The sequence below is a fragment of the Dermochelys coriacea genome, chromosome 1, assembly GCF_009764565.3.
Source record: "Dermochelys coriacea isolate rDerCor1 chromosome 1, rDerCor1.pri.v4, whole genome shotgun sequence".
NCBI classification, from domain to species: Eukaryota; Metazoa; Chordata; order Testudines; family Dermochelyidae; genus Dermochelys; species Dermochelys coriacea.
Genome location: NC_050068.2, coordinates 295,636,053 through 295,763,811, shown reverse-complemented (window position 1 = coordinate 295,763,811; position 127,759 = coordinate 295,636,053). Strand labels below are relative to the sequence as shown.

Genomic DNA, 127,759 nt, shown 5'->3' with positions numbered 1-127,759 from the left:
AGAAGGCAGTGATATGAATGCATATAGGCCAGTTTGTTAGTATCCACATTTCCGTCTTTTATCAAGGTCTCCTGTTGATTCAGTGTCCTCTAGTGGCAACTTCTTGTCACTGTCATGAATATTTTTCAGAGTAGCAGCAGTGTTAGTCTGTATCTGCAAAAAGAAAAGGAGGACTTGTGACACTTTAGAGGCTAACAAATTTATTTGAGCATAAGCTTTCGTGAGCTACAGCTACTGCATCTGATGAAGTGAGCTGTAGCTCACGAAAGCTTATGCTCAAATAAATTTGTTACTCTCTAAGGTGCCACAAGTCTGCCTCTTCTTTTTGTCATGAATATGTTTCCCAAAGTAATGGTAAATGTTGAGTAGTGCATTGGTCCCTTCTTTGTGTATATCACAGGGGACCAATGTATTACTGTATTGGATCAAATACATTGGGGAGGTGACTAGGTTGAAGGTGAGCATTATTGTGTGTGCGTATATGCAAATCATGCTCAAATGGCAATAGTTTTTGGCATTTGGTGCTTAAGGTTCTAAAGAAATTGCTGAAAGTTGTTAGGACCAAGAGAGTCTCATACGTAAGCAAGCTAGCCAAGATCTTCAAGAGTGGTTTGCCATGCACAGCCCACCTTACAGCAGCTGGCTTTAGGTACAATAACCTTTTCTTTAAAACCTCTAGATTGGAGAAACATTGGAATTCAGTGGGGGTAAGGGCTGGTGTATATTTCAATGGGAATGCCACCTATTAGGTTATATGCAGTGTTGATGTAGCTGTGTCAATCCTAGACTATTAGAGAGACAAGGCAGGTGAGGTAATATCCCTTTTTGGACAAACTTCTGTTTGGTGAGAGAGACAAGCTTTCATGCTTATGCAGAGTTTTTCTGTGTAAGTGCAAAAGTTTGTCTGTCTCACCAGCAGAAGTTGGTCCGATAAGAGATATTACCTCACCCACCTTGTCATCCATTAGGTTAGTCATTTACTCACTCTTCTAGCTCCTTCCCCTTGCACTTGCATGGGTAGCTGCTTTTGCCTTTGAGATCTTTCCCCCTAAGTAGTAGTAATAAATTAGCATTTTACATCTTCAGTGTGCTATACAAATATTACTTACCTCTCTGGGGAGCCCTGAAGACTAATTAAGGAAGCATTATGACCAAGTTGCACTTGAATCACATCCCTTATTCTTACCTTCTAACTTGTTTCTTGCTCTCCTTTCCTCTTTCATTTACTCTCATTCTTCTGAACTCTTCCTAATTTTATTGTTGGATGTTGCTTCCTGGGTTATGACATCAAATTACCTCATTGTGTTTGTCTGAACTCTGGCTAAACTCACTAGCAGTGATAGGTGGACATGCTATGTATCTTGGGCTACAGCACAAAGCCAATGAGACAAAGCAACTGTATTACGGTAGGCAACTTGGAAGAAAATGTGTTTTTAGCTCCTATAACCACAAGCTTCCAATTTAAAAAAGAATATTTCATGATATTACTGCTAAGACAGCAGAATGATTTAATTTTTCAGATAAATAGGGAACATGTTTCTCCTTGAAGTTCTTCATTTCAGTAGCTGCAAATAAAGACCAGAATGTTTTCCTGTGCTGTAAAACTTCTGTATCAGACTTCTGGCGTTAGTCAGGAAGAGACAGCAGCCCATGACTTAAAATTCTCTTAAAGGTTAAGGAGAATGTCAGAGAAAAATCCCCCAATAAATAATGATCTGTTACATTTGGCATTAAAAATAGCAATTGCAGCTGTCTAGCCTACACAGATGGACACATCTTCTAAACACTTGTGTCTGCAACTTTCATATGGGATTTAATCCAAGCCTGTACTATATTTGATTCTAATAGACTGGCTGAGTCCTACAGGTGCTACATATTGGTGTATATGTCAGCCTTTGTATCCTTAGATCTTTTGATGTATCTTTCTAACATAAGAGAGAATGTACTGGGCCAGATCTTCAGCTGATGTACGTTGGCCTAGCTCTGAAGTCAGTGGATATATGTCAATTTGCATCTGTTGAGGATCTGTCCCATAAGCTGTCCTATGCAAAAAGTTCAAGCATCTTAGGGCTATAATATAAATTATGTCTATTCTGGGCAGGAGATATTCATAGTCTCCTTAGAGTTTTCCTTCAGTCAGGGTTCATTTGTTGTTTTTTTTAGGAGAGCCAGTCCTGATGCTATGATGAAAACCATAATAGACATACTGATATAGCAGTAAGAATTCCCTTGTGCTGCAAAAGAAGCTGTCTGTTACAAGTTAAATTATCTAGAAAAATATCAATATCCCAAAGAAGTTCTGTTGTGACAGTTTTACTCTTGTCAAAGCTTAGATTGTGGGATCATGATCAGCTCTTCAGCAGCCTGGGTGGGGGCAGTGAGGAAGTACCATGTCCCTGAGACAGCAGCCACTCTGTTTTCCAAGGGGAGATTCACAAGTGATGGACCTAGAGGGTTGGATAGATCAGTCCTTGTGTTATGGCCTGCACAAGTAGAGTAGAACAAGTATGAGCTGAACTAAGCTCTGAATCTTGACAGAATCTGAGTCTTGTGAGGTAACTCCCTTCTCTTCATGTGTCATTTTATAATGCCTGCATCTGTAATTTTTACTCCATGCATCTGAAGAAGTGGTTTCTTACCTATGAAAGTTTATGCCCAAATAAATTGGTTAGTCTTTAAGGTGCCACCGGACTTGTTGTTGTTTTTGAGCTCTGAACGTCTCTTTAACCCTGGTTGTCTTGGACCAAGAGAGACAATCTGCTAAGGAAAGGGTGTCAGAAACTGATGGGGATGGTCAGATCTGATGGTTGGTCCCAGGAAGTTAGAGCTGGAATCAAGTGTCCAGAGCAGGGTTGGAGCAAGGCCAGAGTGAAAGCAAGGGTGGAGCAGGATTAGGAATAGGGCTAGAGCAAGGGCAAGGCTAGATCAGACTAAGGCTTGGCTAGTCTGTTGTCACCATCAGGCAGGGGAGGGTTCGAAGTCCTAAAGTGATGTGGAGCAGACTGAGCTGCTGTTCCTCCTGTGAGGCCTACGTACCTTCCCTGAGACTTACCTGACCAGTTACTGATTTGTGGATTGGCTGGAATCTAGCACAGGAATAACTCCTCGGGGTATGTGACTTAATCCGGCTCTGATTCAGGGATGACTCATCACTTTACAAGGGGAAAATCAGAGGAGTTTATGGGAATATTTCTCAATTACTTGAGGCAAGCATTTTGGCTATAGTGGTAGAGTCCAGACTTTCAGTGTGAAGGATCCTTTTGCCCTTCACTTGATGTCACCTTAAAGGTTCATGTCAAATACTCATTTGTCCAAAAATGTGACATTTTCTGAAGTCTAAATAGTGATTTAAAACATGTAATCAAAACTCTTATTTACTCTGAAGATTGTTTACAGAAGGCATGAGGCTTTCTTCCTTTATTCTGGGACAGATAAAAAGGGAATTTAATGCACAAGAAAAAAAATAACAGAAAATAATGAAAGTTTAAGCCAGAGAATAGCAGGACCTTGATGTTCTGTGTCTGTTATTAGATCAGTGGTGTTGAATGACAATTCATGTGCCTTGTGATAGTACTGCTTCAAAAAGCCTTTGATATAGTCCATATCAAGTGGCTATTGAGAAAATTAAGTGATATGGCATGAGAGAACTCTCCATCATGGTTATTTAACAGGTTCGGAAAGAGGATAAGAATGAATGGTCAGTTTTCCAGATGAAAGGAGGTTGCTGGGATAACGCAAAGATCTATACTATGGCTGATGTTTAATGTTAATAATCCTTTGAATGAGGGAGCAAACAGTGCAGTGCAGCAAAACGTGTGGATGACAGTTTATTTACATCAGTCACTTCCAGTTTTGACTAAGGAACTTATAGGACCTCTAACAAAGCTTGCCAATTAGGTGACATGATAGCAAACTAAATTGAATATAGACATGTGGAAGATAGTGCATTTTGGAAGGATCATTTGAGTTAAAAATTAAATGTAGCCACTCAGGAAATTAATCTAAATATCATTGTGGCTGGTTCAATGAAAACATCTAGTCATTGCACACTAAAGATAAAACCAAACAATATGTTAGAAAGGGATAGAGAGCACTATTGAAACTAATATGCTGCCATAATATTTGAATCAATAGTGTGAGTTACTCTATTTCAAAAAGCATGTAGCAGAAAGACAAAAATGGGTGAGAGAAACATAATAGAAACAATCAATTCTTCAGAGGCAGTGTGGTTGAACGGATTGTCTGTTTGACTTGAGAATTCAGGAGACCTGGGTTCTATTCCTGGTTCTACTGCTGAACTACTATGTGACCTTGAGAAAATCAGTTCACCTCTTTGTGCCTGTTTCCCCTTCTACCTGTTGTCTGTCTTCTTCATTCAGACTATAAATTCTTTTGTGTCATAGATTTTCCTTCACTGGCTAGACAGGTTTAGACTGGAAATAAGGCACAAACTTTTAACAGGGACAGTAATTAACAGTTGGAATAATTTACTGAGGGCTATGGTGGATTCTCCATCACTCAAAATTTTAAAATCAAAACTGGATATTTTTCTAAGATCTTGATCAAATAGGAATTAATTCAGGGAAATCATGTGGTCTGTGTTATGCAGGAGGTCAGCATAAATGATCACAATGCTCCCTTCTGGTTTTAAAAATCTGTGAATTTCTATGTGCTTGCACAGTGCCTAGCCCAATGGGGCCCTGATCTTGATTGGGACCTCTAGGTAGGCACTACGGTAATACAGTTTTCCCAAGCCATTAATATTTGTTTTAGAGTAGAGCAGAGATGAAAAATACTAGGACTATTTTTAGGGCAGTGACATGGCAGAGGAATGTGAAATATTAATAGGCACAGAGAGGTTCAGTCACTTATATTTACCCTTTTCCATATTACAGAATGCCTCTTGGCATGTCTTCTGTTGTACTCCGCATTACCCAATTGATGACAATGTTGAATAGGATTGCAGACATGACACCCCCTGATGTACTCCTGTTTTGACTTCAAATCTGAGCTCACTGTGATCAACACTGCATGTAAAGTTGAAATAGAAGCTTTTGATGACGTTGATTATACGGAAAGGAATTCCATATGTCCGCAGAATGTGCATAGGCTGGTCCTATGAATGCTCTCAAAAGCCTTCTCAAAGTCTATGAAATTTATGTAGAGTTGCCATTGCTATTCTAAGCACTGTTCTATTATGTTTTGTAGAGTGAAGATCTTGTCTGTGCATCCATGCCCTTTCAGAAAACTAGCTTACTCTTTTCTGAGAATGCTATCAACTGCCTTTGATATACAATGGACTATGATCTTACACAATACTTTGCTTGGCACAGATAAAAGTGGGATACCATGCCAGTTATTACAATCACTGAGAGTTCCTTTCTTTGGTATCTTCACTATAACTCCATTAGTCCACTCATCTGGCACTTTTTCCCTTTCCCAGATAGATGTAAATAGAGGGGCCAGGATGGATGCTGCTAATTTAGGATTTACCTTGAACAATTCTGCATTCAAGTTATCCTTGCCAGGAGTTTTCCCATTTTTTAAGGATTTGATGGCTTGAACAATCTCTTCCTTAGTTGGGGTGTCGGTGTTGATATCAAGATCTTCTGTCTCCTGGATGTTTGCTACCTGTTCATCAATTCTTTGAAATGCTCTGTCCAGCGCATTTCTGTTCTTTTTCAGTTGTTAATAGGTGTCCTTGTTTGTTCCTGATGAGAAGACCCAGACTTCGCAGATGGTGTCACTCTCGTATCACATACCCAACCATATACAAGAAAAAACAACTTGACTCAATGCATTTAGCTAGAAAATTGGACTGAAAATCAATTGCAATAAGACAGATATCATGACTTTTAACATTGCCTCACCATCACCAGTACGGATAGAAGATTATATTCTCACCCACATAGAAACATTCACATACTTGGGCAGCACCATCATCAGCCAGGACATCCGGAACAAAATCAATAAAGCCAGGAACACCTTCAGGAGCTTAAATACAGTCTGGAAATCATCAAAATACAACACCAAAACCAAACTCAAGATTTATCAGAGCTGCTTACTTTCAACACTACTTTATAGTACTGAATGCTGGGGAATGAGAAAGTATGACATGTCCAAACTGTCTTCATTCCATACAACCTGCCTTAGCAAAATCCTCCGTATCTTTTGGCCCAGAACAATCTCAAACCAAGATCTATTGACACAGTGCAGCCAAGAGGATCTGAGCACCATCATTGCAAGGAGGCATTGCAGATGGATCGATCATGTGCTTCAGATGGAAACTGATTCCATCACCAGAGTAGCAATAAGATGGACACCTGAAGGCAAACAAAAATGAGGCCTTCCAAAAACAGCATGGTGAAGAGCTGTGGAAGCCAAGCCGAAAAACCTGGGGCACAGGTGGGGAACCATTGAAAGACTTGCCAGAAACAGACAGGAGTGGAGGAGCTTCGTCACTCCCCTAAAAGCCAGAGGCATAATAGGAACATGATGATGATGATATTACAGAAACAAGGGGACATTCACTAAGGTTAAAAAAACCTGGTGATGCTAAAAAGTGTGGTACATAATTAGCCCATGGAACTCACTGCCTCAAGATATTATGGAGACAAAGAGCTTAGTAGGAAAAAAAGAACTTAGACTTTCTATATAGAGAATAAAAACATCATTCACAGTTAAAATACTAATTATAAAAATTATATTGGCTTTCATATTTCATGAAAAACCAGCTGCCTGAAGCTAGGGATTAGTGTTCCATAACATAGCAGAGTTGTCTCTTATGGAAATATTACACTTTCATCTGAAACATCTAGTATTGGATAAACATGCTTAAAGACTGGCCAGTGGGCCAGTGGTCTGATATGGTATGATTGATAAATTTCATGGGACAGATGGGACCATTGTAGTCATTTAGTCTGATCTCTTGCATAATGCAAGTTGTAGAATTTCATGCATGAATTCCAGCGTCATGCTTGATAACTTGTGATTGGCTAGAGCATAATTTGTAGACAGACATCCATTCTTGATTTTAACACTTTGAGTGATGGAGACTCTACAAACAAATAAATAATATTCCATCCCTTGTTATGCTGTGCCAATGGCTAATTCTTATGTTCTCTCCCAATGTTTTTCTTCTTTGCAAAGAACCCCTTATTTCATAAAGGTTGCAGGAATGCTAACCAATCTTTTTTCACTTTTTAAATAGTGTATCATGCATTGCAATTCAAATTGGCATTTGAAGTTTATAACTATGTAGTTGGAGAATGTAAGGTCTGTAGTAACTTTTCTTTGGTACATTGTTTGGACCAAGCTCTAGCCTTGAATGCACATGCATAGCTCCCACTGAAATCAATCAGAGCTCTTTACAGGCGGCCAAGGGGCCTGGGTGTGTATGTTAATTCTTCAAGGATTACTTCCAAAACAAATTGTTCCCAATCAAAAGTTCTTTATAAGGTAACACAGGTTTATTGCCAAAGAAGTCTTAATTTTACATGAAGTATTTTGCTTGGTATATACTGCACAATTTATAAATGGCATGTGCAGTATTTGGTGCACTTGATAGAAAACTGGAAATCTACTTTTGCAGTGATGTGACATATTGATCAATGAGAAATGTGAATATGCTGAAGATCAGCACTCTTTATACAGTGGTTCTGTTAGTTTCTTGGCGGACATAAGCCATCACTAATATGTGACTTTGTATTTTCAATCTGTTTAGACCCCTTTGTGTAAAGGGATCTAATGATCAAAGTGTAGGATGTGCAAAATGGAACAGACTGCTTGGCTTTCACATCACTGTTTGAGCACTGGATGGCCATGGCCTGATCATACGAAAAAAAAATCTTTAAAATGAGATTACTACCCACATATGTGTACAGTGACCAAAACTGTCCTGACAACGTCACAGGCCAGACTCTGGCCTGCCCCTCTCATGAGGCAGCCCAGGAGAGGGCTAGGTATGGAAAATGGCCTTAAATTGCCTTCTTGCCTCCTGAATTAAAGGAAGGTGCCAGGCCTAGAACAGCGACTTATCCTGGCTTTCAACAGCTCTGCTATAGACTGCTCTGAGAATAACCCATCCTGCCTTCAACATGGTCTTTTTCACTTCTGACCATGCCCTTATCCTTTGGTTATGGGAGTGGTGTAGAGTACGTAAATAGACTCTGTGCCAGCTGGAGATGCCCCTTGCATCTGGGGTATTTTCCAGAGCTACCATTGCAAGCTATCCATTCACCACTACAGTAATGAAACAGCATAAAGGGTTAGGGTCATAATAAAGAACCAGGGCTCACATGTTCATCTTTGCTCTAGAAGTGATGTCTAATCAGAGTCTTGAGAGTAGACACACCCACAGTCACATAGAATCTAAGCCCTGGACTACACTAGGAGTTGAGATCTAATTTGGCAGCATTAAATTGATTTAACCCTGCACCTATCCACATGACGAAGCTATTTTTTTCAACTTAAAGGGCTCTTAAAATTGATTTCTTAACTCCATCTGCGACAAGGGGATTAGTGCTGAAATCGGCTTTGCCGGGTTGAATTTGGGGATGTGTGGATGCAAATTCAGCAGTATTGGCCTCTGGGAGCTATCTCAGAGTGCTTCATTGTGACCACTATGGACAGCACTCTCAACTCAAATGCACTGGCCAGGTAGACAGGAAAAGGCCTGCGAACTTTTGAATCTCATTTCCTGTTTGGCCAGTGTGGCAAGCTGCAGGTGAATGCAGAGGTCATCAGCAGAGGTGACCATGATGGAGTCCCAGAATCGCAAAAGAGCTCCAGCATGGGTCGAACGGGAGGTATGGGATCTGATTGCTATATGGGGAGAGGAATCCGTGCTATCAGAACTCTGTTCCAGTTTTCGAAATGCCAAAACATTTGTCAAAATCTCCCAGGGCCTAAAGGACAGAGGACATAACGGACCTGAAGCAGTGCCGTGTGAAACTTAAGGAGCTGAGGCAAGCCTACCAGAAAACCAGAGTGGCAAACGGCTGCTCCAGGTCAGAGCCCCAAACATGCCGCTTCTATGATGAGCTGCATGCCATTTTAGGGGTTCAGCCACCACTACCCCAACCTTGTGCTTTGACTCCTTCAATGGAGAGGGAGGCAACACAGAAGCAGGTTTTGGGGACGAGAAAGATGATGATGATGATGATGATAAGGTTGTAGATAGCTCACAGCAAGCAAGTGGAGAAACCAGTTTTCCCGCCAGTCAGGAACCGTTTCTCACCCTGGACCTGGAGCCAGTACTCCCCGAACCCACCCAAGGCTGCCTTTTGGACCTGCCAGGTGGAGAAGGGACCTCTGGTGAGTGTACCTTCTTAAATAGTGTACATGGTTTAAAAACAAGCATGTTTAATGATTAATTTGCCCTGGCATTCGTGGCTGGAAAAGTCTGTTAACATGTCTGGGGATGGAGCGGAAATCCTCCAGGGACATCTCCATAAAGCTCTCCTGGATGTACTCCCAAAGCCTTATCAAAAGGTTTCTGGGGAGGACAGCCTTATTCCGTCAACCATGGTAGGACACTTTACCACGCCAGGCCAGTAGCACGTAGTTGGGAATCATTGCAGAACAAAGCATTGCAGCGTATGTTTGTTGGTGTTCAAACATCTGTTCTTTATTTCTCTGTGTTATCCTCAGGAGAGTGATATCATTCATGGTCACCTGGTTGAAATAGGGTGCTTTCCTTAAGGGGACATTCAAAAGTGGCCGCTCCTGCTGGGCTGTTTGCCTGTGGCTGAACAGAAATGATCCCTGCTGTTAGCCACGGGGAAGAGTTAGCCACATGGTGGGGGGGAGGTAAAATGCGACCTTGTAACAAAAGCACATGTGCTATGTATGTAATGTTAGCAGCAAGGTTTACTGTGAAAGAGTGTACCCATTGTTCTATAAAATGTCTTTTTAAATACCACTGTCCCTTTTTTTTTCTGCACTAGCTGCATGTGTTTCAAGGATCACAGGATCTTCTCCTTCTCAGAGGCTAGCGAAGATTAGAAGGTGAAAAAAAATCACTTGCGATGAAATGTTCTCTGACCTCATGCTGTCCTCCTACAGTGACAGAACACAGATGAATGTGTGGAAGCAGACAATGTCAGAGTGCAGGAAAGCAGAAAATGACCAGGAGCAGAGGTGGCAGGCTGAAGAGGGTAAGTGGCGGGATGAAGAGAGGGCTGAAGCTGATAGGTGGAGGCAGCATGATGAGAGGAGGCAGGATTCAATGATGAGGCTGCTGGAGGATCAAACTAATATGCTCCAGCATATGGTTGAGCTGCAAGAAAGGCAGGAGCACAGACCATCGCTACAGCCCCTGTGTAACCAACTGCCCTCCTCCCCAAGTTCCATAGCCTCCTCACCCAGATGCCCAAGAACGTGGTGGGGGGGCCTCCAGCCACTCCACTCCAGAGGATTGCCCAAGCAACAGAAGGCTGGCATTCATTAAGTTTTGAAGTGCTGTGTGGCCTTGTCCTTCCCTCCTCCACTAACCCACCCGGTGCTTTCATCCTCCACAACCCCTTCTGGGCTACCTTGGCAGTTATCCCCCTATTTGTGTGATGAATTAATAAAGAATGCATGAATGTGAAGCAACAATGATTTTGTTGCCTCTGCAAGCGGTGATCGAAGGGGGGAGAGGAGGGTGGTTAGCTTACAGGGAAGTAGAGTGAACTAAGGGAGGGGGTGTTTCATCAAGGTGAAACAAACAGAACTTTCACACTGTAGCCTGGTCAGTCATGAAACTGGTTTTCAAAGCTTCTCTGATGCACACTGCGCCCTCCTGTGCTCTTCTAACTGCTCTGGTGTCTGGCAGCACGTAACCAGCGGCCAGGCGATTTGCCTCAATGTCCCACGCGACCATAAACGTCTCCCCCTTACTTTCTCGGATATTGTGGAGCGCTCGGCAAGCAGTAATAACAATGGGAATATTGGTTTCGCTGAGGTCAAAACGAGTCAGTAAACTGCACCAGCACACTTTTAAAAGTCCAAATGCACATTCTACTACCATTCTGCACTTGCTCAGCCTGTAGTTGAACAGCTCCTGACTACTGCCTATGTATGGCTTCATGAGCCATGGCATTAAGGGGTAGGCTGGGTCCCCAAGGATAACTATAGGCATTTCAACATCCCCAACGGTTATTTTCTGGTCTGGGAAGGAAGTCCCTTCCTGCAGCTTTTGAAATAGACCAGAGTTTCTGAACATGCGAGCGTCATGTACCTTTCCCGGCCATCCCACGTTGATGTTGGTGAAACGTCCCTTGTGATTCACCAGTGCTTGCAACACTATTGAAAAGTACCCATTGTGGTTTATGTACTCGCCGGCTTGGTGCTCCGGTGCCAAGATAGGAATATGGGTTCCATCTATGGCCCCACCACAGTTATGGAATCCCATTGCAGCAAAGCCATCCACTATGACCTGTACATTTCCCAGGATCACTACCCTTGATATCAGCAGATCTTTGATTGCATTGGCTACTTGCATCACAGCAGCCCCCACAGTAGATTTGCCCACACCAAATTGATTCCCGACTGACCGGTAGCTGTCTGGTGTTGAAAGCTTCCACAGGGCTATTGCCACTCACTTCTCAACTGTGAGGGCTGCTCTCATCTTGGTATTCTGGCGCTTCAGGGCAGGGGAAAGCAAGTCACAAAGTTCTATGAAAGTACCCTTACGTATGCGAAAGTTTCACAGCCACTGGGAATCGTCCCAGACCTGCAACACTATGCAGTCCCACCAGTCTGTGCTTGTTTCCTGGGCCCAGAATCGGCATTCCACCGCATGAACCTGCCCCATTAGCACCATGATGCCCACATTGTCAGGGCCCATGCTTTGAGAGAAGTCTGTGTCCATGTCCTCATCACTCTTGTCACTGTGCTGATGTCACCTACTTGCCCGGTTTTGCTTTGGCAGGTTCTGGTGCTGCATATACTGCTGGATAATGCGCGTGGTGTTTAATGTGCTCCTAATTGCCAAAGTGATATGAGCGGGCTCCATGCTTGCCATCATATGGCATCGGCATGGAAAAAAGGTGCGGAACGATTGTCTGCCATTGCTCTGATGGAGGGAGGGGCAAGCCCGTTGCCAACTGTGTCCATATATCTATTCAGGAGACACCATCATAGGGCCTAATCACATCAGCCACACTATCAGAGGTTTGTTCACCTGGGCATCTACCAATGTGATATATGCCATCATGTGCCTGCAATGCCCCTCTGCCATGTACATTGGTCAAACTGGACAGTCTCTACGTAAAAGAATAAATGGATACAAATCAGACGTCAAGAATGATAACATTCAAAAACCAGTCGGAGAACACTTCAATCTCTCTGGTCACTTGATTACAGACCCAAGAATGGCACTTCTTCAACAAAAAAACTTCAAAAACAGACTCCAGCAAGAGACTGCTGAATTGGAATTAATTTGCAAACTGGATACAATTAACTTAGGCTTGAATAGAGACTGAGAGTGGATGGGTCATTACACAAAGTAAAACTATTTCCCCATGTTATTTCTTCCCCCCTCCCCACTGTTCCTCAGACGTTCTTGTCAACTGCTGGAAATGGCCTACCTTGATTATCACTACAAAAGGTTTTCTCCTTCCCCCCCCAACTCGGTTCTCCTGCTGGTAATAGCTCATCTTACGTGATCACTCTCCTTACAGTGTGTATGGTAACACCCATTGTTTCATGTTCTCTGTGTATATAAATCTCCCCACTGTATTTTCCACTGAATGCATCCGATGAAGTGAGCTGTAGCTCACGAAAGCTTATGCTCAAATAAATTTGTTACTCTCTAAGGTGCCACAAGTACTCCTTTTCTTTTTTTAAAATTCATGAATTATGTTGGTACAGTTCCTAGCAAAATGGGGCCCAACCTGACAAGAGCCTTTTTGGTGCTACTACAACATAAATGTTAAATAATACATTAAATTGATAAACAGCAGAGAGATTCCCTTTCTTTTGTGAATTGTTCAAAACAGGTGTCTCCAGCCACACTGTTTTTGGGAATCTTGTGCTGTTTCCTCAGGAATAAGGTCCCTTTCTATGTGGCCATGGAGATGAAAATCTCAAGCATGCACTCTTCTAGGAAGATAATGTTCAGAAGAACTGCAGTATTTCACCCCAGAGGTAGCTGCGTTTCAGTGGTAGCTGAATGACCCTTCTGTTATACTCTAATTGAAGAACACTCTAGGACACTTCAGAATGAAAGGCTCTATATAAAATATTTGCAAATATTGAGCCAGACCATCTGATTTGCTTCCACATGTGGAATGGTTCCAAGCTGGGCATGGAAGTGAGGAGTCCCAGCTTTGTTGCAGCACATCTTCCCCGTCCCTAACTGCCCACCCCAGGACCCCACCCCTTATCCAACTCTCCCTTCTTCCTGTCCCCTGACCCCATCCACACCCCTGCCCCCCTGACAGGCCCCCCAGGACCCCCGACACATTCAAACCCCCCACTCCTTGTACCCTGACTGCCCCCTCCTTGGACCCCTGTCCCTAACTGCTCTCCCAGGACCTCACCCCCTATCCAACCCCCCCTCCCTATCCCACCCCTTATCCAAGCCCCACTGCTCCCTGTCTCCTGACCACCTCCACCCCATCCAACCGCTCCCTGTCCCCTGACTGGCCCCCGGGACCTCCTGTCCCTTATCCAACCCACCCCACCTCCCTCCCCCTGCCCCCCTACCATGCCTCTCAGAGTGGCAGGACAGGCTTATTGGAAAACCTGGGAGGTGGGCGGGTGCAAAACGGCGTGGCTGTGGGGGAGGGGGAACAGCAGGGGAGGCGCCAGGGATTAGTCTTCCCGGCCAGCAGCTCAGGGCCAGGGAGGACGGTCTCACGTGCCAGATGTGGTCCGCAGGCCATAGGTTGCCTACCTCTGGCTTAGAGCCTCTTCACCAGACACACAACAGCAGTGCAGCAGCATCGGTGCAGCTGTGCTGATGTAAATTTGTAGCATAGACCTGCCCTCTGAATAAATTTCCTAGATGTGAAGAGCTGTGTGTAAGGTTGAAAGTTTGTGTCTGTGACCAACAGACATTAGTCCAATAAAAGATGGGCAAATATTTTTTATAGAGCCTTTCATTCTGAAGCGTCCTAGAGTGTTCTTCAAATAGAGTATAACAGAAGGGGTCATTCAGCTACCACTGAAACGCCCATCTTCCCTCTAACATTTTATGGATATCTCCAGAGTACCAGAGCCTTCCAGCAGAGGGGAGTATTGTTTCAGCTAATTTGGCTTTGAACGATTTTACTAGAGAATTAGGAAAATATACAAAGAGATGATCAATACCATATAAAAATAAACAAGAAGACTTAAAGAAATAGTCTATGTCCTGATTCTGCAGCTATGTGTGCTGAACCTTGTGCACAAGAGCAATGAAATTAAGTATGTGCATAACTGTTTGACAGATCAAGGCCCAAATCTTTTTAGAGTGGTAGCTGTGTTAGTCTGTATCAGCAAAAACAATGAGGAGTCCTTGTGGCACTTTAGAGATTAACACATTTATTTGTTATTTGTTAGCCACAAAAGCTTATGTCCAAATAAATGTGTTAATCTCTAAAGTGCCACAAATCTTTTTACTGTGCAACGTTAAATTTAAACCAATCTGCCTGAATAAAAGTATAGCAATGGCAGTTGACAGTTCAGTTTAAAATTCTGTATGCCACGTAAGTGTTTTCTGGAATGACAACCAATTTCCTGGGCTTCCATTTGTTCCTTTACTGCTGCTAAAATGTACTCTGTTCAAACTTCCTCTTTAACTGATGAAAGACAAATAATGGCTCTGTGACCTGACATTAGTCTTTATGTCCTAGTTCACCTACAGCCTTAGTGGTTTGTTTGGTCACTTGAACTTCCCTGCCAATGGACAGAGGGTGATATGGAAAGACACTCTTTCATTTCTGAATATTGGATACTTGCAAAATGGTTAAAATGGTTAGTTTTAACTCTGAGTCTTGAACTGAGTCCCTTAGCAATTCAAGGAGCTACAGTTTTGTCAATGAAGGCAAAGTCAGGATTTTAATAGACTTGGATATAATTGTTCCATGCTTCACTCTTTTTCATGCTACTCATCACAGCAGTAGTTTAAAACAATACAACTCAGAACTTTAACCTTCAGGCCAACAGAGGCGACCATAATTCTGTATCTGAGGTCGCCCATCTGTAAGACTCTTAGAACAGATTATTTTCTTTGCATCTCAATCAAACAACTGGAAACTGTTCAACAGTAGCAAGTCTGCATACTGCTTGTGACAAATGGGTGCTTCCTCTTTCTCTACCACAGACACATTAAATTTAGCTCAGTCAATGGTGGTCTTGACTTCTGTCAATTCTAAAGAGTTAGAAGAGACGCTGTAGGTTAGGGAGGGAGGATGGGGTGTAGTGATTCACGTCTAAATCTTCATTAAAATCTGACTTTTTTCCTTCTACTTTTCACTCTGGGGCAGGGGTGGCAGGTTTGTATAATCTTTGGTGGTGCCCAGAATGGGTCCAAGTCCCGCCCCCACATGCCTGCCTTGTAAGCTGATAAATATATTTTAAAATAATGTAAAAATGTGAGGGCTCTGGGGTGGGGTTGTGATGAGGGGTTTGGGGTTTAGGAGGAGCTCAAGCAGAGGGTTGGGTGCAGGGGTGAGGGCTGTGCGTTGGGGCTGGTGATGAGGGGTTCATGATGCAGGAGGGAGCTCGGGGCAAGGGGTTGGGGTGTGGGAGGGTGAGGGCTTTGGCTGGGGGTGCAGGCTCTGGGTGGGGCGGGTCCAGGGATGAGGAGTTTGGGGTGCAGGCTGTTACCTCAAGGGGAATAAGGCAATGCTTCAGAAAGGAAAACTTTAGAAATGGTAGAGGGGATATAAAAGGAAAGCCCCTTTTCTTAGAAGAGCAGACTTGGCTCCCTTTCGTGTCTGTCACTGGTGGATTTAGCTTACAATAAGGGTGTTCCTCTCTCCCTGTGCGATGTAATAAAAATGAAGAAAAGACAAGGTAATGTGGTGCAAACAAAGGTAAGTGTATTAAGGGTAAAGATACAGAAAACTGGGAAAAAATGGGGGGAAAGAAACACAAGCTTAACCACACAGCGATTTAGTCACTGGCTTTAGGAGCATGAAGCTCAGACCCACAAAACCTCCCTTGGCATTTAGAAAAACAACAAACGAAACCCCAATACAGAAACCTTTCCTACGATTTAGGTGCAGTGGACACTATGAACGGATGTGAGGCACAGGACCTTTTACTCTTCGGCTAATTGGAAGCCTCTGAGGAGGGCCACTGGGGAGTCCTGACGACTGCTGGATTTTGTCGCAGGCGGAGAGAGGCTCTGGGAGGATGGACACCAGGAAGAAGGACCCTCCACAGGTAAGATGGATTCGGTTCGCTGTGGCAGGGATAGTGATGACAGGCCTCTCCTTCCTCAACCTTGCTGCGGGATAGATGCTCTTCTCTCTAGCTCTGGAGTGTTGGGCAGACCTGACCATGCGTGCGCTGCCGCTGGAATGGACAGCCCCGCTCAGGCGCTGAGCAAGTTCTTATATAATCTCTAACGCGGGAAAAGTTTTGAGGGAATAGAATGTTGGGGGCCGGCTCTGGTGGGAAAAGCTGCTTGAGTCTGGTTTGAGCCAGAGGACTCCAGTGTCTAAGTTGTAAACAAGTTCGCTTATAAAGATGGAGTCCAAGGGTCATAGTTCATATACTCCATATTAGATTCTATTAAAGCCAGTGATTTACTTAACCTTACTTCAAAATACGTTATTAAAACAACCAATTAAACATATTAAACAATACCGACATTTCTTTACTTCTTTATACCTAACAAGGCAGGCTCCCCTCAGCCGCACACCACCTTGCACCACTGTCACTGCAAGTGCTCCTAGGGCCCCTCTCAGGTCCAGGAAGCCCCCTCACCTACCCTGTGGTTGGTGCCAGGGGGGGGAAGGGGGCTGCCATCACATTTGTGCCTCCTCCCCTGCTGCTGCCCCTCCCTGTAGCCTCACTGGGGTGGGGAATGGGGCTGCCCCTTGCCCAGCATGGGACAGAAACAGTGACTATGGATGGGGTAGCTCCCTGTGCTGGTGGAAGGTCTCGCCGGAAAAGGGAAGGGTCTGTCCAAGGCAGAAGGCCGTGGCCAGCCTGGATCAGCCTGCCCTACTGCTAGTGGTTGGGGGGTGCTAGGACCCTGGGCAGCAGTTGATGCGAGGAGCCGGCAGAGTGGAGTGCACCACGAAGCTGCAAGGGGCAGCCACCCGCTGCCCAGGGGAGGCATGTGGGGGTGGTAGGAAGGGCAGGGGAGAGACCCAACCCTGAACATTGGTGGAGCTGGGTCCCCATGCGCTGAATATTGCTGGAGAATGGGCACCACGGGCCCATATAACTCACCACCCTTGCTTTGGGGAAATTACATTTTGTGTCAACTTTGGAGGCCCCTTGTTCCATGTTTTGTTTAAAGCCCACAGTTACACCCTAGTACCAAAACATTCTATCCCTGGTTGTATAAAAGAACATCCTAAACACAGGATCTGGTCAAATCTCCTGCTTGCTGGAGTGCCTCTATCCTGGCACTCACTGCTATGGCTTTGTTAGCCGTTTGTGTGTGTGTGTGTATTGACATCCAGTACAGTACTATATCTGATTGTCTAATCAGTGGGTATTGATCTTTTCCATAGTGGTATCTCCTCCCCTTCCAGCCATCTTTCCCATCTGATGGCTGGAAGTTGGGAGTTGGCTGATGTGATAGCCATTCACTGGCATGGTGTCTCCTGCTGGTCAGTCCAGGAATTAGCTTATTCAGCTCAGGAGCGCCTTCCTCTGGTCAGTTTCTCCTGCCCCCTGCAGTCCCTTTATCTCCACCATGTGTAGGCCCCACGTCCCTCCCGGACCACGGTGCCCCTCACCCAGTGAACCCCACTCCCCTGAGCCCACCTTGCCTTAGTGACCCACTGCCAGTCCTCATCCAGCCCCTTTACTCAGGGGAAAACTGTAGTCTGCAATGGCCACTCATCATTGGCTAGGGGGTTGGACCTGTTGCCTTTTCCCTGAAGCCCTAGTACCTCCTTAGGTCTTCCTGTCAGGCCTCAGGTCCCCAGCTCAGCCTCCTCCTTCCCCATCACTGCTCTTCCCAGGCACCCCAGTCCTTCTCACACCAAGGCTGGAGTGAGACCGCGTGCCTCTTAGCGCACAGCCCTTTTTTTACCATCCCTACAGGGCCTGGATTGGCTGCTACCTGCCTTCGCCTGATTGGCTCCTCAAGGCAGCCCTTTCCCAGAGCTGGTTTTAACCCGGTTTTCCCCAGAGCAGGGTGCTCGCCCTGCTACACAGAGCCATTGGCCATTATCTTTGAAAACTCATGGTGATCGGTGGAGGTCCTGGACGATTAGAAAAAGGAAAATATAGTGCCCATCTTTTAAAAAGAGAAGAAGGAGAATGTGGGGAACTACAGTCTGGTAAGCCTCACCTCAGTCCCTGGAAATATCATGGAGCAGGTCTTCAAGGAATCCATTTTGAAGCACTTGGAGGAGAGGAAGATGATCAGGAACAGTCAACATGGATTCACCATGGGCAAGTCATGCCTGACCAACCTGATTGCCTTCTGTGATGAGATAACTGGCTCTGTGGATATGGGGAAAGCGGTGGATACCTTGACTTTGGCAAAGCTTTTGATACAGTCTCCCACAGTGTTCTTGCCAGCAAGTTAAAGAAATATGGATTGGATGAATAGACTATAAGGTGGATAGGAAGCTGACTAGATTGTTGGGCTCAATGGATAGTAATCAATGGCTCGATGTCTAGTTGGCAGCGGGTATCAAGCAGAGTGCCCCAAGGGTCAGTCCTGGGGCCAGTTTTGTTCAACATCTTTATTAATGATCTGGATGATGGGATGGATTACACCCTCAGCAAGTTCATGGATGACAGTAAGCTCGAGGGAGAGGTAGATAACCTGGGGGATAAGGATAGGGTCCAGAGTGACCTTGACAAATTGGAGGATTGGGCCAAAAGAAATCTGATGAGGTTCAACAAGGACAAGTGCAGAGTCCTGAATTTAGGACGGAAGAATCCCATGCACTGCTACAGGCTGGGGACTGACTGGCTAAGTGGCAATTCTGCAGAAAAGAACCTGGGGATTACAGTGGACGAGAAACTGGAATAGAGTCAACAGTGTTCCCTTGTTGCCAAGAAGGCTAACAGCATATTGGGCTGCATTAGTAGGAGCATTGCCAGTAGATCGAGGGAAGTGATTATTCCCTTCTATTCGGCACTGGTGAGGCCACAACTGGAGCATTGCATCCAGTTTTGGGTCCCCCACTACAGATAGGATGTGGACAAATTGGAGATAGTCCAGCAGAGGGCAATGAAAATTATTAGGGTCTGGGGCACATGACTTATGAAGAGAGGCTGAGGGAACTGGGTTTATTTAGTCTGCAGAAAAGACGAGTGAGGGGGATTTGATAGCAGCCTTCAACTACCTGAAGGATGGAGCTAGGCTGTTCAGTGGTGGCAGATGACAGAACAAGGAACAATGGTCTGATGTTGCAGTGGGGGAGGCCTAGATTGGATATTAGGAAAAACTATTTCACGAGGAGGGTGGTGAAGCACTGGAATTGATTATATAGGGAGGTGGTAGAATCAGATTTCTAAGGCCTGGCTTGACAAAGCTCTGGCTGGGATGATTTAGTTGGGGTTGGTCCTGCCTTGAGCAGGGGGTTAGACTAAATGACCTCCTGAGGTTTCTTCCAACCCTATCTTCTATGATTCTATGATCTAGCTGACTCGAGGTAGGTTCCCCCCCCGAAATGGGGAAGGTAGGGTAGTTACAACTCCCTGACACTTGTTTGGGACCTGTGTATTACACAATTGCCTTCGTTCTCCAGCAGATACGATAGGTATGTACAGCAGGTCTCTTAAAAACAAACAAATGGCATCTGGCTATGGGGCCACCTATTGAGGAGATATTGTGGGGGATGACTTTTCTCATTAAAAGGAGGACAGCATGCATCATCTGGCAAGACTAGGACCATTTGGTCTTTCCTTTTAGACTAGGAGACATGCAAATTCAGCTTCTATGTCAATCTACTTACCCTTTCCTTCAGCCTCACTGCAGGAAATCTCCCCTCCTTTTCCTCCTCCAAGGTAAAAGGTGCAATTTGACTCCCTGTTGAGTCTTGGATGCTCCCCAGCTTGAGAACTAAAAGAACTAATAGCCAGACAAAATATTCATTTTGTCTGGCTCTTTCAAGGAATTGCTATTTGCCTACTTATCTGATTACACAGAAAATTCTAAGTGATGTGAATTCAAGAACAATCATGTATATTTCTCCTTTGAAATAAACCTGCTGGGCTGTGTTCTAGCCATCAGGAATTGAATAGGCTCCATTCAAGTACATTTCAAGTACATTTTGTGAAACATTCAGAGGACAAATTCATAGACAGCTGATTACCATGACCTGCTCTGCTCATCATCAGATCAGCAACTGGGCTGGAGATTCTTAAACCCTCCACATGTCAACCAGACTTACAATAAACTAGAAGTGGATTCTTTGATCATACAGCAAACATGCCCTAATGATTACTTCAAAATATCAAACTAGGGAAACAGATTTTGACTCATCTTGTACCCCCGCAAAGGGATGCAAGGTAGGGGCACTGAGAACTTGCCCTACACTGGCTATTTGAATCTCACAGTTAGGCAGGATATGGATGCAGCTTTACTTTTCTTTTCCCCATGAATGGGGCTGCAGAGGTGTGCTGGGATACCAGGTCATGTATGCTGCAGTAGGTATAGGGCTGGCACAGGTTACACACTGGAGCAGGGAAGAACTGGAGTCTGCTTCCCAAACTGCTTCTGGCTTAGCATAGTGACACATTACCCCATACACAGGGCTTTGGGCAAAGCCACAACTTGTCCTTAGTTAGAGATGGAAAAACCTATTAGATCAAATCTATGTCCCTGCAAATGCAACTGATTATCCCAGATAGAGAACATAAGTGTCAGATATCAAGACTGACAGTACATTTACTCTTACTTAAAAGAGCAAGGGGAAAGCGCTACAGGTTTTCAAACAATAAATCTGGATTTTGATATATTTTTGAGCTTAATTTCCAAATTTCATCTCATCTTGGCTAGTTTAGCAAACCCGCCTAGTGTTGACTGGATCAGATATAATGAAGTTGTGTTGTGAATTATTCTTTGATGCATTTTACATCAATGTATTTATGGCCTGTCACTCATAACATGAGGATTCTTGATGTTTGTGCGAATGAGTTTGATGGATAGCTGCAGAAAAGAGGTCAAAAGCAGGCTGGAAGGTGGCATCATGTTATGGAACAGAGTGAACTGTATCATTCATTCCCATACCCGGCTTTTTGTCAAGCAGTTTGAAGGGGACACTTAAAGGGACAGAAGTAAATGTGGTGGCTCACGAAAGAAATGTCTTGCTCGCTCCTTTTTATTGGATATTAGGATTAGATGTCATGTTCTGCAGGAACTCTCAAGCTTGTCACTAGAGCTGTATGGCTAACTGATTTTTTGTTTGTCAGTTCCAAAAAATTCAGGGAGGGGAAGAGATTTAGTTCAGGGCAAACTGAAAATGATTTTTTTTCAGCAAATCCAAAAGGTTGGAGAGGTCATGTGTCTGGTCAAAAGAAACATTTCATCTCAATTTTAGGTGTTTTAAGTCTTTTGTTTAATAAAAGCAAGGAAATGAAGGACTAAATTCAGAAAACACAAGGTGGTGGGCACCCTCTTTTGCCCGATAGTTCAGTGGCTAGGCCTTTACCTGGGAGATCTGGATCTGAAGTCCTGTTCTGGAGCATGGACTTGAACGCAGGTCTGCACACTTCCAGGTAATTGTCTTAATCACCAGGTTATTTTGGTGGGAAGGGTGGCCTTTTGATTTCTCCTGTTAGTACAGAGATCTGGCAATCTTTCTTCATGGTAGTGACACAGTAAGCTCTACCTGTAGAAAGAGACATACAGGTGTTGTGCAGAGGTCAGTTACCCATTGAAGACACTGGGAAGCACAAGTTCAAGTGTTGCAGATTCCTTTGGTAAAAGATGTCCTCTTGACTTTAGGAGGTTAATAGTTTATATGGAAATATTGAGCAAGCAATGCATATTATGAAAGAACATGTATCACAAAGACCTAATCAGATTGTATAACTGAGAGACATCTTTCCTTATGTCAACATTACATCTCACACAAGGATAAAATTTACTCCAAAATATTAAAAAGCAAAATGATTTTCATAATGGCATAGAGAGTACACTTCTAAAGTTTGCAGATGATGCCAGGCTGGGAGGCATTGCAAGTGCTTTAAAATAAAATAGGATAGGATTAAAATTGCAAATGATCTGGACAAATTGGAGAAATGGTCTGAAGTAAATTGGATGAAACTGAGTAAGGACAAATGCAAAGTACTCCACTTAGGAAGAACAATCAATTGCACAAAATGGGAAATGACTGTCTAGAAAGAAGTACTACAGAAAGGGATCTGGGGATTATAGTGGATCATAAGCTAAATGAGAGTCAACAGCGTAACACTGTTGCTGAATAAGTGACCAGCATTCTGGGACGCATCAGCATGAGCGTTGTAAGCAAGAGGAGAAGTAATCCTTCCACTCTACTCCGTGCTGATAAGGCCTCAGCTGGAATATTGTGTCCAGTTCTGGGTGCCATATTTCAGGAAAGATGTGGACAAATTGGAGAAAGTCTAGAGGAGAGCAACAAAAATGATTAAAGGACTAGAAAATGACTTATGAGGAGAGGTTGAAAAAAGACTTTGTTTAGTTTAAAGAAGAGAAGACTGAAGGGGCAAAACAGCTTTCAAGTATATAAAAGGTTGTTATGAGGAGGAAGGTGAAAAATTGTTCTTAATCTTTGAGGATAGGACAAGAAACATGGCCTTAAATTGCAGCAAAGGAGGTTTAGGTTGGAATTAGGAAAAATTTCCTAAAAGTCTAACCTGTTCTTAAAAAGCTTCATGACAGATTCCACAACCTTCCTAAGCAATTTGTTCCAGTGCTTAACCACTTGAAAAACAGCTGTCAGAATGGCGTATTCTTACTTTGCCCTGCCTTGAATGCAGGGGACTGGACTAGATGGCCTATCAAAGTCCCTTCCAGTCCTACACTTCTATGATTCTATATGCAAAGTTGCTTATGCTATTCCTTCAGAGGCTGCTGGTGGTCTTGAAAATGCCATTTCTCTAAAGGAGAGGATCATTAGATGAAAGACATTTTCAGATGAGGGATTCCCAGAGTTGGGTAAGGGGTCCCATGTCCCAGCCACTGGCCACAACACAAACACCAACTCCCTCCTAGAGTTAATTCCTGGAACAAGTACAACATCTAACAATAGAATAACGCTTTTATCTAATCCAGGCAAAGCCAGGAGTAGATCTAGGTCAGGATCTCTGGCAGGAGTTACACAGACTTCCTTGCTTCCAATGCTCCTAGATCAGTGGTGAGCAACCTGCGGTGCATGGGCCGCACATGGCCCGTCAGGGTAATCCACTGGTGGGCTGCAAGACAGTTTGTTTACATTGACTGTCCACAGGCATGGCCACCCACAGCTCCCAGTGGCCGTGGTTTGCCATTTCCAGCCAATGGGAGCTGTGAGAAGTGGCACAGGCGGCAGGGAAGTGCTGGCTGCTGCTTCCCACAGCTCCCATTGGCTGGGAACAGCAAACCACAGCCACTGGGAGCTGCACGCAGCCGTGCCTGCAGACAGTCAATGTAAGCAAACTGTCTCGTGGCCTGCCAGCGGATTACCCCGACGGGCCTCATGCAGCCAGTGGGCCACAGGTTGCCCACCACTGCCCTAGATAGACACGCACAGACTCTCTGTCCTGCACTCTGCTGCTGCTGTGTGCTCATCTGGCAGGTCTTTCTGTGTGGTCAGTCTCATCTGTCCTGTCATCTTCAGGCTGTGCACTTGTAAGAGTCCCCTTTTGCAAGCACAAATGCAGCAGCTGGTTCTTCCACCAAGCAACTTTGAGTTCAGACTCTGTCTCTGCCCCTCCTGCTCAGGGCTGCTGCTGCTCCGTCTCTTTCTTTGATCTCTCTCCAAATCCTCCTAGGCTCGGCCCCCATCTCTGCTCATTGGCTCAACCTCCTCCCATCACCTTAGTGGTCTGTAGTTTATTCTGTGTCCTTGCTTTGGAGTGGCACTCCCCACCGCATCCACAGCCAATCTGGATTTTACGGAATAGCAAGGAGTAGCTCTGCCCATTTCCACAGTTGCAAATAATAAGGGTGCAAAGAAAACATCTTTGAACTATGTGGTTTTTAGAAGTAAGTTCAGTGGTCTAAATTCTTATCTCAATTACATCTGTGCAATCTCTAGTAAGGATGAAATCAATGGATATAAACGAAGGTTGAATGTAACTTTCTGCTCCATGTACTTTCTAATAAGGGGGCAATGTTTCATGAAATGTTAAAACTTCTCATTTTTGTCTGTTTTTTCTCTGATCAGAAATCTGCCTGCCAGAGTTTAGGTTGTATCTGAATTTTGGGTATATCTGAACTGTATGTGATTTAAAGGAGTGTTGTTATAGGTGTTATAGTTGGTCCCAGGATATTAGAGAGACAAAGTGGGTGAGGTAATATTTTATTGGACCAACTTCTGTGGGTGAGATAAGCTTTTGAGCTACATGGAGCTCTTCCTCAGGTCCAGAAAAGGTAATAAGAGTGGCACAGCTAAATACAAGATCTAACAGGAAGTTTAACATACGTAGTTAGCACATATTCTAAGGGAAATGAAAGGTGAAGTGTCCTGTTAACACCCCTGTAGTCATAGGACAAAAAGGGGGGTTAGTGAGTTACAGATTGTAAGACCATAAAGGCCATAAATCCAGTGCTTTTATTAAGACCATGATTTTTAGTGTCTCTAGCAAAGTTATGAATTTAAGCACCCAGGTTCAGCTTTGGAAAGAATTGTGCAGGTTTTCTCTGAGGATGAGTACTGAGAGGTCAGATATAGAGTGATCACTTTGTGAAAAGTGTTCTCCCACAGATGATAGGGTGTTTGTCTTTTATTATTATTTATTTATTTATTATTCCCTATAACTCAGTGATAAAGTTAGTAGGATCACTTTATATGTTTAACTCTCTCCATGCAGCTGCAATATCATACAGTTGATTAAGCCTTATGACCCAATATATTTTGGTGGGTTCAGCTTAAAAACTACTCACATTGGATTCTCAGCGTATACCCTTGAATATATCTGCTTCTTAATATCAAGCAAATACCTTGTTATATTTGTCACAGATCAGTAATGCATTGCAGCATGGTTGAATGTAAAACAGAAGAAAAAGGTGAAAGAGTAAGCTACCTCACAACTTACCAAGAAGTTCTGGTTAAGCCTAGCTTGTTAGCTGTTGTAGTTACTCAACCTGTGTAAAACACAAAGAGCATCTACTATTAGACCTAAGGCTTTAAAACGTGTCTAAGTTATGCTAAGATTATGGCTTGTGTATAAATGTGCGTGACATTAAGAGGTGCCATATTTTCTGTATTGTCACTACTAGAACTGGGGTGAGAACATGGGTTTCATGGACTGCAAAAATTGGAAATTTTAAGAACTTTTACCATTCCACATCATGACAAACCTAAGACCTTCCAACAAATTTTGGAAAAATCTTGCACCCCACTCCAGTTTCGCTGGCCCAATGAATATTTATATAAAATGGAACAGCTCCAACAGGAGTGACTGAGAAAGACCTACCCCAGAATAGCCAGGTGGTCAGGGCACTGACCTGGGAGCTGCAGAGCCAAGTCTCCGCTCTGAATCAGGTAGACCAGAGACTAGACTCTGCACCTCTCTTTTCCTAGGTGAGCACCCTAACCAGGGGGCTATTGGCTATTCTGGGTAGGGTTGCCAGTTTTGGTTGGATGTATTCCTGAAGGTTTCATCACATGGCATAATCTTTAATTACTGGAAACTCCAGGCAACCCTAATTGGGGAGTTGGGCCAATCTCTCTCATCTTGACCACGAATTCCATTGTGGACCCGAGAAACCTTCCTGATGAAAGTTTGTCAACCATTTCAATTCCTACAAAAAGTTTCAGTTCTGACAAATTGGCATCTTCTGATGAAAAGTCATTTTGTCAAAAAATTCCTGATCAGTTCTAGTTACTATATGATACTATTTTGAAACAGGGACAGTCTGGTTTTTGCATACTATCGACCAAGGAGCATGTGCATTTCCAAACAAATAGTGGTAACTCTGGTGAATACATCTCCATATCAGCTTTCCCAAGGGGAGACAGGTTCCCCTCACTCTGTATGCCTGCTTGTGGCTGGATCTGGGAGTTAGCTCTCACCCCACCTGGCACACCTTTCTGTTAGAGGGGCTGCAATGTGAGCAACTTTCGATAACTCAGGGTTCTCCCTCTTCATGATTTAGCCCTCCGACCAGGTCACATTATAGTCCTTTCCTTCCAGAATAACAAAGTCCCACCAGACAAGCTGTTTGGACATTGTCCCAGATGGCCTTCTATTTCACATATTCAGATCCTGTGGCACATCCCAGTGGCTGGTAGGGGAACCTGGGCCCACCCACTATTCCAGGTTCCAGCTCAGGGACCCTATGACTAGTAACCTGGGTCTGAGACTGAGCAGACCTTGTTGCTGTTTCCCTGAGCTCCTTCCAACCCCACCTCTCTATCTGTTTACCAATCCCTGGAGTTGCCCTCAGAATTTCCTCCACTCCCCATAGCTATTTTACCCCTCTAAGTTTCTTGTAAGATGCCCTTGTCCTGGGAAGGACCCCAGGGCTTATTCTCCCTCTGGATCACCTCCTTGTCCCTATCCTTTCCCTCGAGCGAGTGAGTACAGACCTTATTTCTGCAGATTCTTCCTGGTTTATAATCCTATTCCATCTTCTTCTCCAGCTGGTCTTCATCTATAGTTAGGCTTTATCAAGCCCTGGCTTCCCACCAGGCACAGCATAAACAGTTAATTGGTCCCTTGTGGCCCATATTAACCCACTCAGAGCTTGTGTGGGGTGGATAGAATTCTTGTGAACAAGCAATTGCCCTTTTGCAAACATTTGTAAAGCAAAGAAAAGGCATCATGAATACCACTGGAGCACATTTTTGGTGGTTTTTTTTTTGAACAAATGTTTAAATACTTTCAGTATTTGTCAAGCTTTACTCATTCTGAACTTTAAGCCATTTAGCTGAAAGAGGGCTGTTATTAAATAATGGGTGTAAAGAATTTTCAGATGTTGTCTCTAAACTAAGGGTCAGATTGTAAAATCCTTACTCATATTGGTGAGTATTTAATCCTGCAAGTAATCCCATTGATTTAACTGGGATTATTCATCTGAGTAACTATTCACCAGCACAAGTTCAACAGTGTAGCCCTATGTATTAATAGTTCTAATAAAGCAAATATACAAAAGAACATGTTACTCATTTGGATTTTTTTTATGGAAGCAGGGGTAAATATGGCCTTTTTAACAGTGGGGTTTTTGGAGACCTCCATTATAGACAGGCTTTGAAATTCTGATTAATAAATGGCATGGACCTCAAATTAGAATGTTAAGTAATAGCCAAGGGCTATGACAGGCCAGGAGGAGCTGACAGAATAGTTTCCATTTCCAATACTTAGATGAAAGCTAGCTTGTTACTAGATATTCTTATTGTACCACAGCACACACAACCTGAAAAGCAAAACAATTGGAACTCTGGGTTCCCACATGTTTAATTCTAAACTACAGACTTTTGAATGAACTTAAAAATGTCCCCCAAAATCACTGATTATATTTTTTAAAATTTCCTTCCTATTTCAGAGTCCTGTAGTGTCTTACTTATAGAACTGATTTGTAGGGGTGGAGGGACAAGTAATTACAGGTCTCAGCTCACAGGAAGAGGAAGCCATTGTTTCTAGATTTAACTTACATTGCACTTCATTGTATCTCCCAGTAACCAGAAGATGGTAGCACATCACCATGATAAGAGTGGAAATATACAACAGAAACAGTAGTGGGAATCAGAGTAGCAGCCGTGTTAGTCTGTATTCGCAAAAAGAAAAGGAGTACTTGTGGCACCTTAGAGACTAACTATGCTATTGAGCTCTTCTTGTAGGAGTAGTGCCAGAGTGCTTGAAAAAGAAAGTTTATAAAATGCCAGTTTGAAGGCATTATGAATATTTCGCTTTGGTCACATATCACTTTTTATTTTTTATTTTTGTTAAGTGATACATGTTTATGAGCAGTTTTAGGGACTGACTTGTAAAGCAGTGAATATATGACTAGTTGAAATATTAAAGGAGGTCTTCATTAAGCTGTGCAAATTAATCATGTTGTAACAAAACCAGAAACCAGGGAAAACTTCATTGCAAACCTGAAAGTCAGGCCAATTTTACCAAATAGTTCCTTGAGTTTCACAAACTTTATGGTGAACCAGAGATGAGTTTAGAATGAACCTGTGCTGATTTATAGTTTCATGTTCAGCTCCATTTAGTTTTGACTCCAAACCAGGCAAAACTTGGCAGTTTCAGTTGGCACTAGTTTGAGATGACAAAATTAATTCCATGTGTGGATTCATGCTTCCAGAGGAGAATATTTGCACCCCTTTTGGGCCCTTCTAATGAGAGGGTTCAATGTCTAGTGTCATTTCACACTCACTATTGAATTAATTTTTTTCATTATTCATAAATCCTTAGAATTAAAACTGAAAGTAAAGATGAAATTTAAAATAATATTCTGCGTGGATGCAAACAATCCAATTTCATTAGCTCATCTGTTATAGGAGACTCTTCTTTTCTTGTTTTAATCTTTTGTTTTTTCCACAATTGAAGAAATTTGTCAAGCCAACCACAAACTCTATTAAACTATTCTTACTATTGTAAAATCAATTATCTAGTATGCACATAATTGGTGGGTCCTCCTCTGAGGATGTCAGAAGCTGGTATTGCATCAGAAATGAGATGCTAAATGAAGGCTTTTGTATATATGATTGGACTTCAGTGTTTTAGCAAGGAGTTATTAGCTTGTCACTGTTTATTATTTGTCACAGAAAGATATATGTCTAGTTATTGTTATTAATCAGTGGCTCAGGATTTTGTGGTTGTCACTATGCTGCACACCTTGGATGCTCAAACTTTATGGTGATAGTGTGGAGTTAACCCAGATCTTACTGGTCTAAAGTCCAAACCCCTAATACTTGAGTTAAAGGACATGCTTACATAACTGTTAGTAGTACAGTTAGTAGTAGAGGGCAGTAGTACAATTAACTAATTCTGATTCCATACAAGAGAGAGCAGTACTACATACTAATGAGAGAATTACAATACTATTTTTAACAGGAACGAAAGAATGGCCATACTGGATCAGATGACAGGTCCATCTAGCTCAGTATCCTGTCTTCCGACCATGGCCAATGTCAGGTGCCCCAGAAGGAATGAACAGAACAGGTAATCATCAAGTGATCCATCCACTGTTGCCCATTCCCAACTTCTGGCAAACAGAGGCTAGGGACACAATTCCTGCTCATCCCAGTTAATAGCCATTGATGGACCTATCCTCCATGAATTTATCTAGTTCTTTTTTGAACCCTGTTATAGTCTTGGCCTTCACAACATCCTCTGGCAAAGAGTTCCACAGGTTGACTATACACTGTGTGAAGAAATACTTCCTTGTTTTGTTTAAAACCTGCTATCTATTAATTTCATTTTGGTGACCCCTAGTTTCTGTGTTATGAGGAGGAGTAAATAACACTTCCTTATTTACTTTCTCCATACCAATCATGCTTTTATAGACCTCTATCATATCCCCCCCTTAGATGTCTCTTTTCCAAGCTGAAAAGTTCCAGTTTTATTAAATCTCTCCTTATACGGAAACTGTTCCATACCCCTAATCATTTTTGTTGCCATTTTCTGAACCTTTTCCAATTCCAATATATCTTTTTTGAGATGGGGTGACCAGATCTGGACACAATAGTCAAGAATGGGTGTACCATGGATATATACAGAGGCAATATGATAGTTTCTGTCTTATTATCCATCCCTTTCTTAATGGTTCCCAACTTTCTGTTAGCTTTGTTGACTGTTGCAGCACATTGAGTGGATGTTTTCAGAGAACTATCCATCATGTCTCAAAGTGGCAGTAGCTAATCTAGACTCCATCATTTTATATGTATAGCTGCGATTATGTTTTGCAATGTGCATTACTTTGCATTTATCAACATTGAATTTCATCTACCATTTTGTTTCCCAGTTACTCAGTTTTGTGAGATTCCTTTGTAGCTCTTTGCAGTCTGTTAACTATCTTGAGTACTTTTGTAACATCTGCAAATTTTGCCACCTCACTGTTTACCCCTTTTTCCAGATCATTTATGTATATGTTGAATAGGACTGATCCCTGTACAGAACCCTGGGGAACATCACTATTTATTTCCCTCCATTCTGAAAACTGACTATTTATTCCTACCCTTTCTTTCCTATCTTTTAACCAGTTACTGATTCGAGAGAGGACTCTCCGTCTTATCCCATGAGAGTGTACTTTGTTTAAGAGCCTTTGGTGAGGGACCTTGTCAAAGGCTTTCTGAAAATCAAAGTACACTGTATCCACAGGATCCCCCTTGTCCACATGCTTGTTGATCCCCTCAAAGAACTCTAGTAAATGGTGAGGCATGATTTCCCTTTACAAAAACCATGTTAACTCTTCCCCAACAAATTATGTTCATCTGTGTGTCTGACAATTCTGTCCTTTACTATTAGTTTCAACCAGTTTGCCTGGTACTGAAGTTAGACTTACTGGCCTGTAATTGCTGGGATCATCTCTAGAGCCCTTTTTCAAAATTGAAGTCACATTACTGATCCTCCAGTACAGAAGCTGATTTAAATGATAGGTTGCAAACCACAGTTAGTAGTTCTGCATTTTCACATTTGAGTTCCCTCAGAACTCTTAGGTGATATTTCAAAGCAGTCATACCTGAATCTGGTTATGTGACATCCCCATCCCCCCTTCCCATTCTGCCCCTGGATCTGTCCTTTCATCCCACTAGCTCCTGAGCCCGTGCTCCAGTCTATCCCCCCCAGCCATTCTGAACAACAGTCTGTGACCCCCCAGCAGCTCCGTGTGCCCCACTCTGTGTGTCCTAACCTGGCTCTACGGGTAAGGTGCTGTGATGAATGCAGTGGGCTGCTGGCTGTTCTGGTACTACAGCAGACTCTGGTGGGTGAATGGCAGAACTGCAGCATTTCTCCAGCAGAATGTGTTTTCTGCAGGGGAAAAATTCTGTGCCAGACATGAATTCTGTGCCTGCGCAGTGGTTCAGAATTCTCCCAGGAACTCAAGGGCAAAAGGGAACTTAAATAATCTACTCTGACTTCCTGCATATCACAGCCTATTATATTTCACCCAGTTACCCCTGTACTGAGCTCAAAAACTTGTGTTTGGCTTATGCATATCATCCACAAAGGCTTTCAGTTTTGATTTGAAGACATCAAGGGATGATGAATCTACCACTTCCTTTAATAGTTTGTTTCAGTGGTTAATGACTTACTGTTAATGTGTACTTTATTTCCTATTTGAAATTGTTTGGCTTCAGCTTCCAGCCATTGGTTTTGTTATGCCATTTCTCTGCTAGATTAAAGAGTCCTTTGTTTTGATTTATGCCTCTTTATTCCATGCAGAACATAGATCCTTCACCATTGCCTTCCATCTTTGACAGTCTCTTGCTGCAGTCTTAGCTTCTTCCCATGCCATTTTGATGGTTTTCAATTCTGCTTCTGTTGTGCATTTCCATGTTGTACCTCATTGCCCTCTTCCCGAGGGGGTTCCAGTCCAATGCCTGTCTTATGATGTTCGGGTCCTTCCTCCATGTATATCCTAATCATCTCCATTTTTGTTTCATAATGTCCTGTTTCACCCTCCTCCAGAGTTCTTTGTTCTTTGTTTTTTCTGGCTATCTGATATTGCAGAATTGTCTGAGGCACCTGTTTATGAAAATGTGGAGTTTATTGGCGTCTTAATAAATCCCCACATTCCAGCACCATATAGTAAGACCGATTTTACAATGGTGTTAAATAGGCAAAGTTTCATTTGAAGGGCAAAATTTCTGTTTCTCCAGATTGGCTTTAGAGTTATGAAGGTATGCTTGGCTTTTGCTATTTTGACTTTAATGTATTTGTCTGTTCCACCTGTCATACTTACAGTGCTGCCAAAATGTGTGAAATATCAAACCACTTCTATGTCAGCCCCAGAAAGTGTTATTGGTGGTGTCCTCCAAGTAATTGGAGATATGAATGCTAAAGTAGGGAATAACAACACTGGCAGGGAAGTAATTATGGGGAAACAAGGCACAGTGAAATGTTTGCTGATTTTTATGGAATGATGTGCTGGGAATTGATGTCAGGATGACCTGCCTTTAGTTACCTGGGTCATCCTGCTTGATCTTTTAGAACATTAGCACTCTTGCCGTCTTCTAGAATGTCCTCAGTATTCCAAGATTTATTGAAACTTAGCATCTTAAGAGAGATCAGGAATGTGGGGAAGGTGAGCTGGTAACAGAAGATGATAGAAAGGCAGAGCTGCTCAATGCCTAGTTTGCTTCAGTCTTCACACAAAAAATAACGTGACAGGACAACTAATGAAGTTATCATAGACAATAAAGGGGACAGATTAGGATAAGTAAAGAACACACCAGAGACCTTCTGACTAATTTGAATGAATTTAAGTCAATGAGGTCTGATGCCATTCATCCCAGAGTGCTTAAGGAATTAGTTGAAGAAATCTTGGAGCCACTAGCAATAATAATTGCAAACTCATGGATGACAGGAGAGATCTCACAAGACTAGAGAAGGACTAACATAGTGCCCATCTTTAAAAAGGGGGGAAAGGAGGAGTTGGGAAACTATAGACCAGTCAGCCTGACCTTGATACTTGGGAAACTACTGGAGTAATGTATAAAACATTCAATTTGCAAATACCTGGAGTCTGAAGGGGTGATCACTAGCAAGCAGCATGAATTTACTAAGAACAAATAATGCCAAACCAGCTTGATTTCCTTCTTTTTCAAGGTAATTGGTTTGGTGAATAGTGGGAATGTGGTAGACATAATATAGCTGGACTTTAGCAAGGATTTTGACACAGTGCCACAAGACATTCTGATAAGTAAGCGGGAGAAATGTGGGCTTAGTAGAACTATCATTAAGTGGATACGTAATTGATTAAAGAACCGCAAACAAAGAGTAACTATTAATGGAATGGTTTCAGAGTAGCAGCCGTGTTAGTCTGTATTCGCAAAAAGAAAAGGAGTACTTGTGGCACCTTAGAGACTAACAAATTTATTAGAGCATAAGCTTTCGTGAGCTACAGCTCACTTCATCGGATGCATTTGGTGGAAAAAACAGAGGAGAGATTTATATACACACACACAGAGAACATGAAACAATGGGTTTATCATACACACTGTAAGGAGAGTGATCACTTAAGATAAGCCATCACCAACAGCAGGGGGGGGAAGGAGGAAAACCTTTCATGGTGACAAGCAGGTAGGCTAATTCCAGCAGTTAACAAGAATATCAGAGGAACAGTGGGGGGTGGGGTGGGAGGGAGAAATACCATGGGGAAATAGTTTTACTTTGTGTAATGACTCATCCATTCCCAGTCTCTATTCAAGCCTAAGTTAATTGTATCCAGTTTGCAAATTAATTCCAATTCAGCAGTCTCTCGTTGGAGTCTGTTTTTGAAGCTTTTTTGTTGAAGTATAGCCACTCTTAGGTCTGTGATCGAGTGACCAGAGAGATTGAAGTGTTCTCCAACTGGTTTTTGAATGTTATAATTCTTGACGTCTGATTTGTGTCCATTCATTCCTTTACGTAGAGACTGTCCAGTTTGGCCAATGTACATGGCAGAGGGGCATTGCTGGCACATGATGGCATATATCACATTGGTAGATGCGCAGGTGAACGAGCCTCTGATAGTGTGGCTGATGTGATTAGGCCCTATGATGGTATCCCCTGAATAGATATGTGGACAGAGTTGGCAACGGGCTTTGTTGCAAGGATAGGTTCCTGGGTTAGTGGTTCTGTTGTGTGGTGTGTGGTTGCTGGTGAGTATTTGCTTCAGATTGGGGGGCTGTCTGTAAGCAAGGACTGGTCTGTCTCCCAAGATCTGAGAGAGCGATGGCTCGTCCTTCAGGATAGGTTGTAGATCCTTGATGATGCATTGGAGGGGTTTTAGTTGGGGGCTGAAGGTGATGGCTAGTGGCGTTCTGTTGTTTTCTTTGTTGGGCCTGTCCTGTAGTAGGTGACTTCTGGGTACTCTTCTGGCTCTGTCAATCTGTTTCTTCACTTCAGCAGGTGGGTACTGTAGTTGTAGGAATGCATGATAGAGATCTTGTAGGTGTTTGTCTCTGTCTGAGGGGTTGGAGCAAATGCGGTTATATCGTAGCGCTTGGCTGTAGACAATGGATCGAGTGGTATGATCTGGATGAAAGCTAGAGGCATGTAGGTAGGAATAGCGGTCAGTAGGTTTCCGATATAGGGTGGTGTTTATGTGACCATCGCTTATTAGCACCGTAGTGTCCAGGAAGTGGATCTCTTGTGTGGACTGGTCCAGGCTGAGGTTGATGGTGGGATGGAAATTGTTGAAATCATGGTGGAATTCCTCAAGAGCTTCTTTTCCATGGGTCCAGATGATGAAGATGTCATCAATGTAGCGCAAGTAGAGTAGGGGCATTAGGGGACGAGAGCTGAGGAAGCGTTGTTCTAAGTCAGCCATAAAAATGTTGGCATACTGTGGGGCCATGCGGGTACCCATCGCAGTGCCGCTGATTTGAAGGTATACATTGTCCCCAAATGTGAAATAGTTATGGGTCAGGACAAAGTCACAAAGTTCTGCCACCAGGTTAGCCATGACAGTATCGGGGATACTGTTCCTGACGGCTTGTAGTCCATCTTTGTGTGGAATGTTGGTGTAGAGGGCTTCTACATCCATAGTGGCTAGGATGGTGTTTTTAGGAAGATCACCAATGGACTGTAGTTTCCTCAGGAAATCGGTGGTGTCTCGAAGATAGCTGGGAGTGCTGGTAACGAAGGGCCTGAGGAGCAAATACTCACCAGCAACCACACACCACACAACAGAACCACTAACCCAGGAACCTATCCTTGCAACAAAGCCCGTTGCCAACTCTGTCCACATATCTATTCAGGGGATACCATCATAGGGCCTAATCACATCAGCCACACTATCAGAGGCTCGTTCACCTGCGCATCTACCAATGTGATATATGCCATCATGTGCCAGCAATGCCCCTCTGCCATGTACATTGGCCAAACTGGACAGTCTCTACGTAAAGGAATGAATGGACACAAATCAGACGTCAAGAATTATAACATTCAAAAACCAGTTGGAGAACACTTCAATCTCTCTGGTCACTCGATCACAGACCTAAGAGTGGCTATACTTCAACAAAAAAGCTTCAAAAACAGACTCCAACGAGAGACTGCTGAATTGGAATTAATTTGCAAACTGGATACAATTAACTTAGGCTTGAATAGAGACTGGGAATGGATGAGTCATTACACAAAGTAAAACTATTTCCCCATGGTATTTCTCCCTCCCACCCCACCCCCCACTGTTCCTCTGATATTCTTGTTAACTGCTGGAATTAGCCTACCTGCTTGTCACCATGAAAGGTTTTCCTCCTTCCCCCCCCTGCTGTTGGTGATGGCTTATCTTAAGTGATCACTCTCCTTACAGTGTGTATGATAAACCCATTGTTTCATGTTCTCTGTGTGTGTGTATATAAATCTCTCCTCTGTTTTTTCCACCAAATGCATCCGATGAAGTGAGCTGTAGCTCACGAAAGCTTATGCTCTAATAAATTTGTTAGTCTCTAAGGTGCCACAAGTACTCCTTTTCTTTTTGCGAATACAGACTAACACGGCTGCTACTCTGAAACCTGTGATTATGCAAGGCACTGAATTTAGCCGTATAGAGTGGAAATCTGTCAACTTCATGAAAAAACTCGCACAGATACAGACAGACATCATCTTCCTCTCCAAATGCAAACAGATGGACATCATACCGAAAGGACTGAAGGTAAAAAATCCATTACAATCTACATACCACACAGACTATGCTGACAGCTTGTGCCACACACTCTCAAGGAAACTGCGGAACCACCTGATCAACATCCTCTACAGCAAACAGGGAAAGATTAAGAATGAGCTCTCAAAACTGGATACTCTCATAAAGAACCAACCTTCCACACAAACTTCCTCGTGGCTGGACTTTACAAAAACTAGACAAGCCATTTACAAAACACACTTTGATTCTCTACAAAAGAAAAAGGACACTAAGCTATCTAAACTACTATATGCCACAAGGGGCCACAACAATGGTTCCCGTAACCCACCCAGCAATATTGTTAATCTATCCAACTATACTCTTAGCCCAGCAGAAGAATCTGTCCTATCTCGGGGCCTCTCCTTTTGCCCCTCCACCCCCACGAACATGATACAGTTCTGTGCTGACCTAGAATCCTATTTTCGACGTCTCAGACTCAAGGAATATTTCCAACACACCTCTGACCAACATATTAACCCACAGAGACCTTCCTTCCAACACTACAAAAAGAAGGATTCTAGGTGGACTCCTCCTGAAGGTCGAAACAGCAGCCTGGATTTCTACATAGACTGCTTCCGCCGACGTGCACGAGCTGAAATTGTGGAAAAGCAGCATCGCTTACCCCATAACCTCAGCCATGCAGAACACAGTGCCATCCACAGCCTCAGAAACAACTCTGACATCATAATCAAAAAGGCTGACAAAGGAGGTGCTGTCGTCATCATGAATAGGTCGGAGTATGAACAAGAGGCTACTAGGCAGCTCTCCAACACCACTTTCTACAAGCCATTACCCTCTGATCCCACTGAGAGTTACCAAAAGAAACTACAGCATTTGCTCAAGAAACTCCCTGAAAAAGCACAAGAACAAATCCGCACAGACACACCCCTGGAGCCAGGACCTGGGGTATTCTATCTGCTACCCAAGATCCATAAACCTGGAAATCCTGGACGCCCCATCATCTCAGGCATTGGCACCCTGACAGCAGGATTGTCTGGCTATGTAGACTCCCTCCTCAGGCCCTTCGTTACCAGCACTCCCAGCTATCTTCGAGACACCACCGATTTCCTGAGGAAACTACAGTCCATTGGTGATCTTCCTAAAAACACCATCCTAGCCACTATGGATGTAGAAGCCCTCTACACCAACATTCCACACAAAGATGGACTACAAGCCGTCAGGAACAGTATCCCCGATACTGTCATGGCTAACCTGGTGGCAGAACTTTGTGACTTTGTCCTGACCCATAACTATTTCACATTTGGGGACAATGTATACCTTCAAATCAGCGGCACTGCGATGGGTACCCGCATGGCCCCACAGTATGCCAACATTTTTATGGCTGACTTAGAACAACGCTTCCTCAGCTCTCGTCCCCTAATGCCCCTACTCTACTTGCGCTACATTGATGACATCTTCATCATCTGGACCCATGGAAAAGAAGCTCTTGAGGAATTCCACCATGATTTCAACAATTTCCATCCCACCATCAACCTCAGCCTGGACCAGTCCACACAAGAGATCCACTTCCTGGACACTACGGTGCTAATAAGCGATGGTCACATAAACACCACCCTATATCGGAAACCTACTGACCGCTATTCCTACCTACATGCCTCTAGCTTTCATCCAGATCATACCACTCGATCCATTGTCTACAGCCAAGCGCTACGATATAACCGCATTTGCTCCAACCCCTCAGACAGAGACAAACACCTACAAGATCTCTATCATGCATTCCTACAACTACAGTACCCACCTGCTGAAGTGAAGAAACAGATTGACAGAGCCAGAAGAGTACCCAGAAGTCACCTACTACAGGACAGGCCCAACAAAGAAAACAACAGAACGCCACTAGCCATCACCTTCAGCCCCCAACTAAAACCCCTCCAACGCATCATCAAGGATCTACAACCTATCCTGAAGGACGAGCCATCGCTCTCTCAGATCTTGGGAGACAGACCAGTCCTTGCTTACAGACAGCCCCCCAATCTGAAGCAAATACTCACCAGCAACCACACACCACACAACAGAACCACTAACCCAGGAACCTATCCTTGCAACAAAGCCCGTTGCCAACTCTGTCCACATATCTATTCAGGGGATACCATCATAGGGCCTAATCACATCAGCCACACTATCAGAGGCTCGTTCACCTGCGCATCTACCAATGTGATATATGCCATCATGTGCCAGCAATGCCCCTCTGCCATGTACATTGGCCAAACTGGACAGTCTCTACGTAAAAGAATGAATGGACACAAATCAGACGTCAAGAATTATAACATTCAAAAACCAGTTGGAGAACACTTCAATCTCTCTGGTCACTCGATCACAGACCTAAGAGTGGCTATACTTCAACAAAAAAGCTTCAAAAACAGACTCCAACGAGAGACTGCTGAATTGGAATTAATTTGCAAACTGGATACAATTAACTTAGGCTTGAATAGAGACTGGGAATGGATGAGTCATTACACAAAGTAAAACTATTTCCCCATGGTATTTCTCCCTCCCACCCCACCCCCCACTGTTCCTCTGATATTCTTGTTAACTGCTGGAATTAGCCTACCTGCTTGTCACCATGAAAGGTTTTCCTCCTTCCCCCCCCTGCTGTTGGTGATGGCTTATCTTAAGTGATCACTCTCCTTACAGTGTGTATGATAAACCCATTGTTTCATGTTCTCTGTGTGTGTGTATATAAATCTCTCCTCTGTTTTTTCCACCAAATGCATCCGATGAAGTGAGCTGTAGCTCACGAAAGCTTATGCTCTAATAAATTTGTTAGTCTCTAAGGTGCCACAAGTACTCCTTTTCTTTTTATTAATGGAATGATGTCAGATTGGAAGGAGGTCTTAAGTGGGGTTCCACAGGGATCTGTTTGGGGTCCTGTTTAACATCTTTATTAATGACCTGGATGTAGGACTAGAGAGCATATTGATCAAATCTGCGGATGACACAAAGCTGGGGATGGAGGATAGAGCTAAAATTCAAAGAGATCTTGATGATAAATTGGAGAACTGGACCATAGACAACAAAATGAAATTCAACAAAGACAAATGTAAGGTGCCACATTTAGGGGAAAAAAAGCCAAATGCACAAATACAGAATGGGGAATAGATAACTGGCTTGGCAGCACCACTGCTGAGAAGAATCTTGGAGTTGTGCTGGGTCACAACCACAGTATAAGTCAACAATGAGATGCTGTTGCAAAAAAAGCAAATGCAATTTTGTGCTGCATTAACAAAGGCATAGCACGCAGATCATGGGAAGTGATAGTACCACTCTATTTGGCTCCAGTTAGGCCTGGAGTTGTGTGTCCAGTTTTGGTCATCACTGTATAGAAAGTATGTAGAGAAACTGGATAGGATTCAGAGGTGAGCGACGAAGATGATCAAAGGGATGGAATGCAAGTCATATGAGCAAAGGCTGAAGGACCTGGGTATGTTTAGTTTGGAAAGGAGGTGATTAAGGGGGGGCATGATAGTGGTCTTCAAATACTTAAAAGGCTGCCATAAAAAAGTTGGAGAAAAATTGTTCTCTCTTGCCACACTGGCAGGACAAGAGGTACTGTGTTCAAACTACAGCATAGCAGATTTAGATTAAATCAAAGGAAAACTTCCTAAATGTGAGAACAGTAGGATAATGGAACAAACTGCTTAGGGAAGTTGTGAAGCTCCTTCACTGGACATTTTGAAAAAGAGGCTGGATAGCCATCTGTCTTGGATGGTTTAGACACAATAAATCCTGCATCTTGACAGGATGACCCTTGCCGTCCGTTCTAACCCTATGGTTCTATGATTCTATGATCAGTGAGACAGAGATCTCCTCAGTCAGCTCTTTTAGGACTCTTTGGTGCAAGAAATCTGGGTCTGCTGATTTTAAAATGTTTATCCCAAGTAAACATTATTTAACAACCTCCTTGGTTATTAAAGGACTGGAAAGTACTTCATCACCTTCATATGCTATGAGTACATCATCCTGCTTCCTTCCAAATACGGAACAGAAACATTTATTGACCACTTCTGCCTTTTCTGCATCAGTATTAACATTTTTACTATCTCCGTCTACTAATGGGCCTGTACCATTGCTAAGATTTCTTTGGTTCCTAATATACTTAAACTCCTCATTGTCCTTAGTTCTGCCAGACATGGATTTTTCCCTGATGACATTATCAATCTGCTGCGCTTCAGAACTTACAATTTCTAAAGTAAGACACTTTCTTTGCCCCAAGGAATTTACATCATAAGAAGCACCAAGCCAGGACAGAACACAGGACAGAACTTCAGGTGAGGGAGAGTATGTGGTCACTGGTGAGGAGAACAAGCCTGGGAAAATTTCTGCATTAAGTGTGAGGGAGGAATTTGAAAGAGGATGATGCCAGAATACTTAAAAGGGAGAGTGTCAAACATACAGCTAAGGGTAGCCTAGAATTCCTCCTTACCTGTAAGGGGTTAAGAAGCTCAAATAGCCTGGTTGGCACCTGACCAACAGGACCAATGGGGAAAGAAGATACTTTCAAATCTTGGGAAGGGGGAAGGTTTTATTTGTGCTCTTTGTTTTGTGTGGGGGTTCTCTCCTGGGACTGAGAGGGGCCAGACAGAAATCCATCTTCTCCAACCCATCTCAATCCAAGTCTCTAATATTGCAATCAGTACAGGTAAGCCAGGCAAGGTGGATTAGTTTATCTTTTGCTTTTCTTGTGCATTTTCCCTGTGCTAAGAGGGAGGTTTATTCCTGTTTTCTGTAACTTTAAGGTTTTGCCCAGAGGGGAATCCTCTGTGTTTTGAATCTGAATATCCTGTAAAGAATTTTCCATCCTTATCTTACAGAGATGATTTTTACCATTTTTTTAAAATAAAATCCTTCTTTTAAGAATCTGACTGATTTTTCCATTGCCCCAAGACCCAGGGGTTTGGGTCTTTGATCATTTTGGAACCAATTGGTTAGGTTATTATTCTCAAGCCTCCCCAGGAAAGGGGTTGTAAGGGCTTGGCGGGGATTGCTGGGGGAAGAGGAACTCCAAGTGGTCCTTTTCCCTGGTTCTTTGTTAAATCACTTGGTGGTGGCAGCGTTACTTAAACCCAAGGTACAAGGGAGAATTTGTGCCTGAGGAGTTTTTAACCTAAGCTGGTAGAAATAAGATTAGGGGTTCTTTCATGTGGGTCCCCACATCTGTACCCTAGAGTTCAGAGTGGGGAGGAAACTCTGACAGAGAGGATTTTTCATATGGCTTTAATCACACTTGTTTTCTTTTCATTGAATTGAAACTCAATAATTTGCCTTACCTAAGTGGCAGATCACAGTGGGCTACTTATTTTTCTTATGTGTATAACTATTTATGGCCCTAATCCATGGGTACTCTACATGCCAGAAAGAGGCCCAAAAAGCTGTGAGTAGTTTCAGTTGTGTATAGCACCAACAGCAGAGATGTGGAGCTCTGTACTGTGTGTGGAGGATTAAGGGTGATCTAAGGATGAGGAGAATGGATGTTTGCACTAGGTGAGTCCACTGTGGGTTTTTGTTTGTTTGTTTGTTTTGACAAGCAGATTGGTGTCCAAATAAAACCTTTATTATGAACAGGAACTATGTATAGAAATGAGATAACAAAACTTTCTACTATTCTGTGTAGCTACACATCCAATTGCCCTGTCCTGGGCTTTTTTTTTTTTTCCCTGCTTCAAACAGGAAGTGTTACAGGAAACCAAAGAGTACATAAAAAGTATACAGGAAATGTCACATCTCCATGTTTCCTGGAGGACTTACTCGATAGCATATCTTTTCTGTTTAAGATCCCTTTACTGCATTAAAAAACTATTAAATTAATGTAACACAAACATTAACAAATAGACTAGAATAACTGAATTACCAACCCTCCAGGTTACTTTAACACAACTTTGAATGTGTCTCCATCAGTCTCTTAGGGCATTCCGAAACTGCTTTATTGCAAACCCCCATGAGAAAGTCCTTGTCTGTGACAGACTCTTCAGTCTCATGGTCAATAACAGGTTCAGTTTGTGAATTGTTTTCGCCTTGTAAGTCTGCTTTCATTTCACTTGTTTTGGCCAAGTTGCCAGGTATCTAGAGCAGATGCTTTTGATTTCTTCATAAGATTTTTGCCTTTTTCTGTGATAACCTAGTATGAGCAAAGTGATTCTTCTTTGATCACTGTAGCTTTGATGGGCCAGTTCCCATCTTACTAAATTCTCAGTCTGCTTTTAAGTGCACAAGAGGTCTTGCTCCCTTCTTATGATGTAAGCAGGATCTGAATGAATTCTTCCCTGACAGCTAGCTGGGAGGTGGAGAGACTTTAGGTGTGTTCATGTAAATACAGTTTGTTCCTGCTCTGCTTAGAGTGACGTTTTGCTCAAAGTAATCAACTTTGGCTGGTGTTGGGTTACAAATCATTTTAATACTGAATGCAGGGGTAGTGAAATGCTGTTACCAATGTTGTAATTATAGAATGAATGAAGGGGAGCAGAACTGTGCTTAACCTGTCCCAAATGAGGGAGTCACCCTCAGCTGAAAGGACCTCGTTAAACCAGGGGCTCGAATGCCAGAGTCCTGTGAAAGTAAGAGGGGTGAGGACAGGTGTCCCAGCCAGGAGATGTGTGGACCCTCCCCAAGGGTCCTCCCCAGGCTGGTTTAACCAGTTCCTCTCCACTGTTCAAAGAAAGAGCTAAGTAGGCTTCATTAGGATCCTCTTTGTTACTTTAAATGTTCAATCAGAGCTGAAATCAGTTGTGGTGGGGTAGTGTTTCTGCCCTTCCTGCTAAGAGGTAAAAATCACTGAGAACTGAAATCATTTGAAATGGGGGCAGTGTTTCTGTCCAGCCTGCAAAGAGCTGAAAATTACTAAGATACTGATGTGCAGAGGTTATAGCAGAGAGGCAGGTGGCAGCAGAATGTGACTGACAGTCAGCTGGTGAACGAGTGGCTGGTGAGGCGGTGAGCAGAATGAGTAGCTGGTGAGGCAGCGAGGAACCGTGGCTGGTGGGACAGCCAACGGAGAGGAGCAGCAGCTGGTGGGGTGGCCAGGTGGCGAGGAGCAGCGGCGGGTGGGGCGGCCAGCCAAAGCTAGTGCTCAGATGCCAGAGCAAGCAAGATGTCTTCTTCCCCAGGTGGGAGGTGAACTCACAGAGATGTGCCTCTGAACCCTGGGTCCTCATTGACCAAGGACAATCACTGTGAGTGGGATATGGTGAGGGAGTAGAGAGGGGCACAGAAAAGAAACTTTTGGTTGTAGAACTCAAGAACATGAGGTGGATGACACTGCCCCACACACTCTGGAGTGGACGTCCTGCTCACCATTTTATGATTATGAATCCCACTTGTGGCATTTTCCTTAATTAATGTTGGGTGATCTTCAAATCAGCCTCAAGTGTCCATTTTTTCCTCCACAAGGAAACCTCACTGAAATGGCTCAGATTGTTCCAAATCCTCACCCCCAAACCCCAAATCCTCTTTCATCTCTTTATAACTGTTATAAAAGGGTGAGGCCTAGATATTCCTGTGGTGGCCTGTGAAAGCTGGGTGCAAAATGCCTACCTGACAAGCAAAGTTAAGATGACCTATAATAGATTGCAGCTCATGAAATGTAACTTTCTTGGCCTTTACACAGCTTCTAATCAAGCCCAGTAGCTCCCAAGGCTTATCCTGAGGGAGTTAAGATATACTTATTAGTGTGTCTAGCTGAATGACCAGGTAGGTCAGTTTATAGGAGGGCCCCTCTGTCTTTTCCCTTGCTAGAGGTATGCCCAATTTATCCAACAAAGACTGGAAGGAGTCCATCAGTCTCTCACACTTGTCCGAATCCACCCTGCCTGTGAATAAAAAATAATCTAAATAGTGCATTAGCTGCCATAAACCAGATTCCCAAACCACTGCCCAGTGTAGCATTGAACTGAATTTTTTAAATGCTGAATAGGATATTGAACATCCGATGGGCTTACAGTTATCTCAATAATGCAGTCCTTAAAAAGAAACCCAAAAGGTTAAAGTCAAAAAGGTGTATCGGCAGCAATCAAAAAGCAGACTTGATATCACATTTCACCATCGGAACCCTGGGCCACAAGATCAAACCATGTGCACAGCCTCATCAAAGGAGGAATAGCAAATGGAACACAATGATGGAAGAGACTCAACTTTAACTGAGCTGCTTCATGGTTATTGTAGGTGGTCCATCAATACTTGCCTGGGACTGCCTTAGGGCCCAAGCCTAGGGGTGAACCCCCAGTTCTTTATAGATACATGATTAGGGCGCTACCAATTTCACGGCTATGAAAAACATGTCATGGACCGTGAAATAAGCCCTTCCCCATGAAATCTGATATCTCTGAAATCAGCCAGGCTGGGGAGGGACCACCTCACTTCTGTGCTGCAGCTAGCCTCTGGGCTTCTGCCCCCTCCCTCACGGGTCTTTTCTGGGGCTTGGGGGGCCCAGGCTGGGGGCTGCCACCTCTCCCCCATCACAGCTCCTGCCAGTGTTTGGGGCACCAGGCTCAGGGCACCTAGGCTGAGGCCTGCTTCTGCCGCCTGCAGCTCCTGCCGCGGCTCCGTGCTGCTGCTCTCCCCACCCCACCCATGGCTCCTGCCAGGGCTAGGGGCTGCCCAGGCTACAGACAGGGCTAGGGGCTTCCAACCCCTGCGGCTCCTGCCGAGGCTCAGAGATGTGGGTTGGGGGCTGCCACACCCCATAGCTCCAGCCCCTGCAGCTCCTCGGGGATGCCCCCTCAGGTGCCTCCTGCCTGGGCTGCCCTAGTTCCGGGGTTGCCACCGTTGCCCCCATTCCCTTCCCACACCACCCGCGGCTCCTGCAGCTCCTGCTGCTGCTGCCCCACATCAGTGACTCCTGCTGGGGCTGGGGGAACCTGGGCTCCAGCCAGGACTCAGGGCTTCTACCCCCTCCAGCTCCTAAATGGGCTCGGACCTGGGCTAGCATCTGCCAACCCCCCTCCCCCCAGCTCCAGCCCCTGCAGCTCCTGCCAGGCTCAGGGCTTTCCCCACCCCTACTGTGGCTCCTGCCCGGATTTGGGGACCTGGGCTGGGGGTTGCCACCCCCTGTGGCTCCAGCCAGGACTCTGGGCTTTCGCCCCCCACAGCTCCGGCCTGAGCTTCAGGCTTCCGCCCCCCACTCGCCGCGGCTCCTGCCCAGGCTCAGGGCTGCTGTTCCGCCTCCTGGCACCTGCTCAGACTTGGGGCTTCAGTCCCAACGGCTCCTGCTGGGACTCAGGGTGCCCAAGCTCGGGGCTTCAGCCCCTGCAGTGCCTGTTGGGACTCAGGGCTTCCACCCCTTGGCTCCTACCAGGGCCAGGGCACCCGTTTTTTTCAAATTGTCCAGGGCTCCTGGGCATAGACCCCATGTATTAGTCCACCACTGGCCCTGACTAGCAGCTAGGAGCCCCTGGTTGGGGCACTCCCAGGAGCACTGCGGAGATCGGACCCACCTCCACCTCTGGGAGCCTCCTTCAGCTGCAGGAAACTTCTGAAGGCAGCACAGAAGTGAGAATGGCAATCCTGCAACCCATCTACAACAGCTCTGAGACCCCCCTATAATCCCCTTTTTAGATTAGAACTGTCACGGTTATAACACTGTGAAATTTCAGATGTAAACATTTTGAGACCCCGTAGCTGTGAAATCGACCAAAGTGAACCCCATGGATTTGGTAGGGCCCTATACATGACTGAATGGTTCTGATATTCTATTAGCCTTTCCCCTTCATTCTGTGTTCTCACCCTGCACATCTCTCATAAAAAAACATTTTTTCCCCTAGGGACACACTCTTCCGCAAACTTTCATTATTTCTGCAAAGCTTTCCTCTCTGTCCCCACTGCCACCTGCATGGAATGCATTGTGTATATCTAGGGCTTCTGTGCCTGACATTGTTAGGAGCAGAGCAATCTTTTGTTATCCCCCAATTTATTTGCCCCAGCATCATTCATATACAGCTCAAATTGGAGAACTTACTCTATAGCACACACTGCAGCACAACTACAGGAAATCGGGGAAGCAGGGATCTGTGTCTGCTATTCCTTGCTAGCACTGCATTAAAAGGCTGACTACATAAACATTTTGCATGGTTGAATCTGAAGATTTGGTGCTTCTGTCCCAATTTGTATGGAGAAACATATTTTGGGCTATGTTCTTCTTCAGAGAAACATGCATGGTCAAAAAGAAAAGGCTAGCAGCAAATTACATTTTAAAACTCCATCTCTAACTTAAAAGTTTTTAAACAGAACATTACCATCTGCTATCCACTCCCAATAGCTTCTGTTTATAGGATATCCCAATAAATATCCTGGATGACTCTACCATCGAATGCACAACACATGTCATATACATGCATATAGCACACAACCTATTCTAGGTGCTAACTTCTCTTTGCAGTGTAGAAACTGCACAGATCTATGAACAGATGCAAAAGTGGGGACTGTGAAGAAGCTATTTAATGAAGGAGGTGGCACTGTTTGCTGCCTTTCTGGTTTGTAATCTGTGGAGATGTAAATCTCCTGGGAGAGGGCTGAATTTGTAAAGTTTTAGTGATGCCCCAATGTGCAAATCCTTCTGAGCACCAGAGTTTGTAATGCATGCTGGGAAATACTGTAGATATGGAAGCAAGCCTGGCTGATTTTTGTCCACTAGAGTAATCTTTATTTAATATGAACTTTTAAAAAGTCTTTTATTCAAGCCTTGATTCTCTGAATTTAGTTGCTCTGTAAGCTTCATTTTATTCAAAAAGAAGCAATATCACTCAATGTTATTAATCACATGAAATCATTTGTCTATTTGAATAAGCGGCAAAGAGTCCTGCGGCACCTTATAGACTAACAGACATATTGGAGCATGAGCTTTCGCGGGCAAATACCCACTTTGTTGGATGCATGTAGTGGAAATTTCCAGAGGCAGGTATAAATATGCAAGCAAGAATCAGGCTAGGGATAATGAGGTTAGTTCAATCAGGGAGGATGAGGCCTTCTTCTACCAGTGGAGGTGTGAACAAGGGAGGAGAAACTGTTTTTGTAGTTGGCTAGCCATTCACAGTCTTTGTTTAATCCTGAGCTGATGGTGTCAAATTTGCAAATGAACTGAAGTTCAGCAGTTTCTCTTTGAAGTCTGGTCCTGAAGTTTTTTTGCTGCAGAATGGCTACCTTTAAATCTGCTATTGTGTGTCCAGCGAGGTTGAAGTGTTCTCCTACAAGATTTTGTATATTGCCATTCCTAATATCTGATTTGTGTCCATTTTTCCTTTTACGTAGGGACTGTCCAGTTTGGCCGATGTACATAGCAGAGGGGCATTGCTGGCACATGATGGCGAATATTACTTTGCTGGACAGGCAGGTGAATGAACCGGGGATGGTGTGGCTGATCTGGTTAGGTCCTGTGATGCTGTCGCTGGTGTAGATATGTGGGCAGAGTTGGCATTGAGGTTTGTTGCATGGATTGGTTCCTGAGTTAGAGTTACCATGGTGCAGTGTGTAGTTGCTGGTGAGAACATGCTTCAGGTTTGCAGGTTGTCTGTGGGTGAAGACTGGCCTGCGTCCCAAGGCCTGTGAAAGTGAGGGATTGTTGTCCAGGATGATGCATTGGAGAAGTTTTAGCTGAGGACTGTATGGGATGGCCAGTGGAGTTCTGTTGGTTTCTTTCTTGGGCTTGTCTTTCAGCAGGAGGCTTCTGGGTACAGGTCTGGCTCTGTTGATCTGTTTCTTTATTTCCTCATGTGAGTATCGTAGTTTTGAGAATGCTTGGTGAAGTTCTTGTACGTGTTGGTCTCTGTCCGAGGGGTTGGAGCAAATGCAGTTGTACCTCAGCGCTTGGCTGTAGACAATGTATCATGTGACCAGACTTCAAAGAGAAACTGCTGAGCTTCAGTTCATTTGCAAATTTGACACCATCAGCTCAGGATTAAATAGAGACTGTGAATGGCTAGCCAACTACAAAAGCAGTTTCTTCTCCATTGGTGTTCACACCTCAACTGTTAGAAGAGGGCCTAATCCTCCCTGATTGAACTAACCTCATTATCCCTAGCCTGATTCTTGCTTGCAAATTTATACCTGCCTCTGGAAACTTCCACTACATGCATCCGATGAAGTGGGTATTCACCCACGAAAGCTTATGCTCCAATACGTCTGTTAGTCTATAAGGTATGCTGCTTTTACAGATCCAGACTAACACGGCTACCCCTCTGATGCTATTTGAATAAGTTCAGCATTCCTGATTCCATCTGGATAATAAAAGTCTGACTTTTATTTTTGAGCTCTGTGAGCACTTAAGAGAAATGGCTAAATAAAGCATGCACAAGAAGCAAAATCAGCAGCCAGAGCAATTTCTCTGAGGTGGCTCAGTGGTGAAGGTAGACAACACCTATAGCTGAGTGACACATACCCCCACCTTGATATTAATGTATAATGACACAGTGATCCACTAGGCAAGGCAGTAATATTCTCTATGGGGGATGCGGAGGAAGGAAAGGGCAGTAGCAGCCAGAGTGCTGCAAACAGGAGTAGAAGGCAGAATTTTCCCAAAGCCTGACATAAAATAAGAAGAATAGAGGCTTTTAATGTGAGTAGGGTATTTTAATTATTATTTATTATTGGATAACAGCTTGCGCTGGTAGTTCAAGGAAACATTATTTAGTTTCAGTGTCCATACGTTTCACAAGGGGACAAGTCACGGTAGGCAGCATGGTTATGCTACTGCAGTGGATGTTCAGTCACACAATCCATTGGGTTAACTAAGCAGAGAAAGTAAATAAATGATCAACCTTGTATGTGCATCCCAAAGACCAATAAAGTCATAAATATTTTTGTATACTATTAGCGGCACAAAGATTAGGTTAAACATATACCCAAGATTTTAAAAAATGATTAGTGATTTGGGGTACCCAACGTGAGACACCTGAAAGAAGCCTCATTTTAAGCTCCCCCAAATCAGGACCCTTTAAGGAGTCTCAATTGGGCACCCAAAATCATTAGTCGAAAACACTAGTCTTTTTTGAAAAGCCTGTGACTTTGATAAAATAATACTGTACAGTTATATGGTGCCTTTTATCCAAATATCTCAAAGCACTTACCAACAGTTGTTAAGTATTATCCTTATTTTACATATGGAGAAAACTGATAAATAGAGAAGTTAAATGACTTCCCCAAGGTCACTTGGCAGCACAGTCGAAGAATTAGGAATAGAACCCAAGTTTCCTGACTTCCAGGCTGCTGCTGTAACCACTAGACAGTGCTGCTTCTAGCTTTGCTTCTTGCCTCATTTAAAAAAAACCAAACCAGATCATACCAACTTAAAAAAAAATCAGCAGTCTTTTTGAAAAGTTAATTTATTATGCATCAGTATACATTTTTGTAATAAAAATCCTCCCAAGGCCTAAATATTACAAAATGAACAAGAAAATTCAACTTCAGCCATCCCCAAGAGGTGCTAAATAAATTAGTATATAATACTATGCCTATCCCACAATATGTGTGGCAGCTAACTCTGTATATAGTGGGAATATGCTGTAGCTTTAATGTTTGACATTTTATAATGAATTTGAAAACTTCTTTCTGAACACAGTTATGGCAAGTTCAAGTTAACCACTCATTTTTCATGTGAAACCAAATACTGTCATGCAGTGAAAAGGCAGTAGATTGCACGATTTCCCTATAGTTTTTCTGGTTGTATCTTTCCTGCAGTTCTATTTTAGGAGAGTTAGATTAAATAATTATCAAATATCTGAATGTATTTCCAAGTCCTCGATTAACAGCCCCTCCAAAACCAAACCACAATTATAATTCAATGCTGCAGTCCTTTTACATGCATAATTTTGACTGATGTCGATGGGAATTTTGTGTGTGTGAAAGGATTACAGCATCAGACACTGATGTTAAAGATGTTCTGTATCAGTACAATCACTGCCTTGTTTGTATTAATCCCCTTAAAGATCCTAACCAAAATAATATTGCAGTTTTTTCTTAATAATGAATACATACATAGAAATGTGCTCCACGATACCAAGGTTACAGTACTTTTATACAAGAATAAAATAGTACACAGAAAGATATAACTCAATTGGGACCATTTCTTTGAGACATTAAAGCTCTGTGTGCGTACACACACACAGACACAGTCAATTCTATATCAAATTAAATAGATTAGTCAGACAAACCATAACTCTGCATGGCTTTACTAATTAATACATGGCTGAATACATCATAGTTTTTAATTTTCAAATTTAAACAATTGGCTGAATTGTACCCTGATTCTTCACTCAGTCATATTTTGTGCAGATCTAATCTGATTCCACAGACTTTTGATTTGCACTGGTGAGAATGGAGAGAGTGTGTGGTCTAAATTAGGTCAGAACTTACCCCACATGTCATAAAGTAAACAGCCAGAGCCCCTAGGATAGTGAGTGCTAACTAACCACCCATGTAATATATAACTTCTCTTTGTTTTGCTCAACTGCCTAGAATGATAAACTTGCTCTTGAATTAATCTTTTCCTTTGTATTAAATTATATAGCTTAATTGTATATGCTGACTTAATGCTAATGCATACATATGCAAGCTAAAATACATTAACAGAAGAAACTACCTAGTTTTGTAATCTAGGGCAAAAATACAGAATTGTACAGCATATATTGACAATTCTTAGGAGAAGAGGGGCCTGTATTGTTGCAATTTTTTTATAAGATGATATTGTAGTAAACATCAGAGTGTCTTTTTACACAGGTAACAGCTTGGGCTTTCACAACTATTTGTCAAGCACTGATACATAAAAATGAACTTTTTACAGACCCAACAACCCAATCTCTTTTCTTCAAAATAGTATAAAGTTTGTGGCTATAAAAACAAAGAACTACCCATATAAAAAATCAAAAATAATGTACCATACATTAACATTCTGATAGTTAGAGAAAAAGAATATATACATAAATATATATATATAGTAAATCACAGTTTCCTGCACTGAACACCTCAAATAAAAATGTATCAAACAATACTGGGTGGTGTGCTTTCACATGCCTTGTGGTCTCCTTAAATCTCTGAGTTATAATGGAAGACGAGTTTATAGACAGATTACAAGTTGTTCAGTGACCTAAATTCACACGTTTACAAGAATTTTAAAAAAACAACCAAACCCCACACCAGAACCACCGGCTGCTCCCAGCACAGATATATATAATAACAGAACAATAGTTATGTAGAAGTCTTATTTAAATATAGGCCCCAGCCCTGCAACTTGATCCAGGCAGGTGGAACCCTGCTTCATATGGCAGTCACATCCGTGCAGGAGTCCGCTCACTCAGATCTGATTGTAGGACTGGGGCCCATGTTAGCATGTTTTTTTTGTTTTATTTTGAATGAGGGTTTAACCGCTCTAACACACCTGATGACTGACAGTACAGGTAACAACAAATTTAACATTCAGCTTTGTTGACTAGTTGGTCAAAGTTGTCATCTTCCTGACTTGAAAGATCAATGATACTTAGATTTCAGACCACCTAGGTAGCTCCTGCCTTTTCTCTTACATTCTGCCCTGCTTTTAAGCCATGTCCATGTATTTCAGTTATAAAAAGGCACTAGCTGATTTTTGGACACTGTGTATTGTTTTCCTAGGAACTGTAGTTATCAAAATAATGGGGAAAAATTGATTTTTGAAGACTATATGAATAGTTACTCTTATTGTGCTTTTGGGAAAAAATTTGCAACACACATTTTATTATAACCCAGCTAGAAATGTTCAGCACAGGTTTTTAATGTATAAATAACTATCCCTTGTAAGAAGGATGATTTAGTATTCCATAGGGTTCTAGTGGCATTACTAGTCACAGTCTTTGGAATCTTGCAATTATTAGCTAGGAATAACACTCCCATCTAGGTGTCAAGTGTCTTTTGGAGCATGGTATCCAAGCATTTCCTGTCTGAGACGTACTTTCACGACTGCACAGGTTAGTGATGTTTGGAACTTGAAGAGTGGTAAATCCAGTCCAGTGCAATTAGAGTCATGCTTCCAAGCATAAAGATTATGCCAACTATGAGAAATATCAGCGCCTGCAATTGGGGAAAAGACCGTATTAATAATGAAAATATGTTAGGTGACAATAATTCTACTGGAATCACATTCGATATCTATCACCTTCGAGGGGTGTGAACCTATGAAGTTCTACTTGCATGAGCAATCTTTGATAGTCCCTAACCTATCTGGGTGAAAGTTACTCCTGTGCAGAGGGCCAGCATGAAGCCAGTTCACAATTTAAGTGCCTCTGCACAGGGGTGAATGTCACCATATGTGAGCAAGGCTTTGCCGAATGGGCCCTAAACAACCACTTGCTAATATTTACTCGCTTCATTAATATGAACACTAATATGATTTATGTATCTTCTGGTTTTGTTTTACCTTTAAAAATGGCCACACATGGTCTGATAGCAAGAACAGCTTCTAGTATTAAGCCCTTACGCCTTGACTCAGGAAAGCACTTGGGAATGTGCTTCAGTCCATCCCTCTTCAGGACAGTACTTAAGTACATGCTTACATTTAATTATGTGGTTAAGTCCCAGTGACTTCAATGGGACTTACATTCTCAAATTCTGAACTGAGACCTTTAATGAGCATGATCTTAGGACATTCCAACTCCTGCCACAAAAATGAACGTATTCAATCTCAGTGCAGGATGATAAATTCTGAATGTTTCAGACACAAAGAGAAACACCAGTGAATAGACACAACTGTGCTCCAAAAATTTTGCAAAAATATATCTTGCGTAGTAATGTAGTTATTGAAAAGTTTTTTCTTTTTCTCTCTTTAATATGTATAAATGAAACTTTTTCCATGTTAAATATTTCAAATACTTATATTTATGTATATATTTTATCAAAATCTTTTCTGATTAATTTTCAATCTATACTTTCCCAAAATATATTTGTTTAAAGAAATTATAGATATTAGTGTTCAGGAAAAGAAGACATTAATATCACTCGCTAGAGCCTAGGATGATATGGATGCATGCTGTGGATATGTGATATGCCTCTTGTATGTTTACTAACATACCTCAATCAGGATCTTAAATACCTCTTTTAATCAGTGTTACAATATCCCTGTTAACCGTGATGTGCAATCTCCCTCCTAATCCACTGCTGACTAGTTCTGTGAGAGACAGCCACTTGTTCTAAAGTTATGTGGCAGTTGTGTTATGTCTAGATGTTAATTAGGGACTGCTTTGAAATGAGTAAATGCCTTTTATATGTGATTTAAAACAAATGTTAATTCAGCCACGCGTTGCCATTTAGTCCATCACAAAATGATTGTCCATTTAATGTTTCTCAAACAGGTGCCTGTACCAGTTTACAAAGGTACTTCCACTATGCCATGAACAGACAGATGCAGCTTTAACACAAGTAGCATTGGTACAGGGTCCCATGTACTGTCCTACCAATCCTCCTTATGCCTACACTGATCATTTCTTCTAGCATAAAAGACTCATGCATATACAGATTATAATCTAGTCAAATTTGTGTGCTTAATTATTGGCCACTCTGGAGCAGATGCAGCAGTGACAAATCTTGTTCTGTTCTAATTTTATGATGCTCATCTAAAGCCAAACTAAAATAATGTCATTTATAATTGCTAGTTCTACCCCGTCCCATACAGGATTCCAGCAGCCAAAGGCTGCTTCTTCACTAACCATGTTTCAGGTATTTGCATTGCAATGGGGGTAACATTGTGAGCTGCACATTGCCTTCAGCCTGTGCATTAGACTCTCAAAAATATGAATAGAAGCACTATGCCCAGATTGGGAGAAATACATGAGCCCTCTATTTTTAAAATAATACAGGGTATGCAAACACTGCAAAAAAAAAGTGTTCTTAACTAGGGTTAAAATAGCAGTGATGACAAGACAACTTGGCTTTTAACTCAGATTTGCAGCTCGAGGTAAAGCCTCTAGAGAAGCGTGGAGTTGCTAACCTGAGTTAAAAGTTGCCATGTTTTCACTGCCATTTTAACCCAAGTTAAGACTACATCTTTTTTTTTCCCCCTGCAATGTAGGCATACCCTAAGGGTGAAATATTGGCCCTATTGAAGTTAATGGGAATTTTGCCATTGACTTTGATAGGGCTAGGATTTCATCTTTTGTTAGTATATTTTCCTGAGATTTTCTGTATTGTGTTTTGTGTGTGTGTATGGTGAAATTGATGTTTACTAGCATTTACCAATTAAGAATCTAATCCTTCCAAGCCCAGCTACAATGAAGTGTGTCTTGTGCACACAAGCATTTTCAAACTGGATTAATTTTTTTTAATCTGGTTTAATCCCCCTGTGTAGACAAGCCCGGCATTTCTCAAGAGCACTAATGTACTGAACACAACTAGTCAAGGACCATAGGATTCCACTGCTCTTTTGAGGGACTTTAGAACCATCTACTGGTCAGCTCCGTCCCTTGCGTAAGAGCCAGTGTTGCAGCTCATAATATAGGGCAAAATCCCACAGACTTTATACAGGTTATTAATTCTAATGAGGCCAATTTGGGCTCATAATTGTAACAACCAATGTGAAACAACAGCTAATTGTACATAATTTGTACACAATTGTAACAAAATAAAACAAAAAGTCCTCCTCTTACAATTCCCTCTACTTTACTCACCCCAATCTTCTGGGGTGACCTCAAAGGTTCTTTCTTAACAAGCCGTAGATAGAAGGCAGCAGGAAGAATGAAAATCAACATTGTGGCAGCCGATGCACCTGGAACATAAACCATAATTGAGTTCTGGTTAATATGTAAACATGTACAGTGTTTTACAGAAAAGAAAGTATACCTGGAGTGGTAGCTACAGGCTCAGCTACAGTTCAGGTTGTGCAAGGGTTTTCATTATAACATCGTGTTTTCAGTTAATCATAACTTAGTAAATGTTCACCCTTCAGACTGAAAAAAGTATCCCCCATTGGGAGCGAAGGCTAGGGTATACCAGTGTTGTTATTTCCTTGGGAGGCATAATCTGCTTTTTTCCTATAATTATCTGACTTCAAAAATGAGCTGCATATCAAAGAGAGGCCAGTCACTTTGGATTGTCATGTTTTCCTCCTTTGTTTTTTAGAACAACTAAAAGACACTCTCTTTATCCTAATAAATTATCAACAATATGGCAGTTTTGTGGTATTTCCCTAAGTCTACATATTTCTGCCTTTGACTTTTTGTAATTTTCAATCTTTTAAAAAGGTTACTGTAAACTGTGGGCTTGTGCTATGAATTCCCTCTGATAGTTCAATTCAGATTATTTTAGTGAGTAACAGTTCCCAAACTCTGGACAGGAAAGCTGTTCTTTTAATCACTGGCAAGGTTCTGTCCACTGTGGTTTAACTTACTATACAATTATTCATATTTATTTTCATAGTAAGATTCATTCAGAGTAGAAAGTTTTCTAACCAATAATATAATGAAAAAGAGACTATAAACTATATTGGCAATTCTGCTGAGTGACATAGACCTTCTTTACAGACCAGGAGTGGGTAAAAAACAAAAAATGAAAAGGAGACCAGTACTATAAATGCAGGGGAAACTTCCTCCAGGAGTATCTGGATCTCCTGATTCCTGAATCAACACTTTCAAACTGACAGAAAACAAGTGTGTGTGTGCTGGGGAACAGGGGAAGAAATCTTTTTCCCGATTCTTTTTTTTAATCCAAATTTGGAAATTCAATACATCTTGACCAATTCTATAGATGGTGGAGTTTCTTAACTCTCAAAATTTGAAAAGAAACATATTGACATTTTTTTGTTCTCTGTGACTTATGCAGGCTGCCAACTAAAGTCTGGTACCATTTAGCTTGGATGAGTCATTTTCAGTCTCTTTTTTTTTCTTTTAACCCTTACAGTGCAAAATCAGGAATAAGTGCACTACATTGTAAATGAGACAAAATTCACTTCCAATATATGAACGTAAGGCATTCTGTTTTGATACAGATTAACATAATAAACTGAAAATATTCATGAAACCTACCAATGAATCCAAAGATGTCTTTAATAGCAGGCACAAAAATTACAAGCGTGTTAGTAAATGCAAGAATTACTGCTGCGATCAGGAAATGCCTTATCCAACTGAATGGCCTTTTGGGAAACAACAATGCAGTGACTGATGAGCGGATCTGTAACAGGAAAAATAAAAGCAGAAGATAGTGGATTTTGGAACTCATTGTTCCTTTAAATTCTGTGCTAGTTTTCCAGTGAGAAATTTTAAATGAAGAAATATATTTTAATTCATTTTCTTCCCTTAATGCAAACTCTTTTACCACTCAGATGTAGTTTTGAGGCTTGGGTTCACAGTTTATTGCAGAAGCTCAAATATTTACTGGGTAGAAGACAAGTAAATAGGGTGTAAAAATCAGGAAGAAAAAAAATCTCTTCCACTAAAAGCTGCTGCTATCAGGAAAATACAAAGAACCCTGTAACAAATACTAACTAGCAGAGGAAAAAAGTATGTATGTATGAAATATAATCAGATAAGTTATTTTAGACCTGAACCTGATTCCACTGAAGTCTGTGGGAGCTTTATCACTTACTTCAGTGGTAGCAAGATCGAGCTGTAATTTATTTCCATTTTAAAATATATAACAAAATAAAAAATAAACAGATATGAAGATTATAATATTCAAAATTGTCTTTATAAGACGTATAGAGAGCGGATTGTCTTTGCTCATTGTGACTTCATCACAGATTTGAACATAGTTTCTTTGCTTTTATACAAGCAGAGGTAAGTAGGTAAAAGGTCAACAGCAAATCCATTTGGCAACAGCAGATAATGTTACACTGCAATATTGCAAAGCTGTGAAGAGATCCTCAGGGTGGAAGTAGAACAGTATTATGTTCATATACTTTTAAAAAACATATGCTCCAAATCATTCCCATCTTTTAAAATAATAGCTGATTCTGAACTAGTTGGGTAACTCAATAGGAGTATGAATTTCCGTCAAACTTGGGAATCTTTACCTTTTAAAAAATATTGAGAGATCTGCATTTTAGAGTTTCAGGTCTAAGTGTTGTGAAGAGATAAGTGGTTTTAAAATAATAGATTTTGAATTTAATATTGAACAGCTTTAAAAATTCTAGGCCAGGCCCTCATGCTGATTTATACCAGCTAATGCACTAGTCTCTTTCTCTCTACTCAGTTATGTGACTTTTTCAAAAAGAAAAGGAGTACTTGTGGCACCTTAGAGACTAACAAATTTATTTGAGCATAAGCTTTCGTGAGCTACAGCTCATTTCATCGGATGCATTCAGTGGAAAATACAATGGGGAGATTTATATCCACACACACAGAGAACATGAAACAATGGGTTTTATCATACACACTGTAAGGAGAGCGATCACTTAAGATGAGCTATTACCAGCAGGTGAGGGGGGGGAGGAAGAAAACCTTTTGTGGTGATAATCAAGGTGGGCCATTTCCAGCAGTTGACAAGAACGTCTGAGGAACAGTGGGGGGCGGGAGGGGTGGAATAACATGGGGAAATAGTTTTACTTTGTGTAATGACCCATCCACTCCCAGTCTCTATTCAAGCCTAAGTTAATTGTATCCAGTTTGCAAATTAATTCCAATTCAGCAGTCTCTTGCTGGAGTCTGTTTTTGAAGTTTTTTTGTTGAAGAAGTGCCATTCTTGGGTCTGTAATCAAGTGACCAGAGAGATTGAAGTGTTCTCCGACTGGTTTTTGAATGTTATAATTCTTGACGTCTGATTTGTGTCCATTTATTCTTTTACGGAGAGACTGTCCAGTTTGACCAATGTACATGGCAGAGGGGCATTGCTGGCACATGATGGCATATATCACATTGGTAGATGCGCAGGTGAATGAGCCATTGTTTCATGTTCTCTGTGTGTGTATATAAATCTCCCCACTGTATTTTTCCACTGAATGCATCCGATGAAATGAGCTGTAGCTCATGAAAGCTTATGCTCAAATAAATTTGTTAGTCTTTAAGGTGCCACAAGTACTCCTTTTCTTTTTGTGAATACAGACTAACACAGCTGGTACTCTGAAACGTGACTTTTCAGTATGTTATATCTGGCGTGTGGTTCTACTTGAAATTAAACCCATATTTAAGTTTCATTGGTGATTAATGCCATACAAAGGTAAATTTAAAAACTCTGATAGGTGAAGTATATTTTTTTGTAAAAGAATAAAAATGCCGAATACTTCAAATAATTAAAGGTCATCATACAGCAGTAGCCTGAGAAACCCAGAACTGCTGATAGGATCAGTCAGTTGCACGGGAGCTGCTGGAGCATGTGATGCAGATAGTTGAAGCTTTGTCAATAACAGGGTTGGATTTGGTTCTGTACGGCTGGCTGCATTTACGTCCCAGAAGCTAGTACATCCATTACTTCAAATATGAACATAAAAAGCAGGGCTGTCAATTAATCGCAGTTAACTCGAGCAATTAACTAAAAAAAATTAACTTGATTAAAAAATGAATTGTGATTAATCACACTTTTAATTGCGCTGTTAAACACTTATAGAATACTAATTTAAGTTTATTATAAATATTTTTGGATTTTTTCAACATTTTCAAATATATTTATTTCAATTACAACACAGAATAAAAAGCGTACAGTGCTCACTTTTATATTGTTATTTTTTGTTACGAGTATTTGTCCCAAGAAGGTGTTCAGGATCACTAACACGCCAGCCTAATTTTGCTAATCTTGTTAAATACAGTACACAGGAGCCCACAGATACACTTGGTAATAATCCTTTGGCTTTGATATGCTTCAGTTTTTAAATGTTCATAACTCCGAGTTACCCAAAAGTGCAGCTGTTTGTCTCAGGTGAAATATAAATGAGAAAACAGAAAATGTCATAAAATCCCAGGACTTAGTTCTCTTAAATGTTAAAATATGACAAAATTAATGTAAAAATAGATAATTACAGCCCATGTGTATAGGCTGCTCAGATTTAATCTTCAGAAGCTGTATTTACTTACAGGGAAAAGGACTATGGGCACAGTTAAGGTGACAGCCACAAGCACTGCCAGGCGAACCAGCAGAAGAGGGGTGTCGAAGGTGTACACTTTGGTGTATGTATGAAGTAATTCATCTTCAACTTCTCCTACAAAAGAAAATGAAAACAGGCTAAGATCATTCAGGCACAATCTGTACTTTCAAAACTAAGATTTTATAACGTAGCAAGATGAAAGAGGATGTGTCCCTGCAGTTGTCGTCAGACACATACTACTGATTAGATACAAAAAATGCAGTTTTCCTCAACATCAGTCCCTCTGTGGTAGAAATGTTGGTGGTAATAACATTCAGCATTTATATAATGTGTCTCATCCAAGGATCTCAAATTACTTTACAAAATGTGCTATATAAGTCTCAGATGGGGAAACTGAGGCACAGAGAGGCAAACTGACTTCCCCAAAGTATGTAGAACTGGCTTTCAGTCTGGCACCCTAATCACTGGACTAAACTGCTTCTCTAAAAGGGATAGTGGACACTTGTTTTGAAAATATTCCACATGCAGTTATTATGTGCAGCACTAACTGTTCTGTGCCGTATGCTTCCATGTCATAATGGAGGAATTAATAAAGTAAAAAGCAGTGCAAGTTTAAGCTGAGTGCAGGAGCAGTAACATATGGTCTACAATGTCTATAGACTAAGTTATACCAGGTAATCTGTCCCTATGGCCTTTTGTACACTAGGATGTATTGCATGTGTTTTCAGGAAAGGTGAAGCTGTAATAGTGGTGTAGCAGTGGTGTAAGAGCTAGAGACAGAAGTGCTCCATTGTATTGTGAAACCTGCTGAGTATCACCAGCTTTGCTTCCTTTGGCCATGTGGAAAGTGTGACATCTACAGCATCTTGTTCTCTGAATGCATGCAGTCATGACCCACAGAGCTGTTCATTCTCACCAGCAGGTACTGATAGAGAGAAACTTCTACAGAGAATACGGCACTGACTCACCATAGAAGGTAAGATAACCAAAGAGAGCAGCAAGCAGATACATTATCAGCATTCCAGCAATGGAGATGTTTGAAACATTCTGCATTCTCTTTCGTGACCGGCTGGATAGGAAGAGAAGAATAACGGTGTAAATAGTTTATAAAGTCTATATTTGTACATACTTTCTAGTGAACTAGAGTCCAAGCTGTATTCTGCTAACATTGTCACTAGTTAGTGAATTCAAAGCAACTAAACCTAAATCAATGTTATAATAAACTCAAGTGAGTTTTAAAGCCCTTTGTTTCAAACTCCAGCGTCACACAGTACAGAAAAGCTCAGAATGATTTGTATATATAAAAGTTTTATATTGCTAACCTGATAGTGTTAAAATTAACTATTTACATATTTATATAACATCAACTTCAGGCTGAAGTTTAAGTAAAAATGTAGGTGCTAAAATCTAAACGCATTGTTTCTAACTCTAGGCCCCAATCCTACCATCTGATTTGCATGACTGCACACTTGTATCAATGCAGAGCTTCACTGAGGATCAGGGACCAACAGAAAAATAGGTAAGGTCAATTCTTCTTTAACGTATACATTGGTTAAATATTTTTATAAGAAAGTCCTGAATTAGGGTTGGCTGGATATGGGCATTAAGCATCCGTAAGTTTACTTCCTCAGAGCTCAAAAATGCTAAGATATGGAGTAATGTAAACTGGCTAGTGTGGATGTGTGTGATAAATTACCTCACCCGATTGGCTGTAGCATAAATTTGGAAGAAATAATTACTGACTAATGAGAATTCAATCAGACTGCATGAGAAAATCTTTGCTACATGATACAGTCCTTATTCCTGCAACCAGATCCCGCAGGGCAGATCTTTGCACCCACCGAGAGTCAATGGGACTCCGGGAGATGTAAAGGTGAGCACTGACAGATACAGGTGCAGGACTGGAGCCTCACTCATCAAAATATTTTTGGTGTTGTGCAACACTTGAATTCATGACCATAACAGAAATGTTTCCAAATATTTCTGGTAACTGATATTTCATAAAATTTCAGTTCATTTCAAGGAATACCAAGATTTATTGTCTCTTATGAGGTAAACCTCAGGTCAGTAATCTGATGTATGTTTTATCATCAGTATCTGCTTGTTATGGAATGCAACAAACCATTAGTGGGAGAATTTATACATCATTGATTAAAGCTGGACACTAAAAAGTAATCTGATAATTGCTACCATGTTAACTATGGAAGTGTGTGACAATTGTTTTTAAAAGTAAAGTTAAGAGCCTTACTCTTTAAGTTCACTGTATATTGGTAGCACCTCAGGGTGGCATACGAATGCAAATGCCAGGATGGGTATTGTATAGGCAGTCTGAAAAACAAAGGTGTTTAATGTGAGTATTCACTACTGAATCATCTGAATTTATTGTGTTTGGCAGCAGTTTAGGTGTGGAATTAATGGCTATAGACAGATTCTGCGGAATCTCCCTTACCTGTGAGTTAAACACAAAATATTTGGGTTGGCACATATCATCACTATCACTGTGGGCTTCATATTCCACTCCACTTGTGTGTAGGGTGTCTTTTGCCTCCTCAAAACCTGTGGTGTGCCCAGGTGTATTGTCCATCATGAAATTCACTTTAGAATTAACAGACTCATTTGGTAACATCACTAAGTGCATCGGAACTGAGTTGTTGTTGTAGGTCCAGTTTCCAACGCTATTTTCCAGGACAGGGAGAGGGCAAGGTATTTGGGATTTCTTGTAGATTACCTACAATAAGATTAGAAAATGTCAACACAAGTCTATAGCTTTGAAAAGGTGGCTTCTATTTACACCCTTGACTGAAAACATCCGTGGCTGAATATTTAATGTTTTAAGGTAGCAAATTGTGATTATTGCCCCTGCTTGGCTAGGAATTGAGCATATCCTATTAATTTTGTTACTCTGCCTCCACCTTGCTTTTTGTCTCATCTCCCTGTTATGTTTAGTTTTTTAGATTGTAAGCTCTTTGGGATAGCAACTGTCATGTAGAGTGCCTAGCACTATAGGGTTTTGACCAGGCTAGCCTCTAAACGCTAGTAATAATAAATAAGTACAGAGAAGACAGCTAAAGTTTCTTAGTTATTTAAAGATTCTGTATTTCCTATTTTTGGTTATAGCTAGTGATATATTTCATATAGTCACATACCACAGTGAGAAAGAAAACCATGCAGGTAAGTGAAAATCCACTCGTATAACCAAGGTAACCTTCAAAGAAAGAATAAAAAAAAACACATGCAGTTAAACCACACATAAATTCAGATGACTAATCAAGATAAGAAACAAAATAATATATTTTAAGTGAGGAAATAGTTTTACCTAAATTTTTTAGAAGGGAAAGTGGAAGAATAATTCCAACTGACACAAATATAATGAGGTAGTTACCATTCAGGTACCATTCTCTAAAGAGGAAAAAAAACAAATCAAACCAATATTAATCATTTCTGCCAAGTTTAACTAGAATATTTTCACTGAAGTCATAGATCGTGCAAAACAAACATACCCAGAATTCTCTTCAAGATGCAGAAATGCTCGGATTACTTCAGGAAGTTCATATTTAATAATAAAGAGGTAGCTTGACATTGCTGAAAAAACAAACACATCAGCTAAGTAAAGTAGAATAATATGGTTCCAATGCAGGTATGCATTTTTTAAAGTATGCTCATTACTATCAGCATTCTTTAAAAAAATAAGAGAAATGACAAACTATGTATTATTTTGAAAATGCAATATATACATTGATTTTAGTCAAACTTCTTAACTATATGAACATGTAGATGAAATGAACTACAGAGTCCAGTTTTTAGAATTGGGTATCTGAGTTATGGTACCTAGACAGTTCTGTATTTTGATGCTCAAATCACCATTTACGTACCATAATTGGCAGAGCGAATAAACAGATGATAACTTGACAGTGCTCCCTCTTAATAAGATAAGAGCCAAATTCTGAACTAAAAGTAACTTTCAGCCTTTGAATATGATATAGTTATTATTGAATTAACAGAGGATTCGAGTTGTTGTTATGCTGAAATACGCATTTTTACCCCGTCTCTTGGCTTTGTTATTGTAAATCCTGCTGCTCTGATGGACTATTTTCCTCAGAACTGTCCATCCATTACTCATAATAAACTTGGCTGCCTCAACTTCTGACCCCTCTTCCCAAACTGTCAACCTACTTAACCTTTGTTTTCCCTGTGTTATATTCCTCTCTCATCAACTAAGTATAATTCCTTGCCTAGTTAAACTGTATTTGATATCTGGGCTTCAGTAAGGAAGGACAGAAGCTGAGACATGCATATTTGTTGTGCACTCATACATGGGGTCTTTGAAGAGTCATAGTAGCCAATCAAAAGAGAAGGCCTGATTGTGCAACTCTCTCTATTGTGAATGGCTACTATTTTAGTATAGTTATTATGAAATTGCTATACGATTGACAAGTTTCTTTTGCTCTGGATGGCTGATTGTGCTTGGCAGCCAGATAATAGAGATTTCTAAACAGTACCAGGTTTTAAAACACTGAGATCATACACATTTCCATTTCATTTCCAGTGAGCTTAGACCCAATCCTGCAACTTTTACTCATGTGGGAAAAACTTGGGACTGTTATGCATGTAATGGGATGTCTCATGTGAGTAAAGTCTACTTGTGTGAATGATGGTGGCAAGATCAAGCTCTTAGGGAATGGGAGCTGAGGGTGCTCAACATCTCATAGGATCAAAATAAAATGTGGTGTCAAGAGATAATTGATCTGGAAAATCAGTTGCTGAGCACCTTTCTACTATTTTTTTCTGTTACTGAGAAAAGCAATGTGTCTGCCTTTTTTTGCTATGCACATCACTGGGGACAATATACTCCACTGTGCTCAGTCCATGATGGCATCCACATCAGCCTGAGGACATATGCTACCAAGGGAGACTAGTGTTTATTTTCATTATGGAGAAAAATATTAAGCTTTAAAATATTTGTTTATAATAACATTTTGCCCTTACCACCAATATTCTGCATTATAATCGAAACAAAAGCACCATATTTTCCAGGCCATCCAAATGCCTTTTCACCTAATTTTTCATATATTAGGGAGCCTAGATGCAAAAAGAAAACATGGTGGGCTGTAAAAAGGCACATTATTAAACATATTTAAAGGAGAAATATGTGCATGCATATCAGTTAACCAATAGTGTCCTCATACCTCCTTCTTTTGAGGTCTTCAGTAAAAGGTGAACTGAATAGAGGGATAATATTGCTATACTGAGCAGTAGGATTCTGTAAGGAATAACAGAAATTAGAATCTTGAAGCTGACAATAGAGATAATAAATTGACTTAACAGAACATATATTGAGTTGCTCTCCATCACTTTAACATGTACATTGTCCCAAAACCAGTTTGAGTACTGGTGTCATTGGCCAGAAGGCAGCGGTAAGCTTAGGCTGTAATTTATTTATACATCCTCTGGCAACCTGAACATGCATGTTACACCATCTTAGTTTGCCTCTAGAGACTTAGACTCACTGGGGCTCCGATTCTGCATTGTCCTGCAAAGGCAGATTCCTGCACCCACACTGAGCCCCAGTGAAGTCAATTGGATTCCACATGAGCGAGCCTTCCAGGATCCAGGGCCTTAGACTCCCACCCATTTACCAACATGTAACTTAACCCTCTCTCTTTTTACCTAGCACCTCTGAACCACCTGAAAACCATAACAACTTCAATGGGAGCTGTTGGCTACCCCCTATTTTTGAAAATCAGAGCATTTGGCTGCCTATGAACTGTGGAGCCTGAGCTTAGGAACTCATATTTGACACTATGGATATATAGAGAGATCTCACGTAATGATCAGGGATAGCAAAGAGCACTGTATGACACTGGAAATCTTGCTTTCTGAAAGCATACAGCACTAGCTTCTAATCCTGGCTGGCAGGCTGTGAGATACTGATTCTTGAATTCATATAATTCTGACTACCCTCAAGCTTCCTCCACACACTATTTCAGTTCTGCATGATTTCAATGGCTGGAATTTTGAGAACTACTGATGCAAGAAACTAATGCTTTATGTGACTTTTTCAGGGCAAATATTTCCAACAGCTGGTGATGGGACACTAGATGGGGAGGGCTCTGAGTTACTACAAAGAATTCCTTTCCAGATATCTGCCTGGTGGGTCTTGCCCACATGCTCAGGGTCTAACTGATCACCATATTTGGGGTCTGGAAGGAATTTCTCCCTGAGTCTGATTGGAGGAGATCCTGGGGTTTTTCATCTTCCTCTGCAGCATGGGGCACAGGTCACTTTCAGGTTTAAACTAGTGTAAATGGTGGATTCTCTTGAAATGATTATTTGAGAACTTCAGTAACTCATCCAAGGTTATGGGTCTATTACAGAGTGGGTGGGTGAGTTGGTAGCCTGCAATGTGCAGGAGGTCAGACTAGATGATCATGATGGTCCCTTTTGGCCTTAAAGTCTATGAGTCACTATATTCTGGGCAGCATACTGCTCACCACCTTGCCTTCAAGCCTGTGAAAAGCTCCTATAGACACTGCATGACTGAGTTGTACATAGTTTGGGGGAGATATTAAGGGGTGCTCTATGTAGCCTACTTCCCTATTAACGAGAAGATCTGTGTGAAAAATCCACATGGGAGTTAATGCAGATCATTCTACCCCATTAAGGAATCGAACGATAGCAAGGCTCCTGAATTAGCTATAGTACAAGAGGAAAGAGGAACTGGGGTCAGTGTAAAGGTGCTGGTCCACCATGCAGATCCTTAGGATCCGTGTGGGGTTGGGACCTGAGTTTCTTGTGGATTTTGTAGAGCTGTGGAATTTCAAGGCCACATCCCCTGTCCCCTGCAAGCAGCTGCAAACCATTCCCCCATGTGGGGAGAATGCAGGGAGGTTGCTACAGGGTTAAACTTTCTGAACTTTAGAAACCTTTCTCCCCTCCTGTGTAAAATCTCACTGAAAGGGAGCATTCGCGCCATCTCTGAACAATACATTAATGACAGTAAATATAACCTGAATTAGGATTAGTACAGTAGTTTTCATTTGGCAAATGGAATTTTTCAATCCTTTTGAAAGCTAAAGTCAGAATCTATAAGTACAAGATTATGTATAGCAAGTATATGTCTGACACTGAAGTAATGATATCCTCCACAAACTTGTCTGCTTTTAAATTAGACTCTCCCGCACAAGAAGGGAGATTGTTCTCATTCCCAAAGTATGAAACTATGATAGGACAGAAAGTGAGCTGCTGGGTGGAGAAAGGGGTTTATGTTTGTTTTTTATTAGATGGCACTATTTAAACATTATCTCAGTCTAAGGGTGACAATTTTTACTTCTGCCAAAGTTAATATGACTAGGCTCATGATAGTGTTTATGTTAAATTTAAGATTTGTTAGCCACAGTTTTCAATGTGCGGAACTCTAACAGTTAGGATTTAGAAGATGTAGTAGAATTTTTTTAGCCAGGACTAATATACAATGGAATAGAGATACTTCATAGCCGGGTTGGTTATTATCGAACACCCTAAGGAAGAAGAGTTTTTGAATTCTAAAGAGTTTTTTAAAAAGCCTTTCAAAGTTTCTTGGCTCTAGAGCACTCTCTTTTTAAACCAGTTTCCATTTCTGTGACAGCAAATGCTCCCACTAAGACATTTAACTACCTGATTTGCAGGTGCTATCAGCTAGTTAGCCATCCAAGTGGTAGCATCTGCACTCAAAATTAATTTCAGGCAAAAACTCTGCATCCAAAAATAGGAGATGCCATTCTCTCTTGGGATCTAAGTATACAGTTTCAGAGCCTGCTGTAGAGTTTTTGTTACACAACTTCCAAAAGTCAAGAGGAATCACACAGAGAAAACTCTGCAAGCTGATCTGAAGGTTTACTATTTTTCCTGTAATGTAAAGCAATCACCCACACTGCATTCTAGGCTTCCTACTAAACAAAGGAGGATTAACATTAAGGGCCACATAAACAACCAGATTATAAAACTAAAGTGGGACAACTTTTAAATGTTCTCTCTCAACCTGATAGGGGTAGCCAGCGATGTCTGCAGATAGATGTCTGTTGGTGTCCATCAAAGCATATGCTGTGTACATACTGTATGTCAGCGACATGCCATTTCTGTCTTCAGTGGTACAGACAGACTTTAGAGAGAGTGGCTGACATTAAATATCGGTAAATCTGTAGCCATATTTGCATTCAGCCCCTACTTTCTGTTTTCAGGGCTAGAGTTATATGGACATGAAGTATTCTTCCTCTGTCTCTACAAAGTTATAATTATAAACATATAAATAAATATATACTTTACTGCTTGTGTGGAATTGCCTGTGCTGAAATAGTGGGAATGCTGCTGTTATTTAGGAGAAAGAAGTACACTTTCCTTCCAATTTTGGTTTTTGTCTGGACAATATAAATTCCCAGCAATGAATCTAATACAAAACACAGTTGAAATTAGGGTGGTTTATCATTATTAGACAGAGTCTTGCAATGCTGTTAAAATGTTTTCATTACTGGAAACCTTAAAAATCTCTTTATCTATAAAATGTGGTTCTTCACGTAAGCATTTTTCTCTAATCACAGAAACACTGATAGCTCCCTAATTATATTCTCCCCACTTTTCTGAGCCACTTTTTGAATACTTACACAAAAAGTACAATTCCGGTGTTGGCCATGGCATATGACAGCCCTAAGATGCCACTCCCCATGATGGCGTTGCTCAGGTTAAATGCTGACATTCCAAAGGAAGTAGTTCCTGGATGCTATAGAAAATAACAAAAATGGGAGTTAAGTTGTGCCTTAATGAGTGTAGTGTAAAACTGTGCTTTTTCAAGTTGCTGGCTTTCCTTTCCTCTGTTCTGTTGAGTACTATGGATGTTGTCTTACCACGCTGCCTGATCTTACCAACATTTTTTACTACAGAACTAGTACTTACCATTTAATACTTGGTTTCAGAGTAGCAGCCGTGTTAGTCTGTATCCGCAAAAAGAAAAGGAGTACTTGTGGCACCTTAGAGACTAACAAATTTATTTGAGCATAAGCTTTCGTGAGCTACAGCTCACTTCATCAGATGATTATGCTCAAATAAATTTGTTAGTCTCTAAGGTGCCACAAGTACTCCTGTTTTTTTTCATTTAATACTTCTATTACCAGAGTGCCTAGGAGCCCTAGCTACCTCAGATGGCTTACAATCTAAGTATAGTACTATTATGAGAACTCCCTTCACTTCTAGTACTGTCACGGTATTATGTGTTTGCAGCATCAACACCATAGCTTTGCTTTTGTCCAAATGGGACGTAGAGTTATGTCCATCCTAACAACCCATCAAATGAAACTGCCAGCAATGACTACAGTTACCCAGCATCACTAAGAACCATAAATGTCATCTTTTTTGGTCATAACAGGCCTGAATAAAGAAAAACACCAATATATAAAAATGAAAAAACCTAGCTCTTTGGGCTGTATTCTCATTTACACCAGTGGAGTAACTTCACTGTGCAGTGAATGACTTGGAAATGTTATTACATATTTATACTATAGTAGGGTTCAGGTTGTTTTATAGACCACAAACCCACATGAAGAAACAATCCTCCCTCAAAAAGTTTACTATATAAGGTCCTGATCCTGTAAAAACTTAGACCTAGATTCACAAAAGTACTTAGGTGGCTAAACCCCAGATTTAGGCACCTAAGTCTGAGTTTAGCCACCTAAAACCCAGTTTTAGGCTCCACAGTGATTCACAAAGCTCCTACTGAACTCCCCTGGCACCCATGTTGCTCCAATAAAAGTTTCTGAGTCACCTGTGTTTCTGTCTGGGCATTTGCATTGCTGCCTCCCTCTAGCTGTCTAGTGCCTGTCTCCCAGAATGATTCACAAAGCAGAGAAAGATAAGCATTGCCTGGATAAGTCATGTTCAGGGATTGATCTGGATCAGGCCCCTCAAATGAGTTCACACAAACAGCTGGGATCTCCCTCTCATAGCTTTTAGACCAGTAATTAGGGTATTCTCCTAGGATATGGGAGACTCCAGAGGGGGAGAAGGGATTTGCCACCTCTCAGGTGAGTGCTCTAACCACTGGGCTGTAGGATGCCCTGATGTAGGGCTCCCTCAGTCTCTCCTGTTGAATCTGTTCAACTCTGAATAAACGATTAGAGTCAGTGGAGCAGGGGATTGGATCCAGGGTTTCTCACATCATGGGTAAGTACTCTGCCCACCAGGCTACAGAGTCATTCTCACTCACTTGCTCTCTCTCTGCTCTACCTCCACCCCAATGACACTTCAATTTTTGATCCACATTGGAATAGGTTCAACAGGAGAGACTGAGGGTCTCCCACATCAGAATAGCCTGATGAGGATGCTTCATCCTCCGCCCTCTAGCTTCTTACAAAAACAGCATAGGCACTTGACTCCAAAGCGGGTTCCCCAGCTCTGAATCACTAACAGAGAGGAGCCTCCCTGCAGTCTGGATTTAGGCACCTATCTCTGAGAGAGAGGCAGGACTTAGCGCACACCTTTCTGTTCAGCATCTCCCATTGGCTAGCTTAGATGGCTTCCTGTCTAGCATGCTGGCTTTTGTGAATCATAGTCTAAGAGCCTAACTCAGGCTTTCTGGATTGCAGTGTGTTCCTGTGATTTTCTAGATGCCTAAAATATAGGTGCTGTGTTGTTCAGCATCACAATGCCTAACTCCCTTTGTGCATCCAGGCCTTAGACACATTCCTAACTTTGCCCATGGGAGAAGTCCTTTAGAGTTCAGTAGGACTACTTGTGTGTAAAGCTAAGCATGTATACACTTGCATGATTGGGGCCTAAGACTGGTGTAAATAAGATCACATCTGGCCCCACTGTTTTAAACTGATCACGTCAAAGTCTGGCTGTAAACTGAAATGTGACTAAAATTGAAACTGCTGGATGCATGTTTATTTGCTCCGTTTACAGGTTTACAAGATTTCTTTCTAACTACCTGAAAGTTTGAATATGACATTTAAAATTCAAGCTTCTATACCATTAGCAGTAATAGATATTCTGTGGGCCGAACATTACCCTCAGTAACACCTGTGTAAGTCAATTTAAAGCTAATAGTTGTTACTGGACCTTCTGGGCCAATGGCCTGGCACAGAGTTATTGAGGGCAACATTTAGTCAAAGGAACCTTTACTACTGGGGTTGGCAGGGAAGAAAGAAAGACCCAGCTTAATTATCAGATGCTAGAGTGAGTTTGCAGGGCTGGTAGTTGGAAAGAAAATGCCGGGGTACATGAAACAGAGCATATTTTATCTAGAAATCACTGAGACACAATCCACGTAGAAGCTTGTGATGCCATGTTTATAGGCAGAGAAGAGCCATGATTTAATACTTTAAACGATCCAGGCAGCCAAATCGTAACCACTCGACTAAGGGAGAAATAAACAGAATATGCTGGTAAGATTCTTTGGTGAGCTTTGCAGTAACGCTGTTTACGTTTGCAAAGATACTCATGTAGATTGTCCCTACTTTCCTATATTCCTGTTTCTATTACTTAAAAACTAATAATAAACTTACATATTCCTCCTGATAGTCTGCCAATTTCTTTTTGCCCAGAAATCCATTCGGAAGGAACTTCTGACTTTCTGCATCATCATTAGCAAATTGACTGAACACACAAAAATAGCAAAATAAGAAAACAATAAATAAGTTTACTACATACAAGAGACTAAGAGTCCAATTCAGTGCTCGCTGGAATCAATGGAAAGACTCCAACTGCATCAGTCAGGCCCTGTATTCAAAACTCCTTACTCAGTTTTATTCAGTGTTTTCTCTAGCAAAACTCCCACAGATGTCAATGGGAGTTTTATTGAAGGAAGCACTGAATTAAAACTGAACGAGACACTCAGGATTGGGCCTACGAACTTTGTTTAGTTTTAAAAGAGTCTAAACCACACATGGCAGATTCGTAGCTTTGAATGCACCTCCCAACTTCTATCAACAGTGCTGCCTTCCTTAGCAGCATTTTCCTTCCCAGTATCATACATCCTGTTCATTTTATTTACATTCTTGCAGGCTACCCTTTACCTCAGAAGCCCTGTATACCCAAGTATCCACCTCTCCATTTCTAATCCCTCCTCAAAACACATTTCTGTGAACCCTATCACTGTTAACCCCACCCTGGAAGAATTGCTATTGTTTACTGATATAAAGCAAAACCACTTCCCACCAACAAAATGTATGTACCATATCTAAACTCTTATGTATTATTTGTCTTTAGATCTTGATCCTATACTCAGATCTGCTAGCGTAGAACCCCTAGAGCATTCTAGAGGTGCAGGGATCAACACTAGCAGATTTAATTGCAAGACCAGGGCCTTAAAATAGAAGATATTGATATGAACCTAAATGGAACTACAGGATCCAAACACACCTGGGGAATATTTGAGTTGACTTTCCAGGTAAACCTTATCTTTACAGAGGATCAGTGTGAAAACCTAGATCTCCCCTATTTGCCAAAGTTTGGATCCAGACCTGAACTTTGGCTCATGGCTATGTTTAGAGGCAATGAAGAAATATATTATTTAAGAGTTAAATTGAATTCAGTGTTGCTCAGAACCCGCCTGTTCCTACTGATTTTTACTGAAGTTTTGCCTCAGTAAAGCAGGACTTAAAATTGTGATGTTTCTTAACACTCAATATTAACTTTAGCTCAGAGAATCATTGGATTTCTATTTGATTTCTTGGTCTTAATGGAGACATTCTCTAGAAATTTTTCTATTAATAAGGAGTAAAGTAAAAGAAGAAATAAACTGCTTCTCTGTATAAAACTTTCACATTGAAATTGCATATTTAATAGGCCATTGCTTTGTCTTGAAATTAGTTTGAAGACTACATGTTTTAAAACTAAGAGACCTCTGATCATATAAATTGCAAACAAACAATTCTGAGTGAAAACAATGTCCTAAAACTCAGTAATTATATGAATCTAGGTGTCAAAGAACCCTGTAATTGCCTTTATAAATATAAAGGTATTATGAGAACTGAGTGTTTATGATATTGGACAGCTTGTGTTCAGAGTCATGAACTGGACAGTCAGTGCTGGCAAATCTCAGCACAGATTTTTACCAATACATCTCACTATTGACTTTGAATATCTCAGCTATTCTACTTACAAGGATAATCATGTCAAAGAGTGCAGTAATTTTGTGATTTGGGGAATAGCCACTAAACAATCAAACTAGTTTTAATTTGTGATCTAATCTGAATTTAATTTCAGGATGCCATAAATAAAATCCTGGTGCATCTGTTAGTCTTTGATTACCTCTTTTTAGACTGAACATAAACCCATTTTTATTCAAGTACATACCTGCTAATAGTAGCTTTTTCTGGATCTATTATATCAGTGTAGCTATCTTCAATGCTTTCTCCGCTATTGCTCTCCTCATCAAGTTTGATGTTGACATTTTGCAGTTCCATGCGATCCATTTGAGTGGTCAGCGCTTCTAGTTTCTACAGTGTAAACAATACTGTACCTTCTGCTTACAGGTTCTCTCCACCATGTGTTAACTTTCAGAACACTCTGTTCTGCAAACAGATCACAAAATAACTCATTAGAATTTTCCTCAAATTAGATAAATGAGTGTGATTCACTCTGTTTGTGTTTGTTCTTTGTAATAACATTAAGGGAGGCAACTGCTGCAGATTGGGAAAATTCTTGATAAATACAAGCACAAAACTCTTTTTTTAAACAGCATCTTTCTACTCGGTCTTTCTCAAAATGTAAGATGACAGACCTACACAATAGGTTTCCAACCTCTCCTAGAATAATAATAAAACACAGGTATATATAGTTTATCTATAAAAAAACTCATTGTAAACAGATTTAATGTAAAATCTGGCAAAAATTATTTTGCTTTTTAATTGATATCGTGGATAATCATTAAGATGCACCCTTAACCTGAGATTAAATATATCAGGGTTGGGTTGTTGATAGGTAAATGGTATATATAAACTTTACTGACCATCCTATGAAGACATTACAGTCAAATTATTTTTCTGAAGGAAACACTTGGTGTCTTGAAACATATATTGCTAGATAACTATGGCTACATGTTAAAAATAATCAAGCTGCTGCTGGCTGCACAATGCACTTCACCCTATCACATCTCAGTTTAATACTTGTCCATCAAAACTTTTAGATAGTTTATATAATTTAAAACTATCTCTCAAACAGAATTATTACATATTTACACAATTTAATATGCCTTTATTCTCACAAGAGAGGGTCTGGATAAATAATAATAATCATCTGGATAAATAATCATCTTTGTATATGGCCCAATATAAACCATATACTCTAGAATATAAATAGTATGATGATTTGTCTTTGGCATTAACATGAGTTTATGCTTACAATCTCAGTTTACAGACACACTTTTACATTTGTTTACTCATTCCCAAGTTTCATAATAAACCACTAATATTATGCAGTTGTACAGCATTTTTTTCCTTCTGAAAGTGCTTTACCAAAATGACTTAATAATAGTATCCCCATTTCACAGATGGAGAAACAAAGGCATAGAGAGATTAAGGGACTGGCTGCAAGTCATATAGCTGGTTACTGAACTATGGACCCCTGACTCTTTATCCTTGTGCCTCCCAGTATAACACATTAAAAGAATCCACCATATATTTCCTGAGTTGTGTGCCAGAAAATAAAATACTGTATTCTTAATGCTATAATTAAATGCCTAGAAACATTGCAGAATACAAATTAGTATTAAAAAACGCAGCGCAAGCAGCATTCTATTTTTGCTTTACTCTAGCCCTAAGCCTGCAATTACTTATTAAAAATTCTCCAGTTTTTGCATTCATGGATGTTTAGTTACTCACTTAATTACCAAACCTTCACTAGTCTATATAGTCATTAATATGCCATTCCTAACATCTGCAGTCTCAAACTTATTTTGAGCAGCACAACATTAAAATGTGTGTGTAAAATGTAAATGTAAACTTTAAACACCAACACTGGAGCTCAAATTGACCTTGTGTCAAAAGCTACAATAAATTACCTTAGTCTAGTAACATTTATTTTTATCTAATAATTGAAAAGCAAAAGAATATCAAGGTTTTTGCCAATTTCCTACCAGAGATAGCTGCTCTGTTTATTTCTTTCTGCTGCCACTCCAGCACTTAGACTGAGACTGATTACTGAATCTGGCATTAGGTCAGAGATAGCTAGGCAGGCTTACATTCCAAGGGTCTGATTTTGCCCACTGAGGACATGAATAACTCCAGATGAAGTAAAGAAAAGAACTGGGTCCTTGCTGAGTCAATGGTAAACTCATTCATAACAGTACCTCTAAAACCAAACTTTTTTTGCGTTCCAAGAAGCAGATTCATATAGTATCCAGATGCTTATTTTAAATCTATATCTACAAAAATCAGGCAATCAAACACAACCTGCCAGTGATGGAGAAAATCTCTGTTGTGAACACTAACAAATGCTCACTTTAGCAATATTCTTCCAATTGTATCAGCCCTGCTATACTGATTATTTTAGTGTTGTGGAACAAAGAGAACAGTGTAGCAGAAACATTACCATGGATTAATTTACACAGAGATTAAGTTAAGAGAGAAATTCTGTACTGCACAGTCTGTACTATATTTGGAAAGGAAAGAAGAATATGACAGAAAAATATTATTAGGGTGTAGGTTCTATTTTAAAGGCTGATCCTTCAAACACTTACTTAAGTGAGTCATTTTACTTATTGTCTCAAAGGACTGTAAAATTACTTATGTTTTAAGGATCAGGCGCTTAGTACTGAATCATCATCAATTTTAGGTCCCAATCCTGTAAACACTTACTAATGAGTGTAGTGCTTATTACCACAAGTAGTTCCCTTGATCTTCATCAGTGTTTGGGGGATTGGACCCTTAAGTTGTTGAAATGCTTCTCTCCAGGTCACCAGTCTTGCAAACTCTTGCGTATACACAAGTAACTTTGGGCATGTGAGTAGTTCCAGACTCCATGGGAATACGCACATGCCCAGAGCTACTCTCATGCATAAGGGCTTGCAGGATCAGGGCCTAACTGAAGACTAGCACATTGCTGCACCTCAATTCCATGGGCATTTATTCTGAAAAAAATTAATCAGTCATTCTGTCAGGATAGCGTTCCTTACTCGGAACACTTCTCATACATAATGAAATCTTAAATTGTAGTTTGCAGTGCTGTTGTAGCTGTGTTGGACCCGGGATAGGAGAGAGACAAGGCAGATGAGGTAATATCTTTTATTGGACCATCTTCTGTTGATGGAAGAGGCAAACTTTACAGCTGTACAGAGCTGAAGAAGAGTTTTGTGTAGCTTGACAACTTGTCCCTTTCCCCAACAGAAGTTGGTCTAATAAAATATATTGCCTCACTCACCTTTTCTCTCTGCAATTGTATACATCTTTATTTAATTAAAAAGACTACTAATTAATATGTGTATATATATTTTGTTGCTACCATGTATTTTGCAGATTACAGACTTTTTACAGTGCAGTCCTTAGGTCCCAGTCCTGCAAATATGTATATATAACTTTTTACTCATATGAGAAATTTTGTTGAAATCACTGGGACTACTCATGTAAGTAAACTTGGGCACTTGCATAAGTATTTGCAGAATCTATGTTATTTATTCACATGATTGGAAGGTCAATTTTTTCCAGAAATGTATAAATATTTCCAAGGCATATTTTATGCAAGGCAGTGAATGCATTGAAATGCTAGTTAATCTTACCCAAATCTGTGTGGAATCAGTTATTTATTGTGCAAACTTCTGAAATATGATCACCTCAGACAAGTAACTACAGGCAAACCTATTTTTAACTTGTATCTAGGGTGGAAAAAAATCCTGCATGTTCAAAATCTCTGATGCGCTTCACCTTCAAAAGAATCTATTCACATAAAATACACTGTGCACATAAAATCCCAATCTTCCAATAGCTGGCCTATATGTCAAAGATGTAAAACAGATTTCACATACTCAGCTGCCAGCCACCGCTGTGTATTGCTGTTGCTACCTTAAGAAGTACAAGCTACAATGTTTAGAAACAATGTCTTTTCCCCACAAAGCACTTCTAAAGGCATAGACATAAAAAAAGGGAATAACTGCTAATGCTGTGCTAAGCGGCAGTATTATACACCAGCTACTTCTTTTATTTTAGACCAATACTATTTTTTTCCCTTAGGTATACATGTCAGAAAAATCTACTAGCTTAACTATGTTCCTTAAATCCAGCTATAACATGCCTAGGCTTTTGCTGCTTCTTGTGGAACAAGAAGGCAGACTGAAACAAAAGGATGATTTTTTCTTTTAAGATATTACATTAAAATGAAAATATTGGACGCACAAAGCATTACCCCTCTAAAGCAATATTTCTCTCAAAACCTAGTGTCAAGTTCATCTGCTTTGCTTTAGAATAGAACATAATTTTTTAAAAGGTACTTGGAAAATGTGTTCAAATTGCTTTTTAATATGTAATGAAACATTTAAGAAAAACATGAACTTGTTTTTCCATTTTATTTCATAGCAATTTTGATTTAATTTCTGTGTTGCATCTTGGATTCTGAATAAGTTGAGGTTTATCAATTAGGTTTATCTGTGACCTCGCCTTATTTGCCTAACAGTTGCATTTTCAAGCATTTTGCAATGGCTAGTACTTTTATGTCCTATCACTGTATATGAATAAGTAGATTTTCCTGACTCTTAGTCTCAACGACAATGCATTTAAATAATTAATGTTGTTTCTAAAGCAATTTGAAGATGAAAAGAGCCATAATTGCTATCTTAAAGTAAACACACAATTAAAATGAACAATTTATTTTCATATTCATGTACTTACTTGAATATTAGCCAGGTAAACCAAGAGTCTTGATAAAAATTCTCAGTAGTTAACCAGAGGCCCTAAAAGAACACGAGCATATCATTCCTAATTAACTGGTCAACTTTAGAAATCTCCTGCTGTTTCATTTCTTTCTTAGATTTGATTTTCTGTCCAAAAAAGGGGACTGAATTTCATGCCTGATGTAAAAACAAATACATCTGCTAATGCCAATTATAACTACAGTATAGCAAATCTTAACTGCCAGTTCTTCACACTTCATTTAAATTTACAAATGAATTACATTTGCACAAAGTTTTCTCAAATTCTTCAGTTTAAAATGTGTTAAGTGGAAGAAGTATACAATAAAATGAATAGACACTGTAAAGGTACATTTTTAGGTTTACCTCCAAATCAAACACGTTTGCTTGCTTGCTTGCTTGCTTTCTAAGCAAGTGATATCTTAACTTGCACCTGTAATAGAAAGTTGGCTCATCTGAGTCCTTGTGCAGCTGGACAATCATTTAAAGACAAATGGGAGTGTATCGGATGAACCAATCAGCAACAACGATACCCCAACACCTCCCTTTGTCAAACTTGCGTCAGCTCTTTAAAAAAAAAAAAAGGTAAATCAATTTACTGGTGCAAACATCAGTCATCAGAGGTATTTGCACTCTGAGCTTGGCGTTCTAACAAAACGCATATCTGCAGAAAGTTTTACCTAGACTTGTGTCATAGTCAGGATGATGTAGATTACCTTGTTATTTTAGTTTGCTAATCTCAATGCTCAAGGAAGAGAGACAATATTTTTAAGCTAATTTTTCATCAGCATCAAAGTTACAGTAACACAATTTAGTTAGGAAAGTGAGTGACAGTATGGTTTAGGACCTATAGCCAGGGCGTCTGTGTTCTCATTCCCAGTCTACCACTGAATTAGGTCCAGATCCTTAACTGAGTTCTACCTAGGCAGGATTGGGGCCATAGAGTGTGGTCTTTGACATATTGTTTGGTCTGTGTTTGTGGTAGTTTCCCCATCTGGAAAATGGTGACTATTTACTGTAATTATTTACCTCCTAGGGCTGCTGCAAGGATTCATTCTAATATATGTAGTGCACTATATATGGGAAGTATTAAATATTATTTATTTATTTGAAACACATACTTGAGGAGAAGCTACATTTCAATATATCAATTACACAATTTAGGATTTGTGCTCCATTATCTAACTGAATAATAATTATAATAATTCTTAATAAACTATATGGGAATAGTGATCAAACCACTGATTGTATGTTAGAGAAGATGCGAGTTAGGAGGGTGTTTCATTATTTTAATTTTATGGAAAGCATTATACTCCCTCGATTAAAATTGGCTTTGTAAATACACACATACACTCTCTTAGTCATTTTTTAATGGGGGAGAGCTAAGTCATACAAATAAAAAACATTATTGAAAACCTGTCCAAAAGAGCCTGTGTCATTTAAAAATTTAATAGACCCCAGTCAACTTAAAAATCACAATTCTGCCCCAAAATGTTGTAACTACTATTGTTACAAGTAAACCCTAATATTACTGTAACTGAAAGAGATTAGAGGAAAAAAGTATTGATTTTCAGTTTGTTTACTTTGTAAACTGGGTGTAGTCAGTTTTACCATTTCCCCCTGTTGTTTATATGGTGTTTTGTGCAGCAACGGGGGAGAGAAAAACATTTCTTTAAACAAATGAAAATGTGATTGCAAACCAGAAAACCTGGCAGGGGAATTCAGCAATAAACATAATATCAACTCAGGAGCAGCTGTAAAAATTACTTTTAATTATTTTTTGACCTAACTGAAAAAAATATATATCAAGATTAGCTTTCATTTATTTTTTAAATACTAAGAACATGAGTTCTACCATTTAGTAATCTGCCGTGACCTTCTATATATAGCCAAGTTAGGAGGACTCAAAAGAGTGACTTTCTTTTCTTTCTCCCACAATCATAGCGATGCTAGCCTGCCCTTATTAACGGGTTCATTACCATTGGATGGAGTCCCTAGGACAGCATCGGGTCACTTAACTCCAGGACCAACTCCCAGACCTACCCCTGAAAAGATGAGACAAGGTGGGTGAGGTAATACCCTTTATTGGACCAACTTCTGCTGGTGAGAGAGACAAGCTTTTGAACTTACACAGAGCTCTTCTTCAGGTTTGTCTCTCTAATATCCTGGGACCAACACAGCTACAAAACTGAAAAGATATCCTTTCAGAGAAAGCTTGTCTGGTGGTCCTGGCATCAACACTCCAAATATCCATTACAGATCTTATCTGTTCAGGAGGTTTGAAGTGGACCCTCAGACATGGAAAGGCTAGAAGATGGAGGCATCAGCTCAACTATCTTCTGTATTTACAAGGTTTGTATGCGGAAGAGCTCTGTTTCTCCGGTTGAAAACTGAGTTACTACTAGTGGTGGTAACCAGTGCCAGTTGGTAACCTTAATACTTGACAGCGTGTACAGTCTTCAGTTGGGTGAAGGATCAGCCAATATTAGCAGTACTTGAAATGGCTTGCAAGTGCGAACAAAATGCCTCTCACACGTTCACAACTACCAGGACTTTCAGTTTATGTAGGCCACCTCATTAAAACCTAACAGCCATTTTTAATAAGATAAGAATTTATGCCATCATTTGAATGAACCATTGGTCAATCAAAACTTGCTTTGATGACAGATGATGATATATAATATTGATGGGGTAAACCACATTATGGTATTTGAGCTTGTGGGGATCCTAATGGTGCAGGAGATGTTTTCACGAAAATAGAGTTTGTCCTTGTTTCCAGAACGTTGCATTTTGTTAAATGTTTAACTATTATTTCATTAGCATTTTCACAGGAAAATCCACTCTCACCTGTAATTTCTTTTTCTTTTTAAATTCAATTACAATATGCCCATTTTGGGCCAATGTTGCACTTCTGACTCGCATGAGTAGTTCCATTGCTAAACAGCACTGCTTGTGTGTGCAAGGCAAGCAGCATTTGACCCAGAATGAAAATGAGTCATTAGTTACTTTAAGTAAGGTACCATTTTGATAAAGACTTAGGTCCCAAGTCTGTGGTTCTTTGCACTAGCAATATTCCCACTGAAGTCACAGGAGGTTTCACTGGACAACAGAATTGGGCCACCACTTTCTAACAACTGTCATCACACAAATAACCAAAATAAAACTTTAAAGAAAAAGCAAACTTTAATTTTGTATAATAATTGGTCCTGTTCATTAGTGAACTATAAGCCTATCTGGATATTAGTACAGATGTCATAAAAGGATCTCTCTCTCACCCCCCCCCCCCTCCACATTTTAAAAGGATTAGAATACATTCTCTGTAGAGAGTGTTTCAGTCCTAGATAAATCCCATTCTATACTTTATGTCAAGCAATATACAAAGAAAGGGCCAAATCATGTATTTCTTTTGGAAGAATTCAATAGTCCATTGATTTCAGTGGGAGTTTTGCCTGATAAAGAATCACAGGACAAAACAGATCTTCTGATCTTGGTCTATACAGTTATGTACATAACAACCCAAACAGTGAGAGGGAAATACACATTTATTTAAATGAACCCCTGTTAATACTTACAATTTTGCTGAACAAAATCAAGAATACTTGACAAGGTTCACTAGCTTTTCTGCCACAGAATGACCTTGAAATATTCTGAGGGAAGCAGCAACATTGCATTTCTCACATCGAAAAAGTGAAAGACTTTGGTGGAACTCAGAGTCTCCTGTACAATATTAGTCTTTTCATCTCCAAGTTTGCACCAGTCCGTTTATAACAGAGCAAATGTTAAAAGAAGAAATATCCAGGAATACTCCAAAGTTCATTGAGGAATGTCTACAACAGATAATATAAAATTTGGGTGATTCACCTTTACTTAAGAAAGCTGGTTCCTCACATTCAGCACTAATTTCTGAATATAGTTATATTTCATATATATTAATGTGTTTGCCAATAGACCTTTGGAAGTTAGCTTTCCATTTTAAGTGTGATATAGATGTCCTACAGTATTTGTTTATGACATTACAATGTCTCTGTATTGTAATGAGCCATGATGTCACCAATTATAAGGATTTATTGTTGCTAGATTCTTCAAGCAGAAGTCAAAAGCAGATAGTGGGGACATACATTAATAAATGCAAAATATTTAAAAGAATATTCAGAAAATAAATTGTGACTGAATGCAAAACATGTTCTTGTTTGAATGCTTCCAGTAACAGACATAAATGTACTCTCTAGACTTTCACCCCAGGGCTTCTTGTTGTTCCATCCCCTAAAATAATAGACTACTTCAGTGAAGCCAATTTTTCAGATAACTTGTTACAAAAATATATTCTTTTTGCAACACACTCAAGAACATCCTACATTGTTAGGATGATTATTATTGGCCCTGATCCTGCACTGAGAACTGCACAGATGCAGGGGGTCCACCCAGGGAATTCTCATTGCAAGCTTCTGGCTATTATTTGTATTCTGTAAGTGTCCATGATGTATTAGGTGCTTTACAAAAAAGAGAGAAAGCAGTCCCCGTTCTACAAAAAAACAGACATAGCTGTAAGGTATAGGAACAATCAACAAGTAGCATAGCTGGGTGGTAATTGGCCAGTATTTCTGTAATTATTTTATTTGTAAAGGTATGTAAATAAAATAATTACAGAAATACTGAGATATGATGTATAGGGAACCCAAAATTACCCTACAGCCATGATTTGATAGTTACTTGCAGATATTACAGGCCTTTTACATCTGTCTATTTTGAATTGATACTCTAGCTCCCCATTCACCAAATCACTTCACACTACACCACCAGAGAGCTCCCTTTTGTGGTAATAAGAGAACAAACACCTACGTTTTTCCCTTAACCCCTTTCCCAAACTCATGTAATAGTTATGGCTGAAAGCTAACTTGAAGTAATGATTTCAGCAGTTGAAGGAAAAGGATTATTAGATAAATGAGTTTTTTGGAATGACATCTTGGGCTAAACTGTGGCTTTTAATCAGTGTCCTTGGTAGCGAGTGGTGTACAGACCCAGTAACTCAGCAGGAGCGTTTTGTCTCATGCAAATGTAATGCCGACAGACCCCCGTCATCAATAGGCGGGATCAAACCTGGGACCTCTGGAGCTTAGTGCATGAGCCTCTACCACATGAGCTAAAAGCCAACTGGCTGTTTGCTAAGGCTGTAGAGCAGACTTATTAATTGCTTTCTCTCTCTCTAAATGGTCTCAGTGCCACTACAGGGGACAGAACACCACACCCAGGAGGTGTGTGGGTTACATACTTCCCCTAGCTGAGGAAGCGCGTCCTGAGCTTCAGAGACTTCCGAGTTAAAATCCCGGATGAGCCCCCTCTTGTAACACTGACAGACCCCGGTTGTCAGGGGGAGGAATCAAACCTGGGACCTCAGGAGCTTAGTGCATAAGCCTCTACTGTATGAGCTAAAAGTCAACTGGCTGTTAGCTAAGGCTGTAGAGCAGACTCGTTAATTGCTTTCTCTCTCTCTAAATCAGGGTGGGCAAACTATGGCCCGGAGGCCACATCCAGCCCTTCAGATGTCTTAATCTGGCCCTTGAGCTCACGCTGGGGAGCGGGGTCCAGGGCTCCGCGCGGCTCCCAGAAGCAGCGGCATGTTCTCCCTCCGGCTCCTAGGCATAGGGGCAGCCAGGGGACTCCGCCCACTGCCCCCACCCCAAGTGCTGCCCCTTCAGCTACCATTGGCCAAAAACCTCATTTCTGGCCCCACCCCAGAGCCCTCACCCCAACCCCCAATTTTGTGAGCATTAATGGCCCGCCATACAATTTCCATACCCAGATGTGGCCCTCGGGCCAAAATGTTTGCCCACCCCTGCTCTAAATGGTCTTGGTGCCACTACAGGGGACAGAACATCACACCCAGGAGGTGTGTGGATTACACAAGCCCAGTGTCTTTGGGAGCAGAAGGGAAATTGCTGCTATGCCTTTCGAAAGGGTGCATCTTGCATTCCTGTCCATGTGGGGCAAAGTGTGCTGGCTGCTAGAGAAGTGACAAGATCGTAGCTGAATATTTTCTCTTCCATCATAGACTCACCAGGCTTTAATGTTGTAAGGGACCATCATAATCATCTAGTCTGACTTCCTGCACATTGCAAGCCACAGAACCTCACCTACCCAATTTATAAGGGGTAATAAAATTTTGTGGCAGACTTTTACCCTGAGCAGTGCTTGTGCCTCTCTGAATGCAAGGACTGTAGTTATGCCTACATATCATCCTCTATCCCATGTATGTGCAGGCTATCCACAAACTGGCCTTTCCTTTTTCAGTTTTTCAGTCCTACTGTCAATCAGATAATTTTTTTGCAACTTACTAAAACAGATAACTATTAGTCTGACCATTCTTCTTCTTGAAGACACTGATCTACTTTTTCTATGTAGGACTCTTTACCTTTTCTATTTAAGATGAAATGAGATCTAAATCAGTCAATGGAAACAATCTGAATTCCTTATCATTAGCAAAATTTGCAGTAGAGTAATACCACTGTTTATACTGATTTAGCACTTTGAAAATGTAATATATTGTAGCACTTAAGATATAGACATACATTATAATTATTAGAACATAAGAATGGCCGTATTGGGGCAGACCAATGGTCCATCAAACCCAGTATCCTGTTTTCCAACAGCAGCCAATGTCAGATGTTTCAAAGGGAATGAACAGGGTGATTATTGAGTGATCCATCCCCCTGTCTTCTAGTCTCAGCATCTGGCAGTTAGTGGCTTAGGGACACTCAGCATGGGATTGCATCCCTGACTGTCTTGGCCAATGGCCATTGATGGACCAATTCTTTCTTGAACCCAGTTATAGTTTTGGCCTTCACAGCATCCTCTGTCAACCATTTCCATAGGCTGACTGTGCCTTGTGTAAAGAAGTACTTCCTTTTGTTTTAAACCTGCTGACTATTAATTTTGAGTGCCCTCTATTTCTTGTGTTATATGAATGGGTAAATAATGCTTCCTTATTTACTTTCTCCACACCATTCATGAATTTATAGACCTCTATCATATTCTCCTCTCCTCCCTCTGTTGTCTCATTTCTAAGCTGAATGGTCCCAAGCTTTTTAATCTCTCCTCATATGGAAGCTGTTCCATACCCCTAATTATTTTCATTGCCCCTCTCTGTGCCTTTACCAATTTTAATATATCTTTTTTGAGACAGGATGACCAGAGCTTCAGGCAGTATTAAAGGTGTTGGCGAATCATGGATTTGTATAGTGGCATTATGATATTTACTGTCTTATTATCTATCCCTTTTCTAATGATTCCTAACATTTTGTTAATTTTTTTTATTACTACTGCACAGTGAGTGGATGTTTTCAGAGAACTATCCACAATGATTCCAAGATCTCTTTCTTGAATTGTAGGCAACAGCTACACCTGGGAGGCAGTGATCATGAGATGGTCGAGTTCAGGATCCTGACACAGGGAAGAAAGGAGAGCAGCAGAATACGGACCCTGAACTTCAGAAAAGCAGACTTTGACTCCCTCAGGGAACTGATGGGCAGGATCCCCTGGGAGAATAACATGAGGGGGAAAGGAGTCCAGGAGAGCTGGCTGTATTTTAAAGAATCCTTATTGAGGTTACAGGGACAAACCATCCCGATGTGTAGAAAGAATAGTAAATATGGCAAGTGACCAGCTTGGCTTAACAGTGAAATCCTTGCTGATCTTATACACAAAAAAGAAGCTTACAAGAAGTGGAAGATTGGACAAATGATCAGGGAAGAGTATAAAAATATTGCTCGGGCATACAGGAGTGAAATCAGGAAGGCCAAATCACACCTGGAGGTGCAACTAGCAAGAGATGTTAAGAGTAACAAGAAGGGTTTCTTCAGGTATGTTAGCAACAAGAAGAAAGTCAAGGAAAGTGTGGGCCCCTTACTGAATGAGGGAGGCAACCTAGTGACAGAGAATGTGGAAAAAGCTAATGTACTCAATGCTTTTTTTGCCTCTGTCTTCATGAACAAGGTCAGCTCCCAGACTGCTGCACTGGGCAGCACAGCGTGGGGAGGAGGTGACCAGCCCTCTGTGGAGAAAGAAGTGGTTCGGGACTATTTAGAAAAGCTGGACGAGCACAAGTCCATGGGGTCTGATGCGCTGCACCTGAGAGTGCTAAAGGAGTTGGCGGATGTGATTGCAGAGCCATTGGCCATTATCTTTGAAAACTCATGGCGATCAGGGGAAGTCCCGGATGACTGGAAAAAGGCTAATGTAGTGCCCATCTTTAAAAAAGGAAAGAAGGAGGATCCTGGGAACTACAGGCCAGTCAGCCTCACCTCAGTCCATGGAAAAATCACGGAGCAGGTCCTCAAGGAATCAATTCTGAAGCACTTGGAGGAGAGGAAAGCGATCAGGAACAGTCAGCATGGATTCACCAAGGGCAAGTCATGCCTGACTAATCTAATTGCCTTCTATGACGAGATAACTGGCTCTGTGGATGAGGGGAAAGCAGTGGACGTGTTGTTCCTTGACTTTAGCAAAGCTTTTGACACGGTCTCCCACAGTATTCTTGCCAGCAAGTTAAAGAAATGTGGGCTGGATGAATGGACTATAACGTGGATAGAAAGTTGGCTAGACTGTCAGGCTCAACAGATAGTGATCAATGGCTCCATGTTGGCAGCCGGTATCAAGTAGAGGGCTCCAAGGGTGAGTCCTCGGGCCGATTTTGTTCAATATCTTCATAAATGATCTGGAGGAAGGTGTGAATTGCACCCTCAGCAAGTTTGCAGATGACACTAAACTGGGAGGAGAGGTATATACACAGAAGGGTAGGGATAGGATACAGAGGGACCTAGACAAATTAAAGGATTGGGCCAAAAGAAATCTGATGAGGTTCAACAAGGACAAGTGCAGAGTCCTGCACTTAGGACGGAAAAATCCCATGCACCGCTACAGACTAGGGACCGAATGGCTAGGCAGCAGTTCTGCAGAAAAGGACCTAGGCGTTACAGTGGACGAGAAGCTGGATATGAGTCAACAGTGTGCCGTTGTTGCCAAGAAGGCCAATGGTTAGGGGACTGGAACACATGACTTATGAGGAGAAGCTGAGGGAACTGGGATTGTTTAGTCTGCGGAAGAGAAGAACGAGGGGGGATTTGATAGCTGCTTTCAACTACCTGAAAGGGGGTTCTAAAGAGGATGGATCTAGACTGTGCTCAGTGGTAGCAGATGACAGAACAAGGAATAATGGTCTCAAGTTGCAGTGGGGGAGGTTTAGGTTGGATATTAGGAAAAACGTTTTCACTAGGAGGGTGGTGAAACACTGTAATGCGTTACCTAGGGAGATGGTGGAATCTCCTTCCTTGGAAGTTTTTAAGGTCTGGCTTGACAAAGCCCTGGCTGGGATGATTTAGTTGGGGATTGGTCCTGCTTTGAGCAGGAGGTTGGACTAGATGACCTCCTGAGGTCCCTTCCAACCCTGATATTCTATGATACTATCTTGAGCAATTTTGTATCATCTGCAAATTTTGCCACTTCACTGTTTCCCCTTTTTCCAAATCATTTATGAATATGTTGAACAGCACTGGTGCCAGTACAGACCCTTGGGGGAGACTACTATTTACCTCTCTCCATTCTGAAAACTGACCATTTATTCCTATCCTTTTCCCGCCCCACCCCATCTTTTAACCAGTTACTGATCCATGAGAGGATCTTATCCCAGGACTCCTTACTTTGCTCAAGAGCCTTTGGTGAGGGACCTTGTCAAAGGCTTTCTGAAAGTCCAAGTACACTGTATCTACTGGATCACCCTTGTCGACGTTCGTTGAACCCCTCAAAAAAATTGAATAGATTGGTGAGGCATGATTTCCCTTTACAAAAGCTGTGTTGACTCTTCCCCAACAAATCATGTTCATATGTGTATCTGATAATTCTGTTATTTATTAGAGTTTCAATCAATTTGCCTGATACTGAAGTTAGGCTTACCGGCCTGTAATTGCCAGGATCACCTTTGGAGCCTTTTTTAAAAATTGGAGTTACATTAGCTATTCTCCAGTATCTGGTACAGAGGCTGATTTAAGTGAAAGGTTACATACCACAGTCAGTAGTTCTGCAATTTCAGATTTGAGTTCCTTCAGAACTCTTGGATGATTTAATCTGGTCCTGGTGACATATTACATTTAATTTATCAATTTGTTCCAAAACCTTCTCTATCAACAACTTATTGTGGGACAGTTCCTCAGATTTGTCACCTAAAAAGAATGGCTCAGCTGTGGGAATATCCTCTGCAGTGAAGACAGATGCAAATAATTCATTAGCTTTCTGCAACAGCCTTGTCTTCCCTGAGTTCTCTTTTAGTACCTCAATCATCCAGCGGCCTCACTAATGGTTTCACACTCTTCCTGTCTCTGATGTACTTAGATTTTTTTTTTTGCTGTTAGTTTTTGTGTCTTTTCCTAGTTACTCTTGAAATTCTTTTTTGGCCTGCCTAATTATACTTTTACACTTGATTTGCCAGAGTTTATGCTCCTTTCTATTTTCCTCAGTAGAATTTGACTTCCAATTTTTAAAGGATGCCTTTTTGCCTCTAACCACCTCTTTTTATGCTGTTTAGTCACATTGGCATTTTTGGGGTCCTCTTGCTATTTTTTTAAATTTGGGGTACACATTTAATTTCAGCCCCCATTATGGTTTTTTAAAAAGTTTCCATGAGGCTTGCAGGCATTTCATTCTTGTGACTGTTCCTTTTAATTTCCATTTAACTAGCGTCTTCATTTTTGTCTAGTTCACTTTTTTGAAGTTAAATGCTACAGTGGAGGGCTTCTCCCCCCTACCCCCAGAAGGATGATATATTTAATTACATATAGTCACTACTACTGAGCAATTCAGTTATATTCACTTCTTGGACCAGATCCTGTGCTCCACTTAGGACTTAATCAGGAATTGTCTCTCCCCTTGTGGGTTTCATGAGTAGCTGCTTCACAATGCAGTTATTAATGGTGTTTAGAAATTTTATCTCTGCATCGTGTCCTGAGCTGACATGTACTCAGTCAACATAGGGATAGATGACTGGGTACATAGACAATGCTAGTGCTTCAGCTCTGTATCAGGCACAAGGACTTAGAAGCTTACAATCTAAAATAAAGACAAGGGAAAAAAAAAAGAATGGCCTGGGAGACCTGTGGATTGTGGCAATTTATAAGGTTTCCCTGTTTACTTAAATTAATAATTAGAGAGCTGAAAGTGAAAGTGGGGCTTGATTTTCATTTACAGTACAACTCCTTTACGCTGTTTGGCAGTTCAAAGGGGCCTTAGTGCAAAAGAGATTCCCACTGTTGATCTATAGGCTCTGAGAAGGATAGTCCAGTGGTTAGAGCACCAACAGAGGACTTGGGAGACTTAGGTTCAATTCCCTGCTTAGTGTGACCTTGGGCAAGTCACTTAGCCTCTCTGTGCTTCAGTTCCCCATCTGTAAAATGGGGATAATCCTACCTCAGAGGGATGTTGTGAGGATAAATACATTAAAATTGTGAGGTGCTCAGATACTATGGTGATGGAAGCATACATGTACTGAAGATAGATTGGTTATTAATTAATAGAATTAATGATAAAATTTAAATTCTTGTAAAAATACAATGGGAAAAAAAACTACCCTAGAAAATGTAGTCTAATGTGAAAATATTCTATTATGTTTCTTGTTTAAACTTTTAAAATTTCAGTTCTGGAAAGAGTATTTTTCCCTGTCAGTTCCATGTATTTGTATTCTCCAACAACCTCTAACTCCCATGGCTAGTTGCTTTATGTAATGCTTCATCAGCTTTTACAGCAATAACAGAGAACCATATGGCTTATAACAAAATATTATTCATATTATTGTTATTGCTCATTATTATTATTGTCATAGGAGACTATGCCTGGATGTGCATTTTTTCCCTTTAAACAGAGTAATCTGGCTCAGCTCTTTAGACTCTAAATCACATTTAGTATACTAACATGTGTTTTTTGTATTCTTTTTCTTAACCTGTGAAAACATGTTTTTGCTCTGATCAAACTGAACGTACTATGAAGTTTGCCATTCCCCATCAAACTATTGATCCATCAACTTCAGTCACCTACCTTGACATTGGCCAGTGTCTGATGTTTTAGAAGAAGCAATCTTGCTCTTAAGATCGAGTAGTTCCCCTAATTCTGAGAGGTTCAGCATGGGGGCAAGTTCCTTCCTGACTCCTAGACCTAAAACATCAAATTTTATTCCACTATGTTTCTCCGTTCCTTCTATACTATAGGTCCTTAAAACTCTTTGAGGCAGGAACTCTCATGTACTGTATGTTTGTACAGTAACTATCACAGAGGTGGGCAAACTACAGCCTGTGGGCCATATCCGGCCTGCTGGACCATCCTGCCCAGCCCTTCAGCTCCCGGGCAGGGAGGCTAGCCCCTGGCCCCTCCCCTACTGTTCCCGCTCCCCCACAGCGTGGTAAGGGGGCGGGGAGCCGGGGGGTTGGATAAGGGGCAGGAGGTCCCAGGGCACAGTCAGGGATCAGGGGGCGGTTGGATAGGGGGTGGGGAGTCCTGGGAGGGAGCAGTCAGGGGACAAGGAGCAGGGGGGGTTGGATGGGGCGGAGGTTCTGGGGGGCAGTCAGGGGATGGGGAACAGGGTGGGTTGGATAGGTGTGGGAGTCCTGGGGGCCTGTCAGGGAGTGGGGGTGTGGATAGGTCAGGGCAGTCAGGGAACCGGGGGGGGATTTGATAGGGGGCAGTCAGGGGACAAGGAGCAGGGGGAGTTGGATGGGTTGGGAGTTCTGAGGGGGGCAGTCAGGGGGCAGGAAGTGGGAGGGGGCAGATAGGGGGCAGGGGGGACCAGGCTGTTTGGGGAGGCACAGCTTTTCCTACCTGGCCCTCCGTACAGTTTTGCAACCCTGATGTGGCCCTCAGGCCACTTGCAATCTAGGAATAACTTTGGTAGTGCACATGGATTGGTGGGCCTTTTAAAAAATGTAACAAGCTGTCAGATAGGCAGTTTGTCCACCCCTGAACTATCACAATGGTGCCCCAGCCAGGTGTCCTCTAGGAGATACTGCAATATAAATATTAAATAAATAAATAACAACAAAGTAATAAAAATCCTATTTTAATATATTACAAGTACACTGCATTTATACAGACCCTTTGATCAAAAGGTCGCAAAACACTTCATTAAACCTGTACTCTATTTCTGTTTCCTGCTAAACCAGTGGTTCTCAACCTATTTACCATTGTGGGCCACATATGTGGCCCACAATGTATTCTGTGGGCCGCATCCAATACTACCTCTATGGCTCTGAGGATGTCAGATGGGCCGCAGCTCTGTGATGATTAGGCTGCAAGCACTAAACCAACAACCTGAATGTAGAACTTCTGCCGTTTTTTCTTAACGCAGGAAATTTCATAGAAATAAGCACACTGTGGAAACCCAGTCTCAAATGATCAGTTCTTAAACCTGTTGCATCCCACTTTATCTCAAAGACCTTTCGTAAAATGATACTAAACCATCTATAAAATTATGCAGTATTTGGTAAAGGATGGGATTATACTATACACATGCCCACAGATTACTCTGGTTACAAAATGACTATAAAAAGTTTATCTGGCTTTGTAGTAAAGTGATTAACTATTTATTGATGTTGTCACAGACACAAAAGATTTCATAGATTCCAAGACCATTGTGAGTCTGACCTCCTGTACAACACAGGCCATAGATCTTCCCCAAAAGAATTCCTAGAGTATATCTTTTAGAAAAAACATCTAATCTTGATTTTAAAATTGACAGTGATAGAGAATCTCCTTCTAAATTGCTGCAGTGGTTAATTACTCTCAATTTATGCCTTATTTCCAGCCTAAATTTGTCTAGCTTCAATTTCAACTTGCAGAAGTGGTTACTTATTGCACATGTAGTTAATATAGTGAGTCAAATGGTTTAAGTTTTTAAAAACATTACTATATCTGCATTGGATATTGGAGTTTCTGCCCCATCTGAGCTCTGCTTGGATACAGTGTAGTGTCAGCCAGAAGCACCTCTAACTTACACCACCTCAGTGACCTTACCCCAGGAGTACAGAAGTAGGCGGCATAGCAGCTGGCTCTACTACCTTCTCCAGCTTTGCACTACTGGGGAACTTCCCAGCATTGCAGGGCTTCTCTACTGGCTATTTATGATCAGTTTGAGTCCACTTTCAACAGTACAACGTGGATTTAGTGACTGGAGGATCTAGCTCATTACATCTGGATTAGGTAAATAGGATCAAACTAATTTTCAAATGCCTTTGTGTCTGAGATAGAGAAAATGCTAATGTGAGAGTTTAAACCGATCTATGTATTGCTAAAGTGCACTTAATTCATAACATATTTTATCTTATATATGATTATATTCAAAATTATGTAGCAGTAATTCCTAATGAAACATGGTCCAGCCGAACTGTTCTTTTAAATCAATCAGTGGTCTCAACCTGTTTTAACATTAAAATCACTTGTCTCATAAAAGTTTTAAAGTTTCAGGAAATTATATTAAGAATAATGATCAGTATAACAGCATTTTATAAAACAATGACATCAGTTCATTCAATAAAATTCTTCAACTTAATTGCAATATTTTGGCACAGTGACTGAGATGACTGTTTTTCTAATTAATTAAAGACAGGTTCATTTAAGCAATTACATTCTTTGTCCACAACAAGCACATTTTTAATTAGTGAGCCCCTACTGCTATCTAAAGGCCTTCATTATTTGTTTTTTCATTCTCTCTCTAATCCTAAAATAACAAAGTCCCTGCTCACCAGAACTCTTGAGAGAAAGTTGATTTTGGAATTTTGTTAATGCTGTGACTTCCTGGAGATTTGCAAATCTTTTCTTATCCAAAAAGTAACATCACTAGCTGTTAGGGAATAATCTAAATTAGACCTGTAATGTTTTAGATTTTCCATCTATATTATTTTTCTCTTCTCTTCTTCTAGTCTCTTGCAATCTAGGAATAACATGGACTGGTGGGCCTTTTAAAAAATGTAACAAGCTGTCAGATAGGCAGTAATGAGGGAGCACATATTTATTTTGATGTTGGGGTATCACCTCAAAAGTATTTTTTTTTGCTTTATCAAATGTTTCTGTTCAGTTCTTGTTCTTTGTCAGAGCTTTAAAAATTTAGTTTTGTTTGCATGTCAAGCCGTAGTTCTTTTAGTAACAAAAACCAGGGTAGTTATTGCTCCTGACACTTGTGACAGTGTCTTTAGTTGGTGGCTTTCATCCACTGGAAAGGCAATTTACATGGGGATTTTGGTTTGGCATAGATGCTCTGTCTAGTAAGTTGAATTTCCAGTCAGACCACATATTTTATCTTCCATTGATCCCACTAATAATGCTAAAGGCAAGGCAAGGCAAAGTGATCCTTTATCGCAAAATGCTCCAGAGAAACCTAAAGAATTTTTGATTGCCCAACTATCAGGCTTCTTTGAAGGTGAGGGATGTTGTTTGTCAAGGTCTAATCATACCTCACAATTTGACTGCCAGATGCTGGGACTGGATGACAGGGGACGGATCACCTGATAATTTCCCTGTTTTGTTCATTCCCTTTGAAGCATCTGGCATTGGCCATTCTTGAAAGACAGGATACTGGGATAGATGGACCATTGGTCTGACCCAGAATGGCCATTCTTATGGTCCTATGTTCTTAACATAGACTGGCCACTTAAAAATAGGTCAAATAAAGACACACATTTCACTTAGATTTGGAGCATGCTACTGCAAATCACGAAGTGTACTGTATGCTAATGATGATTCAGTCTGAAAGACCTTTCCTGACAAAAAGGTTAGAAAAATATTCACAAACACAGAAAAGAAATACAGATCCTAATGGTCTGAATTTTTAATCTGTCTGAAATTGATTATTTAAAAAAAAATTCATATTGGTAGAAATGGCACCTAATGAGAAAACCTGTTAGTATCTTTTTGTCAGTATTAATAAAATACAAGTTAGTAACTTTTAATATGCAGTTAGTGTATATTTTTTTATCAAATCCCATTAGTAATCATTGTTCCTGAGTCAACTGGCTGTGTCGACATTCTAGAGAATGCATCAAGAGCATCACATCAAACATTAGGGCCTCAATCCTGCAAACACTTGTGCATCTGAGTGACTTCACACAGGCGAGTAGTAGTTCTACTGCGTGTTTATTAACTGAATATACCTCAGTATTTTTGTTTAATAACTGTCATTTCATCTGACTGTGCAAAATGTCCTCATTAATTTAAAATGCCTATTTTCTTAAAGCCAGCTATAATTTATTCAATATAATATACATGTTGTTACTTCTTCAATTTGACTGTACAGTTTAAATGTAAAATCAGGAAGCCAACAATTTCAGCTGTAAATGAACTCTCACTTTTTTGTACCACATGCTTTTACGTTATGTTTTCATTATAATATTGTGTAGTTTTGTAAAAATGTTAATTAGCAATTTCACAAATCTGAAAAACACAATTCACAGGTTACGACCATGACCCTTGAAAAAATGTGAGAGAACAACCTCATTACGAGATATACCTTGCAATAGATATTTGTTTAACTTGAACTCTGCAAGAGCAGTTGCCGAGTGCAACTGTACATATTTGCTCCTGAATCCTTTCTGAAAGGCACTATTTAAACATGTTGATGCACTGCATTGAGATCTGTTTTTGTATCCATTCCAGCAGGATTGACAAAACAAGAAGACTCAGAAGATAAATCTGTTTTTTATTGCAAGAAGCACTACAAGGTAAGTGAACTACATTTTACATTATATATTCCCATTTAAATAAAACATGGAAGGAATGCAAGCTCTTGTGGAGGTGCATGGTATGGTTGTATTGCTCAGTCAAATTTCTGTTTTCAATTGTATTAATGTATTTGGACTCTAGTTATCAATCTTTGGTTTAATGGCAATGAGTTTGTTAGTGTAGATTCATTGATCTGTTAGGAGGGAAGGAGAAATTGGTGTGTAAGGAGAATTTTGTGGTCTCCTCAATCCAACCCATGCCCAGAACCCAGGATGTATTTCTTGTCTCTACTCCCCTGTGGCTTGAGTTTAGATGAGTCTACAAACAGGTGTCTACAATGGCATGGAATTTTATGATGTAGGTACTTGGACTAGCCATCAAATCATTTCACATAAGCTACTGAACAGCCACCAGGTGGTAATAGTGACTTTCAGTCATTACTGCCCTGAGCTAGATTCAATGCAGTGACTTATAGGTGAAAGTTTCTGTCTCCTGAACCAGTCACTTTACATGTCCTTTCTGAGCTCTGTTTTAGCCATTCTCAAGCCAATGTCAGGATGGGACACCTTTCAATCTGCCAGTATTATCCTTAATTTGCTGGAGAAGTTAATCCTAAAACACCAAAGCACTCCTCATCTCCTTAGGATAAATTTACGCCTTCTGCAGCAATTCCATCTCTGAAAGCCAGAAACCATGAAAGTTAATGTTAATGCTAACAGAACATAGCACCTATGATGTGCTTTCATAGGAGCTGTAGCATTAGTCTTCTTTTCCTTAATTATCCTTGTTTGCTAGATAAAGACATAACTACAAGCTAATATCCAGATCCTACAAGCCCTTAGTCATGCAAGTAGCATTTATGCATATGAGTAACTCCACTGTCTTCAGTAAGGCCCTAGTTCAATGATACTAAATGCCCCAACAACAAAACACTCTGCACACATGAAATAGTGTTTTCAAATATAAACTAAAAACAGAAAATGATCTAGCACTGGAGAGAAAAGGCATTTCTGTGTCACTCTACTGAAAATCAAGTAGTAATTATTTCATTATCTCCTTTGCTTTGTTTCTTGGTGCCTGTATCAATGTACTTAGGCAGTAAATTGCAAAGTAAAACCATGAGCCCAATCCTGAATTTCTTATTCAGGCTACACTGCTATTTTGCCTGAAGCTGACAAGATTGGGCCCTAATATTTACTCTTTCTCTCTCACAAGAAATGTATGGTCCTACAGTGGGTAGCGGTTTTGCTCCTTGCTATTATTACATTAGTCAGATCATCACACGAATTTTTTTTAAAAGCGGTAAGAAATATTACCTTAGACTAGGGAAGCTACATAGTGGGCTTGTGAAATAAAAATTCATTTCCTGACTGTGAAAAATCACAATGTAGACATTTAGGGTTGGGCTGAAGCCTGAGCTCTGGGACCGTGCAAGGGTGGAGGTCCCAGAGCTCGGGCTCGAGCCTAAATGTCTACGCAGCTGCTTCTAGTCCCATGAGTCAGAGTCACCTGACCTGGACCAGTCGTGGCTGTGCTGTGGGTCTTTTATCCCTGTGCAGATATACCCTTACTTACAGTGGAATTTTCTATCTCTTGTTAGCTTATCACATGACTCCTTGCCTTCTCTACAATTCAGTTTGCATTCATTTCTGAAATACGCAACTTTTATTTTGTCCTCTAAAAAATTATAGAAGAAAAAGGAAAAAGCAGAACGCATGAAGTACGGTAAGACTGAAAGTGTTCTGTAACTTAGCACCAGTCCAAAGTTCAGAACTTGCTATTTATTACTGCTGGTAGAAAAAAAAAATTTCCTTTTTTTCCAATCAATATTTTGAAAACCTTGGATCATCTCTACTCTTTTTGTTAAGAGAGTATCAAGAAACAAGACTATTAGTGATAGTTTTAAGAAAGAGCATCATCGCAGGAACCATCAAGACTAAAAGCAAATTTTGGACACTACTGATTGCAAAGCTTTTCAATGGAATATGAAGTATACCTTTCCAATCCTTATATATAAAATATGTATAATGATACTTACTTCCTACATAAGAGCTTTTTTTATCATTAGACAACTTACTTTAAAATATCAATGCTGATTACTCTCTTGCTTTCCAAACTTCACGCCCTTTCTTTCTGATGTGATTTTAGCATCTGATACCTCATAAGCAGCTAAAGTTAGAGTCTAATGTTTTACTCTACTTGAAAGCTGGCTTTCCAGATATTAAGGATCAAATGATGCCCTTTCCACACTGAACAGTAACTTACTCAAAGGGTTATCCATTCAATAGCAAATTACTACAAGTGATTCCAAGTGGTTTCAATGTGACTAGGGTTATTATAATTTGGTCCTAAAGAAATAAATCACTGGTTTCTGGATATAGTTGTTCTCTATAGCAACTAAAATCATGTCAAAATTGAGGTGGAATAAATCCAAAATGATAAACAGAATGACATAATTTTTAATGTTTAATATTAAACATAAATATTTGTAATGTTTAATATCACAACCTGTCAGGGTAAAAACAGTTTAATAAACAAATGCTCCTAGGAACGATAAATTTTCCCAAGAACTGGAGCACAGATCAGAAAGAAAAATATTTGATTCCATAGAGAAAAGTATAATTCCATAAGGCATCGAAGTTGCTTGTGTAACCAGAAAAATGGAGTAAATGCTACAGGCTATATCCTCATGTCTTGAACATCTGCACATGGAACACAAACCAGTCTGCAAATCATTGTGGCCCAGCAAAATTGAAAGAGAATCTTCTTCTTCCAGCTAATTGAAGGTAGCAGGTGTGGATGTGGAATGGCTTTCAAGATCTACATTCTACAGCTCTATTGATGTAATAGAGGAGCAGATATTTCTAGAACCAATTTATAAAGTATCTATAAAAAAAAAAAGAGAAAACTAACTGCAACTCTTCCAAAGTAACAACTGTATTTATGGAATGCCAAGTCTTTCACAAAATGAGAACAAGGAAATTTGTAGTTAAGACAATCTTAAACTCAGTCCATTGTTCCTCAAAAATGTAATATATGCCCATGACATCAGACATTGAAAAACACAGGTATTGCTAGGCAAATTATGAGTTGAATTTCAGCTATAAAGATAACCTGCAATGCATATTTTAAAAAAGTAGTTAACTGTAAAAAATATACGTGTTGAACGCACCAAATAGCAAAGGTAGGTGAGGCCTTCAGCAGGTGAATGAATTTAAAATGACAGTTTTTTTGTTTTAGGTGCCATGCAGTTTGGCTGACACATGGAGCTAGCCTAGAGAGGATCAGGTAAATGGTTACTTTTCCCAGTATACGGCACCACTTTGCAAACTCTTATTACTTTAATTGGTGCATAGAAACATTTTTTTTTAAATGGCAAAATCACTGCATCAGCTAAAAAGAATAGTGCTTACCTCACTTCCCTCCCTGCCCATGTATAGGTGAGCTCTTTGATCTGGTAGGGGCATAAATTGTTGTATTGTAGAATAGTGCATGCTGGGAAAAATCACATTTAAAGCTATAACTCTGGGAATGTTAAAGCATATACAAAATCCAACAGACTCGGTAGGTTTTGTTTATTAAATGAATGTCCCTCTGACCTTTGCTGTAAGAATTCAGCACATAGGAATGAGAGAACCTAGATAATTGTGTTGAGTGATTGTTCTTCCTCCCTGCAGGTTCTCACATGTGCAGTCTCACAAGGTTGCATTCTTGCTAAACCCCCGTTGAATGTACTTGTACGAATTTAGTGGTGTACCTGCTGTCTTGTGCCTAATGAGGTAAAGAAATGCATCAGTGTAAAGTAGATAAAACTAAAGCTGGATAATATGAAAACAATGTTTGTTGGTGAGAAAAGCATTAAACAGAGTGGGTGAAGGTTGCACTTGTTTGAGGTGTGTGTCCACTTTGGCAATATGGTCTGCAGCCAATGAGTCATATTCAGTTGTACATACAGCCAGACTCCCTGACAGAGGCCATGACTTGTTGTTATATGTTCTGTAGGCCTGTCAGAGAGATCCATGCCTTTGTCACTTAAAAGGGAATGCACTCTAGTTGGGGTTGCCCTTAAGGAAAACAGGGAGGCTTCAGCTGTTGCAGTATGTAATTGCTTGTCTCCTAAAGCGGAGGTGGTGGGGTTGCTGTGAGCACATTACCCTGATGTTTCATGCTCTGCGCTTTTGTCTGCCTGTTTCTGAGTACTTATTACCTTTAAAGACTTCAATGTTCTAGGATCCACTTACATGAGGAATTATCTATGCCCTGTCACAATGATCAAGACTTGCTGGGTTGCCCCGCTGATGCTATTTGGGATTTCTCGCTCTAAAACTGCCAAAATAGTCAGTTGAAGACCCTTGCATAATGGAACTCGGTCTGTCTGAGAGCTGGGCAGACCCCAACCCCTCATATGACAACCTTTAGAGCAGAGTGCATAGAATGTTTATTTACACATATCTTTGATTAACCATTCCGGAATGTCTGAAGGTTATGGGCAAAATCCTGGTCCAACTAAAGTAAATTGCAAAACTCCCATTGATTTCAATTCCAGGATTTCATGCTATTAATTCAGACCAATTTTCTTGAATGGAGACTCTTTTATTTTGTTCAAAGTTGTCACAGAACTCAGATGCTAATGCCACAGAGCTGCACAATTATTATATATGAGTGAAAGAGAGAGACACATTCTCCTGTTTTAGAATGACATTGTTGAATGTTACTGACTATACAAATAACCCTAAAACTGACTCCTGATGAAAATGTAAATATAGAGAATGTTAGGCAAAAAAAGGCTAATTACCCATACCTTCACTGTGATGTCCTTTTTGAAGAGTGTACTGTCTACTGAGTAAAAATCGCTCTTCGTTGATGGATCAGTTGCACAACAAAACATAGAATCTATTCTTTTCTATATTTTATACATATTTATTTATTTAGGAAGTATATTCTATTATTTCTATATGGCTGCAGCTCTTGGTCCCTGAATGATGAATTCTCAGAAACTGCACTGCATTTGAAAACAGTATGAAAGAATCCCATTGCCATAAAGCATGGAGCTGCAGGGCACATTCTACTCCTGAGAGCATTATGCGCCAAAAAAATAAAAATTCTGTGCACAATATTTTAAAATTCTGCAAGTTTTATTTGTCAATAAATAAATATAGAGGCTTCAGCATGGCAGTGGGTAGCACAGGCTACTGACTACATGAAGGTGGGAGATCATCCTGGAGCTTCCCCACCCTCATCCCCAGGACATGGACTCAGTGGTGAGGCTGACACAGCACAAGGCCTGCCCCAGAAACACTCTGGGGCCATGCCCCTCTGTGCCAGGTGCATCAGGTGTGGGGCAGGCAGGCTCAACTACGCAGGATCCAAGTGTGGAGGGGCTCAGAGTGGGGGAATCCAGGTGTGGGATGAGAGGATTCTGTGTGGGATAATCTGGGTGCCGGCAGCTCGGGGGGGGTCTAGGTGTGGGGGGATGTGGATGCACAAAGGTTTGTTTGGGGGGGGTTCCAGGAGCTGGGGCAGGTGAAAATGGTTGGGGCTCAGCAGAGGAGTCTGGGTGTGGGGGTCTGGGTGCAGCTAATTGGGATAAGTGGCATGGGAGTTTGGATGTGGGGGCTTAGGATGGTGCAGGGGGTGGGGGTTTGAGTGCAGGGAGCTCAGTGGGGCATGGTCTGGGTGCAGGAGTGGGGGTCAGGAGGCCTGAGTGCAGGGGGCCCCAGATGCAGGGCTGAGGTTCAATGAGGTGGGGTTTGGGTATGGAGGGCTAGGGGGGTTCTGGGTGTATGGGGTGAGGCTTGGCGGGGGTGTCTAGGAATGGGAAGTCTAGATGCATGGGGTTGGGCAGATGGGAGAGCAGCTCCCTGTACAGTGACCCCTCCCCCTGCAGCTGAGGAGCGATGGGGGCAGAAAGCTGGGGAGGATGCTGAGCTTCCTGCAGCTGGGAGAGGTTTCTGGGGATGGGTCTGACACAGCCCCAGCCAATCCTTGCAGGGGAAGAGGAAGTTCCATCCTCTCCTGCATCCTCCTCTTCAGCTGAGCCGGGACTAGCAGCTGATCCTGGCTCAGGGTAGAAGACACTGGCTGGAGTGTCCCCAGCCCTGCGTTGATTTACCTCTCCACTGGCTGCTCGGGGTGCCTGAAACGATGTATCTGTGCAGCTAGCGAGTGGTGTGTGACTGCTCTTGCAACTTCCCTTTGCTTCCCTGTCAGAAAGTCATTTTTCTGTGGGGAAGCAAAGAAATCTGCGGGGGACATGAATTCTGCGCATGTGCGGTGGCGCTGAACTCCCCCAGGAGCAACATTCTATTCAATACATTCTGTCATCTTTCTACAGCCCAATGATGTTTAACCTTGTAGCATGGGACATCCATTATATCAAATGGCATTCCAGAGGCTGATCAAATAATGGAGGCGTGATGTCCTGATATTATAACATATCAAAACAAATATTGCAATGCCAGGATATCACAACAATTTTTCTAGAGGCTTCCAACAATTCCATTTTTCATCATGGGCCTTGATTTATACTTTAAGCAAATCTAACTTCTGTATGGTTTCAGAGTAGCAGCCGTGTTAGTCTGTATTCGCAAAAAGAAAAGGAGTACTTGTGGCACCTTAGAGACTAACACATTTTTTAGAGCATAAGCTTTCGTGAGCTACAGCTCACTTCATTGGATGCATTTGGTGGAAAAAACAGAGGGGAATGGCATATGGCATAAGACTGGGCCGAATCTGATGCCTTATTTCCTCTCTTTCTGGCTGCGGCACTGAATAGCCAGAAAAATAGCTTTTCTCCTTCTTTGCCGGTTAATGAAGTGCAGACAGGTTGGAGGTTTTTATTTATATCTCCCTTCCCTTTTCTCCTGGCTGCTGGGAAGGATGTGTTTGCTCAACCTCACATGTTCAGGCAGGAGAAACAATCTGGTCCTGAGAACTCCATTCACTCTAACAAATAGGAGCAGGAATAGTTCCAATCAAACGTATGGACTCTACAAGTGCTACACATTAGCTCATATGCAAGTCCCAGTATTACACATACAAGAATAAGGTACAATTAGGTCTTACAAAAAGAGCTGGTGGAAAATAGCAGGTGAGAGGTTTTCCATGGAAAATGTTGACTTTTACTCAAAAACCCCCAAAACTTGAAAGATGAAGATTTTAAGTTGAAAATCAATTGTTTTGGGGCTTTTCGATGGTTTTGTTTAATTATTATTGTTTTTTGTTGTTGCAGTTTCTGATTGTCCAATGGGGGATTTTTTTTGAGGAAAAGACACTTCCACAAAAATTTTCAGTTAGTTGAAAACCTGATTTTCTGTCCCCTGCAAAAAAGTTGATGGAAAAATTTCAATCAGCTCTACTTACAAACTAATGTGCGAACACTGATAGAGACATACCAAACACAATGTGAGATCTCACCAAGTGCTAAGGGTAGAAAGTTATTTACTTTTTTCCAGAGCTAAAGATTAGAAAAATAAAAAGATTTATAAAAGATTTACTCTTATCAATGCCCTGCTATATTTTATGTTATCCTGGAATACAGATCAAATAATTGTTCTAAAACAACGGACTGTCATGTCTGTAAGTTAAATTCTAGTGCCATTTAGCTAAACTGAGTCATTATGTAGTTGAAAGTCTGATTCTCATTTACACAAATGTCCCTTTAGCTTCTCTGGCAGAACAAAGAGGCTGTAAATTGAGTATGATGTAAGTTACACCCATTTGAGGGGGCTTCTTACGCTGCCAAGGCAGTGTAAAGGGCCTTAGTATAAATGAAAACTGAGCCTCAAATAATAAAAGTTTTCCTAAATACAAAAGATTATAAACAACATCTTGTATTAATAGGCTACACATTTCAGTGAAGTAAACAAACAAAAAAAAGAAGCCATTTTGGAGTGAGAGGATTTCGAAAAGTAGGATTGACACAATACACTTCTAATCTTTTTTAAAAAACAAAAAATCTCTCACTAATATTTATATCTTATATATACTAAACTTTATATCTACACATACATCCATATTATACATATAAAACACATTCAAAAAAAGTAAGAAATCTGTTGGTCTGGTTTTGAAAAGCCTTCTTTTTTCTCCTTTAGCTTAGACCTTTTAGGCCAAGTTTCAGCATGAAAACAAGTATTTATGAGAAAAATGCTGACATTGCCTTACTAATAGCAGCATTAACAGAGATTGTTACAATGTCTATTTACTCTGGTACAGTATTAAATAAGATATGTGAACTTACCATAGCAACCCCTGCATCACATAGCAGATATGCTGCTTCTAAGATACAGTGGAACCTTTCTGAAGAAATACATTCAGACAAACATCTAACAATTTCAAATTGTGTTTTTAAAATATATTGCTATAAAGTACAACACAACTAGTTGCTATTTAATGTATCTGTTCTTGCATCTTTGGTTTTGATTGACAGTGCTTCAACTTTATTGTCAGGAAAAAAGTAGACTTGGATATTTACCCAATATCCTCTGAGGTAAAAACTGCTGCAGATAAATTATTTAGCATCTCAGAAATGTCATATCCTTAATGGCTTCCTTTGCTCCCTGACAGTCCAGAAGACCCACTATTTCTCTTGCAATCTTCCTCCTTCTGGATATCCCAAGATTCTGCAAAGACTTACATATGTGAGAAGTCCCATTAACTTCCATGAGGGAAAATGACTTCAGTGGAACTACTCTTAGGAGTAAAGTTAAGCACGTTATGTTTTTTCAGAACTGGGGCTATCAGAATGTATGGTTTACTTTTAAGTCTTTGGCTATGTCTATACTATGGACCTTAGAGCGGCATAGCTGTATCGCTATAGCTGTGCTGCTGTAAGGTCTCCCATGTAGCCGCTCTTCGCAGGTGGGAGAGAGCTCTCCTGCCGGCATAATTAAACCACCCCCAACAAGCAGCGTTAGCTGTTTCAGCAGGAGAGCCTCTCCTGCCGACATAGCACTGTCCACACCAGCACTTTTGTCAGTGAAACTTAAGTCAGTAAGGGTTGTATTGGTTCACACCCTTGACCAACAAAAGTATCGTCGACAAAATTGCTAGTGTAGACAAAGCGTTTGACTACTTGCTGTTCATTTTCCCTCTTACTGCTACTAATTTTCATCATGCATTTTACCTGGCATACTGTATGCTCCTTTTAATTGTCTTGATTGGGCTGGGTTTCCATTTTTGTGTAAATGAAAAATCTCTTCTACCTTGCCCTTTAACCAGGCAGTGGGTTTCTTCCTTTTTGTTTAGGGGTATGCATACTTTCTCTCAATCTACTAGGCTTAAATCGCTTCCCAGGTGAATCTAATTTCCTCACTTTAATCTATGAGGTCCAAACTTTATCATACTATAGGGCCAATCTTGTATGTCAAAAAATCTAAAATCCTTGGCAAACTGCTTGTTCATAGACATGAAATCATTCATACTGCTGTTTTCCAGTTATGCCTAATGATTATTCTTGATCATGTTCCTGGTTTGGCTAAACTGGTACCCAAGCCTCATCCAACCGAACTACATCCTTGCTGCCAAGCCATCAACATACCTTCAGCCCAAACAGCTCCATGGAGGAATTTTCTGTAGAATTGAGAAGGAAGCCCTCAGTTTGTTCTGGTCCAACCATGGAAGTGGGGTGGCCATGTATAATATGGATGTATGTGTACACATAAAGTGAAGAAATATTAGTGAGAGATTTTTTGTTTGTTAAAAAACATGACAGTCCAATCATAGTCTGATCTTTTCTGGGAAATGGGTAGCCCTACATGCTCTCATATTGCTAAATAAGACTGCCAAAGGAAATGCTGACACTGCATATTGGTACATACCTTCCACTTTGAACCTTCTTGCACTGATTATCTAAGCAATTATTTGAATTGCCATTGGCAACTGCATTTTTTTAAATCTCTGCTGTATTTAAAGAAGGGTGAAAGATTATACTGGTCAGTCTTCTTCAAAATACTAGTTCTACATTAAGCTGTGTACAGGATATGCTGCTCACTGGGGTTCACCGGAGTAGGACTGCCAGTTTACTTTCTATAGAAATATAGAGCAACAAGGGTAATGTCATGGTGGGCATCTGCTATAGACCACCTGACCAGGAGGATGAGATAGACGAGGCTTTCTTTGGACAACTAACAGAAGTTTCCAGATCACATGCCCTGGTTCTTATGGGGGACTTCAATCCCCATGACATCTGCTGGGAGAGCAATACAGAAGTGTACAGGCAATCCAGGAAGTTTTTGGAGAGTGTTGGGGACAACTTCCTGATGCAAGTGCTGGAGGAACCAACTAGGGGCCGTGCACCTCTTGATGTGCAGCTCACAAACAGGGAAGAATTGGTAGGGGAAGTAGAAGTGGGTGGCAACCTGGGCAGCAGTGATCATGAGATGGTCGAGTTCAGGATCCTGACAAAAAGAAGAAAGGAGAGCAGCAGAATACGGACCCTGGACTTCAGAAAAGAAGACTTTGACTCCCTCAGGGAACTGATGGGCAGGATCCCCTGGGAGGCTAATATGAGGGGGAAAGGAGTCGAGGAGAGCTGGCTGTATTTTAAAGAAGCCTTATTGAGGGTGCAGGCACAAACCATCCTGATATGCAGAAAGAATAGCAAATATGGCAGGCGACCAGCTTGGCTTAATGGAGGAATCTTCAGTGAGTTTAAACACTAAAAGGAAGCTTACAAGAAGTGGAAACTTGGACAGATGACAAGGGAGAAGTATAAAAATATTGCTCGAGCATACAGGGGTATAATCAGGAAGGCCAAAGCCACAATTGGAGTTGCAACTAGCAAGGGTAGTGAAGGGTAACAAGGGTTTCTACAGCTATGTTAGTGACAAGAAGGAGGTCAGGGAAAGTGTGGGACCCTTAGTGAATGGGGGAGGCAACCTAGTGACAGATGATGTGGAAAAAACTGAAGTACTCAATGATTTTTTTTTGCCTCGATCTTCACAGACAAGGTCAGCTCCCAGACTGCTGCACTGGGCAGCACAGTATGGGGAGGAGGTTAGCAGCCCTCAGTGGTGAAAGAACAGGTTAAGGATTATTTAGAAAAGCTGGACGTGCACAAGTCCATGGGTCCGGATCTAATGCACCCTAGGGTGCTGAGGGAGTTGGCTGATGTGACTGCAGAACCATTGGCCATTATCTTTGAAAACTTTTGGCAATAGAGGGAGGTCTCGGATGATTGGAAAAAGGCAAATATAGTGCCCATCATTAAAAAAGGGAAGGAGAATCTGGGAAACGACAAACCGGTCAGCCTCACCTCAGTCCCTGGAAAAACCATGGAACAGGTCCTCAAGGAATTCATTTTGAAGCCCCTGGAGGAAAGGAAGGTAATCGGGAACTGTAAACATGGATTCACCATGCCTGACCAACCCGCTTGCCTTCTATGATGACATACCTGGCACTGTGGATAGGGGAAAGTGGTGGATGTGATATATCTTGACTTTCGCAAAGCTTCTGATACGGTCTCCCACCGTATTCTTCCCAGCAAGTTAAAAAAGTATGAATTGGATGAATAGACTATAAGGTGGATAGAAAGCTGGTGAGATCGTTGGACTCAATGGGTAGTAATCAACAGCTCGATGGCAGCTGGTATCAAGCGGAGTGCCCTAGGGGTCTGTCTTGGGGCTGGTTTTGTTCAACATCTTCATTAATGATCTGGATGATGGGATGGATTGCACCCTCAGCAAGTTTGCAGATGACACTAAACTGGGGGGAGAGGTAGATATGCTGGAGGGTAGAGATAGGGTCCAGAGTGATCTACACAAATTGGAGGACTGGGCCAAAAGAAATCTGATGTGGTTCAACAAGGACAAGTTCCTGCACTTAGGATGGAAGAATCACATGCACTGCTACAGGCCGGGGACCAACTAGCTAAGCGGCAGTTCAGCAGAAACTGGGGATTACAATGGATGAGAAACTGGATATGAGTCAACAGTGTGGCCTTGTTGCTAAGAAGGCTAACGGCATATTGGGCTGCATTAGTAGGAGGATTGCCAGCAGAACGAGGGAAATGATTATTCCCTTCTATTGGGCACTGGTGAGGCCACATCTGGAACACTGCGTCCAGTTTTGGTCCCCCACTACAGAAAGGATGTGGACAAATTGGAGACAGTCCACGGAGGGCAATGGAAATGATTAGGAGGCTGGGGCATATGACTTATGAAGAGAGGCTGAGGGAACTGGACTTATTTAGTCTACAGAAGAGAAGAGTGAGGGGGGATTTGATAGCAGCCTTCAACTTCCTGAAGGGGGGTTTCAAAGAGGATGAAGCTAGGCTGTTCACAGTGGTGGGAGATGACAGAACAGGGAGCAATGGTCTGACATTGCAGTGGGGGAGGTCTAGGTTGAATATTAGGAAAAACTATTTCACTAGGAGGGTGGTGAAGCACTGGAATGGGTTACCTAGGGAGGTGATGGAATCTCCATCCTCAGAAATTTTTAAGGCCCGGCTTGACAAAGTCTTGACTGGGATGATTTAGTTGGGGTTGGTCCTTCTTTGAGCAGGGGGTGTACTAGATGACCTCCTGAGGTCTCTTCCAACCCTAATATTCTATGTTTTCTAAATCTGAACAAATATCCTCTGCAGAATTACCACAAACCAATCAAATCTTAGCATCCCCATTATGTGTCAGCCACAGAATCACATCTCTGCTAGAGCTCTAAAATATCTAAAAAGCATAATCATCACTATTCATTATTAGTTAAGCTCCAGCAGTAAGTGCAGTAGTCCACATCAACAATAATACTTGATAATAGTTTTACACCTCACTAGTGCCTTTCATGCAAGAAGACTCTTACAATGCTTTTACAGACATGAATTAATAAAGCAGCTCATGTGAAGCTGGTAGTTTTATAACTTATTTTACAGATGGGTATGCTAAATGCTCCTAAAGGACATTGAGGAGTTAGATGAACTGGCCATGGTCAAAGATGGAGACAGTGATGAAGACCAAAGAAATAGATCCTCTACCCTCAAGAGCAAAATAAACCTTAACTTCTAATTTATGGAGATGTGCTAACTACAACAAAAGTGGTACCTCTGCCCATTCAGTTACCAATAGCAGACCAAAAATGAGATCCACCTATATGAACAGAGTGACATATCCCCTACAATAAACCCAGTGGTGTGAGATGGTAGCCATTAAATCTTAAGCCAGCCCAGAAGAGCTATTGTACACAAAAATGTTAAAGTAATATAGAATAAGCATGGGAAACCCCAGTGTCACAGGTGGATGAGAACTCTGATGAGGCAGAGTTTACACTATAAGTATTCTCATCTTAAACCTATCCCCAAACTCCCAAAACAGGATAGAATAAGTTACATGAAGAATGTAACCCCCTAAAATTTAGAAACAAAATAAAGATAAAAATAGATACATAATGAAGTGAATTAATTAAACGTTCTTCAGTACAACAAGTATAGAAACAAAGAGTTTCACCTGGTAAAAAATATTCAGGTGTCTTCAATATTTGAAATTTCTCTTAAATGTTTGTTTAATATCAATTAATATACCAAATATCCAACAGATTTACATTACTGAAGTGTTCCAGGTTGACCCACTTAATTTTAATATTTCAAATGATGTGCTGTAATTATTACATAAAATAAATATAGGTTTCAGAGTAGTCTCTAAGGTGCCACAAGTACTCCTTTTCTTATAAAATAAATATCTTTCTCATGCGTGAATAGAGAAAAATCCTGTGATATATTACAAAAACAGTTACATCAGCAAAATTATAAATTTAAAATTATGGGCATATTTCTGTTCTCTCCCGAGAAGAAACATAAAAATCAGGCAGCTTCGCATCAAACTACAGAAATACCTAGGAAACACCATAAAACTGCATACAAATAAATAAATATGACAAACTGTATACTTGCAGGTAAAACAAGTGTTCAGAGAGCTGTGTAATAATAATAATTAACAAACGGATCCTTATTAACCGGGAATTTCTGGTAATCCTAAAAGGCTGTGAATATACTTAGATGAAACAGGATCTTCCTCATTAGGCTTGATAGGTAGACTTGTTTGAAATAGACTCAGTCAAAATAAATTACTACTTAGGAACTCTGCCTTTGTTAGTGCTGAGGGAAGTAAAATAACAGTCACAATAATAAAAAATATTCTCAGTTGCTTCTATCCTTAGAAACCCTGTTCTTATTATTGAGATATACATGTTAACTGAGATCGTTTAAGCTCAAAATGACACTGTTGTCAAATGGCTGAAATATAGTTTGTACGCAGGTCTTTGTACATACATCTCTTTCATTGTCACAGAAAGGAGATGGCATTTCTCCTCCAGTGCAAAGCCAAATTCTGCTTGTCTCCATATAAATTCATAAACAATTAAATCTTATTTTCATCTTATTGATGTTATAATTTGTCCTTTGATAAATATTTGTTTCTGACTCTACAATTATGAATTTTTTAACATGCAAGAACAAAGTGAAATTCTAGTCAAGGAAATATCTTTTTTCTTTTTAAAGAAATGCTTCTGTTACAAGTTTGCTCTAGTGCAAGAATTCTTCTTTACCACCAAATGCAATGTTAATGATTTCTGACCAAGGCCTCGATCCTGCAAAGACTTGTATGCATGTGAATAGTCCCACTGACCTCAGTGTAATTAAATGAACTTTATAGGACCCATGCATAAGTCTTTACAGGAGTGAAGCTAAACTATGTCCAGGAGGAACTTGAATAATGCTAGTATCTTTCCCAAAAGCACAATCAAATTGCCTTATGGATTGTTCAACACACTGATTCACTTAGGGCCCAATTCTGCCACCCTTGAATAGTCTCATAGACTCAAAACCTATTCAGTATATAACTACCTTAAATCATTTAATAATGGGTTTTCATCTAATTGGTTTTAAAATAGGTTTAGCTGAACCGATTTTAAAACCAACGTGTACAGGCCATAAAGGCCTGTCGAAACTACAAAAGGTTATCATGTCCAAACATGATTGTGGAAAGTTGAATCAATTAACGTGATGCTGACCAGTAAAGACCAGTCAATCAGACTAGGGCAACTCATGTTCAGCATTCTGTCAGCTAGTCAGGATTAAACTCCACTACTACTATGTTCCCCACACCAGCATTTTGGTCTTACTGATTATTCAGCACAATAGGGCCTAATCTAGATTGGGGCCTCTATAGTACAAATAAGAATGTTAGTGACCTAAACTAGTAGTAAAATATATATATACATATATGTACACTGTGGATAAATTAGTGTTACTATAAAAAGAAAAGGAGTACTTGTGGCACCTTAGAGACTCTATGGAAACATTAACTTTTCATGCTCTAACTTTTCAATTGTACCCTCCTCCTCAATAGTGAATGAAAAGATTTTTCTTTCTTTTCTAAGTGACTACAGTCACACCATTCACAGGTTAGTGTTATTCCACTTATTTTTAAAGCAATACCAATTAATGGTCACCTGCATTCGGCAGTACACCTTACTCCCGATTTTCTGAAATCCTATTATCCAAACCTCTACATCAGAGGTGGGCAAAGTACGGTCCGCAGGACTGTCCTGCCCGGCCCCTGAGCTCCTGACTGGGGAGGCTAGCCTCCAGCCCCTCCCCCACTCCCACTGTCCTCCCTCCCCCGCAGTCATGCCGCTGCACGGGCAGTGCAGCTGGCTCCCTCTGGGCAGCGGGGCTGCGAGCTCCTGCCGCTCTGAGCGGCATGGTAAGGGGCGGGGGGGGGGCGGATAGGGGGTCCCAGGGAGCAGTCAGGGGACAGGGAGAGGGGGCGGTTGGATGGGACAGAGGTTCTGGGTCGGGGGGGCGGTCGGTCAGGGGTTGGATAGGTGTGGGAGTCCGAGGGGCCTATCGGGGTGGGGAGTGGATAGGGGTCAGGGCAGTCTGGGGACAGGGAGCGGGGGGGATTGGATAGGGGGTGGAGTCCCAGGGGGCCTGTCAGGGGGCGGGAGTGTGGATAGAGGTCGGGGGAGCAGTCTGGGGACAGGGAGAAGGGGGGTTGGATGGGGTGGGAGACCCGGGGGGGCCTGTCAGGGGGCGGGGATGCGGATAGGGGTCGGGGCAGTCAGGGTACGGGGGGATTAGATGGGAGTTGGATCCTGGGGGGTGCAATTAGGGGTGGGGGGTGCTGGAAGGGAGTGGTCAGGGGACAAGGAGCGGGGGGGGTGGATGGGTTGGGAGTTCTGAGGGGGGAAGTCAGGGGGTGGGAAGTAGGTAGGAGCAGATAGGGGGCAGGGGCCAGGATGTTTGGGGGCACAGCCTTCCCTCCCTGGCCCTCTGTACAGTTTTGCACATTGATGTGGCCCTCAGGCCAAAAAGTTTACCCACCCCCTGCTCTACATTATCCAAATCCTTTTCTTGTCCCCCAACATGGATTCATATAATGTAGAGGTTTGGATAATAGAGCAGAGACCCCCAGCCAAGCAGGAGGCCACCTTGCTGTTGAATGGCTCCTGCAGCAGAGTCCTGGCTCCCTAAGCTGCTGCAGGTGCAAGGTGCAGGGAAGGCTGAGATCCTGGTGGAGCAGAGAGCAAAGTCCTGGCTGAGGGGCTCTGCTTTACCTTGCCAGGACTGCAGCCTTCCCCTCCACTTACAGTAATCGAGAGGGCAGGAGCACTATGAAGGAGGTCGCTACAGCCCTGCTGTCAGAGGAGTGAGGGAGCGGGGCCATGACAGCAGAGCTGCCAAGTGTGTCCCTTGAGCTGCCACTCCTGCCTTCTTAATTATCTGAACTCCTGAATAGCTGAAAAAACCCCATGTTCCCCCATGCTATTTGGATAGTTGGGAGACTACTGTACATATCATCACCCTAAAATGCCCTGTCATGTCTCAGGAGGACTTTTATAATTCCTGAATCATGGGGTCCAGGGAGCGCTTACCAATACACTACAGCATTGTGAATGTTCAGCCAAGTAAGCTGAGTTTTGGTGACTGAGGCACAGAGTCAATGTCCCAGCAATTTTAACAGAGAAAGAAAAGGATTGACTTTCAGTTTCTCCTTTATCATCAGATGACACCTTTCTTCCCCAAAGAATTTTACAAATTATACACAGAAATCACTTGATTAAGACACATGGTCGAGCTAGTACATGCATCTCAATTATCATACGTTTCAGTTCCACTGCTATCTTCCTTCCTACAAATTTGGTGTTTTCTGACTTTTCTTGTTGAACATTATTTACTTTTGAAATAAAGAAAAGGAGTACTTGTGGCACCTTAGAGACTAACAAATTTATTTGAGCTCTAATGTATTTATTAGTCTCTAAGGTGCCACAAGTACTCCTTTTCTTTTTTGCGAATACAGACTAACACGGCTGCTACTCCGTAACTTTTTGAAATAAAGAATCATGAGAGTGAAGCTGAGTAAAGGAAGGACTCCTACAGCATTTTAAGTTTCTTGCACAAATAATTCTTTTATGTCCCTCACTTTGGGCCTTTGTCACATGTTGCTTCCCACATTTTGCTCCTGCATTATAATCCCCATTTGCTGTTCAACCTTGGCTAAATCAGTTAAACTCCTGGTGTCCTGATTGCTTGAGGTGTAAAATGGAGATTAAAACTCCTCTTCGCAGCCCTGTTTTGAGCACTAGTTAACTAGTTTGGATGCTGCTTTAGAAAAATAAAGTGCCAAATATGTTGTTATGTGCAGTGTAGTTGTAGCCGTATTGGTCCCAGAATATTAGAGAGACTTTAGAGATTAGGGTGAGGTAATATCTTTGACTGGACCAACGTCTTTTGGAAAGAAAGAGATGCTTTCAAGCTTACACAGAGTTCTTCTTCAGGTCTGGGAAAGACTCAGAGCGCCACAGCTAAATCCATGGTGGAACAGATAGTTTAGCATAAGTAGTTTGCACAATTGTAAGGCAGGGATTCTCAACCTTTTTCCTTGATTTCCCCCCCCCATGCTATAAAAATTCCATGGCCCACCTGTGCCACAAGAACTGTTTTTCAGGAGACTAAAATACAGGACTGGCATTAGGAAGTAGCAAGCAGAGCAACTGCCCAGAGACCCACACCACAGGGGCCCCCATGAAGCTAAATTGCTCTGGCTTCAGTTTCAGCTCCCGGCAGCAGGGCTTGGGATTTGGCTTTCTGCCCTGGGCCCCAGTGAATCTTAACGCTGGCCCTGCTCTCCAGTTTATTTTGGTGGACCCCTGAAACTTGCTTGCACCTCCGGCCCAAAGGGCCTCGGTCCCCTGGTTGAGAACTGCTGTTGTAAGGGACCATTCAAGGTAGAGTGGCCCATTAACACCCCTGCAAGTCATAAGCCAAAAAAAAAGCTTAGTGGGTTACAGTGTTGTAATAAGCCATAATTCCCGGAGCGCAAGTATTTTGCTGGCAGGGTGAAACACAAAAGTGCAGGGATGGGGCTGAAGGGTCTTTACCCCTGGAAACTGCAAGGGTACCACACTGTCCAGTGCGATTACTCAGCCGGAGATGTGGGCAGAGCACCAGGATCGCCCCCCCCGCCCTGGATGAAACGCCAGGGCCTGCGTAAGGGCCACAAGTGCTTAGAGCCGCCAAGGCCCCTCTCCTCATGGCCCGGAGCATCCCTTCGACACTGACCCCCCCGCGCCGGGGCTGTCCCTGGACTCCCCCGGGCTAGGCCTGCCCTGCAAGAAGCGCTCCGCGGCGCTCCGAAGCGGCTCGCTCCCCCTCACCGCTCGTGTGGACAACAGCGGCTCTCGCCTCCCGCCTTGTCTCCGCCTAGCTCCCCGCTGCGCCCGGAGCAGACAATGGAAAGCTCCCCCCCGCCGGGCCCGCGGAGCTTCCGCCCCGCCCCGCCCCGCCCCGCCCTCTAGAGCGGCCGCCGAGGGGAGCGGCGCGCAGGCGCTGGGCGGCGAGCCCCGGCTCCCGTTACCGCCCCCTGCCCAGCTGCCGCGGGCCCCCGCTGGGCCGGTGACAGGTGGCGCTGGCTGCCAGTGAGGCCAGCGCCCGAGGCAGCCCAGCGGCCAGGAGACCCGGCGGCTGCCGCTTGCACGGAAGCTCGCCACCGAAGCGCGCGTGCGTGGGGCAGCCGGGGCACCGAGACCCCTGCGGGGGGTGCGTGGAACAGCCGCCCCCGCCTGGCGCCGCCTAGCTACAGACGCTACCTCCCCCCCCCCCCCCCGCACGGCGGCGCCGCTCGTGGCGCCGCGTTTGCGGCTGCGGGAGGAGCGCGGCGCCCCCGGGGCACACGCCACGGGACTCGCAAGCGGCTGGTGCCACGCGGGGCTCGCGCCGGTGCCCCTGGCTTCAGCCGGGGAGCTGCTCGGCGTGGACACGGTCCACACCTGGTCACGGGCGTCCCCAAGAGCTCGGACAGGCGGGGTCCCTCCCTTCCTCCCTGGCACTGGCACAGCAGCTGCTCCGGTGGTAGGGCGACGTCTCTGTTTTCAACGCTGAACGTGGCAGGGGTTCTCTCTTCTAGTCCAGGCTGCATGAAAACGTCTACACTCCTTCCTTCCGATCTAGCAACTCGCATTTCCCCCCCCCCCCCTCGCAGCACGGTCTCCTTCCTCCCCTGTCCCCTCTCTCTCGGGCACTCTGAATTAGTGCCCCTCCACAAGTTCACTAACCCCTTGTAACACACACGCTAGCACAGTCCCGGTACAGGGCCACTCTCCCCCCCCCCCCCCGCAATCCGCTCCTGTGCAACCGTCTCCCAGTGAATGCCTGCCACCCTTTCTGTGGGGTGCAACCCGCACCCTAATTCCGTATTGCACTGTGCAGCCCCCCCCCATTCCCCGTCTCCCGCATCTCACTTTGCAAAACGCACGCTTCAGACATTCTGCCACCCTTCCTAGCAAACCCTCTCCGCCAGCCCCCAGCAGCTGCGCGACGCCCTCCGTGCACTCTGCAGCCCTTCCCCACATGGGTAACTTCCCTCCCACACTAGTAGAGTGCTTTCGCTATGCACGCAACCACAAAGAAGCACAATGAAACCACGAGTAAGACACAACTCGCTGGATTTCGTTTGCAATTCCAAGACCGGGGGTCACGGTTCCAGTGCAAACGCCCACACATACAATAAAAGCCATCCCCAGTCATCCTCGGTAGTTTGTGCTGTGCTGCATGCCCACAGTTAATACGGTCATTACACTTCAATCCACTCAAAGCGGGCTCATTTGAAATAGTGAAGCCCAACATGTTAAAAACAGCCGCTCTGCCAAGCATAAACGTAGACTGTACCCACACAAGGATGTGAGTAAGAGATACCTGTAGATCCATATGTATAAATAGCTACATTCGTATTTAACAAGCTTTCTCGGTCTTTAGAAATCACGTAGAATTGTATTCAAAGAGCTAGAATTACCCACCTTGCTTTTGGCAAATTCTTTTAGGATGAAGCACATGTGAAAATGGCATGACCCTACGAGGAGTGTTAGAAAGTGTGGATTGAGACCCTCTCTTTCTTTTCTTTTCTTTCCTGCTTTCTAAAGAGTGGAAATTTCCATCATGTGATAGGGGGCAGCATCCCCAGCCTGCAGCCTCTCATTTCATCCGGACCCCTCCCTTTCAGAAAAACCACCAATGGTAGTAAGCTAGCAACCTGAGATGTAAACAAAAAGCATCCTCCCAGGTGGACGTGTTCAGCTGTTCTGCGTGTGAAAGAGACAAGAGGGAGCGTGGCTATGAAGAAAAGTGGCACAATTATTTTCTAAACAGAATAGAATTGACTCTATTCCAAGTGATGTTATTCTGTTATAATTTAATATACAGTTTTTAGGGAGTTGTGTTTTAATGTATTTATTTTGCGTAATGCACTGTGTTGTCTGTACAGGGCTTACAAAAGAAAGCAAATGATGTTGAGTAGGGTGTATTTAACCACATTTTCAATACTTCATCATAATTTTTGTCCAGTAGAAGTTGGAACAGAAATGTGTAAGTTGCAAAGCCTGAGTTGCAATCTATATATATCCAACGGCTGTATTATTTATCATTAGAGACATTTAAAAGAATCCTTTAAAACTGATCCCATGTACAAATTTTTGACCATCCCTCTGTTGAGTCATAATGCCATTAAATTTATCTGTTTTTGAAAGAAAACTACTAGTTGCCAAATAACCCAGCGAGAGTTGTGTCTGCTTGAATTTGGTCCCCTTTGTTTTTTGATATTCCTGTGACAGCACAGTTTGGTATATAGCATATTTTAGCTGTGGGCAGAGTAACAAATTGTTTAATATAGGACCACAACTCATTGATCTACATATTCTCCCTTGGAGTATGGTGATCTCATTAATAAGAAGTATATTAAGTATTTACATATTATTAATATAACATAACTATTTTGCTATTTCAGATGAGCTGACCATTCCCTTAGACAGTTTGCCACTGCCATTCTTTGAGCTGGTGCCTCTGTTTTTATTTTCCCTTGCATGCTAATTGGACTCAGTGTAAATTAAATAGGTTGATACAGAGCATGGCCCCAATATGAGGACACCAGGCCCTTAACTCTTGACAATGTATTGCTGGGAAGGGCCCCCTGAGATTATTGAAACTGAAATAATTTTTATAAATCTAATGTACTTTTCAGGGTTTATATTGTTAGGTTAAACTTTTCATTCTGTTTAAACAATGGAACTGATTAGTCAGTTTCACAATTGTTCTAGTAAGTTTCATCAGGGCCGGCCCTAAACCAAATGGTGCCCCAGGTGAGGGTCATCTTCGGTGCCTACCCCCTCCAGCACTTTCCTTACATGTCCATTCCTTATCTTCAGGAAAATCTGCTTCAGGGCATCTTTTATTTTCTATGGGAGGGGAGGGGGACAGGCAATATGAGGGAGAGCAAAAGTCTATGTTCTATAGTCTTAGAAAGTCATCAAACATTATGTGTTAAGCATGGCAAAAGAAGTAACAGTATTTTTTTTATATGTTGTGTAGATAGCAGTTACATAGATATCTCTGGTATCTCATTAAATATGTCCTTTATTAGTCTTAAAACACAAGTACACTTTCACAATTACACAATAAAAAAAGGTTCACAATATCACAGCTGGGCTCTCACTTCGTTCTTATAGCTCACTGACTGACTGGTGATGCCCCGCATCTTATATATCCACGAGATAACATTCTAGAAGGGTCAAGGAAAGTCTGGAAGGTTCCACGAGATTCTACAAAGGTAGGAGATTAGTGATAAATAAATCCACATATGGAATATCTGAAACATTTTACTTCAAACAGTCAAAACACCCTGTTGTCACTAACAACAAAAACAGCACTCTGGCCCTGGTGCCCGCCAAGCCCAGCACCCAAGGTTAATGCTTGGGTCACCTGCCCCTAAATCCAGCCCTGAGTTTCATTTTGGTTGTTATACATAAACAGCAGAGCAGGCTCTTTTGATTGAATTCAGACAATACAGGGGGATACTTAAATCCAATCTCCATGACATAGCTTGCCCTTTTTTGCTATAAAGTCAATGAAGTATTTCTTTCAACACTAAGTGTTTTTAAAAGTAGCTCCCCCACATCCTACCTCAAAAAGTTAAACCTAAATAATGAGCCGTTAAGATCCATTTTAACAACTTAGTATGTATTGTTGTAGATATTAATTGAATAGTTCCAGTCCTTGAAAAGTCACATCCCTTTGCCTTAATATCCTCTCTCCTCACAACAATATATTTCCTCTCTCCTTTTCCTCCACCTGCATTACCATGACAGAAACAATCTATTCCACAGATCATTTGATCTAACTTAATAAGGTTATTCTTTTATAGTTTTATGCACGTTTTTTTCTCAAAAACTCAATTCCAATTTACTTTCTGAAAAAGAATTCACCACCTTAGGATTCAACTTTTTCAAGGGAAATTCTTCAGATAACTATAACATGTTGTCTAAATACTTTGTAATGGTGTACCTCTACGTAAATTAAAATTAAATTTCACACATGATGTAGTTCAAAGCAGTATTAACTTTTTCACCATTACTATGATAGCTACCTGTTATTTTAGATTTTTGGTATACATGACAGATTCTTCTTTATTTTAATTCATACACCCACAAAAGTAATCATTGTTATTGTATTTTTTGTATTTCTTTTGATTGCAAAATATTAAGAGAGTGAGCTCTCTTTCCTACAGTAGGTATTTCTAAGATTCCTAAGCACTGATGATGCATATATTATATAAGCCTCAAAGTGAGGTATATTATTTTTATTTAATATTCATGTTGAGGTAGCTAATGGCCAACCAGATTGGGACCCCATGATGCTAGGTGTTGCACAAACACAGAATATGGCAGTCCCTGCACCAACCAGCTTATTGAGATAGTCAGTTTCCAAATGGTAATCCAAGATAAAGTTAATTAATTAAAATTTGATTACTTAAGGTACTGGAAGCATTTTAAGTAATTTTTTTCATTTATTCTTACCATTTTCCTCACCACTAAATTAACCTTTATATATATCATCAGTACAATAATTACAATATATTTTTCAATAAAGTAATAACATCGCACAGTTCAGTTACATCCATAACCCTGATTGAAATGAAATGTTTTCTTGGCTGAACCAAACTATAAAACTTTTATAACGCAAAATAAATTACATAAAGGATTGCTTCTCATCCAGAAAGTGACCATAAAATGGCATAGCAGGGTTCCATAGTTATTTTCTTTCAGTGACTTACTTACTAATCTTTTCTCAGTTTACAAATAAAAACACAGTTTTCCTGACTGCTAGCCCTGAAAACTCACCCTGGGATCTGAAAGTCAAGCTGTTTTCTTTGTGGCTCATGCCAAAATAGACTCCATCTGACTGAGTTGCTCTGCAGTACTAACAAGAATGAAAAGCAATAACACATATTTTTGTCAGTAAAATGAGTAGATGTAACTCTGAATACACAAAGTGAACAAATTCTCTGTGAATAGTAGGATAAGACGTTTGTAGTCAGTTTGTAGAGAAGAGCTGTGCTTTAAAGCAAGTTCTGATGCTGTTATGTTACAGGGGAGCTTCTTAAATCAAGACACTCAGATTCATCAGTGAGGTACATAACTAGGCATTTTACTCACCGTTTTTGCATTGTATGAGTATTGACACAGCACTAAGTAAACTCACATCCTTCTGTCCCAGCATGCTATGAGTTTAGTGTAAAACCTGAGATGAATTCCTTGGAAGACAGTCTCTCCACTGTTTTTTCCAAAGTCTTGTTCTGGAATAAGAAGATCTGTTATAAGAACAGCCATACTAGGTCAGACCAATGGTCCATCTAGCCCAGTATCCTGTTCTGTCAGTGGCCAATGTCAGGTTCTTCAGCGAGAATGAACAGAACTGGTACTCATCATGCGATCCATCCCCTGTCGCCCATTCCCAACTTCTGGCAAACAGAGGTCAGGGACACTTCAGAACATAGTTTTCCATCTCTGCCCATCCTGGCTAAGAGCCATTGGTGGACCTATCCTCCATGAACTTATCTACCTCTTTTTTTCAACCCTGTTGTAGTCTTGGCCTTCTCAACATTCTCTGGCAAAGAGTTCCACAGGTTGACTGTGCATTGTGTAAAAAAGTACTTCTTTTTGTTTGTTTTAAACATGCTGGCTATTAATTTCATTTGGTGATCCCTAGTTCCTGTGTTATGAGAAGGAGTAAAAAATGGTTCCTTATTTACTTTCTCCACAACAGTCATGATTGTATAGACCTCCATCATATCTTCCCATAGTCATCTCTTTTCCAAGCTGAAAAGTCCCAGTCTTATTCATCTCTCCTCATATGGGAGATGTTCCATACCCCTAATCATTTTTGTTGCCCTTTTTGTACCTTTTCCAATTCCAATATATCTTTTTTGAGATGGGGTGACCACATCTCCACACAGTATTCAAGGTGTGGGCGTACCATGGATTTATATAGAGGCAATATGTTATTTTCTGCCTTATTTCCTAATGATTCCCAACATTCTGTTAGCTTTTTTGACTGCCGCTGCACAGTGAGTGGGTGTTTTCATAGAACTATCTCCAAGAATTTTCTTGAGTGGTAACAGCTGATTTAGACGCCCCCATCATTTTATATGTATAGTCGGGATTATGTTTTCCAATGTGCATTACTTTGCATTTATCAACATTGAATTTCATCTGCCATTTTGTTGCCCAGTCACCCAGTTTTGTGAGATCCCTTTGTAATTCTTTGCAGTCTGCTTTGAACTTAACTAGATTGAGTAATTTTGTATCATCAGCAAATTTTGCCACCTCACTGTTTACCCCTTTTTTCAGATCATTTAGGAATATATTGAAAAGTACTAGTCCCAGTACAGACCCTTGGGGGAGACCACTATTTACCTCTACATTCTGAAAACTCTCCATTTATTCCTCCCCTTTGTTTCCTATCTTGTAACCAGTTACCGACCCCTGAGAGGACCTTCCCTCTTATCCCATGACAGATTACTTTGCTTAAGAGCCTTTGGTGAGGGACTTTCTCAAAGGCTTTCTGAAAATCGGCATACACTATATTCACTCTTGTCCTCATGCTTTTTGACTCCCTCAAAGAATGCTAGTAAATTGGTGAGGCACGATTTCCCTTAATATTTAGAATTGTATATTCCCTCCCATACTTTCCCCCTTCTAATTACACTTGTCTGTTCCATCCAAAATTTCCAAATTCTCCCAGGTGGATAATAACTCATTTACATTAATTTCAGACACTATAAATATTTCTAGACAACACATTTTCTGGAAGGTTTATGTATACATATCTCAGTGCACACACACACACATACATATGTATGTATAATCCCATTTCTGACATATTCTAATTAGCAATTATGAGTTCTTTATTGCATGCTGCTGAAAGAAATGCAGAGAGCTAAAGCTATGGCACTGAGAAATAAAGTTCTGTTTTTTTCAAATGACTCTACGTGATGCCTGTTGCAGGAGTGAGGGCTATGTTTTTGCTCAGTAGACAAATGTCCACATAGTCCACAGAAATATGCACAGTACAGAGATAGGACATTAAGAACAATGCAGCAAATGCAAATAATGTGTTATGGCCATTTTTAGCATTTTTGGTTTCTCTGACTGCCAGCCAGGAATGGTGGTTCACATGAATGTGCTTAAGAGCAGCATTCACAGGATAGTGAGAGTAGGTGCAGATGAGGGCTGGCCACTGACAGATGCAGCCTCCCAGCGTTTTGGGGACAGGGGGAAATGAAATTGAGCCCTCCCTTCCGAAACAGTTACCTATGAGGGGAGGCCCAAATCAAGCCTGCCCCACCCTCACTCAGCAGTGATGGCTCCTTCCTCAGGAGTGGGCCCAGCTCTTGCTCTGAGCATTGTGACCTGGCATGTGGGGTTACAGTGCCATTCAGGTTTGGCTCCATGGCCCCTCAGTGAGACAGAATATCTTCAATATCTTGCAACTTTGATATTTGGGGAATGGTGAATAATTTTCTTCCACATGGTATATCTACCCATAAAGAAAATAACTAAAGACTGGAAGCAAATCCTGGGTTTTTTTATGTTTCCTAATATTATACACTCCAGTGTAAGAGAGAGAGATTGAGTCAAGGACTGTGTTCCCTGCCATTTACAATCCCCACTGTTTCCACCTCTCTTGTCTGTAATTTGATACCATTACAGTGACCACTCCAGGCAAGCCAGTAGTAGAAATCCTGTTCAGTATTGTCAACCTCTTTGATTGTGGTGTTGCTGCTGGAAGTAAGCAGGGAAACAAGTCAATGTGATCCTGGTGGAACAATAGCAAGTACTACCTGACAAGTGGAAATGCTTGTACTCCACAGAGAGGATCTTTGGACCCTATGCACCAAGGTGCTTTTGTGCTAGACACCATCTGGTGGCAGGTTTCAGAGTAGCAGCCATGTTAGTCTGTATCCACAAAAAGAAAAGGAGGACGTATGGCATCTTAGAGACTAACAAATTTATTTGAACATAAGCTTTTGTGAGCTACAGCTCACTTCATCGGATGCATGCAGTGGAAAATACAGTGGGGAGATTTTATATACACAGAGAACATGAAACAATGGATGTTACCATACACACTGTAACAAGAGTGATCAGGTAAGGTGAGCTATTATCAGCAGGCGAGCGGGGTAGGGGGGAAACTTTTGTAGTGATAAACAAGGTGTGCTATTTCCAGCAGTTGACAAGAACGTGTGAGGAACAGTAGGGGGGGAAATAAACATGGGGAAATAGTTTTACTTTGTGTAATGACACATCCACTCCCAGTCTCTATTCAAGCCTAAGTTAATGGTGTCCAGTTTGCAAATTAATTCCAATTCAGCAGTCTCGTTGGAGTCTGTTTCTGAAGTTTTTTTGTTGAAGAATTGCCACTCTTGGGTCTATAATCGAGTGACCAGAGAGATTGAAGTGTTCTCCAACTGGTTTTTGAATGTTATAATTCTTGATGTCTGATTTGTGTCCATTTATTCTTTTATGGAGAGACTGTCAAGTTTGGCCACTGTACATGGCAGAGGTGCATTGCTGGCACACGATGGCACATATCATATTGGTAGATGTGCAGGTGAATGAGCCTCTGATAGTGTGGCTGATGTGATTAGACCCTATGGTGGTGTCCCCTGAATATCTATTATGTCTAGAATGTCTATCTATGTGGACACAGTTGGCAACGGGCTTTGTTGCAAGGATAGGTTCCTGGGTTAGTGTTTTTGTTGTGTGGTGTATGGTTGCTGGTGAGTATTTGCTTCAGGTTGGGGAACTATCTGTAAGCAAGAACTGGCCTGTCTCCCAAGAACTGTGAGGGTGATGGGTCGTCCTTCAGGATAGGTTGTAGATCCTTGATGATGTGCTGGAGAGGTTTTAGTTGGGGGCTGAAGGTGATGGCTAGTGGCGTTCTGTTACTTTCTTTGTTGGGCCTGTCCTGTAGTAGGTAACTTCTGGGTACTCTTCTGGCTCTGTCAATCTGTTTCTTCACTTCAGCAGGTGGGTATTGTCCTACTACAGGACAGGCCCAACAAAGAAAATAACAGAATGCCTCTAGCCATCACCTTCAGCCCCCAACTAAAACCTCTCCAACGCATCATCAAGGATCTACCTATCCTGAAGGATGACCCATCACTCTCACAGATCTTGGGAGACAGGCCAGTCCTTGCTTACAGATAACCTGAAGTAAATACTCCTCAGCAACCACACACCACACAGCAAAACCACTAACCCAGGAATCTATCCTTGCAACAAAGCCTGTTGCCAACTGTGTCCACATATCTATTCAGGGGACACCATCATAGGGTCTAATCACATCAGCCACACTGTCAGAGGCTCGTTCACCTGCACATCTACCAATGTGATATATGCCATCATGTGCCAGCAATGCCCCTCTGCCATGTACAGTGGCTAAACTTGACAGTCTCTCCGTAAAAGAATAAATGGACACAAATCAGATGTCAAGAATTATAACATTCAAAAACCAGTTGGAGAACACTTCAATCTCTTTGGTCACTCGATTACAGACCTAAAAGTGGCAATTCTTCAACAAAAAAATGTCAGAAACAGACTCCAACGAGAGACTGCTGAACTGGAATTAATTTGCAAATTGGATACAATTAACTTAGGCTTGAATAGAGATTGGGAGTGGATGTGCCATTACACAAAGAAAAACTATTTCCCCATGTTTATTTCCCCTTTCCTCCCCCCCACACTGTTCCTCACACGTTCTTGTCAACTGCTGGAAATGGCCCACCTTGATTATCAGTACAAAAGGTCCCTCCCCCACCGCTCTCCTGCTGGTAATAACTCACCTTATCTGATCACTCTTGTTACAGTGTGTATGGTAACACCCATTGTTTCATGTTCTCTGTGTATATAAAATCTCCCCACTGTATTTTCCAATACATGCATCTAATGAAGTGAGCTGTAGCTCACGAAAGCTTACGCTCAAATAAATTTGTTAGTCTCTAAGGTGCCACAAGTATTCCTTTTCTTTTTGCATATAGTGGCAGTGTTTGTTATGGAGGGTTGAGGTACTAATCCCGAATTTCTAGTAGCATCCCTACAGGGGTAGACTTAAGCTTAGTTTAAGTTAAAGTAAACATACACCTTTTTCTGTCTCCTCCACATGTGGGTTACATTTGCTTAGATTCCATTAGGCACTGGTGGAGTAAGTTTAGAGACATTTAAGTAAATATAATGGAGTTTAAGTTAATATTTTGGGGCCTGACTTAGTATCTTGTACATCACTCTGAATTTGGCCCAATGTGTGCACATATTAGACACTTTGACCTATACAAACATACTTTGTAAAGACAAGTATGATAATAAAAAAAAGAATATTAAATATTAAAATAAGCTCTGAGCAAACCAGCAGGATTTATGCACAATGTATTTTAAAGGAAAAAGGTCACTCTTATTTCAAGATATTTTAGCTTTGAGTGGTGTTGTGGGGCCCCTTAGTGGCATATAATTTTTCTTTTTCTTAAAGGTTTCAGAGTAGCAGCCGTGTTAGTCTGTATTTGCAAAAAGAAAAGGAGTACTTGTGGCACCTTAGAGACTAACAAATTTATTAGAGCATAAGCTTTCGTGAGCTACAGCTCACTTCATTGTAATGCATCCGATGAAGTGAGCTGTAGCTCACGAAAGCTTATGCTCTAATAAATTTGTTAGTCTCTAAGGTGCCACAAGTACTCCTTTTCTTTTTCTTAAAGTATTTTCACTGAATAATTATTTCTTAAAAACTAAAGTTGAGACTTCATTTTAATAATCACAGCAATGTGAATTTACACTTGCCTCTGCCTGGGGGGTAAACAGTTTCACTTATATAACGTCTGCACACTGGAAAATGTATCCATGGCATAGAAATCCTCTCTCGTGCAATAAACAACCATCCAAAAACAAAGTGAATTTATTATTAGTGGCTGAAACTAAATGCACAAAAGTGAAGAAATTCAGAGTTAAGGCATCAACTTTTTTTCTGTAACTCAACATGCTCTGTTTATGTATTGCAGCATCTGCTGTCGGTTATGTAAGATCTGTTGCAAGCACTTGCAGTATGTGGTGAGTAAAGGACAGAGTTCATGTTTAACTCTGAATTTTCTGGGTTTTAAGGATTCAAATTTAGACATTTCCCACCTCTACTCATTGTAATATAATTTAATTTGATTTATTAATGATTATTATTATTAGTGGCAGTAATAATACTGAAGTAGTGCCTACAGATTCCAGTCCCCTTGTTTCAGAGTAGCAGCCGTGTTAGTCTGTATTCGCAAAAAGAAAAGGAGTACTTGTGGCACCTTAGAGACTAACAAATTTATTAGAGCATAAGCTTTCGTGAGCTACAGCTCACTTCATCGGATGCATTTGGTGGAAAAAACAGAGGAGAGATTTATATACACACACACAGAGAACATGAAACAATGGGTTTTTCATACACACTGTAAGGAGAGTGATCACTTAAGATAAGCCATCACCAACAGCAGGGGGGGGAAAGGAGGAAAACCTTTCATGGTGACAAGCAGGTAGGCTAATTCCAGCAGTTAACAAGAATATCAGAGGAATAAACATAAGTAAAAGATGTTCCCTGTACGAAAGAGTCTACCATTTAAGTAGGGTTAAAAAGAAACCTATAGATAGGTTAGCAATCAATGGATTTAATCCTGTTCACCATATTCAGATGAGCAGTCAACTGAACTACTCATAAGAGTAAAGTGAGCATGGTTTTGTCCAATATTACTTATTAGTAGCTTATTTAGTAGTAAATAACAAATTACACCACTATGTGATGAATTCTTCCTTTAACAACGATACCAAGAAGAGAAAACAGGAACTCAGTATCTACCTATGAGCCAGGATTGTTTAACCTGAAGCAACTTGCAGAAGGTTAACACAGAATTTTTTTTATCAGTAATATCTGGCAGCATTTAGCATCAGAGAACAGAAAGACTAACACTGCTGAATTACTATAATTGATTAGGTGAACATTTTTAAAGTCTGTACTGACAAGTTGTACTTACAAAAACACTGAATTCTACACTTGAGTCAAGTGTTTTGTAAACAACCTGTACATTCACCCTTTGAACTATGTAGACATTTTGCTGAGGAAAATCTAGTATATGATCATTTAATTAAAGAAGGTATCCAAATGCATACATAAAGGGGAAGACTTCATGATGCACGAGCAGCCTTAATTCGAGCATTTTCTAACTTTTCAGTGCTTGACTTTGCTATCTTAACATTTTATAAAACATCATCACGCTTTACACACAAACTATAATATCTATGCATTGTGGTAGGGAGGATAATATACTCTCCATTGTTTCTCACTGTTTTATGTACATATTTAGGGTTGGTAGAATTCAAATTTTATTTTTGATAATGTTGACAGGTAATGGTAGAAAAAGTATGATAATATCTTCTAATGCTTTAGAAGTAGTATATGATCACATAAGTAAAGGCTATGTTAATACTTATGAACAAGGGATCAGAGCAAAGGTTATGCACACAACGTTAACTTTGACATTTCCTTGCTTCTGACTTTTTATTTGTATTTGCAGCTATAACACACCCTTAACTTACTGCATGGAATTTCCTATGTTTTGTTTTAAAAATATTTGGGGGAAAATCAATAGAAGAATTTTGAGACTTTAGAACGTCTGTACTAATTTTCAGAAATAATGGATTGTTTTCACTCTCTTCATTCTAAAAACAGCCAAATTGTTTTTGCTTAAACTTTGCACAGTATTTCACCTTCAGTCAAAGCATGGAAATTTTCAGCCTGAATGAGGAAAAGTTCATAAAGTTACCAGCTGTGAGGTAATATACCAACATGAATGTTGAAACAATAGATCTTTTACATATTAGGTTCCTGTTGTTCCATGATTTATAATCCATCACTGTTGTATATGCAAATCAAAAAATTCTTATATTTTTTCCTTGAGAGTCTATAAGCCTCATTTCCTCCCTTCTCTCCCTCTCTCTCTTTCTCTCCCCTTCCTTTGATTCCCTCTGTTTCTCTTTAAGACAATGATATGGAATGAATGAGAAGGGAGAGTGAGTCAAGGGAGAGGGAATGAACGAATAAAGAAGTAGATGAAATGAAGGAGGATACAGAGTGAAAAAGGAATAACCTGAATGTGGGAGAGACTGAACGTACAGGTTTTAAACTTGAACTCAGGCAGACATGCATTCTACACACAGGTCATATACAGAGGGAATATTTATTAAATACATATTTATTTATTAAATGCACGTTTATTAGCTATATAATTTAAATATATGATGACTATTAAAGTATAAACTAGGAGGATACAATCTATCATATAATTTATATAAACTAATATTTATAGTCTGATTAATTTAAATTCTTATGTCAGTGTTTACTTAAATACTAAGAGTAGAATAATGAATCTTTAATGGTGGGTGAGTAATTCTATGTCAGAATAATTCAAGGCTTAGACACAGTGGTTCTGTTTATCTCACAATGAAGTTGATTTTGGCATCCATTCAGCTTTTTTAATACAAAGTTCTAATGCAAAGCATTTGAAGCACACCATTGTTAGGAAAGATGTTAAAAACAACCCATATATGATGGGGACTTTCCCCCCTCAAAATGTCCAGAACTTATTTTTACAGTCAGAGTTCACTTTTGGTCTGTGAATTAAAAGAACCAAATGATGAGCCAAACAAAACCATAAGCATACAGCAACCCTAATAGTCTTCTGAGAATGAAAGGGTGAGACACTGAGTGACTCTTTCTTCAGGAATGTTTTCTTAAATATTCAGAAATGCCATTTTTAAAGGAAATATACAGTTTATAACATCACAGGAAATGGAATCATTGTTCTACTTTAAATACAGGAGTCCCAAAGTGTAGAGTGAAGTAGAAAATGTATGTTTATGCATTAATTTATTTCAGTTTCAGTATATAAAACATAAAAGATTGCCTATCCCAGACTATAGGCAATCTGGAACGTAATTAAAAATGTAATTCAAAGACACATATATAATAGTAGCAAAACAACAACTTTTTCTACACAAAAGAAGTCAGACCACAAAACTGGAAATCCTCCACCTCAGCTCCTACAAAACTCCAATTCTCTCCCCCTCAAATAGAATCATAGAAATGTAGGGCTGAAAGGGACCTTGAGAGGTTATCTAGTCCAGCCCCTGCACTGAGGCAGGACCAAGTATTCCTAGGCCATCTCTAGTAGGTTTTTGTCTAACCTGTTCTTAAAACCTTCCAGTGACAGGGATTTCACAACCTCCCTAGGTAACCTGTTCCAGTGCTTAACTATAGTTAGAAAGTTTTTCCTAATATCTAACCTAATTCTCCTTTGCTGAAGATTAAGCCAATTACTTCTTGTCCTTCCTTTAATGGACATGGAGAACAATTGCTCACCATCCTTTTCATAACAGCCCTTAACATATTTGAAGGTCCCCCCCTCACTTCTTTTCTCAAGACTAAACATGCCCAGTTTTTTTAACCTTCTATCAGAGGTCATGTTTTCTAAATCTTTTATTATTTTTATTGTTCTGGACTCTAATTTGTCCACATCTTTCTAAAGGGTGGTGCTCAATACTTCAGCTGAGATCTCACCAGTGCCAAGTACAGAAGAACAAATTACCTGCCGTTTCTTACATATTATACTCCTGTTAATGTATCTCAGAATTATATTTACCTTTTTTGCAGTGTATCACATTGTTGACTCATATTCAGTTTGTGATTCACTGTAATGTCCTTTTCTGCAGTACTACTGCCTAACCAGTTATTTCCCATTTTGTATTTGTGCACTTGACTTTTGACTTCCTAAGTGTAGTACTTTGCACTTGTCTTTATTGAATTTCACTCACTGAGCTGAGACCAATTCTCCAATTTATCAAGGTAATTTGGAATTCTAATCCTATCCTCTGAAGTGCTTAAAAACCCTCCCTGCTTGATGTCATCTTCAAATTTTATAAGCATATTCTCCACTTCATTATCCAAGTCATTACTGAAAATATTGAAAAGTACCAGACCCAGGACAGATTTTATAGTACCTGACTAGATAGGTTCTTCCAGTTTGACTGTAAATCATTGATAACTACTCTCTGAGTATGGTTTTTCAACCAGTTGGGTATCCACCTGTAGAGGGGTGGTCACCCCACTCGAGTCAGAAAGGGGTTAAAAGCTGTCAAGGGAGACGGGTTGGATAGTCAGCCACAGGTGTGGTTGCACCCAATTAGGGCACAACTGGCCCTGATAAAA

The 127,759-nt window shown here is 41.2% G+C and overlaps 1 protein-coding gene and 1 long non-coding RNA gene across 8 annotated transcripts; one reads left to right on the top strand and one right to left on the bottom strand.

Annotated features, from left to right (window-relative positions):
• Positions 1 to 49,367: 49,367 nt before the first annotated feature.
• On the bottom strand, positions 49,368 to 114,229 carry SLC38A4 (solute carrier family 38 member 4). Of its 6 annotated transcripts, none has more exons than XM_043494251.1 (17): positions 113,944 to 114,095; positions 80,487 to 80,631; positions 72,372 to 72,589; positions 70,580 to 70,670; positions 67,685 to 67,800; positions 64,235 to 64,308; positions 64,035 to 64,127; positions 62,549 to 62,630; positions 62,365 to 62,447; positions 62,195 to 62,253; positions 61,498 to 61,776; positions 61,297 to 61,376; positions 60,017 to 60,117; positions 59,038 to 59,162; positions 56,059 to 56,203; positions 54,706 to 54,803; positions 49,368 to 52,117 (listed from the first exon to the last, which is right to left on the bottom strand). In XM_043494251.1, the coding sequence occupies exons 3-17, from the start codon at positions 72,488 to 72,490 to the stop codon at positions 52,016 to 52,018; spliced, it is 1,647 nt and encodes a 548-aa protein (XP_043350186.1). In that variant the 5' UTR covers positions 72,491 to 72,589; positions 80,487 to 80,631; positions 113,944 to 114,095; the 3' UTR covers positions 49,368 to 52,015. The 6 variants fall into 6 exon arrangements, with proteins under 6 accessions (XP_043350186.1, XP_043350176.1, XP_043350182.1 ...); XM_043494241.1 differs by lacking the exon at positions 80,487 to 80,631 and adding an exon at positions 77,281 to 77,347; XM_043494247.1 differs by lacking the exons at positions 80,487 to 80,631; positions 113,944 to 114,095 and adding exons at positions 76,895 to 76,956; positions 77,281 to 77,497.
• Positions 59,157 to 107,258, top strand: LOC122456172. 2 transcript variants are annotated; one of them, XR_006274875.1, is made up of 8 exons: positions 59,157 to 60,024; positions 60,481 to 60,567; positions 78,859 to 78,977; positions 79,062 to 79,266; positions 93,595 to 93,656; positions 96,289 to 96,443; positions 96,898 to 96,945; positions 106,526 to 107,258. It is a non-coding gene; the product is annotated as an uncharacterized LOC122456172 (long non-coding RNA). The 2 variants fall into 2 exon arrangements; XR_006274873.1 differs by having other exon boundaries at positions 93,592 to 93,656.
• Positions 114,230 to 127,759: the final 13,530 nt, after the last annotated feature.

Bases quoted from the DNA above. Each gene is read 5' to 3' on its own strand.
- SLC38A4 (XM_038387635.2), bottom strand. From the start codon at position 72,490: ATGGATCGCATGGAACTGCAAAATGTCAACATCAAACTTGATGAGGAG. The intron at 67,801-70,579 runs GTAAGTTTATTA...TATTTTCTATAG, and splicing joins CAGACTATCAGGAGGAATAT to CATCCAGGAACTACTTCCTT. The intron at 62,631-64,034 runs GTAAGGGCAAAA...TTGTTTTTTCAG, and splicing joins TATAATGCAGAATATTGGTG to CAATGTCAAGCTACCTCTTT.